A 144179-nucleotide genomic window follows, 5' to 3' on the forward strand; every position below is an offset into this window, starting at 1 on the left:
GTATGCTGATGTGGTTAAATGATTCAAGGCTTCAGCCTTGTGAGCATTAGTAAGGTTATTTTAAATAATACTTAAATGTATCTTTTAGAACTTAATTTTTATAGCTCTTCTGAGCTTAATACTCTTGTGGGCAACTATAATCTGAAGATGGTTACCTCTCCGTCATCAAAACAGAGAATGTGTATATATTTCAAACTAAACTCCAGTTTCTTTGAAATGCCATAACTAAAGATCATGTACAGAGCACAATTAAATAAAAAGATTGATAAAGTCAAGATAGATATGTTTGGGACAGAGGATCTGTTTTTCACACCAAGAGTTGACTTGAATCAGTAGCCTATAGTAAATGAAAAGTTAATCTTTCAAAGATTCATAAGACATTTCAACATAAACTTTTCAGTTTTAACTTTTTGGTATTTTGAAATTTAAAATAGTTCCCCAGTTTTCAGTTTTGTGTTTAGCATTTCTGAGTAGAATGGAATCAATAACATCTGACATTGCCCAATTAAAAAAAAAACTATTTGTAATAATTTGTAATATGTACCCCCCAAAATGAAGACAGAATATAATAATTTAAATTTTTTAACGTTTGTTGAGAGACAGAGAGGCAGAGCATGAGTATGGGAGAGATGGGGAGACACAGAATCCAAAGCAGGCTCCAGGCTCTGAGCTGTCAGCACAGAGCCTGATGTGGGGCTTGAACTCACAAACTGAGAGATCATGATCTGAGCGGAGCTGGACGCTTAACCAACTGAGCTACCCAGGTGCACCTAGAATATAATAATTTAAAGCACCTAAACATAATATAGTGCCTGGAAAAATATGAATCCAGTTTTCCTGCTCCCACTTTACCTGCATTCAAGGGCTTGTCTTCTCTCTCTCTCTCTCTCTCTCTCTCTCTCTCTCTCTCTCTCTCTCACACACACACACACACACACACACACACACACACACACACCCATCTTCTCTCTTTTGTTCTTTGTTTTGTTTTGCAAAAAAACCTTCTGGTCATATTTACTATGTAGTTAATTTATGGCATCATTTATTTTCAAACACCTTAGGTCTTAATCTTTAAAGATACCAATTTAGGACTGAACGAAAGTTAATCTTCCTGGGCAGAGGAATAAATAAATTTGTTTTGTAATCTTTCTAAACGTTTAGGAGACTCTTTTATTTATTTCCTTTAATATAAACTATTAGAAGTTCAAAATCTTATCAGAAATATTACATATGTTTGTAAAATTGGAAAGATGGAGTTAGTGTGTGCATTAGTCAACTCCTACAATTAAAAGACATAGGAGTGGTTTAATCAGGCAATCTTTATACAGTCTTGATATTCAAGTCCAGAGATATCTTGTTTTTTTTTAACCTGAATGAATCTACTAATATCCATTGTCTTGATGACTTCAGGACATCAAAGCTAGACCTGATGTTTTCTATATTCAAGTCTCTGGTTTGAATAAGCAAGAACAAAAAAGATATTCAATAATTTTGTTTGTTCTTTAAAAGAAAAAAAAACATGTCAAGAACAGGTTGTCAGATTGGAGTTGGCAAATATTTGAAACATTTGGACGTTCTAATACAAAAATAATTATTTGTTGTTTACCTGAAGTTCAAATTTGACCTTGCACCCTTTATTTTATTTCTTGAATCTGATAACCCTGGTCAAAAAGAAACTTGTGATCTTGAAATTATGAAAGAAGATTACAAAGTGAAGTAAGCATCCTTAAGAAAGTCATTCAAAATAAGGCTGGGAGGATATTGAGGAAGCAGGACCTATGCATGTCTCCTGTTCCGTTCTTGGAACACCATGGACTTTGACTTTTGTCAATTGCAACTTGTCAATTGCACCTTGGCCACATTCTGGAATACATCCTTCCACTTTGGACTGAGATAAGTTAATGTAACATGTATTAACTAAATACCCATTTGTGTATTAGTCAGTTTCACTCCCTAAGTTCCAATCATTCTTTTGAAACAAGTTACATAACCTTGTGGTTTTTGCCTTTGTAAGCCAGCAATTGCCAGTAATCACTTGCAATTCTGAGCACACTTTCAATTTTGGTCCACTCCGTGTCTCCTGGATTGCAGACTCTAAGACCCCAAATCAACACTTTGGATTGCTTTACAGCCTCTTCTTCTTGGTCAACAAAATTAATGAATGAACATCCACTTTTAATAAACTTCAGATGTTTGAAATTTAATTACATAAACCAACCATCCCATATTTTAATTATGATTATAATTTCTTAGAATTCTTTCTTCCCCCCTGCCCCACTGCTCAGTGAAAAGTTAAGAGGATTGTACTAAAGAACAGTTTTTTCTAAGAGAATTTAATAGTTGATAAAAGGCAAACATTTTGAAGCCACATGACATTTATGGCATAAAAATTAAACATCTGTTGTAGTCCAGTGAATAGCAAATCATAGAACATATCTCTAAAAACATGAAAATATTCTTTTCTCAACACTTTATTAAATATACACATTTTCAGGATCAATATCATGACATCATTATGAATTTCTGTTATTTTATAAATATCAGGTATATTTAGACTTCCTTTAAAGTGTGTCTTTTTAGGATTACCTTTTTGTCCCCCTCATGGTTCTAATAATGAAAAATTGCCCTTATTTTGATTGGCCACTCTTCCTCCCTTTAGGCTTTTAGCCTCTTCCTTCTCAAATATATTCTATCAAACACTGTAGTTAACCCTCCTTAAGACATATTTATCATTCTGCTTCTCCAGCTGATGGTTATCAGTGGTTTCCTACTTCCTTTCAGCTTCTCTTCCAAACCATATCACTTTCCAAATAAATTTGGCCTTTTTGTACTTGACCAATATTATTTCCATTGGCTCTACAACAAATATTATTCTTTCACTTCCTGCAATACTGATTTTAGCCTCAGTCTGGTTTTGGATCTAGTGTGAGCATTACAGTTCAGAGCCCCTCGCTTAAGGACGGCTTGAATCTCACAGCATCTGCTGAGCAACACTAATAACCAACATGACATATCTAGGGAGGAAGCTATGAGAACTGAATCTTTTTCTGCTGCTTTGTCTTTTTGTTCAGCATAGGTAAACTAATCTCGTCTGTCTTCATCCAGGCTTTTCTCATTGCTTCCATGACCACTCTCCTCATCTTTCTAGATGCTACTGATATTTTGTCCTAGAGCAAAGTTCAAATTTTCCTTTCCTACAACAAATTCTAACAGGGCTTGTGGTTTGTACCAGTGGACTCAACATTTAACAGTGTTAAATACTCTCTCTCTCTCTCTCTCTCTCCTCATTCCACTCCCTCTATATCTTGACAGGGTCCCTTGCCCTTAGTTCTTACTCTTACCACTTTTTTTACTATCCACCCAAACAGACCCCGCTGTTTGTTTTCACTTTGTATAGAATCACTCTACAAATCTTAAAAATACTACAGTTATATGACACTCTAAGTCCATAGAGTTGTTCTGGGTCCCCTGATGCATTGTGTTGAAGTCTGTCTGAGGTGGTAACTAGATGGTAACTGAGTAACCGAACCTCTGGTTCCAAACACTTTTATTTATTCTTTAAGAAATAATTTATCGCCTATCTAGTGTTGTCAGGCTTTTTGGATTTATCAGTGAAGACAACAGATGATGTGTGCCTGCTGGAGATTAAAGGTGGTGTGACCCTCCAGCCCCCTGTGACTCTTCCTGGAGAACTGTCACCACAATAGCAACGTTGCTTACTTGCCTAGGACATACAATTGGAGCTCTGGAGCTCTGTTGATATCAGTAGGACATGTGTGTATGTAAAGGTCATAGGAGTGGGTGATGCCAATTTCACTGGCTTGGTGCCCAATCCATTGATGCTCAATAGGTGTTTTACGATGGAGTTCAAGGTGTGCTTGGGTGGCTCAGTTGGTTAAGCATCTGACTCTTGATTTCAGTTCAGGTCGCGATCTCAGGATTCATGAGTTCAATCCCCGGATCAGAGTCTGCACTGACAGTGAGGAGCCTGCTTTGGATTCTCTCTCTCTTTCTCTCTCTGCCAACCCTCCACCCCCCCTGCTCGCACTCTCTATCTCTTTCAAAATAAATAAATAGACTTTTAAAAAAAAGACAGAGTTCAATAAGTTGTGTAGTAATAATATGATCTTTTTATCAGAGAGGAAGCTGTGTACTCAGAGAGTTTCATGAGCCCAAGTTCAGTTTGCCAATGTCATTATATTGGGCATTTACACTCAGCTCTTCTAATTCAAAAGTCCCTATCCTTTGTCTTCAACCATGTTTTGAGCTATTTTTTTTAAATTTAACTATTTAGTTTTATCTTTTTAAAATACTGTAAGCCTAGCAAGATTAGGGATTATGTCTCTTATTTCTGCATTATTCATATACACCTTCTTGAGGGAGCAGAATACAGTAGCTGCTCATGAATACATATGATTATCCTTGTGCACTTTTTTAAACAAAGAATGCTTTTAGGGCATAGGAATTATGCTTAGGTAGCAGTGAGAGCTTGCATATTGTGTAGTAAGTATCAAAGGTAAATCTTCAAGAAACAGATGTTACCATTTCTCTGTTATCTCCCTTTCCATTAACCAGCTCATTTGGATCTGCAAACAGATGTTCACTGAACAAAATAGCTGCTTACATGTACAATTGCCAATTCTGTATGCACCAATGAATACTCCAACTTCAGAAAAAGTTAGCTAAATATGTTCAATTTCACTGAACTGTATTTTCTATAAGGGACTAGAAGTCTTGATCTTGCTCTCATGCATTAAGTAGATAATTTGCTTCTAATTTGTCTTTTCCATTGGCCTGCAGCTATAACTTATCTGCTGAAATAGGACATAGGTCTTCTGAAGACTCTTGGACATATATTCACGGTCTCTCATCGTTAAAGACACCAAATTTTCTCTCCATACTAGAAATAGAGTACAGTTGCAGTCAGGAGTAGTTTTATTTGCACGTTTTACCTACTATGGTGTTTTCCTCAATGAAGAAAACAGTTTTAGGAGACCAGAGACAGAAAATAGAAAGCATCAATTCACCTATCCATTTTGAGTCTCCTAACCTATCCCAAGAGTCACTGAAGACAATCAGGCTTTGACTGTCATTTCACAGCATTGGGTAAAACCTAAATTTTAATACAAATTATAATTTTTAATTGTTCTTACAGGGTTTTTAATTTTGACAATTTAGAAGAAACCTGGTTAAAACAATGCACATTAGTGGGGCTTTCTAGGGAAAAAACAGAACCTAACATCAACAGTTTTAAAAATTGGACTCTTACTTTTAAAGATGGAAAACAAATTGAGGGTTGATGGAGGGAGGAGGGTGGGGGCTAGATAGGTGTTGGGCAATAAGGAGGGCACTTGTTATGATGAGCACTGGGTGTTATATGTAAGTGATGAATCACTGAATTCTACTCCTGAAACCAATATTGCACTGTACGTTAACTACTAGAATTTAAATAAAAATTTAGAAGAAAAAAAGTTGGACTCATGTTCATTAGTGTTAAATTAGCTTATATTTAGCCATTCTTTAAAAAATATCTTACAAAACAGTTTATTTCTTCCCAGCTCACTAACTGTATACAAGCGTACCTGCGCGCGCGCGCGCACACACACACACACACACACACACACACACAGCTTTCGAAACACCTAGACTAAATAGCCAATTAGTGTAAGCTCTCAGAAAATATTAAGCCTTGGTTATATTTTGGATTGATATAAAACAACATACATTCCAGTTGGTAATTAATAAGATCTAGAGAAAAAAATGGCGGGTGTTCTGATTAAGGGATTGGCCAATAGCTCCCACAGCTGCTTTAAATAGAATCGCTGATTGAGTAGAATGGTGGATCCCAGAGGCTGGGGTTTGGGGAGGGAATTGGGGAGATGTTGGTCAAAGAGTACACATTTCCAGTTATAAGATGAATAAGTTCTGAGGATCTAATGTATAGCGTGGCGATTGTTGTTAACAATACTGTATTACATACTTGAAAGTTGCTATGAGAGTAGATGTTAAATGTTCTCACTACAAAAAAGAAATGGTAATTATGTGAGGCATTGGGTGTGTTAGCTAATGCTATGATGGTAATCACTTCATAATATATAAGTGTGTCAAATCAACACAGTAAGTTTCAACTTACTTAAACTTAGTGAGTAAATAGATGAAACCACTGATAAAGTTATGTTTTTTTTCCTTAGAAATGATAACATTAACAAAATAAGTTCAAAATAAACTCAAACAAAATGAATATGAGGTCATTGCTATAGTTGGAAGTATGGAGTCAAAGACTGTTTTTTTCAAAATAAGCTTTATTTTAGAAAAGTTTTGCATTTACAGAATTGCAAAGATAGTACAGAGAGTTCTCATATATAGCACACCCAGCTTCTCCTATTATTAACACCTTACATGTGGTACATACTAAGTACCATAGTACGGTACATTTGTCAGAATTAATGAACCAATACTAATACATTGGTATTAATTAAAATCTATACATTATTTGCATTTCTTTAGTTTCTACCTAATGTCTTTTTATGTCTCATGATGATATCCAGGATATCACATTACATTTAGTCTTCACGTCTTCTCAGGCTCCTCTTGACCATGATGGTTTTTCACACTTTACTTATTTTTAATGACTTGGATAGCATTGAGGAGTACTGGAAAGGTATGTTGTGGAATGCCCACATTTGGAATTTATTTGCTGTTTTTCTTATGGGGAGACTGGGGTTATGTGTTTTGGGGAGGAAGATCCCAGGGGCAAAGTGCCATCCTCATTATATCATATCAAGGGTATATGCTCTCAAAATGATTTATCACTTTTGATGTTAACCATAGTCACCTGGCTGAGGTAGATTTATTGGTTTCTTCCCTTTACTTTCTATAATTTTTGGAAGGAAGTCTTTATGCACTGCCCATACTCAAAGTGTAGGGAATTACATTCCATCTGTTTGAAGGTAGAGGATATATATAAATTATTTGGATTTTTTTTCCACAGAAGACTTATCTATTCTCACTCATACATTTATTAACTTACTTAGTCATATATTTATGTCAAGTGTCAGTATGGACACATGGGTATTTATTTTATATTTTGTGTTATAATCCATTTGTCAATTCTCTAGAAAAAATACAATCTCTCTCTCTCTCTCTCTGTCTCTTTCTCAATTTACTTAAAGGAATTAGTTCACATGATTGTTTGGGGATAGGCAAATTCAAAATCCACAGGGCTGGTCATCAGGCTGGAGACCTAGGGAGCTTGATTCCAAAGACAGTCTGGAGGCAGAAGGACCTTCAGAGGACGTCAGTCTTTTTCTCTTGAGATCTTCAACTGATTGGATAATGCCCGCCTATATTATGGAGGGTAATCTGCTTTACTCAGTCTATTGATTTAAATGGTAATCTCTTGAAAATAAAAAATACCTCCACAGCATCATCTATGCCAAATATTTGACCAAATATTTGGGTACCATGGCTTAGCCAAGTTGATTCATAAAATTAACCATCACAATCAACTATTATTTTTTTTTATCAAAATGTACCAGTTTTGGTCATTAGTAGCTTTTTCAGTGGGCACCTATGTCCCTTTGACATACTCATCTTTTTCTTTCTTTTTTTTTTTTTTTTTAGTATTTGTTTTCTGCTACATATAGTGCTCCAGGTTCATATTGTATATTTCCTTCTCCAGTCTTAAAAGCAGCATCCATTTATCAAAGGAGCTCTTTTATCTTTAATTAGAAAAACAGTATTAGAAATGAATCTGAGAACTATATGTGCTTGGTTCTACTGGAGAGTCATTGCTTCTTTGCCCTCTCAGCTGACAGAGCAAGAAATATATCTGTCTATGTGTGTGTGTGTGTGTGTGTGTGTGTGTGTGTGTATAATTTTAGAGAGAGAGTGTGGAAATGAGAGAGGAAGAGGGGGGGGAGGGAGGGAGGGAGAGAGAGAGAGAGAGAGAGAGAGAGAGAACCTTGTAGGCTCATTGCTCAGCACAGAGCCTGATCTGGGGCTCAATCCCATGACCCTGGGATCATGACCTGAGCTGAAATCAAGATTTGGATGCTCAACCGACTGAGCCACCGTGCACCGTGTCTATATTTGTGTGTGTGTGTGTGTGTGTGTGTGTGTGTGTGTGTGTGTGTGCGTGTATTCCCACATGGATCATTCTGGCCATCTGTTTCCTCCTGCTTGCCTGTAAGCTTCCACAATGAGAAAGGTATTTTCCATCATTGACCATCCATTGGTTACTTGTTCAATTCCTGTTTACATGTATAGTAATTTCAGAATGTTTAACCCACGCTTAAGTTTGAAGCAACCTTATCAATTAGAGTACAGTGTTTTATGTGCTTTTTTCCCCTTTTACTCTCTCCTACTTTACTTATTTCCAAAGTTACTTAGGTTAGGTAAAAACCTTTTCCCACCCCTTTCAACAATGTTGTTTCAAGTGTTTGTAATACAATTAGAGTATTTTTTTTCACAATATATCTCCCAACCAAAGCTTTCTTGATCTTCCAAATTATTTTTTAAATTTGCATACATTAAGATTCACTTTTAAGCTGTAAAGTTGAATGGGTTTTGGTAAATATATAATGCCATATAACCACCATTAGAGTATCACAGAATAGTTTCACCACCCTAAAATATCCCCTGTGCTTCCTGTATTCAACACTACACTCAACTACTTGACGTGACGTGATTGTTTATCATATCTGTGGTTTTTATTTCTGTATAATAAATGCATATAAATGGGATCATACAATATGTAGCATTTTCAAACTGGCTATTTTCATTTGGAAATGTGAAGTGAAGCTTCTTCCATATCTTTTCATGGTTTCATAACTCATTTATTATCATGGAAATATTTTATTTTAATTTTTATTTTTTTAATGTTTATTTATTTTTGAGAGAGCGAGCGAGAGAGACAGAGCATGAGTGGGGGAGGGGCAGAGACAGAGAGGGAGCCACAGAATCCGAAGCAGGCTCCAAGCTCTGAGCTGTCAGCACAGAGCCCGTTGAGGGGCTCCAGCCCACACACTGGGAGATCATGACCTGAGCCGAAGTCGGATGCTTAACTGACTGAGCCACCCAGGCACCCCTAATTTTTAAATTTTAATGTATTTTTATCTAGTGATATATTGAAGGGTGTCTTTGGTGTTTCCAGTTTTTGTGATTATGGATAAAGCTGCTGTAAATATTCACGTGCTGGTTTTGTGTAGACATTAATTTTATTATCAGTGGATAAACATACAGGCACACAATTTCTGGGTCTTATTATAAGACTGCTTAGCATTGTAAGAAACTGCCCAACTGTTTTCCGAAGTGGTTGTGCCAGTTTACATTCCTGCCAGCAATGAATGAGAGTTTTTGTTGCTCTGCATTCCTGCTAGCAATTGGCAGTGTCAGTTTTGGGGAATTTAGCCATTAATAGAATTATTGTGTTATCTCATTGTTTTAATTAGATTCCCCTAATGACAAATGATGTGGAACATCTTTTAAATGATTATTTGCTATCTGTAGATCTTTTGGGGGGAGATGTCTGTTTATACTGTTTGCCTATTTTCTCATTGGGTTAATTTCAGATATTGGGTTTTAAATGGTCTTTTTGATTTTGGATTATCACTTTATATTTTGCAAATATTTTCTCCTGGTGCATCTGGGGTCCTTTTATTCTCCTAACAGTTATTGTTTTCACAAAGCATAAGTTTTAAATTTTAATAGATTCCAGTTTATCAATTTTTTCTTTCATGGATCATGCTTTGGGTGTTATATGTAAAAACTTATTACCCAACCTAAATTTATATAGATTTTCTCCTATATTTTCTTCTACAAGTTTTATAGTTTTATATTCGATATTTAAACCTTTAATCCATTTTGAGTTCATTTATTGTCAATAGTGTAAGGTGCGTGTCTCATATTTTTACATTTGGCTATCCATTGTTCCAGCATCATTTTTAAACAAAAGACAATCCTTTCTCCATCAAAGTGACTTTGTACCTTTGCCAAAAATCATTTGAATACATTATATTGGCCTATCTCTGCGCTCTTTATTCTTTTCCATGTATCTGTGCGTCTATTCTTTAGTCCATACCACTCTATCTTGATTAGTGAAACTTTACATAAGTCTAAAAATATGTCTTCCAAAATTGTTGTTCTTCTTTAGTATTGTTAAGGTATCCTAGAGTCTCTTACCTTTCCAGATAAATTTTAGAATAAGTTTGTTGGTATCTACAAAATAGCTTGCTAGGGTTTTGACTGAGATTGTTTTTAATCTATACATTAGGTTAGGAACAATTGACATCACCTAGGATGTCAAGGTGCCAAATCTACAGACTGAGTTCAGTTTATGGATGATTTTTCCATCTCAAAGGTATTTTGACTGTTCCACTTGTACTGTCTTCATTAGATATCACTTTAATCTCGCCATTCCCCAGTGCATTTACAACATTAATTAAGGCAAGTTATGTTGCATTAACAAGTACACCCTGAAATTACTGATTTAACACAATGAGGTCTTAAGTTTCGCTCAAGCAAAGAATTGTGGCTCAGGTAGCTCTCCTCTTTCCTGCAGCCACACTATCTGGAACATAAAATTGAACATGGGGCATCCACGTTCATCCTCAACTGCAGCCAGGATCTTTGTCTCTTCTCTTACCTCTCCATCCAGGGTTCCTCATATCCTTCCTCTTCTCCAAGCAGCCAATCACCCTTACAACCTTTTGGTTTGTTTGTTTAATTCACATCTCTGCCATACTGGCTACGCCTTGAGGTCTGCATATGAGTTTTGCTTCAAAGTGGAAGCTATCTACACTATAAAGAATATATCCCACTGATTTCAGAAGTAGATGGAGGTGCAGTCAGATAGATTGTTTTTTTCTCCTGAAAATGCACTAGAACTTCTTTATTTCACTGCTGTAGGAATATAAAAATGAAGTCAGTTATTACTTTGATAAATCAGGTTTCAACTAATTTTTTTTTCAGGGACATTATGCAATTCAAGATATGCTAAATAAGGACTCTAAAAGCAAAATATAATAATTATTGCAGTTGAGGTTACTCCTGATTTATTCAGTAGCAAAAATATTCAAATATTTTACCCACTGTAAATTTAAGACTAGTCCCCGCTTTATTAACTAAGCTAATTTTGAATGTGTTAAAGTAACTACAACTGAATGAAAGTGAAGTAATTAAAATTAAAGGAAGAAAGCAACAAAGAATTCTGAAATCTAATTATGTTATTAATGTTCATATGTTATACATTGTTATCTAAAATCTACATGTATTTTGTGCTTCCCTTTCTCTTACATCCCTACTGCTTTCTCAGAAAGAACTTAAATAGCATTTTTTTAAACAAAGACTAATTTTTAGAGAAGTTGTTGGTTCACAGCAAAATTGCAGGGCAAGGTACAAATACAGAAATTTCTTGTATACTCCCTACCCACATATATGCATAGATTTCCACATTATCAACATCCCTCACCAGACAGGGACATTTGTTACAATTGATGAACCTATACTGGCACTCTATAATCACCCAAACCAGAGTTTACATTAGGGTTCACTCTTAGTGTTGAACATTCTATTAGTTTGGACAAATATGCAATGATGTGTATTTGCCATTATATTCACTGCCCTAAAAGTCCTTTGTATTCTCTTCATCCCTGCCCTCTCCCACCCAAACCCTGGAAACCAATGTGTGTGTGTGTGTGTGTGTGTGTGTGTGTGTGTGTGTGTGTGTGTTTTACTATCTCCATAGTTTTACCTTTTGTAGAATCATACAGTTGGAATTGTACAGTATGAAACCTTTTCAGATTGGCTTCTATCACTTAGTAATTAGCATTTAAGTTTCCTTCGTGTCTTTTCATGGATTGATAGCTCATTTCTTTTTTAGTGCTGAACAATATTCCATTGTCTGGATGTACTATAGTTTGTTTATCCATTAACCTACTGTGGACATCTTGGTTGCTTCCAAGTTTTGGCAATCATGAATAAGGCGACTATAAACACCTGTGTGCTGGTTTTTATGTGGGCCTAGTTTTCAGTTCCTTTGGGTAAGTATCAAGGAGCACAATTGCTGGATCATATGTAAAAGTAGGTTTAGTGTTGTAACAACTGCCAAACTCATTTCTAAATGGATGTACCATTTTGCATTCCCATTAGGAAGATATGAGAGTTCCTGTTGTTCTACATCCTTGTCAGCATCTTATGTTGTCAGTGTTTTAGATTTTGACCATTCTAATAGGTTTGTAGTGGTAATTGCATTGTGGTTTTTTGTTTTGTTTTGTTTTCTGTTTTTGCATTTTCCTGATGATATATGATGTGGATCATCTTTTTATATCCTTACTTGCTATCTCTATATCTTCTTTGGTGAGGTGTCTGTTAAGGTCTTTGTGTCTCATTTTTAAATCAGGTTGTTTATTTCTTATTTTTGAGTTTTAAGTGTTCTTTGTATATATTGTACAATATAGTCTTTTATCAGACATAGCTTTTGCAAATACTGTCTTCTTACCTGTGGCTTATCTTCTCATTCTCTTTACATTGTCTTTCACACAGCAGAAACAAACAAAAAAAAACAAACAGAAACAAAACAAAACAAAAAGATAACAAATAATAATTAGGATGTAGAGAAATCATAACTGTTTTACGCTGTTGGGAATGTAAAATTGTGCCACCACTTAGAAAACAGTCAAGAAATTAAAAATAGAACTACAGGGGCACCTGGTGGCTCAGTCATTTGAGTGTCCAACTCCTGATTTTGGCTCAGGTCATGATCTCACAGGTTGTGAGTTCAAGCCCCATATTGGACTCTGTGCTGGCAGTGAGGAGCCTGCTTGGGATTCTCTTTGGATCCCTTTCTTTCTGCCCCTCGCCTGCTCACTCTGTCTCTCGAAAATAAATAAATAAATAAATAAATAAATAAATAAATAAATAAATAAAAACTTAAAAAAAAGTAGAACTACCATATGATCCATCAATCGCTCAAAAGAATTGAAATCAGGATTCCTAAAAAGTATCCATGCTTTCACGTTCACTGCAGCGCTATTCCCAATAGCCGAGTTATGGAAACAACCCACACATGTCCACTGACATATGAACGGATAAGGAAAAGGTGGTATGTACAAACAATGGAATATTATTCTGCCTTGAAAAAGAGGAGGGGCGTCAGGGTGGTGTCAGTTAAGTGTCTGACTCTTGATTTTGGATCAGGTTATGATCTCACGGTTTGTGAGATCGAAACCCATGTCGGGTTCTGTGCTGGATGTGGAGCCTGCTTGAGATTCTCTCTCTTCCTCCCTCTCTCCACCACCCCCCCCCCCCCCCCCCGCTTGAGCACACATGCTCGCTGTCTCTCTCTCTCTCAAAAAAAAAACAAAAACAAAAGGAAATTATGCCATTTCCAACAACATAGATGAACCTCAAGGACATTATGCTAAGTGAAATAAGCAAGTACAAATATTGCATGAGTTATCTAAAATAGTCAAAACTAAAGAAACAGAGAAGATAATAGTAGTTACCAGGGATTGGTGCGTGGAGATGAGGAGTTGTTCAATTGGTGTCAACTTTCAGTTATACAAGATGAATTCATTCTAGAGACCTGTACAGCAGAGGGCCTATAGTTAACAAACTATACCGCGCACTTAAAAATGTGTTAAGGGGGGGCGCCTGGGTGGCGCAGTCGGTTAAGCGTCCGACTTCGGCCAGGTCACGATCTCGCGGTCCGTGAGTTCGAGCCCCGCGTCGGGCTCTGGGCTGATGGCTCGGAGCCTGGAGCCTGTTTCCGATTCTGTGTCTCCCTCTCTCTCTGCCCCTCCCCCGTTCATGCTCTGTCTCTCTCTGTCCCAAAAATAAATAAAAAATGTTGGAAAAAAAAAAATTAAAAAAAAAAAAAAAATGTGTTAAGGGGCGCCTGGGTGGCTCAGTTGGTTAAACTTCCGACTTTGGCTCAGGTCCTGATCTCGCAGTCTGAGTTCAAGCCCCTCATCTGGCTTTGTGTTGACACAGCCTGCTTCAGATTCTGTGTGCAGAATCCTCCCCCGCTTGTGCTCTGTCTCTCTCTGTCTCTCAAAAATAAATAAATATTCAAAAAATTAAAAAAAAAAGAAAAACGTCTGTCCTCACAAAGGGGTGAGAGAGAGCATCCCAATCAGTCTCTGCACTGTCAGCACAGAGCCTGACTCAGGGGCTTGAACTCATGAACCAGGAGATCATGACCTGAGCTGAAATCCAGAGTCGGACACTCCATCTACTGGGCCACGGAGACGTCCCCTGTTAATTCTTTCGAAGAACCAGCTCTTAATTTTCTTGATCTGTTTTACACTCTCACCCCTCTTTCTAGTCTCCAGAGCAAAAAGTTCCCGCCCTCAGAGACACGCGATTAATCACCGCTCCTGTGTTCGCAGCTTCTGTCAGCGCCGCCGCCTTCCCCCAGTCTGTTTCTGAGCTGTCTGGCCACCAGGTGGCGCCTCTCTCCAGAGTTTTGCCTCCAGTCAGGCTGTGTTTCAAAACTCTACACTTCAGAGAACACCCCCCCCCCCCTCCCAGTTTGGACCCCCAGTGGTCTTCTGGGGGAGGGTTTCACCGCAATATGGCCAGGGCTGGCTTGTCCCAGAAAAACGGCCTAGCCACCACTCAGCAGCTCAGAGTTGGTGGTAGATCGCATCACACGGCCACACCAGGGTTTGCTGCCCTCAGCTGGCCTTTTTTTTCCTATACCGTTGAAAGTGGTGGCTTTGATGGCACCTGCTGGGTCTTTTGCCTGTGGAGAAGCGGTATCACCTCTACCAAATGTACTCCAGTCAGGGGAACCGCTTCTCCCTTTGCGAGCCAGGGGATCCTCAGACCGCACGCCTGTTCTTGGGGCTCCACCTTGTTTCCTCGCTGGAGCACCACCAGGGGCCGACCTCTGAGACTTCAGACTCTGCTCGCAGTTTATAAAAACCGTTGGTATTGAAGCCCTCTCCTTTCTCCCCCATCAGTGGTTTTGGAGAAAAGTTTTCTTGTGCAGCCGCCTGTGCGTGTGTGTTTTTTTTTTTTTTTTGTTTGTTTGTTTTATTTTTTTTTAACGCTTATTTATTTTTGAGACAGAGAGGGACAGAGCATGAACGGTGGAGGGTCAGAGAGAGGGAGACACAGAATCTGAGACAGGCTCCAGGCTCCGAGCTGTCAGCACAGAGCCCCACGTGGGGCTCGAACTCACAGACCGCGAGATCATGACCTGAGCCGAAGTCAGACGCTTAACCGACTGAGCCACCCAGGCGCCCCGCCCCCCGCCCCTGCCCCCGTGCATGTTTTCACTCTTTCTCTGCAGCTGCTTTCAGGGGGAGTGTTTCCAAACCACTGCACTGCTCTCTTCTCCCCCTCAGCCTTTGCCTCTCCACCAACACGTCTCCCTCCCCTCTGCAGCGCGGTGCCTTTCTCTCCCCCAGTTCACCCCTCTGCTCCTCTCCATACCTGCCATGTTCCTTCCTTAAAATTATGCAGATTGTTCTGTTAATCCTTAGGTCAATTTTTTTTTAGGTGTTCAAAATGGCTTGATGTTGATCTAGCTGTGTTTGAAGGAGGAGACGGCCCCTTATTACTCTGCCATCATAACTCCTCCCCAGATCCCAATCATTGTTGATCAACATTTAAATTTTAATAATTTTATATCTTGGGTTCTTTAAGCCGCATATATTTTTTGTGGTTACATGGTTTTTTATGTATTTCTATTATGGAGAGTATTTACTTAAAAAGTTTGGGGTTTGGGGGGGGTTTAGATTTAGGTGTTATCCAGCCTGTTTTCAGTTTGTTTATTTATTTTGAAACTCAAATCTAGGTAAAAAAAAATTGTTTTACAGTGAAAATTGTTAGAATGTTTCACAGTAACTAAGTGTTGAGATTTTTTTTTTCATATAGAACAAATCCAAAACAGTGATTCAGAGATCTTCGACTCTTTCATATTATCCAGATTAATGAGAGAAAAATTTCCTGAAATGCCAATAGAAAGCAGCAATACTAATGACCTTTCACAGTCCTTTCTTTTATGGAGAGACATTATCTTTCTAACACATTATTTATTTAAAAACAATAATAAATATGCCTTATTGTGTCGCTTTTAAGTTATTTATTGTAGTATTGCAAGTGTAACCTCTATTTTATCCTTATTTATTTTGATACTTAAAGCAAAAAAATTTATTTGTTTAGCGTAAGTAGGAATTTATTGATTTACAAAGCAGGATTATATGTTAATCTCTAAGACTGATTAAAAAGAAACCAACATTTTTCATCAGTGCCTATGTCTCTGTCTAGAAGGGCTTTATTTTAGTTCCATAAGAAATTCATCAAAATTTCTAAACGTTCTGTCTGGTATGAAATCAGAAAAGCTTAACACACATAGGTGGTGAGTAAATGCCCAAGTTATAACACACCTAATGTAGTGTCCTTGGCAGGACAAGAATGAGGAGACATTGCATTTACAGCTACTGTTGTTGTTCTGGACTGGAGAAAATATGTAAATGCCAAGATAAACACAGACAGAACAAAGTAGCAGAACCTCCTTGCTCATAAGCCAAGGAGAATAGATCTGGCTCAAAACATGAGAACCTATCTTTAAAATCCACACCACTGGTAGAAATGATGGAAGTGGATTAGTGGGGTTGAAGAGTGGGACAAGAGACGGCAGAGTCTGGTATCACTCCCAACACACAAATCTACGCGAATAGTGACAAATGTGTGTTGATAAAACAAATGTTTCTTGCTTCTTCATAAGCATACTTTTCATAAACTCATCTGGATTCATGCATTCAAGTATTTGATGCCTCAAGAAGGCCATAAACAGCATCTGGAAAAAATGACACCAAGAAGCGTGGCCTGCTCATTTCAGTAGCTAAAGCTGATACATCAGCGGATCGTGAATAATTATGCACCTGTGGGCCTACCATTATTGGATTGGAAGTGCAGACAGACAGGGATCAATGTTATATAAGTCTGCCTGTACTGTGCATCAATGCCAAATGAAAGGCCCCAAAGTCTTCCATAAATATACTGCCAAAAGGAGGCTGAACAATATGCAAAGCAGTGTAGAAATCATTTTCCCAAAAGAGAATGCAGCTGTAACAAAAGAAGACACATGTTCTTCCTATAGAAATAGAAAAACTCCTCTGGGAAATTGAGACTGTTTGGTTAATGATTTGCTATAAAATATTTTTATCGGGGCGCCTGGGTGGCGCAGTCGGTTAAGCGTCCGACTTCAGCCAGGTCACGATCTCGCGGTCCGTGAGTTCGAGCCCCGCGTCAGGCTCTGGGCTGATGGCTCGGAGCCTGGAGCCTGCTTCTGATTCTGTGTCTCCCTCTCTCTCTGCCCCTCCCCCGTTCATGCTCTGTCTCTCTCTGTCCCAAAAATAAAATAAAAAAAAAAATAAAAAAATAAAAAAATAAAAAAAAAATATTTTTATCAAAATGCTGTGATTAGCAACAATTCATTCTAGGAAATAAAGGGCTTAAATAGATGGAGGCTTCCAGATTACGTAATAACAACTACATTGCCTGTAAATAAAATGATAAATCAAAGATGGAGAGAGAAAGAGGGACACAGAGAGACAGAATTCAGGAAAGCTCCTGATTAAGTAATGGAGGGAATAGGACCTTCCTGTCCTGGGAATCCTGGGAAACTTAAAAGAACACATGAATCTCAGGATTCTGAAGTTTGGTCACTTAACTATTCCTGTTTTCTGTTGTTTGAGTAAATATTACCTTTATCTTCCATACTGTTTCCCAGTTAGGGTTGAGGATAAGAATGGTACAAGCATTTATATCTTTGATATTGTTAACTTATATAATGCAAATGAGAACAAAGGTGTAGACACATCAAGCCTGATGGAGTTATGCTCATTCATAAGGGAAAGTTCACATCGATAGCATCAGTAGCATGTGTCTGTACGGGGGCCCACATCACCATTTCATTTTAGGGTAGTGCACAGATATCTAGCAGGGCCAGATGTCATCGTCTAGGAAGAAACCTTGACCCTTTGAGCTCCATAGCTTTTATAAGCTCTACCTTACCAGCTCACATTCACGGTTGTTCTTAGCACCAGCTGTTCCCTTGGAGTGAGGGTAGGAAGGCTGAGGTTCAAGACTTGTAGTTGACTGAGCTCACATTCGCCTTTAACACTGATCTTCATAGAACTCTGCAGGAGGTAATTTCTCTTCTGAGAGGCCAGCATTCAGGGAATCAATCCTGATAAGTGAAATGTGCCTCTCATCTTGTAAATGTTATTTAAATTTTTATGTAAATTAGGTAACTCTCTTCATGCATTCATGACATTTTTGAGGCACATGACATAGATTTGGGATTTTATTAATATAAAAAACAACTTTTAGCAGCACTGATGCAATGGTTTCTAGATGAAACTGGCAAGACTTCCTCCTTAGGCTACCATCTTGCTTGAAGATGATTGTCCACTTGGATTTCTTTGTCTTTGGGGGCGAGGCCTCCTTATCACTAATGTTTCAACCAAACAAAGGATCAAAAATTCTATTCTCTATTTCCTTCCATTCATGACTTGAATATTGTTTATTTCTTAGTTTCTCTTGTTTTCTCTCTAATCCTTAAAAGCATATAGAGAACATACACACTTTTATGAATTTACCTATGTAAAGTTGTTTCTCTCATTGTGATTATATTCTTTCTTCTTTCTCAAGTGTTCTCTCCACTGTTTCTGGCAGACAGTCAGGGAGTAACTTCCTGCCTCCTTACAACTTGACCCCCAATGTACACCTTGACACTTCCCAGAGTGACCCAGTTCACTCGTGAGTGTGCTGGGCTGTGTCTGCGTGAAAATGTGGCAGGCGTGAGCTTTGGGACAGGGCTAGATAGAAACTTTGAATCCATTAGTTATGTGATCTTGAACAAATCCCTTCTCTGCTTCATAACATAATTTCTTTTCATTTCAAATAGTGATAATACTATGTATTTCTAGGGATTTCTGTGAGAATTATATGAAATACATAATACATGGACTTTTCCTTCCACGGTGCCTGGCTCTTCCTAGATTGAAAAAATGTGAATTCCTTCTTTATGTTCACATTATAAGTGTGCTGTAATGATCGTCTTTACATTTTCTGCAAGTACACAGCAAAGACATAGGGAATGAAAGATTAGAATGTAGGAACATGGAAAGCATCAGTGGAATTACAAAGAACAATGAGAATTTTAATCTCAGGCTTCCCAGCTAAGTCTTCATCAAGTAATAGTCCACACCAAGATGTCCATTAAGCCACAGTGCTAGAAGAGTATTTAAAAAAATGTCTGTATTATGAATTTCAAAGACCTCACAATAAAACACAAGAGGTTTTTCTGCTTTTTCCTAAAGAATAAAAAAAAAACCCATATATACATATCAAAGTTTAAACTCTTCAAGAGCAGGAACTCTGGCGTATTCTCCTTTGTTCCCCGAGTAAATATTTCTGAAAGAATATATGACTCCCTACTGATGTCTTTTATGTTCAGAAACTACTAGATATAGAAACCAAATGGCCCCTGAAACCTGAGGGGTTTTTTGTTTTAATTATTTGCTTTGTTTTAGAGAGTACATCATTGGGAGAAGTCAAGGAGATTTAAATAATTATTTCTTTATCAATTTTTTACTTTTGTATTTGAGCCATTTACATTTTATTGAGCAATAGTAGTTGCCCTTCAGAAATACTACTCTAAGTTTATTGTGATCTTTTGATCTTCTATCACACTTGCATAACTAATATGCATTGAGTCAGGAGTTAAAATTCCACGTTACCTAGTTTCTCCTACTAGACTGTAACATAGGGAAACAGAACATACTGGAGAGACACTGTATGGTTTTGTTTCTGGAATAAGGATTGTCTTAATAGTATTGTGCGAGAAATTATGGCAAAGGCTTCATTTGACAAATATTTGGGCCACTGCAACTGTGATAAAACCATCTAGGAAAATAACAGCCAACAGATGGAACTAGGGCAAGGCCAGTGAGACACTGGCCTCAGACTCAAGATTTAAGGGGTGCCCCAAAACTCAGCAATTGGGATAATATTTTAATGCATCATTTTTAAAAATAAAAACGAATGCAAAAACTAAGGTGAACGTCAGTATTTATGATTTGTTCTTTCATCTCAAGCTCTAGTTGTGGCATTTACCAATCTTGTCTTTATTTAAAATTGTTACATTTTTGTTCATCATGGAGCTTTTGTATTCATTTTTATTTTTAACAGTTGTGCATTGAAATACAATTTGTCTTGAGTGGGTTTTTTGGTGCCCCCTTAAATTTATGCCTGAGGTAAGTGTTTCACTTGCCTCGCCCTATTTCCCTGCTTCCTACAATAAGGCAGAACACTCTGAATGTGAATGCCAATAGAACAAAAATTGAGGGAAGCCCAAAAGAAACAAACTCAGAGTTGCACCCATGGCTCAGCACGAACCTAGAACAGTAGCAGGAAATTGTTAAAGGTTACATAGCTAAAAATAGAAATTAAAATAACTTAATTTGAAGTAATACATTAAATGCATAGAACAGTGCCCGGTGCATTGTAAACTGTACTTTTCACATTGTAAGCTCTTGTTAACTATTACTATTATCATCTTTATCACCATTATTAGTGGTTATATGGCTGAGTTATAAATTCTTGTGCTCTATTAATAAACCTGTACTCTTTCTGGGGCACCTGGGTGGCGCAGTCGGTTAAGCAGCCAACTCTTGATTTCAGCTCAGGTCATGATCTCATAGTTTATGAGTTTGAACTCCCCATCGGGCTCTGTGCCATCAGTGCAGAGCCTGCTTGGGATTCTCTCTTCCTCTCTCTCTCTCTCTCTCTCTCTCTCTGCCCCTACTCTGCTTGCTTTTGCTCATGCATGTTCGTGTGCTTTCTTTCTTCCTCAAAATAAATGAATAAAAACTTTTTAAAAATAATAATAAATCTGGACTCTTTCTAACATGCTCAATAATCTTTGCTGAGCCAAGTTATAAAAGTTCAGTGTTTTTAATATTTGCTTTGCAGAATTGCTTACATAATTTATGTTATTAATTACTGCATGAGTTGCTTTAGAGAGAATTGTGTCAAAATAGTTTTCTCTCCTCTTTCCATATTTAATGTTCACTTTATCCTTTGGAGAATGGCTGATATCTGCATTTCAGTAAATTCCATAAAATTTAAGAATCATCGAAACTATCAGAAATCAGGGGCGCCTGGGTGGCTCAGTTGGTTAGGCGTCCGACTTTGGCTCAGGTCATGATCTCAAGGTTCGTGGGTGTATGCCCCGTGTCAGGCTCTGTGCTGACAGCTAGGAGCCTGGAGCCTGTTTCAGATTCTGTGTCTCCTTCTCTCTCCCTGCCCCTCCCCCACTTGTGCTCTGCCTCTCTCGGTCTCTCAAAAATAAATAAATGAAAAAAAAATTTTAAAGCTATCAGAAATCATATAAAGTGGTATAGCTCTTTTTTCTTTTTCTAAATTTTTGAAATGCAAAGTAAATATTTTGGAAAAATATTGGGTTTAAACTAGATAAAGGGCTGGATTAAGTTAAATTTAAGCATGTAACACTAAAAATTATCACAATTTGTACTTAATATTTAAAAGTATGCATTTTTAACTTCCATAACTTTTTTTCTTTTGTACAGGATATTCATTCTAATACTATTACACTTTTCTGAAATTCACCTTTAAACTTATGTTACCTACAAAATTGAGATCCTGGTCCAGATAAAGATGACTGTGACAGAAAATCTATAAAAAAAAGAGTATTCATCCAACCTTGCCAGCCTTTGTGCAGGTGTTTTCTTAGATGAATAAATACCAGCCAGAAAAAGCAGAAACTCAGTTGTCTATTAATTTAAACTCAGATTATAAACCTAGAGTGGCTCAATAAACCATTTTTTTTCCTTTTCAATACTGCCCCCTTTCAAAATTATATCCTTTATGGAAGACCCAACACAATATCCAATTTCCATGAAAAAGGAAAAAAATAATATTTGTTGATACTAGACACCATGCTAGGCACATGTTTCCAGGCAAAAGGCTGAGGACTTTCAAGTCAGCACACTAAAGTGAGTGGTATATGCCCAGATATGCTTTTATCAGAACTCTGGGGATCAAAAATGCTACATGTCTTGCCCAAGTTAATAAATAATAGAGGAGGCATTCAGAACTAGTTATCTGATGCTCAGTGCTTTCTTCCATAGGGATCATGACCCAACTGAACCTAATTAATTCTAATGACTTGTTCTCAAAACACTTCTTGATTTAAATCTTCTCTGTATCAAAGCCAGTAATTAGCAAACAATAATACTTGACACAGGTTTAGTAACTGTGTAACTGTGCCCTGATAATATCTATTTCTACTACATATTTCATAGTGTCCTGTGTGTGCTAATTTCAGAATAAATACCACATTTTTTGAATCATCCTTAGGGAGAGGCTTTTATTGCATAGCTGCCTTTAGAAATCCTTTCTCTTAGTAATCCACATTTTCATGGAGAATGGATTCTCTCTTGGGTCTGGAGGCTGTCTCAGCCTCTGTGTGTTTTGGACAAGATTGCAGAAATCAACCCATGATGACTTCGTAAGGACACCAAAACCAGTAGCAGTGCCGTCTTGCCCCTTTTCACCAGCTCCTCTTACATGTAAAATACTAGTCGGTCCCTTACTTCAGTGCAAAATTACCTTCTTGAACTTTCCCTTTTTTTGAGTGCATTTCAAAAATACACACTCCTGCTATGTCATCCTCATCTTTTCCCCTCTTTTCTTCCCAAATTCCAATTCCCTTCCTTCTAATTCTCCACACATACCCAACTCATATGCTGAAAGCTATGTCCTAAACGGAAGATAAGCATCTAGTCTATTAAGTTGAAAATCTAATCCCATGTACAATCAACAAAAGCCTTCTTTGATTTTTAAATTTGCCTCATATTTTTCTAAAATTAGTATATGAAGAGATCAACTTTTGTCCCAAATATTAAGATAAATTAGTTTCAATATACAGGGGGTGACTTAGCTATTCTTTGGAGTAAATCAAACTTTTCAAGTTTATTCTTCAATGAGAATTGACCATAGGTAGTGCATATGACTCAGCCTCTATTATTATAATCTAACTATAATAATAATAATAATAGTTGGCATTGTTAATCTATTACTTATGTGAGTTACTCATTTTTCAGCTCAAAAAACTTTACAGTATAATGTATTTTACATCCTAATTAAGTATTTTATTTCAGTTCATTTTAATATTGTGGAACTTTGTTCCTTCACTCTCTTTTTAAAATGGAGAGAGTTTGAAATTAGAAAGACTAGATATTTAACCACCACTATATACTTCCAAGTAAAACGTCTCATTGCTACCAGAGGAGTTGATGAAAGTTGTTCTCCAGATCCAAAAAAGCTTTTGACAGGTTATAAAATTAATTTTAATAGTCAGATGAGGAGGCTTATATTTCTTCAATAAGAGCATAGAAATACATGAAATAAAAATAATGTTCTTGAAGTTCTTTTTTATATCAACGTATTTAGGTACTATGGTCCATTTTACCTTATAAGCCTAACAAAAGGATACCCATCTAAGTGAAAGAAAATCAATTGCATATGTCTGATTTAGAATTATGTTCATTTACTTAATAGTTTATGGTCTTGAAATCTCGTTTATAGCATTACCAAAAGAATAAATATTTTTAAATGACCGAAAATTTCCAATCACCAGAATAATAGTTTTGAGTTGCCAAAATCATTAAGAGCTTATGAGTTGAACCAGAATTTCTTACTTTTGTTCGCATTTCTACTTTGCCCACAAAAAAACTGACATTTACAAATATAGACGGAATTCAGATAGTTCTATAAAATAATTGTGATTGCTTTTAGGAACTAACAATTAAATGATATTTGGAAATTGACACTTTTATGAGTGACTATAAGCATTTTTCTTTTCTGTTTACGAAAGAAAGAAAAATGAAGAGTCTTCTAAGGTGACACTGAGAATATGTAGCAGAAAAGGGGAGGGTGTCTTTTCCTCACTCTAGATCTTTTGAATCCTTCCAGTAGGGCTACTTCTCTCTGGTGTGCTGTGTAATCTTTCAAAGAGAAAACTGCCTGCCTATTCAAAATATACAGACTTTTTTGTAGTTAGACAAACTGAATCCCAGAAAAAATAACACATAATTAAGATTTTAAAAATAAACTTTTAATTCTGAAAAAGACGGACTTTTAAACATCTTTAAAAAGTCCTTTTCTGAATGCATAAGCTTTTAAAGATATTTATCATTTTCCATATCTTGAATTTTTTTGTACTTGAGACCTGTACTTGAGATCTTACATAACCATAAGACACACTGGAATGAACACAGGGCTTTGAAAGATGAAAACAAAAGCAAGATCCTTGGACATAGGTAGATACAAATATAATGCATGATTATTTTTTAAACCTTAATTATTTCTTAGTGTGAAACAGGTAAAGGTAGTGGGTGAAAGCAAGTACTTTAATTCAGATAGACCATATTTCAAATCTCAGCTCCTCTAGTTTACCTAAACTTATAAACTTGGGAAAGTGATTTAACTTTCTATGTCTCTGTTTCTGTGCCATAAAGCATACCTAACAGTTAGTGGTAAAGATTGAAAGATTATCTATACAAATGGACAATGACCAGACCCCCTGTGATACTAGGTCTCTGACCAACAACCTCTGTAGCAACCAGCCCAGGATGATCAGGACTTGCCAGTTTTCTTATTTTTTGCCCCTGTTTCCAACTCAGGATCAACCACAGAAAGCCAAATACACTCCTTAAAACAATCACTTCCTGCTCCCCCCAGGCCAATGACCTCCAGAGCATAACAGAACCCCCCCCCCTTTTTAAAAAAATGTAAAATAGCTTTTTCATTCCTCTGCTTACCTTTGAGTTTCTGCCAAATGCAGTTTAACATGGCTTGCTAATAATAAACTCTGAATATATAGCCTCTGTTTTCATTTGTGTGGTCTTCATTTAGTTCCACAAAAGTCCCTGAAAAATGAATGTAAAGAGCCCACTTTCACATTTAGTATAGGAGTGCTCAGTAAAATGGACAGAAACACCTGTTGCATGATGGAGTCTACATCCTCCTTAATTCTGCTAAAGATGATGTTTCAAACATGTTTAACATTTTATATTGTGTTGGAACAGTTTAACTCACAAATATTCTTGCCCTCTGCCAGCATGCATTCATGCTGACTATCTGGAGTAAAACAATTTTTTCGATTTACAAAATAGATTATTTTGCAGAGGAGTAAATCCTTCTGGCCTAAGAATCAAGCACATGATGGCAAACAACGTCTTTAAGATACCGATGAATACGATGGGAAGTTGAGCTAAAAGAGGCACATCAGAATTAACTAGTAAGTATTTGAAGAATACAGGTCACTTGTCCCAATTATAATCTAATGAATCTGAATACATAGCGGGTGGGATCCAGGAATGGGACCATGAAAAATCTCTCTAGATGATCCCACTGAGAATGAACTATAAACAACATTGGCAGACACCTAAATTAGATGATTTTCCCACTTTTAAAAATTAAAACAAAAAAATCCTTGTATTACTATATTAAAAATAGAAAGTAAGACAAATTTCAACTACATCACTAAGAGAATTCTATATATTAAGATTAACATCAAAATATAGTTTCTCCTTTCCTGCATCCTCTGGACTGGAGAGGTGGTCTGGTTTCCAGCCATCAGGGAAGACAAGACTTTTTTTTGTAAGTTTATTTATTATTTATTTTGAGAGAGTGAGAGAGAGACACACACACACACACACACACAGAGAGAGAGAGAGAGAGAGAGAGAGAGAGCGCCCATGTGTGGGAGGAGCAGAGAGAGAGGGAGGCAGAAAGAATCCTAATCAGGCTCCGCACTGCAGAGCAGAGCCCAATGCAGGGCTTGAACCCATGAGCAGTGAGATCATGACTTGGGCCAAAATCAAGAGTTGGAACTTTAGCTGACTGAGCCTCCCAGGTACCCCAAGACAAGACTTTTGAGTTCAGGCTGCAACTATGTTTTCATTCACATATACAATAAAAATCATGGGAAACCTAGTAAGAGCCAGGTGCTATTCTCTTCTGTTCCTTCACACCCTAGAGTCATTGCCCTAACAATTCTGCCTCTCACTCCTAGAATCCCCTAAATTCTTCATTCCCTGGCACTATGCCTAGGGAAGAGGCAATTACTGCAAAAAAACTCTTGTGGTTGAAAAACTGTATTTCCTATGACAATAAATATATGGGCGAGGAGGACACCTACGCACTGGCAGGAGCTCTCCTCTCTGGGGACATCTTTGAGCTCCAATGTGTCCTGAGCCCTGTGGGTCACTGCATAGTAGACAAGAAATGGAGTCAGTGGGCGCTCTCAGCCCTGACTCAGTGAGGTATCTGCCTTTCTTTAATGTATCTGCAAAAATGAATTCCAGATACTGTACTGTTAAGAAAATCTGTGAAGGAAATTTGGAATCTGTGTGCCAAAGACAGAAATGCTAAATGGAGGGAAAGCATTGCCAATGGCTTGGCATAGCTTCTGAGACAGAGGAAAAAAAATGAGGATGTTGGGTAATGTAAGATAATAGATGCCCCACTGAAAATACAGTGAGTAACTTCTCATGAAACCATCTGTGCCCCAACTTGCTTAGCAGGAAACTGGCATTTATAAAAGGATTTACTCCATTTACTGAGGATTGTCCACAAGGTGCTTGCATTTATGCTGTCATATGTGTCTCTGGCTTCTGTTATTCACTCAGCTAGCATTGTCAAAATCTCTTGGTTTGAAATAGGTTGCTTCAGTAAGATCAGAGAGAGGATCTATGCTTCCCCAACTCCCTTCATTCACACAGTCAGAAGCTCTTGTTAATTGCATATAACCTCAGTTCACATGCCAGCTCCAAATGATGCAGAATGACAGCTTGCGCCACAGTGTTGAGAAAAATGGTGAGACCAGGTCTTGACTCAGCAGAAAAAAGAACTCCATGCGAGACTGATGTCTTCTGTTGGCCTGGGGTCAGCGTGATCGCATCTTAGAATCACCTGCTTGCATGTCCATCACCCCACACTATAAGCAGTAATTAGATTGTATTTCTGTTCCTTCAGAAGGTAAAGTTTATTGTGATGACTGAAATACCACTCCTAGTCACTGCCATGTTCATCTCTACCCAACATTCTGCCTCTGAATGGAAACCAAAGGCTATTCTAAACTCCTTCATCAGCTCCATATTTTTCTAAAAAGCCTGTTACAAATTTCTATCAATAATTAATATACCCATCCAGCCACAAAAAAAGAATGAAATCTTTCCATTTGGAACAATGTGTATGGGTCTAAAGAGTATAATGCTAAGCAAAATAAGTCCGCTGGAGAAAGACAAATACCATATGATTTCACTCACATATGGAATTTAAGAGACAAAACAAAGAAGCAAAGGAAAAAAAGAGACAACCAAGAAACAGACTCTTAACTATAGAGAACAAACACGGTTAACACAGGGGAGGTAGGTGGGAGAATGCGTAAAACAGGTGAAGGGGATTAAGAGCACATTTATTTTGATGAGCACGGAGTGAGATATGGAGCCTGCCGAATCACTGTGTTGCACACCTGAAGCTAATATAACTGTGTATTAGTTACACTGGAATTAAAATGTTTTAAGTACATATGCTTGAAAAAAAAAAGAATTAATATACCTATATTTCTAATCTTTTGGCTTCTCTTAGAGTAACATGTTACAGAAAATAAAATAATTCTAGTACTTGATTTTTAAAAACCTCCTTCAAACCTCAGATAAATCACATAATTTTGTAACTTAATTAGCAGCTTAAATACTATACTGTATTAATATGCAAGTAAAAACTAATCACTAAGTTCAGTAATATATGTGCATTTATTTTATGTGGGTATGTGCATACATTTATATATATGAATTAAAATGCTTTGTTAAACAGCCATTTATTTACAGTTTATTAAACAATGTTAGTAAACTTAGAATATGACTTTCCTTTATATAAACTGTTTCTTGGATTTTTCTTTTCCTCATACTTGCATACATTATGATTGTTTTTTCAGTTTGCCACTATTAAGAAAAATAAAAAATACCCAAGTCAGCCATTTTTTGCTTTTTAAGAACTCCAGGAGATGAAATTAAAATGAGTAACATAAGATGTGTGAATCTTTCTTCTTCTTCTTCTTCTTCTTCTTCTTCTTCTTCTTCTTCTTCTTCTTCTTCTTCTTCTCTTCTTTCTTTCTTCTTTCTTTCTTTCTTTCTTTCTTTCTTTCTTTCTTTCTTAACGTGTGAATCTTTCAAAGTTTGTTAAAAGTAACTCTGTTCACCATAGAAGTGAGTACTTAAGTCTTGGCATCATTTAATGTGATTGAATTGGTTAGTTAATAGCAAAGAAAGTCACTGATCCCTGGCAGACTCCAGTCACCCCCAAACTGCTTCTTCTCTACAAACATTTACTCCATTAATCATTCATTGAGTGTCTGTTTTATATCCAGAGCACTTTGGCTGATTTAAGTAATTCTATACCATGGCATTGTGAGGTTAAGAAACTTCTAATCCATTCAAGGGAAAGGGTCATGTAACAGAAAAAGGAAGATACTATGAAAAAAAAAAGTTGCCATCTAACCACTGATTTGTTTTATAAACCCTGGGATTTTCCTTTACTCTGTTGTCTCCTTTATCTGTCTTCATACCTTCACTTAATCACCAAGCCTTGTTGACTCAAACAGCTATATATTTCATAAACCCATCCACATCACCTTATGTAAGTTTCCATTGCTCTGTTCTTATGTTCTTTACACTGAACTCTTTGAGGACACTTTTGTATGTCACAGACATTGATAGTATACATAAGGCACAGTAGGTTTTTCAGCAAATTATATACAAATATATATTTGAAGATGAGGCAAGGTAGAGGAAAGGCTTGAAAATAAAGCTAAGGAGGGGCGCCTGGGTGGCTCAGTCGGTTAAGCTTCCGACTTCAGCTCAGGTCACCATCTCACGTTCAGTGAGTTCGAGCCCTGCATCGGGCTCTGGGCTGATGGCTCAGAGCCTGGAGCCTGCTTCCGGTTCTGTGTCTCCCTCTCTCTCTGCCCCTCCCCCGTTCATGCTCTGTCTCTCTCTGTCTCAAAATAAATAAACGTTAAAAAAAATTAAAAAAAAAAAAAGAAAAAAAGAAAATAAAGCTAAGGAAATGCAGGCAACATTTTTTTTGCACCTACTGGTTCCCAGGACCTGGGCGCATACTAAATAAACTTTCTCAGTATCTTTGAAGGGATAGTCAACTTTATCAACAAAGGAACTGACTTCCAATAGTCTTTAAATCACAAAATTGCAAAGTAACAAGGTAGGGATCCAAACTCGTGTCTCTACAAATTACTCTCCCATTAAGTATTGCCTAAGTTATTTTACTTTTATCCTAAAGGAAATGGGGAGCCGATAAAGATTTTTGAGTCAGGAAAAGCATGGTAATAGTGGTATGAAAATTTGATATGGCAACAATGTGCATGATTTTGAACAGAGACACTGAATTCAGGGAACTACAAGTCTAAATCAGTGATTAAGAGGATTGGAAATAGTGTCTAGGTCAGAATAGAGCCAGTGGAGATTAAAGGAAGGAATAACTTTTGCCGTAAATTATATTGCAGCTTATGATATATTTATGAGAAATTGCTGGTTCTTTTTCCACTGCATAGGAAGAAGATATTTCTTAAAGAAAAGAATCACCTTCTAGAAAACACAGGTCGAGTACAAACTTGAGGGCATTTCAGAAAATCCATGGTGTCGTTTTTCTAGTTTAGGAAACGTGCTGCAATGCCAGACCAATTTCTAATAGTGCCGTAGCTCTTCTTCTGCGTCTTGGAGCAATCCATCAAAGTACCTGTAGGCAAAGGAACTTAAAGGTTTGGTGTTTGTAATTTCATCAACCGACGACAACCCTCTCAGCAAACTAGAAGGAAATGCAAATTAGAAAAATGGAAAGATAGGCTCCTGGAGAAGATGCTCCATAGGTGTCTGGGAAGAACTACTGAGTAGGGCACAGCCAGCAGGCAGTTGTTGCAAGCCTCAAAAAACACATCTCAAATAAAAGGTTTATCAAGAGTTGTTTATAAGTCAATTCTTCATGAGTTCCAGTACCTTTTCGTAGGGAAAGTGATCATTGCTAGGCTGTAGACGGTCTCAATAAGAATGGGAGTCAAAAAGCTATGAGTTAGATGATGTAATTATAAGATAGGAGCCAAAAATCCCAGGCAGAGGAGATACAGTCTTCAATACAATCAAAGCACTTATGAAAAGAATAGAAGAAACACCTTTCGTAATGCTGCGTGGCCAGAGAAGGGTGAATGCTATACTTTACCGCTTTGGGTATCTAAGACTCATTCAAATTAAATGATGAAATTTTGTCCCCATTTTACATTACTAGAAACTCTTCTGATACAAAAGCATAACTCTGTAAATATACTAAAAACCATTGGCATGTAGATTTTAAATGCCCAAACTTTATGGGTTATAACATATTTCAATAAAGTTTTTAAAAAAGGGCAAACAACAACTCAATCAGACCAAAGATATATAAAAACACATGATAAAAAAGTCACAGAAAAACAACTGAAAGTTTGTGAGAAAACTTGGTGTTACAATAAGAGAAATTTTCATGTGAGAATTAGTTTCAGGAGAAATAAGAGGGATACATATTTATAGCCAAGAAGAGACAGATTATGTGTACTGAAAGATTCATGTCAGGATTACGCCTAATAACAGATAATTAGGAACAACCTAAATGTTCAAAACTGAAAAAGTAAGTAAGGATATTACTATACATATAACCAAATGCCTTCTCGGAGTTAGTCCCCAAGACTATCCTCGCTTCTGATACCAACTGTAAATTCAGGGTTTCCAGAACTAAGCTTGCATTTAGTAATTCACTAGACAGTCTCACAGAACTGATGGCGAAATCTGTTTTCTTGGTAGTTATCGTTTGTTATAGGGCAAGGAAATGTATCAAAATAAGCCAAAGGAAAAGATACATAGAGCAGGGTCTGTAGAGGTTACAAACACAAGCTTTTGTTGTCTTTAGAATGTGTTAACCTCCTGGCATTGATCTGTGATGATATATAAGCAATAATGCCACAGGAAGCTCATCTGAACATCAGTGTCCAGAGTTTTGGGGGGACTTATTTGGTAAGCATCATTGATCAACTGATTGCCCAAATGCTTGATCTCAGCATCCAGCTCAAATGATACTGCATGGCCCAACGCCTCCACCTTAAGTCACACAGACGGTGTTTCTTGGTCAGTACCCATTCTATGATTATGGGATGTGGCCAGCCCCACTCAAAGATCTAGTGTGAGATGCCCCCACACTAAACTAAGACATTCCTGTCATATCTGATATCAGTTACCTTCCAGAAGCTGAGGACAAAGGTCAGACTGATTTCTCTTTGCCGAAGCCAATTCTTTGCTACGTGATGATGAATTAGGAATCCAGAGTAAGATGCAACTAATATGAAATAATTACAAATAATCTGTGAAAACCATAAAAGCAACAACACAAAATGGTGGCTATGTGGATGTTGCCAATACTTTTGAGGAAAGGAAATCGTTTACTCTCCTCCATCATTACATGAAATCAAGGTCGCTAAACTTTCATCTTCAGCTCAAATAAAAGCACAAAGAGAATGACTCTTCCAGACGGTCAATTCAAAAGACTGGATTTACAGGAGCAGAAGAAAGAAGTACAAAATTGAGATTCTCCTGTAGCAAATTGACCTTGACTCTTTTGTCTGTGAAAAGTTATTATTATTAGTGGTGGGCAGGATTTGTATCTGTGAACCCCGTAGGATATTCTGCAAGTGAAAGACAATTTGGTACATCCCTTTTGGGACCTGCAATGGAAATGAAGTAGAAAAAATAAGTTTTTGCTCTCTTGCTGCCTAACTAAATGTCAAAATAAAAACCTGGGACTGTATCAATTCATTATATGCATTTTCAAGAAGTTCACAAATAGTGGGCTGAGTGATATGGATTTTTTACATTCAGTAGAATTGTGTTAAAAGAGAAATAATAGCTATTCAAATGTGAAGTGATTACATTTTCACAAAACATAATTTTCCACCAGAAAAACCAATAATCTAAATCATTTTTGCAGGGGATGAGGAAGACAGAGCAGAGTAAGTGTCAACATGAGCTTTGTTCTCCAATCACTCTCAAATTACGTTATTTAAATTTTCTAACATCATTCACAATTTTATTATCAAGGCTCTTTTTTCTTGTCCCATTCATCAAATTTAAGTTTATGTGGAAAATGTGATCTATCTCATAGTGTGATAGATCTATCTTAAGTAGAAAACGTACTCTATTTAAAAGGGAGATAATTTTGTGTGTGTCCTATTAAAACTTGTAAAATTTCACTCCAAATGCTAACACTTCAAATGTGGGGTTGTTTCTCAGCCCATATTTGATTTCACCCATCTATGTGAATCCGGCTACCATTACTGTTTTTTCTCTTCTCCTTGATCCGCTAATTTTAATTATGTAGCATCAGAGAAAAAAGGTCTGCATATGTCTCTAAGATATTTTATTTAAAAATTTAGTTTTCAAGGACTAGTATAAATGTCTGTACTTAACTTTGCCAACAGTGGATTATTTGCAGATGCATCCTTCAATAGCATCATGTAAACATAAACTTTCTTCTCATAGTCATTACAGCTAGCATTTATTGGACATTTACTATGGCAAACATTGAGCAAATATAGTACATGAAATATCTTGTTAAACTGTCACCAAAAACAAATGAGCTAGATATTGTTATTATCTTCTTTTTATGAGGAACAGAGGCACAGAGGTTTATATTTGAAACCCAAGTCATCTGAATCCAGAGTCTGTGTTCTTGACTACATTATGTCCATCCATTTAGCATAATGCTATATATAAAAAGGGCTCTTGCTAGAAGCACAGTGAAGTGAAATTGAAATTCAAGGTTAGTGAAGGACCCTTTTATTTTGGTAAGTCAGTTCTTCATAGGAAAACAAGAAAAAAAAAAAACACCTTAGTTTGTGATTTTAATCACAGACGTCAGTCATTTCTCCAAGGAAGACTAGGATTTGCCCAGATAATATTTACTGAATATCTACCGGGTAAAAATTATACAGTATTGGGGAATATTTAATTCTCATGATTACCAGAGGGAAGAGGCCCAGGAATTTCAGAACTTTCCTAAGTTTGCATGCAAAAATTTGACTTTAATATATATGTGTACTTTTCTGAATAGGATGCTAAGAGCTGTCGTCAGAGTTTCCAAGAATTAATGGCATTGCCCATAGGATTCACAACCACTGTCCTGGGGGATGTGGGCCAAAGAAGACTGGGTTTGGACCTGGCCATTCGGCTCCAGGTGAGAAGAATCTTCTTAACATATGTGTACTGAGCCAGCACATTAATATCCAGGGCCCACATGGGGTGGGGGTTTCAAACTCTGTAGTGTTTATAACATATGATTTTTGCCCAGAGTCCCTTTGGACAAATGAGGATTCCAGAGACTTGAGTCCAGCCAACTTTCTCTTTCCACTCAGAAGACTCATCTAGTAGTAAGTACAACTATAACCCCAGGAATGATTATCTGACAGGACAGCCACAGGCATCAGCACAGTTAGCACTGATGATACCATAGTTTTATTTTATATTTTTACCTATAGCAGAACCTGCTCAGTGTGTTGAAGAAAACTTAATAATAAAATCCCCTGTTAGCCTAGAAAATCCTTTCCTCAACTGTGGATGAGAAAGAAAACAATCAAATCAGACTGAGATGTACATCACAGGTAATCTGCTAATGACATTATAAAGACAGGACAATCCCATCCTTGCTATGCTACCACACAGACATGATCCATTATGCACGTGTTCTCAAAATTCATTTGTCTTCTTGGAATAAGACGTGACAGAACTTCTGGCTGCACATTCTTTCACAGTTCATCTCCAATTCACCTGGTTGATTGGGGTAGCCATCTGGGCTAGCTAACTGCTTTCAACTGAAGAGGTAATAAAATTTCTGTATCTCTTTGACAAGCAGGTGGTTACAGCTTGGAGAAGGCCTCGAGGCTAAGATTCTGTTGGCAAGAAGATAAGGGCTCCAGCTTCCCTTACGTTTACTTTTCAAAGAGAGAGAGAGACCCTAGGCCTTTAAGGAGAACTTTCCTAGAGTCTAAGACTAGTTTACTTATCCCTTAAAAATGTTTATGTACAAATCAAATGGACACAGAATTTACAAATACTAGGTTTCTCAAGGACATGTTCTAAGAAAGGGGGTGGAGAACACCTCTTTTTGACTTGTGGCATCAGGGAAAAATCTTAAAAAAAATATTTTACCTTTATAATATTAACATAATTTCTTTCCAGAATTACAGTGTAAGGAAAAGGTGGGGCATTGGCTTCACATGTGACCTTTACTTACACCCTCCCCCAGAGAGTGCTCGTGGGTGCAAAAGTGGGGGAGGGGCTAAGGGAAGGCCTGGGAGAGACTCTCAAGCATGCTCCACGCCCAGCGCAGAGATTGATCCAGTACTTGATCCCATGATCCTGAGATTGTGACCTGAGCCAAAATCAAGAGTTAGATGCTTAACCAACTGAGCCGCTCAGGCGTCCCACATGGGATCATTAAAATGAGATTTTTTTCCCCCATCCTTTGAGATAACAGTTTTAAGAGCTAATGGATTCAGTATATGTTTCTGGTTATGTTCTACAGAAAGGAGATTTGGAGATGGAAATTCATGCTCAGGGCATTTAATGGGGAATTCTTAGACTCAACACCTATGGAGAAATGATGGCAGCAAGTTCCAGCAAAGGGAGAGAGTGAGCATTAGTTAGCTCTGTGGCCTAGAAGGCCCTGCATATTTGCAGAGCATTGAGGCAAGGAGGGTGGGCTTTTCCAAGGGGACTTACATTAACTAGCTGTATGTTGACTGCCCCTGGGAAGGCAGTGTTACCCTGGCAGAGGTCGTTCTCTTCTGAAAAGGACAATTCCCAGAGGATTCAGCCACCAACCATTTGGAGAGATAAGTGTTTCTGTTCCAAAGAGAGGGGCGGGGACCTGGGTGGCACATCACATCCATTACAGTGTCTGACTTTTCTTTAAATCTAAACTCTACTCTATTTCAACACCATTCTTATAAATAGTGTGAGTCAGTGTGTGGGTGAGCAATTTTAGAGCAAAGAATTACCAGAGGATTTGTGAATAGTCTCTGTGTACTTAAGGAATAAACGCAGGAAAAAATAGGGTTAGGCTGTTTGAAAACCAGGCTACTTAGATTCAGCTGCCAAGTGTGCATCTTCCAAACTCTGCCTCCTTCCTTTCTCCCATCTCTCCTAAGGAGGCCAGGAGGCTCAGCCTGGACATTTACAAATCTCCTTTGTGGAAAATCCATTACTCTCAGTGCCCTGAGTGAACATTATCAGGATTAAATCCCTGGCTTGGCATGGTTGTGGAGGGTTTTTTAAATAATAAAGCATCACATGTGATAAATAGCAATGTATACTTTAATTATGTAGTTGCCAAGTCTAATTATATGTATTGTGCAGCAACTTAATAAATGGGTTCTCTCAAAGAAGGTTACACTATGTATATAGCATTACTTCAGTGCCCGTGAAAGAAAACTTTCCTGCCTAAGCCCTTCACTAATTTGTAGCTATGCAAATAGTAAAAATGAAAAAAAAATAGGCTATCTAAGACATTCACTACTGAAAAGCCTTCGATGGCTCTCTTTAGGCTGCAAAAAAAGTCCCAGCTCTTATGAATAGCTTATAAGGCTGCCAGTCTTAGAACCAAGCAAGGGGAACCCCTGCCCATGTCTGTGAGCTTTAGAGGATATCCTGTGACTCTCCTCTGGCTTTCCCACAGGAAGGCAGTCTTTGGGGCCAAGGACATATGCCTACTTATAGTCCTTGCTTCTGCATCCCCTGCTTTTCAGCTCTTACTTTAGAACCTCTTACCCAATGGTGACCTGTTTTCGGGGACCAGGCAAGGCCTGACCGGGGTCAGCTCTTCACGCAGGACTTACAACTTGTAAACCTTTTAATATATGATCTGTAAATCTTCATTTGTATTCTTTCCTCATGTTTCACAAATGCTGAAGTCAGGCCTGGTCCATGACCTAACCCCTAATTTTTGCTTCAGCCCCATCTTTATTCAACCCAGTCTCTTCCCTTGTAATGTGTACTTGGAACATACTGAGCATACTTAACTATTGACAGTGTCCCAAACAAATCATTCTGTCTCTTATTTCTCCGTGTTTGCATTTGCCTCTGTGAATAATTTTCTTTCCATTGACTATCCCATGCCCCCAACTCTATTCTGCCTTGTCTACCTGGCCGATTTTCACAGAAGAGGCAGTTTAAATATTGCTATTTGGTGAATCTTTCCCTTGTGTCCCTGTTCTTGGTTCTGTTGCATCCATGCGACTCCTGAAACAGAATGCTATGGGCACCAGTGACAGTTGCAACAAAGTTTATTACAATGAGAGGCAAGGCTGATCGATCGGGACCAAAACTCTTGATAAGAGTGTGGCCTCGAACAGCCGGGGTACAGAGTTTTTAGAGCTGATCGCATCGTTTTATCATTATCTGGGAACAGAACAGAGAAACAGTTCCCAGATGAGTTAGAAACAGTTGCCAGATGAGTCAGAAACAGTTATCGAATGAGGTGATTATTTTAGACTTTCTGCCGCTAAGTTGCAACCAGTGGATCTCCTTGCCGTTGTCTCTGATGCTCTTTTTTGAGGTTTTGTTTCTTTCATTGGTAAAGCCTGATTCACAAGAGTATGAAGTATGATTTACAAGAGTAAAAGCAAGGTTGTTATCTTTTGACCTTCAGTGTCAGAACAAAGTTGTTATCTTTGAAGCTAAGCGTTAGCCCTACAGTACAATTTAACCCTTACAGTTCTCCCTCACCCAGCTGCACTTACATACTCATTTCTCTCTAATCTAGATTAAAAATATTGGCATCAATGAAACTACATTCTAGTTGTTAGTTGAGGATAGGAACCATTTCTTAGACATCCTTCTAACAACAGAGTCTATCATCGTATTTCATGAAGAGTAAACACTTCAAAAACATTTGCTGAATGAGCGTATCTATAAACTATTCAGTAACATGATGTTAGCATTCTTAAAAATGAGAAAAAATAGGTCACAGAAGTATTATCATGTGAGTTTGAATGTTAAACGCACTCTCTCCCTAATTTTAATAGTTCTAGGTTGATGAGTATCTGGATTTGATGTATACAACTCACATGCATAAGTAGCTGTTGAGGCATAGATAGTTAAAGTACTAAGTCCAAAGAGATAAAACTTACAGCAATGACTCAAGGAAAGAGTTAGTGTTTATTTTACTCTATGAACAGAGACCAGTGGTGAAAGAGTTTTGTGGAGTTTTCTCTGATGAAGTAAAAATACTTGTTCTTCATTACTTTCATGAGGGTGTGAGGGATTAAGTACACGGTGAGTACAAAAGGAGGTTGGGGGATATACAGTGCGAATGGAATTGAATGATTATCTATTTAATGGCTGCCCAAGATAATGCTTAAAACCTCACACATTTAGAGAGTGTCGTCTACGTTTCTTCTACAACCTTGTATCATTTCCTTAGAGAAATTGCAAGCTTATTGCCTCAGACCTACCTATTACACAAAGCTCGATCGATACAGACAATTCACATGCTTAGATAGTTACATTCCGGGGAGAAAAAGAAGGATGCTGCTGTAAAAATGGTGTCAATGTTTCCTATAAGAGTAATAATAATAATAATAATAATAATAATACAATAGGGCAATAATGCTAAAGTTTTTACATACGTATAATTTAATCTCCTCTAAGTTACAATTTGTATGAAAGTCTTTTCAATTACGTTTAAATTTAAGAAATAGGAAACACTCAGGGGTACCTGGGTGGCTCAGTCGGTTAAGCATCCAACTTCGGCTCAGGTCATGATCTTATGGTTCATGAATTCAAGCCTCGCATTGGGCTCTGTACAGACAGCTCAGAGCCTGGAGCCTGCTTCAGATTCTGTGTCTCCCTCTCTCTGCCCCTCTCCTCCTCTCATGCTCTCTCTCTCTCTCTCCCTCTCTCTCAAAGATAAATAAACATTAAAATTTAAGAAAAATTTAAGAAAAGAAATAGGAAACACAGTAACTATCACCAATCACACACACACCTTCTCCAACTACCTATCTAGTCATCGATTGACCAATAGTATTAATATAACAATAATATCCTCTTCAATATTCCTATTTTTATTTCACAATACAAAATGTAAAATAATAAAAAATTCATTACAATCGTAAATTTAAGAATGGCTTTATTTTTTATATCTTCATTGGCACCTTTGAAAATAAACCTTTGGCAAAACTGGATACATGACAATTTTTGAAATAGGAAAGAGACTATCTTGCTGCCTTCCTTTACTTTCTATCATTTTATATTTTATAGATGAAAAAAACCTATGACTTGAAGAGATTAGTAACTTGCCCAAATTCACAGCTAGAAAGCTTTAGGTCCAGCAGAATTTAAACCTAGGAGGTGGACTCAGGATCTTGCCCTCTGAACTGCAATGATATACACACACCACAGAGTTGAAGCTTCAAGTCATTCATAAAATATAAGAAGATGCTCACTAGAAGTGTTAACAATCCAGTATTATGAAACTGAGCACATGCATTAGAGCTGCAGAGATGTTCTGATTTTAAGAAGCAAAGATCAAGGGTACTTGGGTGGCCAGGTCGGTTAAGTGTCCAACTTCAGCTCAGGTCATGGTCTCATGGTTTGTGGGTTCGAGCCCCACATCGGGCTCTGTGCTGAGAGCCTGGGCTCCGTGCTGAGAGCTCCAGCTCAGAGCCTGGAGCCTGCTTCAGATTCTGTGTCTCCCTCTCTCTCTGCCCCTCCCCCACTTGCACTCTGTCTCTGTCTCTCTCAAAAATAAATAAACATTAAATTTTTTTTTACAAAAAGAAGAAGCAAAGATTAAATAAATTTCAGGTCTCTTAAATCACTCACTATGTACATCAAAGTCTGTGGGTGAGATCAAAGTGCAGGAAGCTAATACATACAGGCCTGCTTTGCTCCTTAACTTCACCATTTATAAAACAGGGATCATAATTGCATCTACCTCAAGAGTAGTTGTATCAGATTAGTTAATTCATTTAAAGTACTTAAAACAGTGTCAGCCTCATGAATAACACTCAGTAAATGAAGCTGTTGTTATTGGCATTGTTATTACTAATAGTACGTAGTGATGCTGATTTTTAGAGGTAACACAGTTAAGTGATAAAAACAACAGATTTTGTTTCTGTGTTCTGTCCCTACTTGTGGAATTTTGAACAAGTCTTAGTTTCTTTGAGTCCTAGCTTTTTTCACTTTTCAGGTTGGCATAATGAAAGCAACCCCGACCAGTTTTCCAAATGGATTTGAAAAGCAAATAAGAATACTAAAAATTTTTTAAAGAAATAGGTGATATTAATTTTAATAATGTATTTATGAAAACAATTATATCCAAAATATAATTACAACCTGTAGAAATAGAAACTACAGAGAAAATTATTAACATGATGCTTCATATTCTTTTTTCATACCAAGTCTTGGAAATCCAATGTGTATTTTACAATTACAGCACATCTCAAGTTGGACCGGCCATATTTTCAGTGGTTGATAATCATGAGTGGGTCGTGGCTACCATCTTGGACAGTGCAGTATCGTATTCTATAATCCTCATTATGACCAATGAAATAGATATTATTTTTATTCTTATTTGCGAACGAGAATACGAAGGTTTAGAGACGTTAAGTAACTTGATTGAAATAGCATGACAAATACGTGGCATCAGCAGGATTTCAGATAGGCTTTTTTTCTGGCTCTAAGACCCATGTTCCTCTCCCTCTAAACACACTGCCTCTCCAAGCTTGCCCCTCCAGCTCAGCTTTACCTAGCTTTAGTCTCATTTTTTAAAAAAATGTTTATTTATTTTGAGAGAGAGAGAGAGAGAGAGAGAGGGAATCCTTAGCAGGCTCCACACTCAGCATGGAGGCCAACACGGGCCCTGACCCCACGACCACGCCAGGCCGAGATCATGACCTGAGCCAATATCAAAAGTTGGATGCCACCCAGGTGCTCCTAGCCTCCTCATTTTTAACTTTAGTGGGAATTCTGCTACTAAGGTGATGATGGAGATCAGAGGAAAAAAGGAGTGTATGGCCAGGCTGAAGTTTTTAGCCTCACGAAGCACATCACAAACATTAACTCAAACATATAATCTCATACCCTTCATTGAATCATAATTACAGATATTTTCGTGGAAGTCATACTACTGTCACAAGAGTAAATGGGTACTCACGGGAGACTGAGAGAAAAGCCAAATTACCTGCTGCCAATAGGGTGTAAAATTTCTTTGAAGTCTCGTTTTTTTCTCACCTTATTTTGTAGGGAGGGGAGATGATGCTAATTGTGCATATACTCCAGTGTAGCCATGCTTCTTTTAATATAGAGCTAATGTTTAAAATGACTCAACACAGAGTAAGGTGGGATTTTGAATACCCCTGTGCACTTTCATATGTCTTCGGGTATGTTCTTAACACAGTTTGAGAAGGAGTACCTTCCATATGGTCTAAATTTTATCTATAAAACATTCAGATTACCAAAAAGCTTCCAAAGCAGAATGCATTGTTTTTGATACTTCCAAAAATTACTTTAGTTGGATTGTTCATTCATACCAAATAACCATGGGAACATTATTGATATCTTTATTGTATTGCATTCCACTACAAAATGTGACACCTTCTTTTATGGAGACAAAGGGAAATTTTTCTCAGGCCTCGTTTTTAGGAAAATGTCCTAATCTCATTTAATACTGAGGTATTGATGTTAGTTTCCTCTTTGCGACATTTTTGGTCCACTTCTAGAATCTAGATAGGGCTTTGTGGGATAGGTACACTAGAAATGTTATTTTCCTTACTCTTACTTTTTCAAAAGAATTTTAAACACATTTTATTTTTTAGAGAAATTTTAAGGTCACAACAAAATTGAGTGGCAGATACAGAGATTTCCTGTGTGCTCTCCCCTCCCATATAGATACAACCTCTCCCACTATCCCTACTAGAGTGCTACATTGGTTATAATCCATGAACCTGCATCACCACATCATTATCAGCAAAAGTCCATAGTTTACATTAGGACTCATCCTTGGTGTTGTACATCCTGTTTGGACAAATGTATAATGAAATGTATCTACTAGTAAGGTGTCATATAGAGTAGAAATTATATAGAAATTATTTTGGCTGTCTTTAATATTTATAATGGTTATTCTTTGGAGTAATATTCTAATTTTCTTTGTATATTGTAAACTTTTTGGTGCCAACATCCATGCTATTTTCATTTTGGCATCCAGCTTGTACCTTTCATGAAGCCACGACACATAGTTGTTGCCTAATAGGTATTTTCAAAGTGCGTGTAATTTGCCACTAACCACAAGATACAGGAACAGTGTGATTTCCTCCTTTGTGGCCTTCACAGTGTGAAGTGTGACCTTCACATAACTCCAGAAGAGTCATTAAACTAAACCTGGAAACATATAAATGATATGTTTATTAGCTTGATTCATACCTGTATTGACAAGGATGTTAAATATATCGGTTTTTAAAGGATCTTGTGTATATTTACTGCTATCATGTCTTCCAATTCATGTCTAAATTGAATTGTAATAACTCCTGTAACTCCTAAACTACACAGAAAACAACTACAAACATACTTTGTATTAATTTTTAGAGTAAGGGGATTTTCTGATTTTATTAGAGGTTGAAAACCAAGGGGAGGCTGACAGAAATTCATCCATCTAAAAACTTCAATAGCTTACATAATCACCATTTAGCTGAAATATTGTCAAGGACTCATTACATATTTTCAAAAGATTTTAAAAGTGGAGGTGATTATAATGCACTTTGTGATTCCAAAAGAAAGCCTTTGAACATTCAAAACAGATTTTTTTTCTCTTCCCTAGAAGCAAAGGGTTATTAATTTCCCCTCTAAATTTTGCTTCCTTTTTTTTTCGTGGGTAAAGGCAAAGCATGCTAACTATAAATTATCAGCCTCCTGACACGCTCTTATCCTGTTTACAAAGTTTGAAATCTCATTAATTTAAGATCTGATAGCAAAACTGAAGCAAATTTACATAGCAAATGCCAAAATCAATATTAAATTTATGTTCTTTAAAATGCTTTCAGACTTTAACTTTTTAGAAAAGTTAAATTAATAAACTTGTTAATGGAAATATTTCTGTGGAAGATACATTGAGTAGAACCTATTTTCATTCTTCTTTAACTTGTCATTATTTTGAATAACAATGTTAAGGAGAAATTCAAGAGCAAATACATATTTACATATTTATATCCATATATTTACCGTCACTTGTAACTTAAATGTAAATAATAATAATAGCCAATCTTTTTCAGAAAAGGAAATTAGTGAATATGGTGCTGTATAATAATTACATTCATTGAGCCTTTTGAATGTCCCTTCCTAAGGGAAGCCTATACTGAATCCACGTGTAAGTTAGGTGCCCCTACTGTGTGTTTTTATAGTCACCTGTACTGCTATTTCTCAAAGCAATTATCATATCTGTAATTATGGGCTTATTTTCACAAAAACTGTTCATTAATATCTGTCATTGTCACTAGATTATAAATTCCAAGAGAGGCAAAGCTCACTTTTTTTCTCCCCTGCTGAATTCCTAGTACCTGGGAGGAGTTGTCCAGTAAATGTTTGTAAAACTAATCATTAGTAAGTAACTGATCCAAATGATGCATCTACATATAGCTGGGGAATTCAGGCATACCCACTTGGGCATTTCTTTCTCTTAACTTTTTCAGTAGAGATCTAATCAATATGTGTTTGTACAGTATCAGACATTTAAACAATTAGGACAGATTGTGGTTGAAACTTTGAAAAATCTTTCACTTTCCTCTCTCCCACTGGCAATCAATCCATAATAGATGAGCAAATTGGGAGGCAAAGGACTTATCATTTCTTTCCTGCCTTACTCAAAGTTCAAAGACCCATCAACAAATGCAGGATGATAGGTTACTTTATACCACCTGTAAACAATTTCATATTCTTGGGGCACATGGGTGGCTCAGTCAGTTAGACTTCTGACTTCAGGTCATGATCTCATGGTCTGTGAGTTAGAGCTCACGTTGGGCTCTGTGCTGGTAGCTCGTAGCCTGGAGCCTGCTTCGGATTCTGTGTCTCCACTCTCTGCCCCCGCCACACTCGTACTCTGTCTCTGTATCTCTCTCCCTCAAAAATAAATAAACATTAAAAAAATTTTAATTTCATATTCTTTGTTCATGTAATATATTTCTAAAGTATTACAATCAAGTAATATTGAAAAGGAGCTTTTCATTCATATGTATGCCACGTGAATGATAGCTTAAAGACTGACAGACGTGAAAGATGCTTTATGATAATTATCAAGTCTGAGAATCTATAGCCTTATAAATCACATTTCACCATTGGCTAATTTTATTTCCTCATTTTATCAATGAGAAAGCAATTTTGTAAAACACTGTATTTTTATTTTAAAATTAGAAGTTATTGAATCCTAATCTAATGCTTGTATTCATGATCGCCTGCTAAAACAAATCAAACACACTAAAAAGCATATATAACTAAGAATTAGTCACAAAATATATGATAAAATAACTAAATTTATTAGACAAGAAATTTCAACCTGAGTTGCCTACATGTTTCCCTATTTTACAATGAAACCAAATAAACACATACCAAAATTGCCATATTGTGGAGTTAAATTATGATCAGCTTAAATATGTCTTTAATCCAAAATATTAAGACTGGAGCAACAAGGTAATACTCTAGTATTCACCATGCATGTAGGTATATTAAATCTGCTAAAGAAAAAAAAATCTGCAAAACTTTTTGAAAAGTGTTTTCTCGGCAGTCACTAATTTTGTAAAGTCAATAAAGTAATTTCTGTGTCAATCACTAACATTACATTATTTCATGAAATATGCTTTGGGAGATACTCCTCTAAGTGCCTATTTTTATTTATTTTTTAAAAAGAATTTTTTTAACGTTTATTTATTTTTGAGATAGAGAGAGACAGAGCATGAACGGGGGAGGGGCAGAGAGAGAGGGAGACACAGAATCAGAAGCAGGCTCCAGGCTCTGAGCCATCAGCCCAGAGCCCGACGCGGGGCTCGAACTCACGGACCGTGAGATCGTGACCTGAGCTGAAGTCTGAGGCTTAACCGACTGAGCCACCCAGGCACGCCTAAGTGCCTATTTTTAATCAATCAGCTAATATGTTTATTGAGCATCAGTATGTGCAAGAATAAGAAAGTCAGGACCTCTGCCTTCTAGACTTTTCTTTTTAGGGGAGACAGAAAATAAATAACCAAGTAAAATAATTAGGATGATATAAATGCTTTGAATAAATTTAACTGGGCAATATAACAATGACGTCTAATTTCTGATGGGAAGGTTGGGGAAGGTCACTCTGAGGAGGGTATATTAAAGCTGAAATCTGAAGTAGAGAAGGGTCCACCTCGGGGAAAAGCCAAGAAAGACCAGGACAGACACAGAGAATCAAAACTATAAAGACCTTTAGATAAGAACAATATTATATTCGAAGAACTGGAAATTCTGTGTGTCTGTAGAATATATTTTAAATGCAATCAGAGTACCAGATACCATTGAAGAGATAGACAATTCATACAGAGCCCTATAGATCCATAGTGAGTGATTTGTCCTTAATTCTGTGGAAATGCACCTAAAGGTTTTAAGCTTCATGAAAATATAATCTGGTTTACATTTACGAAGAATATTCTGGCTGCTCACAGTCAGGGGAATGGAAGGGAGAAGTACAAGAATAGAAAAAGGGAGATGATTTTCAAGGTTATTGAAACTGTCAACTGAAAGACAAAAATGGTTCAAACAAGGGTGATGTCAATGGAGAGGGACAAGAGTAAACAAATCAAAATGCAGTTTGGAGATAAAGCTGACAGATTTGCTAATGGATTTCATGAGGAGACTGATGGAATAAAAACAGTTGAGTATGACTTCTTAACTTTCTGGGTTTTAGAAATTGGATGGATAGTGATGTCATTTCCTGTGTTCGTGAAAATTGGAAGAGGAATAGGTTCAGCAGCAAAAAGTCATTTTTTTTTTATGTTACATTTAAGATACCCTTTAGATATCAAGTGGAGATGTCAAGTAGGTAGCACACAAGTGAGAATATGGAAAATTTATTGACTGGAGGTACATTGGATTATGATTTATATGACATCAATCAACTATGACACATACAGTGTCAGGAAAAAGTTGTGAAAGGTTTTGAGAATGAATGGATCAAAATTACTGGGTGTAATCAGTGGAAAACTATGTCTTCTTTACAGCATACCCTTCTTGGTTATTTGATTACAGAGGAATTGTGCCTTGCATTGTTTTTGAGTTATTTTGCAACTATAGACATTGCAGGTAACTGATGAATGACAATGATTCTTGTCTGGGATATGCAAATACATTTTATCTGGTGGAGGAACAACCGAATCTTCGAATCTTGGATTCATTCCCAAAGCCAGTTTTGCATGTATTTGTAAGTTTTAGTTCACCTCCCATTACTCCCATCAAATAACCTTTTATTTTCTTCATGGATCTTATTTCCTCTTTGAAATAAACTTGCTTATTTAATGATTTAATTATGTATTCCCTACCTGGTCTAACCAGGGGGTTAGAAGTGAAGTCCAGAAGGACAGAATTGTTACCCATCTTTACTATACCACTGCATCCCAAGCAGCTACCAAATGCTTATTATTTTAAAAAAAAAGGCTAATAAGATTTTTCCATATAAGTGAATACTGGCTTTTATTTAAAATAACTTTTGGAAAACAACCTACAAAGAAATAGAAGAGGACATAGTCTAGTAGTTATGCACATGGATCCTGGCTCTGCCCCTTGTAATAGATGTGACTTTCTGCATGATATTTAATGTACTTTAGTTTTCCTGCTTGTAAAATGATAATAATAACTATGCCCACATCTTAAGACTATTATAAGAATTAAATGTTAACAACTTCTTAAATGTCTGGGAAATTACCTTGTGTTTAGTAAGCACTGCATGTGTTTGTTGGACAGTAACGGCAGAGTAGATGACTCATTATATTTTAAACCTTTCCCTTTCAGTTTCAGTTCTTCACTCAATGACAGATTGTTTCAGTGAAGGAGTATACAACTGGGTCAAATCATTTAGCCAATTCTTTTCTTTCTTTTTCTTTCTTTTTAGCCAATTTTTTTTTTTCTGTTTGTTTCTTATATGCTCACAGCTTCCACTGTCAAGGCTATTTTGAGTGTGATGTTGGCACGGGGGGGTGGAATTCACCCTTCATTTTGCAATTATTTAGGCTCTAAATTATTCATCACGTTTAATGCTCAATCAAAATTTTTAGAAGCTGGCACCTGCATTTAGTTTTTTGTGGATGGAGTGATTGATTGATTGATTAAGTGGGAGAAAGATTCTTTTTAGGATTTTTATTGTGCCTTGTCATTCTCTGAAGGGTGTTTTAAATCCTTTCTCTGCAGATGGCATTTTCCTAAAGAATTTTGTACTGGAATAATTTAGATTTTGTGGTATTGTGAACATGTTTGTTTGAATCCTTTGTAGTGACATTTCAAATCTTGGGAAGCTATGTTCAAAAACATATCCAACATTTGAGAAGATGTGGACATCTTTAAATAAATTGATGACTTCTTCCTATCTTTCCCATAGTTCTGTTTTCCAGGTTAAATTTTAAAAAAGTTAGCCTAGGACAGGCTCAGGGAAAAAATAAGATTAAGTTCAAAATCACAGCTTGCCTTTAAAAATTCTTCACCTTGGGGCGCCTGGGTGGCTCAGTCTGTTGAGCGTCCGACCTCAGCTCAGGTCATGATCTCGTGGTCTGTGAGTTCGAGCCTCACATTGGGCTCTGTGCTGACAGCTCAGAGCCTGGAGCCTGCTTCGGATTCTGTGTTTCCCTTTTTCTCTGCCCCTCCCCCGCTCATGCTCTGTCTCTCTGTCAAAAATACATAAACATTAAAAAAAATAAAAAAATAAACCTCTTCACCTTGTGTGTCTTCTTTACCTTTTATAGTCTCATCTCTGATTATATTCCCTATACACCTAGTTTTTTAGTCTCGTTGACTTACAAGCTATCTTCCACAACCCTGATTCCCTTTTCTTGCCTCTGGCTCTTTGCTCAACTGTTCCCTCTGCCTAGAATGCTCTTTGCCACCATATAAACTCAATAAAAATATTTTATGAAGCCCACTCAAGTTTCAAATGTTCCAAGATGCCTCCCCAGATATACCCAGGAGTTTTATATACCATATTTTCTCCTCCAGCAATGCCATCAGAGCATTTATTATGGTCTGCTTTGAGCCAACATTTCTACACTGTTTCTCTGTTTCTGTTTCTGTTTTTCTGTTTTTCTGTTTCTCTGTGATTATTTAATTGAAAGCTTCTGAGGCTCATTTTAATTTTTAGTTATTATGGACTACAGTGTCCTGTAGAATGTGTTACCAGGGTGAATTTCAAGTGATGTGTGTTGTTGAAAGGGATCATTCTATATTGGCCATGGGATCTATAGTTGAAGCTGAGTTCAGATCTTGTATATACTCCTACTGTGACAAACCAGCCTCTAGTGTTCATTTCCTTTATCTATAACATGGGAGTAAAACCAACTTCTTTAAAGAGCTGTTGTGGAGATCCAGTAAGATACTACTGTGAAAATAGTATGTAAACCATAAAGAACAATATAAGCACTGATTTCTGTGATCTACTGTCTTCTTTCTTTTTAGGCATTTTCGCTCTTCCTTGTGCCTTCTGGATAGCATTCCACTTACAAAACCATTTTTTTTCCCTTCCATATGCCCCATTGAGCAACTATGCCTGTGTATTTCTTAATTTGGTAATGCGTGTGTTTATTTCTAATTTACGCATCTTATTTGGCATTTGGAAATACAATGGTACTACTGCTCAAATTTGCTTATTTTAATCAATGTGTAATACCAATGTGATGATCAGGGTAGGATGATGGTTATACATGATAGTGATCAGAACCATGGAGAGCAGCAGGTGTATGCTGAAGATAATACGTATAGAAAGTTGAATTTCTCTGGTCTCGGTCATGAAGATATAGACTGTAATTTAAGAAGAGAAGACTATTAAGAAATCATATTGATTCAGTTAGAATACTTAAGTATTAATGCATTGTTCATTTTACTATTTCTAGCACTGCTCCAAAAAGAAAGAGGCAGATGCAGAAAAATAAAAGAGGCAGATGCATAAAATGGTAAAATGTTGACCGGCATATTTGGCTGTTTATTATATAATTTCGTTAAAAAAATATTTGGACAATGAGGAGCTTGGAAATAGATTGCTAAGAAGGATAATAATTTAGAGTAGATTATAGTTCACTGGATTAGGCGTGTTTCCTTTTGAGTTCTCTGAGTCTCCACTGACACCAAAAGTGTCTGGTTTGCTGAATACCACAAGTACTTGTGGCATCTCTTAGATCAAAGCCTTATATGGTTCCCACTACCCCATTTTTTAAACGGAAACTTGAAATCTCATTTTTCCTTGGTCTGAGCTATTTTCTAAGGAAGTTGTCATGATCCTCAGTTGTTGGAAATAAACTGCCAGGCTCTCATTCAATACTTCCTTCAAACCCCACTTCCTTCTTCGAGTCCTGGGGGCCAGTTCTCCTCACTCTATCTGGGGTTACTCAAAAAACATGTTACTGAACCCCTAAGTGCTATAATATTTTCATGTCCAATGTTATGTTATCCAAACCCCACCCTGTAATCATTGCCCAAATCTCAACTGTGCTTTTTGCAAATATTCAAGGAGAATATTAATGTTCATAATTCAGTAGAATCTTTGATACGGTTGGTTTTATCTTCTCTGGAAGAAGTGCGTTGGGATTTAGAATCTGCATTTTTAGCAGATTTTGCAAATTAAATAAATTCTCCTTTTTAAATTTACCCAACTATACTTCCATTGCCATATATTGGTCCTTATGTGGGTTATGAATATTCAGTATATTGTCTCAATATACAGGCTATTAGCAAAGTGAAATTAAGATTACTTTGCTGAAGCAATAAGACATAGCCATAAAGGAGCCCCAGGGGTTTACTTTAGTGCTAACAAAGTGCTGTTAAAGCAGTGGCCTCTAGCAGCACTTACATATTTTCAAAAAGTAACACTCACTGAACCATGTAAGAGCTTACTAAGTTGAAGATCTGCAGCAAATTTTGGTGCCAAACTCTTTATTTCTGAACATACATTCTCCCCACTGACCCCAAGATATCACTGACAGGAAAGAGAATATGCAGCTTTTCATTTTTTTCATTTTAGAATTGTTAATAAGTGGATCAAAAATCAGATATTGAAGCAATTACCAAGTGTTTGGTGCTCCAGGGTATATGTCCTTAGAAACTGATTGAATTCAAGAAGTAAATTGATAAAAGCAAAATCTAATTAAGTTTATGAAATCTGTGCTATTGAGCAGAGCAGAGAGAACTAAAACTATCACTTAGCATCAAGTGATAATGCTGCTTCAAAGGTCTTGCAGAGAGTAAAGAGAATGAATCAAGACATAAAAATACTTCGAGAGAAGAAATAAGTTCTACCCAAGGAAAAGAAAAAAAAAGTGCATACTGTCAGGCAATATTAAACTATCCTGGTCTATATTGGGTTTATATTGTCTGAGAGCAGATTATCTTGAATCCCTGTCTATTATTTTATTCAAGATATTGCTTCCATAATAAACAAGGCATCAGCTAAGATTACAAGAAATTTCCAAAGGGATGGATTCTTTTGCAAAACACTTGAGTACTCTAATACTGTGAAAAATCTTGGACTTTTCCCTTATAAATCTTACAGGAGATTAAGCATTTTAGAGACACTATAGAATTAATCCAGAGAAGAAGACTGCAGGGGAAGGCAGTCTTGTGCGTGCCATGTTTCCATCCCTACTCTACCACCATTTAGGAGTGGTTGCTTGACACACTTCTTCTTCTTCTTCTTCTTTTTTTTTTTTTTTTTTGAGCTAGCACACATGCGTGCATTGGGGAAAGCGGCAGAGGGGGAGAGAGAGAGAGAAAGAGAGAGAGAGAGAGACACAGAATCTTAAGCAGTCTCCATGCTCAGCATGGAGACTGATGTGGGGCTCAATTCCATGACTGTGGGATCATGACCTGAGCAGAAATCAAGAGTCAGACATTCAACTGACTGAGCCACCCAGGATCCCCACACACTCCTTTACCTAGACATAAAGAGCCCACACAGCCTATGCCAGGATTTTCATTTAGTCTTTGCTTAAAGCATGTGGGTCATATGGCACCTGACCAGCTCTACTGTGAGGAGTTGAGGTCTGCTTGGGATTCTCTCTTTCTCTCATTCTGCCCCTCCCTGACTCATGCACTCACATGCACGTGTTCTCTCTCTCTCTGTATCTCTCTCATTCTCTCAAATAAATAAACACTTAAAAAATGAAGTGGGGGAATGGAGAATGACTAGAAAGTACCTTTGGGAGGGTCCATTGTGGACTTGAAGATTTACCACCCAGATCCCCCTTTAAGAAAATACTTGTTGCCTCTTCAGCTGGCAGTGTTGTCAGTGGATAGCATTCAACTCTCAGCCTCTCCAGGGATTGCCACCTCACTCAAGCTCATGCCCTTTCATGTGTGGCCAACATCCAATGAGTGATCAAGACAGAGGTATAATAACCTAGCTATTTCTATCACTCATGAGACGACTCTGATGGGCCATTGCAGCCCTGGATTCCCGGTGGAGTCCACTGACCCAGTCAAGCCTCCATCTCAACTGCCCACTTTACCTAGTGCTGCTTCCTTTCTCTCCCTTCCATATGTATTGATTCCAAAGATATTCCCTAACAAATATACTGAATCCTAAACTCCATTTAAATTCTGCCTCCTAGAGTACTTATACTCCATAGCCTCTCGTCCAAATTTTTCATTTTATAAATGAAGTTTATCTCTATCATATATTGAGAATCGGGCTGTGATTAATTTTTGTTTCACTTTCTGCCATTCAATCTTCTCACCTCTTTGGAAGGGGTGCCAATGAGAGGCTAAAAAGTCTATGAAATAAAGGAATCAAGTAACTGATTAATTTTTAAAGTGAATAAATCCTCTCTGGAGATACAAGAACAGATTAAAATCACTTTTAATGAGTAGAGAGGCTGAATGTGATGTTCAGAAGGTCAAGGCTTGTAAAATAAAGAAAACACAATTAAAAAGAACAAAACTTGTCACCCTCAAAGTTGCTGAGATGGGATTTCAGGTATAAACAGACCACGGAGTCTTGCACAAGTACTTGGGAAGTAGATCAATAATGAAGTTATTTCTCTTAAGACCTGTTTGCACATGTATTTATACAAAGAAAAAGAGAGAGAGGAATCTTGCAGAAATTTTGCTTTTTACAACTCTCCTACCATTTACCCATGGGGTACTCCACCAGCATGTTCTCTTTTTGTCTTTATATTCTGTTTTAATAATTGATCTGTGTTTGGCTGCTTTGAGAACCAGTGCACTCAGGCAGCTCCAGATTGCCAGAGAGGATTGGATGTTGGGCAATCTTATCTATATGGATGGTTAGTTGCTGGACCTTTTTCCTGTCTAGGACAGGATCCGAAGCAAAGCTGCTTCTAACTTTTGTGTCTTTAAACCAAAGAAAACATAGATTATGGGAACAACTTTTTAAGGCACTTAAAGAGCACTATCAGGAAGTAAGAATACTTCAGTGTTTTGTTCTTAGGTTTTAGGTAATTTCATGTAGAAAAATAATTGGTTGACAAATTTTAAGCAACAGACCAGTATTTTAAGATTAGAAATATTAGCTGAGAGAGTAACAAAGCCAGCTCTTCCAGCTATATTTTCTAATTTTTAAAACACCATGCAATGATGATCTCATGTAAATAGCATTGTAGTTACTGTAGTTTTCTTGATAGCATGATTTTTTTTATAAGATCATAATTGCTGAGGAAGAAATGGCTGCAAAATAAATTTTGAGACATACTACCACATCTCTGTTAGAATTAGATAATCCAATTTTATGGCTATGATGATTATTAGATAAGTATTGATCATTTTTCAGCCATTGGGAAATTATGAAAACTTGTCATTAGTTTTAGAGTCATGAAAGAATAGCTTATATTCTTGGTTAGTGGTTAAAACTCTGCCTTATGTTTTGTTTTTTTTTAAATCAAAGACAATTACTCTGGGGAATATGAGGATATTTTCAACTTCCCTTCTGCCATCTTACTATACATGGGACGAGAAATAAATCAGAAACATGAAACATTATGTTACATATGGTCTGCACTCAAGGGCAATAGGATGTTGTTGTCGTAATTCTGTTCATTGACTTGTGTCTTCCTTGAACCTACAAAGGTAATGAGAGGCAGACATGTCCCAAATAGAAAAATAGCCAGAATCTGTCATTGCATATTTTACTTTGAAAGTTTTTTTCAGTACTATTTGTAATAATTTTAGAAATCTTAGGGTATGTGTTTTATTGGGCTCTCATTTGTTTTCATCCTCAGTTAATCAGTTTTGTTCTTACGTATTTATGATGGCAGACAACTGCCAGATTCTTTGCCCATTGTAGAATGTTTATGTGAAGACTTTAGAATGAATACTTTTCATACAGAAATGACAAACTACTTGGGAAAGTAACTTAAAAATATGCCTGAATATGAGTTTTCCACTTAGCAAGAGAGATCTAATTAGTGAATGCGTATGGGTAACCAAGTCAAATGGGAAGGATGTGGTTCTACTTACCCATTTGAGACCAACCTTTCTTTTTAATCTTATGTTCCTAAAAACCTTTGAAGGAGTTCAATGACAAATATGGGGAACAAAAGTCCTACCTTGGCAAGCTGTTATTCCCTGAGTATAACGCTGAAAATACTACATATAACCATTAAATGTAGTAAGTTAGATTATATCTGAGACATAGTCCTGGAGTTTAATGAGTTCCTAAAAGACTGTTCTCTGCAGAGCAATTTTCGTAGCTCCTTAAGTGCATTAACAGTTACTGCCTTAGAAAGAAGACCCACCCTTTATGTTGTTTACTTGTAGCCATGACTTTTATATCAGGAGTAGCCAGGCATTTAGAGGCTTGACTTCCCACGAACAAGTGAAGTTCTATTTCTTTCAGATTGTATCACTAAAAGCCCATTACGTGTTTACAATGAAAACATAGGTTTATACCTAAGTTTAAACTATTGTATTAAAAAAAATGTGCATCATTGTGGTTATAATTTAAGATACGGTGACTAGAAAGGGAAGGTCTTAAAGTCTGCATTCATTTTGGGGGGGGGGTTCAGATCTTATACAGTGAGGATTTTCCTGAGGACCCCTACCAATATACACGAGAAGGATAACAGAACAATAAAAGTAAAATTGCAGAGCCATAATATTCTAGCACACCAGCTTCTTGATTCTCTTATGTATTACTTTATTTTCCTCATTGAGTGTACTCATTTGCTCTTTAATTCTTGGGAGAAAGGAAATCCCAATTCCCATAAGATAATTACCACTCTGAAAACGGCTATTTTCAACAGCAAAGATCTCAAGCCTCTGAGAGTGTGGTAGGCCTTTGGTTAAAACATGTTTACGTTTTCATATTAGAAAATCTAAAACATTCACTCACATGTAGACAACCGTTATTTACTCTTATTACTGCTTATTTATGTGATTGTGTACATGATGTGTTCTCACAACAGTTCATATCGAAGGATAATTTTTCTGATAAATCCCTAAATGTAACTAGAATCGATGGCTTTTATACATTCCTGTTGTCTCTCTGGTCTCTTTGAACAGCAGATGGAGCAAGGTAGCTAGTTGCTGACTGCTGCACGCAATGATTTTTCCCCTAAGGAACTTCAGAGTTACTTCCTAGTAGGTTGAACTCCATCTGTAATGGTCTTTTTCTTCTCTCTTTCTCTCTCCAGGCCACAGTAGTGTTGGGCACTGGTGGGTCTCAGTACACTGATGTGGTACACAGAGGCTAGAGGTGTGCCAGTATATTGAGCTCTTTAGAGTCTTTGAAACAGGTAAATAAGGCCTGCAGCAGCTGAAGCCCTTATGGATTTGGCAGGGTGAGTTCCCCAGGAAGCAGATTCTGTAATGGAAATTGGATAGCAGGTCTTTAATAGGGAGTGCTCCTGGTGTCGATACCTAATGGATGGAATGGAAAGGAAGCAGGCCTGGGGTGACGGAGAATTCCACTAAAATCCGGAGCTGTTCCTAAAGGGAGATTTAGAGTTGGAAGTCCTTTCATATTTGTCCAAAATTGGATATAGGGGGCTGGATCTTTATACACCTCAGACACTGACTGTGTAAATGGACAATGACTAGACTATTCATAAAAATAGAACAGTGGCCCACAATCTGCAGCAGTCAGCTAAAGAAATCCACTACCTAAAGCAACCAGTCCAGGAAGTCAAATAACAACTTCTGTAGTAATGGGCCTCCCTAGCAAGTGACAGGGCGTTAATTCTTGTAAAAAAAAAAAAAAAAAAAAAAAAAGAGGAACACATTGTTAGTATTCACTGTTCAAGTTATGACATAAATTGTGCATTAGACTGAATGTAGAAAAGCTAGAAGCTAAATGAAGATGAAAGGAGCTACTCTCATGCTAAATATTTTACCTTTGATATGTTCATTAGCTTCCTTTTTCTTCTTGCTGTTTTCTAAGTAGCTTCCTCCCAACATACATGCAAGTTTAACTCTCTTCTCATTATGCGCCCGCTTTTCTCTTGGATGATTTGCATAGTAAGGTTTGGATTTGAAAACAGGCATGGTACATAAACAAGGAAAATGTTATAGAACCAGGGAAAATATATATGTGTTTTACTTCACATTTGATCTGATTTTCTAAACCAAGGTTATGTAGAATTCCTCCTTTAGGGAAATAATTTATTGGAAGAATATTGTAGTGTGTGGAGAGTGATATTAGTTCAAAGAGTTGTCAGCAGAGTGACTGTCAGGAGGAGGGAAGGTGAATCTCTTCACATGAATCTCTCTTTCCATTTTTATTGAGCCTGGAAATACGAAGCAAGAATATGGAATGCCTGAGTATAATTCTAAAAAATATGTGGCTTCTTAAGTTTTTTAAATAATTCAAAAGAAAATTGCCAGAAGTGAAGCTCTGACTTACAAAGTCTGTCACTTTAACCTATTCTTTGTGAAATAGTCCCAACTCACAAGCTATCACTTTATGTGCATATCCCTTATTAATGCAACAGAAATTATGTGAATATAACACATCCTGGGAGTATTATGCATCCTAAAAGTTTTATATCTCAGAGTATTGTCCTGATCATTAATTAGTAATTAAATATTATATTAGAGAAAAGTAATTGATAGTGTGGAGTATGGTGCAATGATTAAAATAAGAATTGGAATGCTAGACTGTTGGGTTCAAACCCTTGCCTACCAACTTTAGCTATGTGACTCTGGGCAAGTTTTCAATCAATCTGTTTCTCCAAGGATAAATATTCTGATAAATCCATTTAAAATGGATTTCACAATTCATTTTAAAATCAATTAACAGACATTTCAGAGGTTTTGAATAGTAAGTGAATTAATATGGCTCAAGCCCTTCAGAAATTTCCTGGCTTAGAGTAAGGACCAGGACCACCTCCTTACATGGCTCCAGGGGCACTATTTGCAGTGATTTCTATGTGATGGGTGCCTTCTGGAACACAACATAGTACGAGTATGGTGCCTCTTGCCTTTGTCTTTTATAGAAGTGTTGGTAAGATCAGGGAAAGTGTAACTTTTACATTATTGTAATTAATGCAGGGTGACTAGATGTTCAGTCAGGAAAACATTGGTTCCGACTGTCATTTTATGCAGGAGTGTGGGGAATATCTTCCTTGGTTTTCTTTGAACTGCCTGACCCTTGGGTTAGCTTCTGTGTTTTGGAAGATTCTAGCTATTAGTACTTGTCATATATATGTATGGATCCCCGTCTCTTTCTTCTCCCCCTGCAATTCTAATGACATGTATGGTATAGAATTTGAAATTTTGGATGTTCTGTTCTAGTTTTATTTGTATTATTTGTCTCTTTGCATTTTCATTTGAGAAATTTATATTGAACTATTTTCAAGCTCAGTGATTCTTTCCTCAGTAATATCCAGTCTGATAAGGAGCTCATCAAAGGCATTCTTAATTTCTATTAACAGTGTTTTTGATTGCTAGCTTTTACCTTTGTTTCTTTCTTGGGGTTTCCATTATCTCTGCTACGTAACTCATCTATGCTGTAATATTATCTATTTTACATCCCTTAACATATTGATTATAATTATTTTAAATTCCCTCTCTACTAATTCCAACATCTGTGTCTTATTTGATATTGGTTCTGATGCTTTCTTTGTCTCTTCAGAGTGTCTTTTTCCTTGAATTTTCATATACCTTGTAATTCCTTGTTGAAGGCCAGATAGGTTGCACTAGATTTTAGTAATTGATATATATATATATATATATATATATATATATATATATATATATATATATATAAATCTTTAGTGTGAGGATTTATGTTAATCAGGCTACAAATTGCAATATGCTTAACATTTGCCTTATCTAAGTTGCCTTAAGTCTTCAAATTCCTCTCGTGTCCTTGTGTGCTTGTTATTGGCTCGCATGTTTACTTTGGACTTCCCTAAATACTCCTCCTCAGAGACAGTTTGTGTTCTGTAGCTCTTCTAGATGTAATCCACTGCATGAGATAGGCCTATCTCTCATGCAAAAGGTTCTGGATATGGGTCATAAGTAATTGCTCTTCACCTTTCCCACCTAGTGCCATAAAAGGATCTTTTCTTGGATCTTTAAGAACTTGGTGGACTTACAGAGGGTGACGATAATAAAGTAAGGGATTCCTCCTAAAATCATGGCCCCTTGAAGTTTCTCATGATAGTCTGCGCTCAGCCTCCATCACTTAGTCAAAATTAGCTTTTAAGTTTAACCAGTTTATTGCTTCAGGATTTCTGTTACGAAAATCAGAAGTTAGCTGTGATTATATATGCTTGTGTCTCCAGATATCAGGGTGGTGGTTTGTTCTGTGACCTCAGTTTTCTGACAGATCCAAAAAAAATAACTTATTTTTAACTCGTCCAGTTTTTTTCTTGTTGTAAGCGTAGGAGTGACAATTGACAAGGTCTGTACATATAGGAACTAAAACCAGAGTGAAGGCTATTATTTTTTCACTTTCTCGAAACAAATAAACAAATTTAAAAAAACCTATTCATTAACATTCTTGACCTTTTCTCATACTTTTTGTATATGCCTATTTATTATAGTCACATAAAGACTTCTCATTCACTACAGCCTTTGAAGGTCTGGTAATTGAATCATAGACTATTTCTAGGCCTCAAAATCTGTTTGTCAGGGTGATTTTATTATTCATGTAGTTGGATATTAACTATAAAGATAAAGAATTCTTGGTGGTCAGTGTCATTATTTGAGCCAACAGTCTTTGACCTACTTTTTTCTCTTTTACGTATCCAGCTCTCTTTGTTACACAGAATAATTCTCCAGTTATTGTGTTGTGGCAAGTGTTAATATTCATAAAGAAGCCAATTAAGAAAATCATAATTGGAAATGAACTGAGAATAAACACATCAAATCCATTATCTTTCCCCAGTATCTGTAAAAGCGTTTCAAAATAGGGAGTCTTCAAGATACATTTAATAAATGTTGGCCATAGATTCTTTTATATATTGATAACAGTATTTATTAATCAGTATTTTCTTCAAAAATTAAAATTTCCATATGAAATTACAATCTAGTTAAGAGAGATCTGCAAAGTTTGGCAAGCAAGGAAATAAACTTTTTAGGGACAGAAAAAATTATTAAATACTTAAATAATTTAAGATTGCATCCATTAATGGACACGGATGAAGGAAATTGAAATATGGACCAACAAATATAAATGTAGTCATTATATGTAAGTTCCCAATGATTTTTTTAGCTTCATCAATACCCTTATATAGAAAGTATTTACTTCCTGGATGGATTTTCATTTATGGAGAATATTCACGATTTCACATAATTGATAAAAGATCTCAACCATGAAAGCTAGAGATTTTAATTAAAAGTGAGCTTGTGAAAATGAAGTTCATGTTTAGTAGGCAAGAAATTAGACATAGCATTAAAGAGATTAGGGACAACAAATTGCATTAAGTGGAAAATAAAAGTGTGTTCTTTCAAGGGGTATAGAAGGATATAAAGTCTGAACTTCTGATTTCTGAATAAGATATAGATGAAGGGGATAGAGGTCATATAAAATTGGGGTTTACATAATTTGAAGAAACTCAAAGATTTAAATTGTTCTCATGATTTAAAAAAATGGTATCAATTGTTCTTTCTGGGCTACTTTTCTAAAGATGTAAGGAAGGGCAGCAAGAAGAATAAAGTCTCACTCTATCTCGTCCAAAGAGGGGACAAGTGAGGTGACCCCACACACAGAAATAAAAGGATAAGCAATACAACATATGAAATGTGTTCAACTTTGCTGATATCCACAGGATATCAGGAATTACATATTAAAGTTGTATATTAAAACCATGGTAACGTCCCATTACACATTCAGCATATTGGCAAATGCTCCCATAGTAGCCTGCCAACAAAAAAATTATAAGGGAATGATGAAGCTAGAAGATGACCATTTGCAAGCTTCTAAGTAGTAATTAATTTAGGTAGGAGGCTTCCCTGTTTTCTAAAACTAATTTGTGAAAGTTTAATGAGGAATAGAAGATTTTAATATTCTCAAACTACCTTCTCACACATTATTATGGGAGAAAATTTATAGTGAATAAACCAGTGGAGCTCCATCTTATCTATGTGATCAAGGTGAACATTACCAAAAATGGGGGGAAAAAAGTCGATCTCAATGTCCTGTAAAAATTCCATAATTAAAGTCTAGCTTGACAAACATCAGCAAACTAAAACTGAGAAACATTATACAAAATACATGTTCAAAGTATTCCTATCATCCATTCTGAAATGAAATCTGGCTCCCAAAGTATATTGTTTGCAGGAACATCTTTCTCACTTAGCGCATTTGTAACATATCGTCAACTAATGTGCAAAATAATACTGTTCTTATGTTTTTGTGTTGTTTTGCCTTTCACTGTGGACCCAATTGATATGCTGTCCACAATAAATTCCCAAAGAGTGTAATAGTTCTTTCCTTTTCGTGCTATTGGGTGATCTAGCTTTATTTTGCTTTCACTGACATACTGATTTAAAATTTCTACCGGGCTTCTTCAAATCCTAATTGATCATATCATATATGTGTTCATTTTTACTTTTTATCTTTCAGAAGACTTAAACAACAATCTATAAATGATTTTTCTTCAATTTTCTTATAGGTTTACTTTGGAAGTAATAAGAATAATAAATTAAGCTTTAGTGGGTATTTATGACTGAAAAAAAGATCCTTATTTTGCAGAAATGTTGAAAATAGCCACAGAGTTTGTCTCATATTTACATGGTTACATTATTTCCTTGACAGTGAGTAGATATTAAATTGAAAGCTTATGTATATTTGTATATATTATGTATATATTGGAGACAATTTGAATTTCTCATAAAGCCGATTTCTTTTATTATGTGAGAATGCCTCTAATGTGCATTTTTGCTTAATATAAAAAGATTTGGTATTCTGGGCATATTGTTCTTACATAAAGATAAGACATGTTGAACTTTTAATATTAACTACATATCCTCTAGTATCTGTGAACATGAAATTTATTTAGAGTGTATAGTTCATGCTCTTTTACAATTTCACAAGAATATTTAATATTGTATAACCTTTGAGCTCACGTTTTAAATGTTAGAGGAAAAGATAATGTAGCTACTTAATTCTACTTTGGCAAACGTTGCCTTTCTTAAACAGACCGGAACAATGAAAAAATAACTTTAATAAAAGTTATTGGTTTCAAATGGTACATGTAGATACACCAAAGCGTAACTTAGTCTCCCCTTCCCCTTTCTTGTGTGGGCTAGACTTAGTGACTCACTTCCAAATAATAGAGTATGATAAAGAAAAATATTAACATTGTAGTGGATAAACCTGGCAAACACTATTTTAACCAAATGATCATGGTTGACATCATCAATAATATCGTGTAAACTCTGCTATGATGTTACAAGAAGGGCACTTAACTCCTGATGTTCTTTCCAAAAATGCAGAACCCTAGTCTAATCATGACAAAAACGTCAAACAATTTGAAGGACATTCAATAAAATCCTTAAGTAGCCTGTCTCAAAATGGTCAAAGTCATAAACAACAAGAAAAGACAAAGAAGCTATCAAATACTAGGGTACACTAAGGAGACGTAATGACTAAATGCACTGTGTTATCTTAGATTTGGTTTAGTACAGAAAAACTGGTCAAATCCAAATAAAATTTGGCATCTAGTTTATAATAATGTTCCAATGTTTCTTAGTCTCAACACATGTAATGTATACAATGTAAGATGTTAACAATAGGAGAAGAAACTATGTGAGGAATGTATGTGAACTGACTGTACTAGCTTTGCAATGTTTCTGTAAATGTATGAATATTTCCAAATTTTAATTTAAAATAAATGAAAATGAAATGGAGTAAACCTACCATTAAACTCCTTATACTTTAATTTTTTTTCCATTAATTTCAAGAATGATTTTGGATATAGGTTAGTAGTACCCTTTATTTCAAGTTAGTTCCTATTGCCTAATTATATCACATTAAATATGCACTGGTTAAGGTCCCAATGAATCTAAATTTAAACATCAAGCCTAGTTGTCAACTTAAACTGAGTCCTTAGTTATTCAGCTTATAGAGTGATTATTCTCATGAAATGTTACATTTCATGTAGAAATAAGTAAACATGAATATCCTACTTAGAATTTCATTCTCTTCTTTAAGCAGAAATGATTTTAACAATTAGTTGAGGAATGACAACATCCTCATTTTTAATCTTTACCAAAAAAAGGGGAGATCAATGACCTTCATAAATGTTTTAACTTAGAAATATCATTAATAATCATTCTATATGTTCTGACTGCAGAAAAGACTTTTGGGAGGAAATGAGTTCTGTCTTCAAAAACTGGAAAGTATGCTCAGTAGAAAAGAAATGAGACTTGTTTTGTGTGGACCTAAAAGGCAGAACTAAGACCAATTGATGGGAACTACAGGAAAATTGACTTTGTGTTGAATACAAAGAGTGGTCTAATAATGACAATGATCAAAAAAGTTAGTGTGTTACATTATATAAATGGGAACTTCATTTCTACAGGGGAGTAAGCAAATTGGACAACCATTTTGGAGAAGTTGACACAGGGGAAAGCAAACATTGAATAGATATTTGGAATAGATGACCTTTAAAGTTCCAGGCTGTTACCGTACTTCTGACCAACTGACTCTAAATCAGAGGTTTGCAGGACCCCCTCCTTGGGTACCATTAATTTGCTAGAACAGTTCAGAGAACTCAGGATGCTCATTTATTCACTGGATTATTCATTTATTATAAAGGATTTTAAAGGATAGGAATCAACAGCCAGATGAAGAGATACATAGGGCAAGGTCATGAACAAAGGAGCTCCTTTCCTTGTGGAGTTAGGAGCCCAGTTTGGTGGCATGATTCTGACTCCCCAACCTGGAAGCTCTCTGAACCCCTTCATTTGTTTTTTTTATGGAGACTTTATTACATAGGCATGATTGATTAATTCATTGGCTGTTGGTGATTGATTCAAACTGTAGTCCCTCTCCCTTGCCTGGAAATCAAAGTGTAGGACTAAATGTTCCAATCTTGTATACCTGGTTGGTTCCCTTGGCAAATAGCTCCTATTCATAGGTGCTTTCCAAAAGTCACCTCATTAACATTTGTGGTTGTGAGTCACAAGACACCCATTTTACTTTCCTGGCTCTGAAAGGATTTAAGAAACTAAGGACAAGATACCAAATATCATATCAAAAGGTGCTCCCATTGGTCTCAGCCTAAGGAAATTCCAAGGGTTTGGAAAACTGTAAGCTAGGAACTGTGGATGAAGACCAAATGTATATGAGAAATATATTTTGTCCATTTAAATTATCAAATCTATCTATCTATCTATCTATCTATCTATCTATCATATGTATATATATCATATATGTAAGAAATCACAATTTATAAATCACAATTATCGCATTCTCTCATCAAGCTAAATTCTAAGATTACTTTCTTGATTGTTTTTCCCCTTTTTCTTCTCTATACCTAAGCCATAACCAACTCCTTTAGAGTTAATCTGCAAATGTATCCTGACCCAATACATGTTTTTCTGTCTCCACTGATACAACCCTAGTCCAAGCCACCATCATCTCTTAGTTCCTTTCTGTCCCCGGTAAAACAAACTTTTAAAAAACATAAAATATGTAACACCTTTCCTCAGCTTAAGAATGTTACTTCTTAGGATAAAAATATAAATTATTAATTGAATCTATAAAGCTTTATATGTTTCTGTTTCCTGTTTACCTCTCTAAAGACTTTTTTTTTAAATTTTCATTTCATCACTTTGCTTCAGAGACAGGCATCTCTTCTGTTTCTGAAATATATCAATTTAATTACCTGACTTAGGGAATTTTGCAGGGTTGTTGAGGGTTCTTTTTCCTTATCTTCATATGCTTGGTTTCCTCTTGTTGTAATTGTCTCAGCATTTATGTCCTTGAAAGCATGTATGACCACCCAGTCTAAAATAGCTGTCAGTCACTATCATAGCACCTTAATTAATTTGCCTCCTTTGTTGAAAAGCAAGTTCTATGGGAATGGGACTACATCTACCTTGTTGCTATTGAGTCTCTAAAACTGGGAAGAATACCTGACACCTAGTAATACTCACTAATACTGAAATTTAGAGAAAAACTGACTAAAAGTAAAAGGCAAATAATGGGCTAACCATCACTGGAAGTGATGGATGTGGTTATTGTATACATGATGGAAGGTTGCATTAAATAACCATTAACATTTTATTAAGCTTGAGAGTGTATGGGTCTGTTTCTGGGCTTTAAAAGCAGACTAACTAGGGTTCTCATAGTTACTAATTATATGATCTTGAGCTATTCACTTAATTTCTCTCTTTGGATTTTGATCTGTAACAAGGGAACAATGATAATGGTGCTTATTTCTAATGGCTGTTGAGTTGATGAAATAAGACACTAAGTATAACACAGATAGCATGCCTAGCACAGTGTCTTTCAGCAAATGGATGCAGCTCTTTAATTCTTACATTCATTACTTTATATCGAACTGCATACATTTCAAGTTTGCATTGTTAAATCATTCTTAGTAACGGTCTTATGTTATCCATGATGGTTTTGTGGCCCACATAGATTTCCATGTCAACATTATCCTAGGGCTATATTTTCATGTCTGGTCTCTTCCCTCCCCTTTTTGTCACCCAGTTCTGATAAACATTCAATCTACACGGTGTTCAATATACATACATCATGTGGAATGTATCATGCAACATATCTTGGATCTCTTTCATTTTTAAGTCATCCTACAAAGACTCATTATATTTTTGTTTAGTGATGAAGCCAAGCAACCTTACTGAAATTATATTTGTGCAATATAATACAAATGGGGGAGTGGTTAAGGGACAACAGCACTGGGGCAACAAATGGCTAAGGTTTTTTTTTTTTTTTTTTCAATATTTTCCTGACTTGCAAAGACTGGCCCTAAGCATCCTTGAGTCCAGGAATTTAAGGTAGAAATAGAAACATCACCTGAATAGATGTTTTCTTTTAAGGAATACTTTCTACCTAATATCACTGCAATTTTCTAGATACACTAATTTCTTTCTATGGAGTGAATTATTTGATATCTTTGCATGATACAAATATCAGGACATATTACTAATGAGAGAAGACTTCCTCATACAGAGGAAGACTACAATGTTTATTATTTTCTCAATATGCATTAGCTCTAGATAACTTCTGTGCTTGCCCTTCCAAAACAGGTCATTTTGGAGAAAATGAAGGAACATGAATACACATATGCAGTTGAAATACCCTCTTAAATAGAGCAGTCTACCTTTATGAAAATATAGAGGCAAAGAATTTTTTAAAATAAATAAAACATACTTATGTAATTGATATTACTCAAATTTAATATTAAACATTTGAATAAAGTTGACTGGTCTGGGGGAAGATTTTCAGTCATTATTTTTGTATGATTTTATAATTAAAGTCATTTACATTTTCTATTGAATTTTAAAGATGAGCACCAGGTGTTATATGGAAGTGTTGAATTGCTATATTGTACAGCTGAAACTAATATTACACTGTATGTTAATTAACTGGAATAAAGAAAAAAAAAGACCAAAGTGTTTTCACATGGTTTACATGTTTTATTTTGCAAACTGGAAAAAAAAATAGTTTTGTTAAATGATGTTGAAACTTAGCTTATTTAGGTGATAGCAAAATGTTTGACTAATACAATTTTAAATATAAACGTAAAAGCAAAAATATATATTATACTTATTCAAATGCATTTGTTAGTTGTAATGAGGCAATTAAAATATAAACAGAAGAGGGGCGCCTGGGTGGCGCAGTCGGTTAAGCCTCCGACTTCAGCCAGGTCACGATCTCGCGGTCCGTGAGTTCGAGCCCCGCGTCGGGCTCTGGGCTGATGGCTCGGAGCCTGGAGCCTGTTTCCGATTCTGTGTGTCTCCCTCTCTCTCTGCCCCTCCCCCGTTCATGCTCTGTCTCTCTCTGTCCCAAAAAAAAAAAAAAAAAAAAAAAAAACATTGAAAAAATAAAATAAAATATAAACAGAAGACATTTTAAAATATAACATTCTATAACTATGACCTTCAAAAGTTCAAATTTCCCTAAGTGTTTTACCTTTTATTATTTCCTTTTAATTCGGGATTACATACAACTCTGAGAGTCTGTATTAATGTCAAGAAAAAAGGGATTCTTTGCAATAAGCCTTCTGAATGGTAACAAGTTATCCATACTTGAGTTAGTATTTTGGACAGAGCCGAGGGCCTTTTGTGCATAGTTTCGAGGTGCTAATGATAAAAGATCGAGGACAGGGATATACCACAATCTTTACATGAATACAGAATTCCTAAAAGCACATATATTGGTTTATTGGGAATAATGTTGTGCTAAGTGTGTGAAGGCATTGGAGGAAAGTGGTTTTAAAAATTTATTATTTTTTATTTGAGAGCGTGTGCGCGAGAGAGAAAGAGAGAGCACACAAACGTGAACAGGGGGGAGAAAGAGAAAATCAAGCAGGCTCCATGCTCAGTGCAGAGCCTGACATGGGGCTTGATGCCACAACCCTAGGATCATGACCTGAGCTGAAATCAAGAGTCGGATGCTCAACCGACTGAGCCACCCAGGTGCCCCAGAGGAACGTGGTTTTAAAGGGTTTTATTTTTCTCCAAAAGTTGGTGTCAAAGTCTCTTCCTATACATCCTCATGTAGCTATTAGACTGGAAATCTTTTATTTTAAGTGACTGTGTACTGTTCAAGCTCTACAATATTAGATTACTAAATATTTGTCAAATTATTCCAGTATATCAATAGTATAATATTTTTAAAGAGTTAAACTGATGTTGTAATCAAGCAGTTAAACCATTTTTTTCATTTTCTGAGAAATTAAAGAAGCTCCTAATAAAGGAAAGTTTTATGCAAATTACTGATTTGTTTTACAGTATAGTGATTGTCACTAAAATTGAAAATCCAGACTTAAATGAATATAATAATCCAGGATAAAATTGTTAACTTACAAACTAAAATATTTTCACTATGGTAACTTAAGTCTAAATCTCAACAAACATGATCATTTTAGAGTCCACTGGAAATTGTCTGAACTAGTTAATTAAAGAAAAGCCGAACCACATAAACACAAACAAATTAACATTATATACCTGGGCTCCTCCTGGGGACACTAAATTAATTTAAATTTGGAATACTAATTGTTGCAGTTAGAAGACTCTTAAAAATGAACTAATACTAGCTGAAAGTACAGGTGTGGCAGCAATGAGAAATAAGCAAATTAAATAGTATGAAACCATGTGGGCAAATGTCAATGCCTAATTGGTAGTGCATTATTATTTAACAATGATTAGAAGATTCATCATGTAAATGAGTCCCAATACAATAAAGCTGCATCTGTAATTGATTATTTGATCATCAGTCATTAAAAACCACTTGGTCTCATTTAAAGATGCTTCAGAGAACATGCATTTGTTGGGATTAAAAATGTAGAATGGCAAATAAAGTAGTAAAATTGCACTGCTTTAAAGAAATGAATGAAACAGATAAGGAAATTCCTCAGAACTATATTTCTTGTATCATATAAATTATTTTTAGAGTTGGAAGTGGTTTTTGAGATCGTTTATTCTCTTCTCACACAGTAAATTGCTCCTCATTGAACAATTTTGTGGCACTGATAGATGTAAATACAGATCCTACAGTCCTTTCTCATGAATTTTCCACCGACTATACTGTGTAGTCTTTGTTTCTGAAAAATTCTTAATAATTCATTGAATATAATTAAAATACTGTTCTATTTCAGTTGAATTTCATGGTGCATAATATTCATCTTCCTTCCAATCTCCTGAGTTGATTTTAATTGGAAAGAAAAGAAGTTAAAGAACTTCATTCACCTCAAATGCAATATCACAATGTCTGAGCATTCTACTCTTTTCCTGAAACCTGGAAACCTCTGACCTTCAGCAGATTAAAAGACAGAGTTAAAAAACATGATTTACTCTGTTGTTATGAATAACAAATGTGTAAACATACAATGCAAGGTGAATGTGGTCAGCTGCAAAAGGTACTGAATAGAGTGAAATGCACCTTTGCAAACTTTGATTTCTTTATATTTAGAATAAGTTGGATTAACGTTTTCTGTACCCCCATTTAGATTTCAACCAGCTCTCAATTTGTTAACAAATTAAGAGGCTAATAAGACAGGCATAAATTTAGAACTTTCCAATTATACCCGATAAATTGTCCTGACTGCATTACAATAAAACCAATGATATCTCTGATTAATATTTCAAAAGGGAATAATAGAGATAAAGTTATCATCTAGTGTTTCAAGGACACACATACTAGCATGAGCAGTAATAGCAGATGGTAAACAGGAACATTTTTCAAGGCGCTAGAGAAGAGTGTGTGACATTTACTATTGATAATGGTATCCCTGCTGTTTTGAAGATGAATAAATAAGCTTGAATGTATTACTCTTTCAATTAGAAACAACAACCCTAATAAAAACAAACTAAAATAGGAATTTCCTGTAAAGTTTTCAGTATAGGAGGTACTTCGTGGGACCCAAGACTAGAGGGTTGGAAGCAGAAACTGAAGGATTTTTTTAATTATTCCCTTCAGTTCTCTCTTGACTTTGCTTGTCTCCCTTCCTTCCGCATTGTCTATCTGGCTTCTTTCTTCTAAGAACTAGCTTTTTCTGCAAGAGCCAGAAGGTAGCTGAATTATGACTCAAAAGTTTCATCACTTTAATTTGGCTTTTTACAGAGACTCAATGACCATCTCTGGAGAGATGCTGTGTGGTTAAGTGGGTCAGTCAGCTCTCCCTCCAACCCCCATTAACTGCTATGATAAGTGGGGGTAAAAATCTGACTTGTTTGAGGCTCATCTCTGTGTGGAGTATGTAATTTCTAGAAAAGGGTTAATGGTTCTTGGATTTAATGGAAAAAATATATTATGAGCATTTCTTCCCTTCAGTTCTGAGCATGAAGCAGTACAAAGGTGATGCTAAAGAAATAATTTTGAATAGCTAACTCTTGAGAATAATAACTAATTTCTCATCTGTAATTCTTTTTTTTTAAGTTTATTATTTTGACAGAGAGAGAATGTGCCCATGAGTGATGGGGAGGAGAAGGGCAGAGAGAAAAGGAGAGAGAGAATCATGAACAGGCTCACTTTGTCAGCACAGAGCCTGAGGTGGGGCTCAACCTCATGACCTGGGAGATCAAGACATGAGCCAAAATCAAATCTGAAACTTAACCTACTGAGCCACCCAGGTGCTCTGTCATCTGTTAATTCTTTATTTGTAGAAGCATATTTTGCTAAGGACACTCATTTATGGAGGAACAATAAATAATAGTCCATTTAATGAGCTCTTACTACACGCCAAAATCTATCTTAAATACTTACATGTAATTGATAGAACCATATATAGAATTGTTTTATTGAATGTCTTATTTCTCAGGCACTATTCTAAGGACTGAAGATTCAAATGCATGAAACATTTCATTGCAGTTGAGACGAGTGTTCACAAGAGGAAGTAAAAGGTGCTATGGGAAAGTAGAGTCAGGAAATTTGTCCTACTTGATGTTCACAGTAACCCTGCTAGACAGTGCTGCGGATGACTTATCTGACGTTTAGCATTATCACCTTATTTAACAAGCGTCCCAGAAGGATGGAACAAAGCCTAAATTAGAAGCCAAGCATTTCCGATACAGAAGTCCCTGCTTTTGTTATAACGTGGAGGTATTAAAACTTAGAAGTAGCTGTGATGGAAAAAAAAATCATCAAACAAATGGTTATTCCAGGCACAGACAAAAGGCTAGAACTCAGGTATGCTGACTGGGAGACATACTCTTTCTCCTGCTGTGCATTTCCTCTACAGAAATAGACGAAAAGTGCAAAAGGAGTGGGTTCGGCTTTCTCATGAATTAAATTACCAAGAAGTGCCAAATCAATTTAGCTTTTGTTACTTAGCGGTGACATAAACCTTCATACCCACACAATATCTTAGATTTACTTTTCTGAGAGAAAATCAGGTTCTTGTAAAAGTGGTGCTGGCACAGGTGGGATATTGTGAATTTTACTGACATAGAGATGTTTAAGGGAGAAAAGTTTGATGTCTTGTGTTTAAAATAAAAATGAGATTGATGTCAGTGCCACAGCACAAATGAAGAAATGTCTTTGCTTTAAAAACCCCTGAGTTTGTATGTCTCTTGTACAATAACAGATTGTTGCACTAACTTATGTATTTTTTCATTGCTGAACATAATCTGAAAATCAAATGATTGCCTATGATTGAAGTATGAATCTTACTCTGTGAAAGAATTGAGTTGCTAATTAGATGACACATGTCTTATACAATTTTAGAATTTTATATTTTTATTTTATGTTATTTTACATATGAGCAGTTTGTATATTTTACATATAAATTTATTTTGCTATAATATTTAAGATTAAAAAGCTTATTTGCATCTTTTGAAAGGATAGGCTAAAATCTTATTAGTTATCTTAATAAATCACTTTATAGCATCTTGGTAATAGCTGCTAATGATAGCTAAAATTTTTGAGAAGTTACCACACATTCAATATGCCTCAGTTAGTAAAGCAACATCTAACAGAACATTCTGAGCCAACATTCTTTGTTTTTTTTTTTCCTGAGCCAACATTCTAACAAGATATATATCTGTTTCAAAATATGACTGAATTTTTATATTCAGAATAAGTTTACTTTTTAGTCAATGAAAAATTGTAGGAATAATTTTTCTCAGTGGTTTGTTATTTCTCAATGCATTTTACTTTCTGCCTGGCCTGATGCTTTAAGTGTAAGTGTGTAATTTATTCTGTATTCCCAAAGGTTACTATGAGGGGTTAATAAATTTTCAAAAACCTTGAAGTATAATTATGAAAAGCAATAAGCCATATTTAGAGCTCTAACAATTTCAAATTTTTTATCATAATTTCAACCTGAGTATTGAGACTATCTTAATATGTGGTCCTTTCAAGTTGGATATTTTTAATGCTGAATGAAATGTGGTAGAGTATGATCACGAAACTCATACACCTTCAGTTATTCTAACATTAAACAAATTAATGGGGATTGTCACATGTCATATCTTCCTATGGTGTTGCAGAAAGATTCATACCATATAGAGACATTAAAAAATAATCAGACATTGAAAACAAACAAAAAATATGGGCTCCTGGTTGGCTCAGTTGGTTAAGCATCTGACTTCAGCTCAGCTCATGATCTTGCAGTTCATGAGTTTGGGCCCTATGTCATGCTCTGGGCTGACAGCTCAGAGCCTGGAGCCTGCTTCAGATTCTGTATCTCCCTCTCTCCCTGCTCCTTCCCCACTCGTTCTCTCCGTCTCTCTCTCTCTCTCTCAAAAATAAATAAACATTAAAAATAATTAAAAAAAGAAAACAAGCAAAAATAATCCAAACCTTTTCTCATGCAGGTTTATTATAATCTCTGTTACTGTATTTACTATATTCTTTTTTCCAAATAGCACTTTTCTGTCTGGACTGAGTTCATAAGCAAACCAGATGGCGTGAAATAGTAGCTTTTTGAAGGTTAATAATTGAATTTCTTAATATTTTCTTAGATAGCTTTGAACCATGTGCCCTGTGAAATGTATTTGCAAAAGTCGCTAAGTCAGTTAAATGAACTCTGCTGGGAATGGATGAGAGTAATTAAAAGTGCAGCCAGAGAAACCCAGCTTCCACATTACTGGCGCTGCAAATTTGGGTGAGTTACTAACCTCTCAGCAGTTAGGTCCTTCCTCTATGAGGCTTGGGCAATAATATTACAATGTCTTCTTGGTTCTTTGATGGTTAATTTGATAGTGGAGATTCAATGTTACAATAGCCAATAATGTTCATAAATTGTGTTTATTGCCCAAGCACATATATCCCCCAGCACTCATATCTCTATACAGTTTTGTTTTCCATATTCATAGTTGCATATTTCTCACTCCTTTCAAAAGATACAAACTATGGTCCCTTATGGGAAGTCTCTAAAAACCGAAGGCAAGTTGTTGAGGTAGTAAAGGATGTGGATAAAATGTAAAGATCTCTGATTTCTGTAACTTAATCAGTTCACATGCCGTACCTTCTCTTATCTTTTTGCTACAACTTGTCACAGCTTCAGTTTTATATACTTTCAGTCAGATTTTGATCAGCCACTGTGATGAATTTGTATGACATAAATAATAGTAATAAAGTGATGATGATAAGAATTATAACAACTTTTTTATAGAGAGCCAAATTATGTTATATTACTTTATATTTGTATATCTTATTTCATGAATTGAATGAGTTATGAACTATAATAATCCTTAATTTATAGAAAACTGCACTTTGATTAGCTTTAAGTGTGACAGAAAAAGTTTTGAAATTTGAAATTATCTGCTGAGAAGCCAAATCATTTACCTTTACCTTACTGGTATAAGAATGTTTCAGAAGTTAGACTTTCATTAGTTGCCCAAATCCATTTTTATGTATTTAGATAAAAATAACAGACATCATGTTTTTTTCATCATTTTTTCTCCAAAAAGAATATTAAAATTCATATCTATTATGAAAAGAGAGAGAGAACAGCAGGGGAAACACAGAATTTTCATTCTAAAATGTGAAGTATTTAATTCCTTTTGATTTAAAACACTGTCCATTTTTACAAAATATTTGTTATTTTGTTCAATTATTTGAAAACAAAAGGGTTTTTATAAAATGACAGTCATATTAAGAAATGATGTCTGAATCATATTCTCTAGAACCCTAAATCTTAAAAACATGAAACAATTTATGACGTATAGTTCATTCTGAAAGGATTTTTGTTTCAGTTAATTTATTTGAATAGGTATCAAATATTAAAAAGCTAGAGTCTTTTTATGCCAACTTTGCATTTTGTTTTTACTTCAAATTTGTGCAGAAATCTGACATTATTTTCATACTAATTCAAAGGTGTTTTCCACATGACTATGAAGATAGATTTTTTTATATTAACTTAGAGCTCCTGAATTCTATTTAAATGGAAATGTGCTAATGTACTTTAGCTTTATAGAGATAGACTTTTAGAAATACAATTTCTGGACATTTTGATTCGTAAATGTTATGAATTGGCATTTCTCTTACAGATGCTTCAATTTGGCAGAATATGATTTGGCAATAAGAATTATATAAGTATTCTTGAATTTGTTACAGTCATCTTATATTGACAGGTACTTTATAGTGTTCCCCCTAGTTTATTTCATGCTATGTGATTTAGTTTTATGACAAAGAGAATAGAATAATTTATTAAAAATAAAAAAACTTTCATTTATAGTTCTTTCGTAAGATAGGATGGACCAAGCTAGTCATATACTGTAACTCCCACCAAGAACAGCAAAAAATGGATGAAACAGAGACATTATTTATATGAGTATAATGGTTAGATGCCGAAGAAATAGAAACTGAGGCAACTAAGTCACCATCGTGGCAAGAATCTTAAAGAGGTACACTTAATTCTGTAGCCACTTTTCCCCAGGGGGATTTGCCAATTCTGCTTACTCCAAGCAGTTGAGATTCAAATTTTGTATTTGTTTAGGAATGTTGAAAGGGCCAAAGGAAAAAAAAAAAAACAGTGCTTTTTGAAGACCTTGGCCTTGGTGCATGGTTGGGTTTATGCTCAGGACATTTGCTGAAATCTGGGCTATATTTTATGGAAACTAAGAAATTAAACATAATTCTACCAACATACCAAATAGAATTTCAGCAAAATCATGAGATACAAATTAGAGGTTGCAGCCTATTCTAAGGTGGAAACTTATAGACCGCCCCGGGCTGTCATTGCAATATTATAGATGACTCTGGACAAGTCAGTGGTAGAATGATGCTTATAGTACTGTGAACAGTCCTTGCCTCATCACATTCCTGAATTGATGGTCATAATCTTCCACCACTCTGTTAGCCTAGCAGAGAGAGTTGCAAACCCTTTATGGAAAAGTATAATATCTGTAGCCTCTGTTATTGTTTTATATACCATTTCTGGTAATCAAAAATTACTATATATTACAAAACACAGGGAACATAAATGAAAACCAAGTTTAAAAACAAACAATGAAAACAACTAAAAATGATGTAAGTTTAGGTGATGGATGGCAAGGAATTTAAAATAAATTTGGCCATAGGAATGAATAGAAATAAATACAGTAAAACCTTGGATTGCAAATGACTTGTTCTGTGAGTGTTCCACAAGACAAGCAAATATTTCTAATACATCTTAACTTGATAAATGAGCAATGTCTTGCAATACAGGTAGTACATAATGCCAAAAGTTCACATGATCACGACTGAGCCAATGCTCGCTCTCTCTCTCTCTCTCTCTCTCCCTCACTGTGGGATTGTGGGTGATCATCTCCCATGCTCAGATGCTTGGTCGCAGGATGCTGTGCTTGGCAGAAATCAGTGATTTTTCAAAACACCGGAAGGTGCCCACAACTGGCAGTAGTACATTTTTTGTCACTTCAAAGCACCTATGGACAGTCCTTTGCTTTTCATATGAGTGAGCTTAAGAATGCTTTGCTTCATTCTGGGTTAGGCTGCCTGCAGGTATAGACCCTTTCCTCTGATTCCTTATTGCCAGTTACATTAAATACATTATATGACAAAAGCTTATTAATATTGTACTGTAGTCAATATCCGTGTGAGTGTATACCATGGCTCCCATGCAGAGAAAGGTTGAAAAGAAAGGCACTAAGAAGAAAGAGATGATTAAGGTCGAAGTTAAGAAGGAAATAACTGAGAAGTACGAGTGACGTGGGCAAGTGTCTGAAATTGCAAGATTTTATAAGGAGTCTACTTCTGCATCTCATCTGCAGAGGAGGAGGAAAAGAGGTGGAGGCATCCCTCACTTCAGATAAGATTAGGGAGATGTGTAAATGGGGAAACATTTTAACAGCAGTGATACTGTTAGTGATAGTGAAAGTCGTCCGACACAATAAACCCCCATCTCTTGTCTCCTTCACACCAGTCATGAAGATTTTCAAGGGTAAATGCAGGTTAATTTGTTTATTTTTCTTTTTTTCTTTTTAAATTTTTTTTTTCAACTTTTTTTTTTTTTAATTTATTTTTGGGACAGAGAGAGACAGAGCATGAACGGGGGAGGGGCAGAGAGAGAGGGAGACACAGAATCGGAAACAGGCTCCAGGCTCCGAGCCGTCAGCCCAGAGCCTGACGCGGGGCTCGAACTCACGGACCGCGAGATCATGACCTGGCTGAAGTCGGACGCTTAACCGACTGCGCCACCCAGGCGCCCCTGTTTATTTTTCTTTATATTTTGTATTACAGTATTGTAATCATTTTTTATGAATACTTTTGTGTTGTGGAACAAATCATCTGAGTTTCCATTATTTCTTATGGGGAAATTTGCTTTGATATACAAGTGCTTTGGATTACAGGTATGTTTCCAGAACGAATTATGCTCGCAAACCAGAGTTTTACTGTACATTAAAAGATGAAGAATCAGAATCTTAAATAAGGAATAAAGCGTAAATTCTAAAATTAAAAGACACATCATATGAAATGAAGATAATTTTTTTGACAGAAGGATAAATGCAGCACAGATCAGAAAAAGTGAACAAAAAGAATTATTGATACAAAATGCCTAACTGAAGCACAGAGATAAAAAAAAATAAAGGAAAACATAAAAGTGAGTTTAAGAGATATGTGAGTAAAAGTGTAAAGATCTAACAAATGTCTAAATGGATTCCCCTCATAAGACTGGAAAAAAGCAGAGCAGAAATAATATTGAGGAGATAATGACTAAACATTTTTTCTGGAAGTTCTGTGAAGTTGAAGAGTAACAATACAAAGACTACAATACATAGGTGAAACACAGAAGATCATTGAGAAACAAAGATAAACAATTGTTAAGAGTAATCATGATGGGGGTGAGAGTGGGTTGGGGAACACATGATGTTAAAGGAAGAACAGTGAGACCTTAAGCTGACCCTCTAACAGAAATTATGGCAACAGGAAGTCATTGGAATAACATATTAAAAGTGTCAAAAGAGGGTTGCCTGGGTGGCTCACTTGGTTAAGCCTCCAACTCTTGGTTTTGTCTCAAATCATGACCTCATAGTTATGGGATTGAGCCCTGCATTGGGGTCCATGCTGAACGTGGAGCCTGCTTGTGATTCTCTCTCTCCCTCTGTCTCTTAGCCTTTCCCCTCCTCTCCAAATAAATAAATAAACATTAAAAAAATAAAAATGTCAGAAGAAAATAACTCAATGTAAATTTTGTACAAAGCAAAATGATCCTTTAAAATGAAGACAAAATAAAAGTGTCTCCAGACCTATGAAAACTGATAATTTTTGTTAGTAAACCAGGACTGAAGGAAATATTAAAGCGAGCTCTTGAGGCAGAAAGAAAATGGTCCTGGAGAAAAACACATATTGTAGAAGGGATATAGAAAAAGGATAGTGCAAATGTGTTGGCAAATGTAAATACATAGGCCAAATATTAAAACTGTTAAAAAATTAGTTTTAAATAATAGAAAATGTATAATTGATTTCTTCCCTTTCTTCCTAACACAGAGATTTTACAGCCCTTGCGATGTCCTAAGTGATAAGAGCACTAGGCGCATCGTTTTTTCTAATATTAGGTCTTTGACCTTGGTTCATGACACTGAACTAAAGCCTTTGAAATTTCCTAGATGGTAGCAGCATCTTTGGTTCTAATGACATGTGTCTTGGTGGGCTCCTGGATGGAGACTGGGTCACCAAAAGTCATGATTAGAAGCTTGGGACTTTTATCCCAACCCTAGCCCATTCTCTGGAGAAGGGCTGGAAAGAATTAATGATTGATCATGTGTCCACGATAAAGCCTCTATAAAAATTCCCAAAGTATGGAGTTTGGAGAGAATCCTGGTTGCTGAACTTGTGAAGGGTTGAGAGTGGTGCTCCTGGAAACTGCATGGAAGCTCTAAGCTTCTTCCCACATACTTGCCCCATATGTCCCTTAATCTGGATACTCATCTGTATCCTTTATCATATCCTTTTATAATAAACTGGTAAGCAATAAGACAACTGTTTTCATGAGTTCTGTGAGCCACTGTAGCCAATTAATCGAATCCAAAGAAATGGCCCTTGGCATCTGTGATTTATAAGTGGTCATAAGCACAGGTAACACCTGGCCTTAACAATTGGCATATGAAGTAGGGGGAGGCTGTCTTGTGGACCTGAGCTCTGGAGTGATGCTATGTCGAGGATGAGAGTGTCAGAATTAATTTAAATTGTAGAACACCCAGTTGGTGCCACAGAGAATTGCTTGGTGTGGGAAAAAAACCCCGTACATCTGGTTTCAGAAGTGCCAAGTATGGTTTTAGTGTAAGAATAAAAAAAAAAAAAAAACGGGAGGAAGAACTGAGTCTTATTTTTCTTCACAAATGATAATGTCTTATATATTTTTTTTAATATTTTATTTTTAAGTAATCTCTACATCCAGCGTGGGGCTCGAACACACAACCCCAAGATCAAGAGTTGCCTGCTCTTCTGACTGAGCCATCCAGGCGCCCAGTCTTGTGTGTTTTAAATGCATGTATACCTTTTATATATGTTAACAATAATAAGACATAGAAGAAGAGGTAAATAAAGTTAAAATGTTTTAATTTTTTAGCATTAGCAAAGAAAAAAGTAAAATTTTTATTGGATTTAATAAGTAAAGATTTATACTGTAATAATATTTAGAGCCACTAGTAAAAAATTGAAACAGATTTTATAGCAAAGAAATTAATAGAGGGGGAAACATTTCATTATTCAAAAGAAGGCGAAAGTAATAAAAATTAACCTAAAATAGTTTGGCCTAGTATAAAATAAGCAAAAAGTTGATAGTTATGAACTTAGCTTTATCTTTAATTATTTTACATGTAAATGGAGCAATTGAAAGTAAGTCAGTATAAAGAAGTATATGCTGCTTATGAAGCACATCTTAACTAGGAGTCGTAATATTCCACCTAGAGCATCATGTGGCTTGAGAAATGTACAATTAGATGTGAGTCTCTGTACCAGAAGTCTACAGAATAGCTAGGAAGTTTCATAAGAGATGCAAACAATCATTAGGCATGGCAGAGAATAATACAAGCTATGGGATGCTTCAGTAAAGTGCTAGAGAATTCCAAAGGAGAGGGAAATTCCCTTCTAACAGGGTGAAAAGGATTTTTTAAAAATATGTTCTATTACTTGTGTATTTTTATTAAAAAATGTCTCCAGTGCCTTGCTTGGTGCTGAGGACATAGTAGATTCTCAATTTCTGTGACATGACTAGATGATTCAGGGATATGGATATGTGCAAGAAGAGTATTCATTCAGAGAGAAAAATAGGTAAAAACAATCTCAGAAGCAAAAACATGTGAGTAAGTTATTGGTGAAAGTGTCCATCTGTTTTAAGTGGGAGAATGAAGGGTATAAAGGTATAGTAAGCATGAAGATCCAGAGAGAATAGCATTGTGCTAGAATGTTTATGGATTCTCTGTCCAGCAGAGGCAGAAAAGAAAAAATAACTCAAACTGATTTTATAACAGCTTTATTAATAATTCACAGACATATAACTCATGCTATTAAATTGTACAATAGTTTTTAGTATATTTACATAGTTGTGTAAGATCACCACAAACATTTCTACATCATTTCACCATACCAGTGTCTCAAGGTTATTATAGTTAAACAGCATGTATACAAATCACTCAGTATAGCATCTGGCTCCTATTAAACATTGCTTAGTAAATGTCAACCACATATTGATACTGAAGTAAATTTTAAGTGACAGAGGGATAGTCTATGAACTATCCTTATAGTGATCTAACCCTGTGACTGCCAGTCGTTAAATTTGGAGCAGAATTGTTGACCCATCTCAAATAATGTTCAGAAAACATCTATAAACCAGCAAGTCAAGTTTGACCAGTCGTTGATAAGTGAATCTGCAGGAGAGGGTAAGTCATCAAATTGAAGGAACTAGATAAATTGACAGCATACCCATGGAGGAAGGGGCTCACGACCAGGAATTGTTCCACCAGCAGAGGTCAAAGATGAGACAGGCTTTCAGGGCCTCCTGTGGTTTCCTAATGGTGCAAGTGCATCTTCTAACCTGTGCCTCAACACGCTAGAGATAAAAGCTTTCCCAGTGCTTTTTCTCAATGAAGCTGTATGGCCCTTGAATTTCAAATATAGGAAGAGACAAGTGCAGCTGTCCACATTCAGCATCTTATGACTTAAAACGGTTTTAAAGTCTTGGTTAGAACAGCAGCTATTGAAAAATGTCAGCGGAATGAAGAGTTACATAAATTTTAGTTCAGTTAGGACTCGTGTGTATGTGTGTGTGTGTGTGTGTGTGTGTGTGTGATTGCATGCTTACATAATGTCATTTGGGGACATTCATGTTCTTCCAATGATTGCTGAGAATTTACTGTCCCTTCCACAGGGAATACGTGCAAATATGTGATAGAGATCACCTGGTCTAGTCTTACTTTTCAGTGTGACTTTCCAAGGTGGCCCAAAGAGCTACAGAAAGAGCAAATTGTAAAAATCAGTTTAAGGAAAACTTCTGGAATTATAGTGTAAGGAGCTCCATCAACCATTTTCCCAAGGAAACTACCATAACTAGTTAAAGTTATAAAAGAACAGTATTTCATGTTCTGGAACTTGTCCTAATGACACAGTGAAGATGCATATTATTGACAGAGATCACAAATGTGGTGCCCTGAAGAGATACAGGTTTTCTTAGTGACCTGAGAAGAAGAGAAACAAATTACATTTGTCGAATACTCACTGTAGTTCTGGCAGTGTGGTAGGTGTTTTTAATATATGTTGCTTAATTGAAATCTCACAAGAGCACCAACAAGTTACTGCAGGTTAGTTGATTTCATAACTTTCAGTTGAAAGGAGAGATGTATTTATTTATTGACTAGCTATATTTATTCAACATGTTCTGTATACCAGATGCTGGGTTAGGTCTTGGGAATACACTACCCAATAAATGGATATCATTGTTATCTTCATGAATCTTCCTGTGTAGCTGGGGAGCAAATATTTAACAAACACACAACTGGTGATATATTTATAATGGGGTATATATTTTATCACAAATATAACAAAAATATCAAAAAAGCTATTGATTGCTTAATATATGCCAGGTATTAAACTACATCCTTGCCTATGTAAGAATTTCATATATCTTCTATGATACCTGACATTTATCTGACAGGTACTGTAAGTTAGGTACAGTATTAACAACCATATTTTATAGTTGCTGAAACCAAGGCCCATGGAAGTTAATGACTTACCCAAGATGTCACAGGCCAGTAAATGGAAGAATAAGGCTTTGATACTAGATATATTGTCTCTAGAAGCGTAGGTGTGTGTATATTATGCCCTAAACTTTACCCCTACCATCCTTACACAATTTATAAACAGCATGGCTGGAATTTAAACCCTTGTGTTCTGACTTCAGAACATACACTCTTGAACCTCTCTGCCATGCTGTCAATGTATGAACAAGGAACAGAACAAGTAATACTTTGTGCTGTGAGTAGTGCAAAGAGGGGATCTAATCCAGAGAAGGTGCCAGCCAAGAAGGGATACTAAGGTTGAGGCACATGAGCTGAGTTGTGGCTACTTAATAAAAGGGGAGAAGAAGGGAAACAGTGCGCCTGGACAGAGGAAAGAGGTTGCGAAAGTCTCAGAAATGGTGACAGACTTAAGGCATGAAAGGAAGGTCATTGTGGCTGGCAAATGTTAAGTGCAAGGGGAGTTGGAGACAGATGGGTCTGGCCTGTGGTCAGTTCATGTCTCAAAGATTAAAAAGATAAAAGGAAAGTTTATCATCAGTTTCAAATAGTCATATAAGGATCAGAGCTCAATTTCTAACTACTGTTGAATTTTTCCAGTAACTCTTGAGTTCAACTTCTTGTTTTTCATAATTTTTCAGGTGCTCTTTCAACTTTTAAGTGTGAGAAAAATGAAGGAACTGGAGACTTCTGTTTCTACTCAGTAGCTGTAATAAGAAACCTGCATATTGGACTTGCATCTTGAGAGGTTTCAGTGAAAAGCCTTTAACTGATGGTAATTTGTGAGTTGGAAAAAAAAAAAAACTTTGCTCATCTGACAAGAACATTTGGTGAGTAATCAGATACGTTCTACATAAAGACAGATTGCTGGACTTGAAATTAATATTTTATTGCAACTTTATGTAATGAATATATTATTTTATGACCTGTCAACTGTTTAGCCATAATTACAATTCCTACGTACAGAACATTCATTTTGTCCTTCCAAAAGAGCATCAATTATATTTCTTTTAGACAAACTTCACAAGAACTCTAATAAGTGGAACTACTTCTTGTTTGCCTTTATAATATTCCCCTAAAAGTCAGCCCTCCTGGTAGTAAAATAGTTTATAATTAGAAATTCAGATCAGCCATTATACATTATTTCCACTTTCTTTATTTTTGGAATTCATGCAACTAAGTGTGATCAGGCAAAAAACAATTAGAGATGTGCTAAAATACTTACAAAATATTTAGCTATCAGATATTTTCCCAAGCTTTTTGGTCTCATGTTTGAATAGTATTTTGAAACAGTCTGTAATGAGAAAAATTCTATATTAAAAGCGCATACATTCTGGGGCACCAGCGTGACTCAGCCAGTTAAACGTCTGGCTCTTGATTTCAGTTCAGGTCATGATCTCACAGTTTGTGAGTTCAAACCCCCCATGGGGCTCTGCGCTGACAGATTCTCTCTCCCTCTCTTTGCCCCTCCCCTGCTCACACACTCTATATCTCAAAACAAATAAGTGAACTTTAGAAAAAAAGCACACACATGTTTATAAACATACATACATGTTGTAAATAACAGTTAAATAAATAACAGATATGAACATAAAGGTGCCTTGGTGTCTGATTTGAGATGGGAAGGCTTTGACATAGAACTTAATTTTTCACTCACATACTATATCTAAAGAACACTGTGGGTGAAAAAAAGAAGAGATATTAATGTATTTACAATACAAAGCTGAATCTGTATCTCTTTTATCCGCCTCTGTTTCTGCACATTTATCTTCGGGAAGATCAAGCCAGATTTGTCCACTTCCTGCTGTTCATCTCAATGCTTTTGTGTATTCTGTTTCCTCTGCCTGTTGTGTCCTTTCCAACCTCCACGTGTCCTCACATGTGTGCCTCTTACATCGTTTTATTTTTTTTTTTAGTGTTTATTTATTTTTGAGAGCGAGTGAGCAAGCGAGCACGAGTGGGGGAGGGGCAGAGAGAGAGAGAAGAGCGAGAGAGAGGGAGACAACAGAATCTGAAGCAGGCTCCAGGCTCCGAGCTGTCAGCACAGAACCCAACTTGGGGCCCAAACTCACAAACCACAAGAACATGACCTGAGCCGAAGTCAGAGGCTTAACCGGCTGAGTCACCCAGGCGCCCCCTCTGACATCGTTTTAAATTCTAGCTCCAAAGTCCCTTCCTTTTAACTTTCCATCGTTCTTCCTCTTCTCATACATTATTTTATTGTATTTGTTAAACTGTTTCTCCAAAGTTATATTTATTTACATGCATATTTTCCCTAGTACTATCTTGGAATGTAGGAAACATGTTCTAATCATCTTTTAGCCTTCATTTCTGGTGCAATACTTAAGACCTCATGTTTACTAAATGTTTTGCAGAATGAGGTTAGGATGAGTATATATTTATAAGCAGATGAAGTAGAGCACATACAGTTCTGGCCGTAGTGATGCATTGGCAAAGGGGTGCAAGAGAGCACGTTGTGTTCTGTCAGTGGCTACTTACCCAATGTGTTAGAGAAAGTTTGGAGCAAGAATACAGAATCTGGGGTGCTAGAATATGAAGGGTCTGGTTTGCTTTGCCGAGAAGTTTGTTTGGCATCCTGTAGACAAGAACGAGACCTGGAAGGATTCGAGCCAGGAAATGAGATAATCAGATCTGTGTTTTGGCGAGAGAACCAAATGGTGGCATGGACGATGAACTTTATTACAAGACAGTGGAACTAAAAAGGCTAATCAACGTGATATGGTTGTTAAAGAAGAGCAAATTTTGAGGAAGACATTTTGAAGACGTAATTTACAATATTTGAAGAGAATATGTTGCTAAAAATTCATTGTAGTCTTGCTAATGTGGCCGGATGGCATGTTGTACTGTACCAAGTGACGTCTGCTGTGATTTTCAGTCGAAAAATGTGATGCTGCTCTTAGACAACACTGTTGCCTGGCTGGACAGCAGAATTCAAGAGGAAAACCTGTAGAAATTATCCTCCACCACCAACCACCGCTCTCCATCATCTGGATCCTATTTTTGGGGGCAAGGCAGTGAGTAAATTCAGTTGGGCATTAGAACTTTCAGGTGAATTCAGGTCTCTTTTATTATCAGTGTATGGAGTATTTAAGATGCCTTTACTGGATATAGGGCTTTGCCTTGAAATAGTTTCAACAGACTTTTTTTGTTAATGTATGTAAACTCACCAAATCATTACTCAGCAAAATAAAATAATTTATTTCTTGAAAGAATGGCCATCCCTTTATCTCTCCAGTCCTAGTAACCAACACACAGGTAAGCAGTCCCTTAATAATTGTTTGCTGAATGAGTGAAGGATTGAATGCAGAGTGAAAAGAGAAAGACATGTAACTGCTTTGTGACTTCTTTACAAACACATCTAAAGAAGCACCATTTGTTTGATTCTCATTACTTCTCCTAAATGTTGCTTGTAAAGCCTTCATGGATTTATATTATTATTTTCATATAACATTTTGCAAATTTTTTAAAAATTTTTTTAACATTTATTTATTTTTGAGACAGAGAGAGACAAAGCATGAACGGGGGAGGATCAGGGAGAGGGAGACACAGAATCTGAAACAGGCTCCAGGCTCTGAGCTGTCAGCACAGAGCCCGACGCGGGGCTCGAACTTACGGACCACAAGATCATGACCTGAGCCGAAGTTGGCCGCTTAACCGACTGAGCCACCCAGGTGCCCCAACATTTTGCAAATTTTTAAAAATTTTATTTATTTGTTTTGGGGGGGGGGGTGGGAAGGACAGAGAGAGAGAGAATCCCAAGCAGGCTCCACGCTATCAGCACAGAGCTTGATGCTGGGCTTGATCCCATGAACCGTGAGATCATGACCTGAGCTGAGATCAAGAGCTGGACGCTTGACCAACTAAGCCATGTAGGTGTCCCTTTGTCAATCTTTTTAAATGAAAGAGGCATGCTCCAAAAATATAATAACTTCCAAATTTTCATGGTTATGTTGTTCCAAGTTTAAAATAGATACTTATCACTTAAAATAATTGTTGCTTCAAAATCTAAGAATTCTTTTCCTTCTATTATTAATGTGACAAATATTTATCGAGGAACTACTGTGTCCCACATGTTGCTGTGATGATGATGCAAAATGAAAATACATGGTAACTATTTCCAGTAGTTTATGACCTTGCAAGGGGGAAAACATGCACATAAAACGTTCATTACCAGTTGGGTAGTATATTTGTTTCCTAGGGCTTCCATAACAAGATGCCATGGACTGGGTAGCATAAAGAACAGAAATGTATTTCCTCACAGTTCTGGAGTCTACAAGTCCAAGATCAAGGTATTGGCAGGTTTGATTTCTCCTGAGGCCTCTCTTCTTGGCCTACAGATGACTGTCTCCTCACTGTGTCTTCACATTGTTGTCCTTCTGCATGTGTTCATCTCATATCATTTTGTCTCTAAATTTCCTTCTTTTATAAGGACACCAGTCATATTGGACTAGAGTCCAGCCTAAATACCTCATTTTGACTTAATCATCTCTTTAAAGACCACATGTCTAAATAAAGTTACATTCTGAGGAACTGGGAGTCAGGACTTCAACATGACATTTGGGGGGACACAATTTAGACCATACTAGAGAGGAGATAGGATTTGGCACATCTAAAAGAATCCAGTGTCAGATTCAAAGCACTCAAATTAAACCCAGAATGGGCAGATATTGATTTATTTTTTAAGCAAATAATAAAGATAAATTTATGCTGCTGAAGAAACTTACATGAAAATATAATTTTTACAGCTTTCTCCCTCTCATGCTGTCTGCTATCTGCTCTAATATGAGTCATAATCATTTCTAAAGCCTCCACTGAGATGTCATGAACAAAAAAGATCAGGATTTTACAAAGGCATCAATGCCTGTAGCAGATAAGCAAAGAGTTCATAAAAAAGATATTTTTAATGCATGAGGAATGAGGACAGTGAAGGGATGGGTGGCAAGATAGTGTCTATCAAGTACATCTACAGAAAAACACTCTCCAGTAGGGCTTCTCCAGGGCACCCACCTACATCCTTCCATCAAGAGATGAGCAGGGCTTTGTTCTCAAAGGAAGAGACATTTATTGTACATATGGATTTGCTTTTCTTGCCTGCAATCCTTCTCCCAAATCCCATCTGTGATCTTAAGGAGTACCTCTTTTCATACAACATAGTTCCTGATCAAGAGATTTGTTTTATAGAACAGAAGTGCAGAGATGCTTATGAAATGTATTGTTCTCATGATCCCCCATCACTCTGAAGCAACTGTCCTGATACAATGATGCCATGGCCTTCTGAGATGCCAACTGGATGACTAAACTTTGTGGGGTTTGGGTATTGTCCTCTAGGATGTGACAAATGGTCTACAGCAGCAGCCGTCATATGCTGCTCTTTCTCTCATAATTAGTATTCACAAATCCAGAAAACAAGGAGTGAAATAGGAGTGACTTCTCACTATTACACTGAGATCCACTAACATCATTATTGTTGCCTATACTTAACACCTCTCGACTTGCTTGTCCTGATTTTCCCCAAGGGAGAAATATTTAAACCTAGGCCTACATCAATAGTTCCATTAAATCAAAATTTAACTACCACTTGGCTTCTTTGGGTTCCTCATATTAGTGAATCAATAGGCAAAGAGAGTAATGGTGTTCTGTCTGAGATGATTGATTCTGATTATCCGAGAAATTTGGCTGTAATGGGGTAAAGAGAAGTATGTCTAGAATGTAGGAGATCCTCTGGGGCCCATCTTAGTACTTCTGTACCCAGTGATTAAAGTCACTGGAAAATGAAAACAATCAAATACAAGAGGGACGCTCATGACCTCAACTAAAATCATAACTGGACAAGGTGCTTGCTGAAGCAAAAAGTGGGAAAACAATGTAATTATAAATAACAATTATGATCACATGACCAATGGCAGAAATGAGAACTATAATAGTTATGGATAGTATTTCTCATTTTGATATGCATATACTTACTTGTATATATGTTAACTTTTTAAATCTTTTCCTCTTACATTTGCCTAGCATCTAAAATAAGAAGTATTAATAGTAGTTAATATTGTATCATAGTTTGATTTATAAGATATCAAAGAGGAATGTGCCTGAGGTAGAAGAGGAATGAACATCACCTAAGGATGGATAAAGGGACTTTGTATCTCATTTTGGGGAGAGGATTGTATAAGGGACAGTTGCCTTACGTTATATGGAAGCAGAATCGTGCTGTTGTTTTACTTAGAAATTATTTTAAGTATGACTAATAAAAGTGTGTGTAAATGTCAAGTTGACAACGGTGAATTGTACTGAAATTACACTGTGTCAATTTAGCATAGCTAGAACTACATTTCTAAGAAATCCCTTCCCTTTATCATTCTGGGTTTAGTCTGAGCTAGATTTTGTTAATGAAAATTGGAAGACAGTAGTGAAATAGTAGTTGTATTCTTTTCCCACACATGAGGTTAGACTAGGTCAGTAGGCACGAGGCAGTTCACACGTGTTATCCCTTATCTGCTGTTATCACTTACCTTTTCAGATGTGGGCCAGCATTTGACCCACGGCAACTCCAGTTCCTGCTGCGTCTCCTCTTTTACCTTTGCGACTCCTGGACCAGGTGTTTGTTCTCCTCAGAGCCAAGGATGCCAGCTTCATCTGCAGGACAGCCTCATCATCATATTTAGAGGCTTAGAGGCAGTTGGAGATCCACACAAGGTCCAGTCTGTCCACGTGGATTTCGCCTATCCTCACAATTTTCTTTTAATCTCTGCTGTCCCCATTGGATGTCCTTCTTCCTTTCCTTACTGCCTCCCCAGCTGACTTTAGACTTCAGCACCAGACAGTATCAACAACCTCCCAAAGTCTATTTAACCAGCTTCCTAAATTGTGTAAGATCTAATCCTAGTAATCAGTGTGTGTATTGCAGGAGTTCTGTTTCTGTGATCGAACTCTGGGTGATAAAATTAGTTAGAAATTTTAGAACCAATAGGGCAGTACTTTCTTATTTTTAGCATATTATTCTTTTGCAATCATGGAAAACTTGAGTTAAATATCTGTACATATGTATCAATTTATTATTCTCACACACTATGCAGTTATTTTATCAGTTTCTAAGACAGCAAAATACTATGAATTTTGTCATTATTCAACAAATATAACATTTGCACAGTTGTAGGAAATACATTTTAACTAGAATTGACAGAAGCCAATGACTTAATTTCATTAAAAACTGTCTTTTCTCACCATTTTAAAAAATGCAGTGTTGTGATTTTTATAATATTCTATGAATAATCAATTCTGCTATTTTAAAACTGTTTCTAATTTTGAAACTTAGTTGAGACTTTAAGTGCTAGTTAAATTTTAGACTTCATTTTCATTCTCATTATTGGTCTTTTCATTTTGTTTTGAAAAATGAATAAGGTCTGAAGAACTCTATTCTGACTTTGGTCATTCTTACAACAAAACATTTTCAAATTTTGATTTATTTTTCCCTCTCTAAGTAGGTACCCTGGGTAAAAGTGCTATTACTGGCCAGATTAACACATAAAAGGAAAAACATGGGTTTGGCACCTGACAGTAGTTTTTTCTTCCAGCTCAGGATGGTATTCCTTTCAAGATTTGAATTATTGTAGGAACAGATGGACAGGCAGCCAGTAAATGGTCTGCCATTGCATTTATTATCTTATAAAGCACAGTGATCTCATAAATATTTTAATCTAAAATTCTAAGGCAATAGCTGAACTCTGTCTACTTGTTCATGGTGCTGTTGATATAGGAGTACTATATAATTCAGGTAAGAAAAAAAAGGGGCAGGGTAAAATACAAAGACAGTACACCTCAGAAGGTAAGTCTAATGCTGCATTTTATGAAAATAGAAAATGGAAAATAAATTGTTTAAAAACCACAATCATATATGGCATTGTCACATTGTAGAGAAACCATCTTTATAAATCAAAGAAAATTTTATATTGAGGAAATGCCTTTATATGTTTTTGAAAAAAAAATATCTTTCATCATTTGTTTTAAGCAGGCAATGATTCAAGTTGTATTTTTACTAATTAAAAATGTGGGAAATTAAAACTCAAACTTAGATCTAATGTCTCTTAGTTCATTCACTGAAAATTATCTTCTCTTTTAATTTGCAAGAATATCACAATGTGGCCAAGGAATGAGAATATAGTCATCAACTGATTCTTTATCAGAGTTCTGTAACCTGTTTAAAGATATGAAAATAATATTTTAAAAATGCCAACCATTCTGCAGTTATCTGCACTTCCAAATACATTGTATGTAGATCCATCTGCAAAGTATTAAAAGCCATATATTATGTATTTACTCAAAGGTATCACATATTGAATTACTGAATCTACTTTTCTAAAGTTGTCTTTTTAAATACATAGAGATTTAAGAATTTATAAGAATGCCTAGGATGTTTAGGAAATGAATAGCAATATAATTTGTAGTCCTTTAAAAATAAAATCCCTTTTTTTTTTGACAAAATGAGCCTTATTTCTCTGAACAATAGTATGTGTGATAATTCCATCATATTCATACCAAGAAATTTCCCATCTACACTACAATTAAAAGGGAATCAATAGTAATATCTTTACTAACTTTATATGTAGCTCTTCATGGACTATAAGAAAAAAAAGGAGATACCGAATAATTTATTACCAAGTGAGAATGTTTTAAAAATGAAAAAGAGGTTGGGGAAAAGATAAATAGATATACCAAGAGAGAGACAGAAAGGAAAATCAAAGTGGAGGCCATGCAAAAGATCAAAGAAAAATGATGCACCTAGAAATTTTCTCTCATCTTGGTTTATTGATGTTAAAGGCAGTCATGAAAGGTATACCCAGTTATAAAGTTGGAACTAAAATATTTTAATTGTAAATCATGCCTGACTTTAGAGTTAATAAATGTATTGATACATTTTCTCATTACATTTATTTTTTTAATTTTATACTTTGATTTAAATTGATAGTAAATTTAATTCTTCTAATATAGGCTTTTCAAAACATTCTTGACTATTGAATTTCTACTCATTATTTATAGATCTGATTAATAGATAAAAACTGACCCTTCTCCCAGAACAAAATCAGTTACTAATCTTACTTTACGTTCACCACATTAGAACTGTTCTATTCCCATTCCCATCATTCTATCTTACATAACAGTTAGTTATATGACTGGCCCTTGAACACACGTTTGAACTGTGCGTGTCTACCAATATGTGGATTTTTTTTGATATGGTACAATAGTATAAATGCATTTTTTCATGATTTTCTTGATAACATTTTCTTTCCTTTAGCTTTCTTTATTGTAAGAATACAGTATATAATACATATACAATATATGTATTAATCCACTGTTTACATTATTATGTTATGGTTTATGTTATTTGATTGAGTCAACAATAGACTATTAGTAGTTAAGCTTTTGAGGAGTCAGAATTTATATTCAGCTTCTTGACTGTGTAGAGGTTTGGTGCCCCTAATCCCCATGTTGTTCAAGGGTCAACGGTGTATATGGCTGTTACTTTCATTAGAAAGGATGTTTTTTCAAGGCAAGTATTCCTTTCTTCCTTCCTCTCATTATTCATGACATTATAGTGGGAGAGGGGTTCAAACAAAGAATATTCATCACTATATTTTCCACAACTATATTTTCTATCTAGCATTATTCAAGGAACCTGCTAATAGGCCTAGTAATGTATAGCTAGAACTACATGAAGCACTTACTCTCAGGTAGTACAACAAACCGTTCATGTTAATGATGTTGTGGTTCATCCAATCAGCAAATATTTATTGTGCTCTTGTGAGTAGCATGCAAGGTGTTGTGGCTGAAATGGTGAGCAGGACTGACTCATGGAACTTACAGTCAAGTTGGGAAGACAGAGAAGCACAAATAATCTTGCATATATATAAGATATATCAGTTAAGTTACATGCAATATATCAGATAAATAATGTGTTTCTCTGTTCATTTATGTATTCATTTTGAAATCTAGATATTTGTGATAATCAATCTTATTCAATAAAATTGCACATTATTCCAATTTTTAGTCTTCCTTTAAGAAATTTAATGCAATTTTATATTTTTGTTCCTAATGACTCCGCATCTTTGATGTATTATATTCTGAATGAAATATAGTTCTCCCCCACTATTATAAAGTATGTTTTTTTTCCTTAAGTCATCTGTGTCCAGGCACATTAATAATTATCACTTTTTGTTTGACAGAGTATCTTTGATTTTATAAACACAGTATCTTTATCAAAGAAGGATAATACTGTGTATCTTTTTAAATATTCAAACTGATCATTTTTTTTTTTCTTAACGCATTAACTTGATCCTCTATCAATAGTTGAGTAGTAGGGCTGATTGCAGCCATCTCTGTTTTATTCCTCATTTTCATAGAAATAAGGTTAGCATTTGCTGTTAGTTTTGGCATAAGAGTTATTTTTTATATTGGCATTTCCTTCCCATTTTCTCATTGTCCTTCCTATAAGGAGTATGCATGGCCTTCTCCATGGCCATTTGACTTCCAGTACCTCGCAGTTGAAGTTGTTTTGGTTCAAGGAGTCACTGAATGTCATGTTCAACAGAAGCTTTAAGAACCATTTCATGATTTTGCCAAGATTCATTTTCTTCTACTTCTATGAGTTAAAACTGAAATATTTCAGTTGTAAATCACACTTGATTTCAGAGTAGGTAGACTACTACATTAGCCAGGATCCAGTAATGAGGAGGATATGTGGAACAAAATTGAACAGAAACAAGCAGAGCCAAAGTTATGCCCTGAATACATGGAAATTCAATGAAGTAATTATTTCTTGCTGTGTGATAATTGCTAAATCATTTGCTTCCAAAAATTCCTATTTTATTTAAATTTTCATTAGAATCCCTGTAAGTTTTATCTAATGACCTTATGTCATCCATTTCTTTTTTTTTATTAGAGAGAGAGAGACAGAGACAGAGAGACAGAGAATGGGTGGGGGAGGGGTTGAGAGAGAGGGAGAAAGAGAGAATCCCAAGCAGGCTCCATGGCATCAGTGCAGAGCCTGATGGGGGGCTTGAATTCACTAACCATCAGATCACGACCTGAGCCTAAACCAATAGTCGGACACTTGACTGACTGAGCCACCCAGGCGCCCCTGTCATCTATTTCTAGTTATATGATTTTTCCTTTTAATGTATTGATTGAATGGATTATGTTGATATAGTTCCTGAATTATGACAACATTCCTGGACTACCTAATTGTAGTATATTAAACACTATCTATAGTACCTACGTATTAAACACTACCTATAGTATAGTATAGCATACCTATAGTATAAACACTACCTAATTATAGTATATTATTTTTGTTAAGTAATACTCAATTCTGTGTATAGCAGACCCTCTTTATCTGCACTATCCCTTTCTGTGGTTTCAGGTATCTACAGTCACTGAAAGTCTAGAAGCAGATGATAGTCCTTCTGACCTGTCATCAAGTCAGTAGCACTCTGTTGCTGCATCACAATGCCTACATTATTCACCTCACTTCATATTGTCAAATAGACATTGTATCATCTGACATCATCACAAGAAGAAGTTTGCGTATAGTCCAAAAAGATATTTTGAGACTAAGAGGCCACATTTACATAATTTATTTTACAAGACATGTCATAATTATTGTATTTTATTATTGTTGTTCATCTCTTACTGTGTCTAATTTATGAATTAAACTTTATCATAGATACATATGTATAGGAAATTAAAACACAGCATAAATAGGGTTCAGTACAATCTGCAGTTTCAGGCATCCACTGGAGGTCTTGGAACATACTCTCCATGGATAAGGGCGGATGGATATATATATATATATATATATATATATATATAGTAATAAGTTAAATTAGATTTGTGGCATAAAATTTGTTGACAATACTTTGTAGTATTGTATAACCTGAATAATTTTAATTCTACAGGTATTAGTTTTGCAAAGGTTTTTAAGAACTTTAAAATTTTCTGTACTAAATTATCATTGAAGATGGCAGGCTGAGAATAGGCTACAATCTTCTCTACACTCCAGATTCAGAAAAATTTTGAAAAAAAAGCCAAAAAACAAGCACTTAAGGTATAAAAAGGGAACATTTCACCACTTCACTTACCATAAAAGTGTTAGACATCTCTCAGAGATGGGCACTATATAGGATGATATGGGAAGTCACAAAAAATAGGACAAAGGCAAAAGGCAAAATGAAATCCATGACTGTTGTACTGTTGTATACATGGAGACAATGGATGCTAAGAGGTGGATGACGCCAGAGAGACCACAATAGTAGTAACCAAGCACGTGAACTCCTAGTGTAAGCTTTCAAACATGAGCATGAGTGAGTGATATCAGGCAAGAGAAGCAGGGAATTGTGGATGGTAAAGGATGGGAGAAATATGGAGGACCCATATGTAGAAAGCTAGCACTGAAAATACCATTAAGGTACTGGCTTCTTGCTTTTTCTGAAACTATACCAGAATTCAGGACACATTTTATTCTCCCTAAGCAGTTTGCACAAACAGAAAACATAGTCGAAATGGAAATATATTCCCAAAGATGAAGATACAGTCAAGATGTCTAACAGATAAAAAATAAATAAATAAATAAATAAATAAATAAATAAATAAATAAATAAAACAAGACATATACAAAGCTCAACATCAGAGAGAGAATTTAAACAATGTTAAGTAATAGAGGAGGCAGAATTGGAGTTTCACATAAACATGAAAACACTAATCATAAGAGCTGACATTATTTCCTAGGTGGCCAGCACCTTTTTACGTCTATGTGTTCTACCATTAAATGGATGAAAGAATGCAGGAATAGACCAAAGTCCTACAATAAGAATGATTAGCAGTAAAGGAATAAAAGTGATAAATCTCAAAAATGAAAACTGTTGTTGAAATTAAAAACAGAAGTCCAGAATGTCCTGAGAAGAAGCATGCATTACGTCTGGAAGATCTTGTTGAAGGGTTAAGCCAGAAAGCACCACAGTTGGAGAGAGATGAGGCATGTGAAAGAAAGATGGCAAGATGTGGAGGCATCTAGCTGTTTCAATATCTGACTTACTGACAGCCCAGAGGAAGTACGTGGGATATAGGTGTGTACAAGACCACAGGCGATCTGTACTCAAGAAGGAGTCTGATGAAAAGAACCCACTCTGTCCTGAAGAGGATAAGTTCAAACAAACAAACAAACAAAAACTAATAGATTTAGACAGAGTGACAAAGAATACAAATAAAATCTTAAAAGGTTCCAGGAAGATATACAGATATGCCTACTGAAATCAAGATAGCAATGGAACAACATCTGTGAGCAGGAAGACCGCAAAGGCCCACACATAAGGAGGGAGAAAATGTACAGCCTTATATTAATGTATTAATAATACAAGATTACACATCGGTGAACCATGCTTTCATATTGAGTTAGAAACAAAATAAACCCATCAAAGAATAAGAAAGGGCTAATAGAGGGAAAGTTGAAGTTGATGTAATAAACATAAGAGTTAATAAAAATAAAGATTTAAAAGATAATAAAATAACATTCAAACTTTTTGAAGTATGACAAAAAAAAGAATAAAAAGCTAGTCATTTTAGACCTAAAGTATTAAATAAATACAGATACCAAGAAGATTAAAACAATGTTAAGAAAATACTATGGACAGTTTAACCTAATTTGTTTTGGAGAATACATATAAGAAAAATGGCTCTACAAGCAGAGACGTAGAATGAAGGTGGAGTCAGATTGTGATCTCCAGAGACACTGACATAATCTGTGAAGATCCACCAGCCTGGAATGCTTTTAACTCCAGTCATTCAGATTTCAACTCAAATATCAGGTTTTTTGAGGCTTTCTGACCATCCCAATAAAATCAGTTGCCTAGTCTTATATCATTATTCCACTTATTTTTCTCTCTTATCAGCAATTGGAAATTTGTTTTGTTGCTGTGTAATGTTGGACCTGATTGTAGCTACTCAGTAAATTATCATCTGATTAATTGATGGACTGATTAATTAACCCCATTTTATTTTCTATGATTCTTTTTGTTGTTTATTTTCTTTCCAGCACTTCCTACCTTTTCTTTTTTTTCCTCCTATTGGATTGCATAATAAACTAAAACATTTTTCCACTGACAATTTTAAAGATGAATTCTAACAAACCTTCAAAAAACAAAGTTTCCATTTTATACTTGCTCTTTCAGCACCGAAAAAAGAGGAGGAGGTGATGAATCACCCTTCTCCATCTGGCATCATGTTTCCTTTATCTTGATTGAAAGGACCCCAGAATCATCCCATGATGATTAGGCCCAAAATCAATAAAATTCCAAATAGGCACCACATAAGCTATTATAAATAGATGAATGCCAATCTAAGAGACAGCATCTACATATACACAGATAGGAATAAGTTGTGAGGAATGCCAGTGTGGAATACCGTGGCAGGCCCTGTGGATTCCTGGGAAAACTGTCAAATAGTCCAAGAAAATTATTGTGAAACCAAGGTGAAGGTAGGATGCAGTCATAGAAGCAGCAGGAAGGTGAATCATCAGGGGCTTGATTATTGGGGTGTATTTGGAGTTTAGGGGTGACAGAACACCAAGATGGTGGAAGAGGACACCAGGGGAACAAACTCACCTAAACTGGAATATAGTTAAACAGCATTGGTTCCCTGGCCCGAGACTTTGACACTCAGGCTCCTTGCCCTGTGCTTGTCATATGGTTGAAGGTGTTATTTTGTTAATTTATCATTGGCTAATGAATTTGCTAACAGCACACGGCAGTGGGGTCAGAATTGAGAAAGAATTCCGTGAATCGTGTATGCTATAATCCTTCAAAACTCTCTTCTCGTTTTGTCAGGCAGTAACTATATCACATGTTTTTTTCAATATATGAAATTTATTGCCAAATTTGTTTCCATACAACACCCAGTGCTCATCCCAAAAGGTGCCCTCCTCAATACCCATCACCCACCCTCCCCTCCCTCCCACCCCCCATCAACCCTCAGTTTGTTCTCAGTTTTTAAGAGTCTCTTATGCTTTGGCTCTCTCCCACTCTAACCTCTTTTTTTTTTTTTCCTTCCCCTCCCCCATGGGTTTCTGTTAAGTTTCTCAGGATCCACATAAAAGTGAAAACATATGGTATCTGTCTTTCTCTGTATGGCTTATTTCACTTAGCATAACACTCTCCAGTTCCATCCATATATCACATTTTTTAAACTGCTATTTCTATAATCTGAGGTGTTCATACTTTTTCCCATTCATAAAGTTAGTGATCTTCATAGCCAACTTGATTCCCTGGCACATTTCAATACTTTTAACTTTGTAGACCACAGGCAGATATTCAATGTGCAGGAGAATGGAGTGGCTCTTATTCTTGCTGTAGATGTAAACATTTTCTAAGTTGGTATGTTTTGCACTTAATTCTGGATTTTTGCATAAAAGACAGATAGTATGTTGTAATCCTAGATAATGTAGCATGCTTTCTTTACACTAGATAAACGGTTGGCAGGGAAATGAGCTACCTAATTCCTGGGAGACTGACTGATTTAGGACTCCAGTGCTGTGCTCTGAATCCACCAGCACCCAGTTCATGTGCATATTTCCAAAGGCTGCTTGCTCCCAGGTGAGGAGTTGCAAAATTCATGGCCCCAAAATATGTCCCCTTGGCATGTAGATTATTTTGAATTGAAAGCAATCAAGACCCAGTAGACTCAAGAAAAACTTATACCTTTCCCTTTAACTAACCAAAAGAATTTAGACTCAGGGCCTGATTCAGAAAAAGAGTTATTGCCAGAGATAAATTTTCATCTGAAAGATCCATCTGTGTGACAGGGCAAACATCTAATTACCAAACATCTGCGCTTCTTATTGTCCTATAAATTATCTTCCTCCCCTTGGAAGCCCCAGGCCCCAATCCTCTCCCTTAGCTCACAGTGACATATAAGCCTCAACTGACTGACTTGTCTCATATTCTTTATGGGGCTTCCATATGCGTGTAATTAATTTTTTTCTCCTGTTAATCTGTCTTATGTCAATTTAATTAATAGACCAGCCAAACAAACAAACAAACCTAAAGACTAGAGGGGTAAAACATGTCCTCTCCTACACAGGAAATGACTGAGCACAGCAGAAGACTATGACAGACCTGTTCCTGAAGGGTGACTTTGGCTGAAGGACTCCGTGATGACCTTGATGAAGTGTCTTAGAACTGTCCTGGAAAAGGAGGTACTTCTGCCCAAGCGTCCTTTTTTCCTTCTGTCTTCCACATGCATCAAACATGCATTGATCACTTGCCTTGACTCTGTCCCCATTTATCCTCACAAGCAGTTTGCCTAATAAATCTCTTGCACATTTAATTACATGTTGATGTCAGCTTCCCAGAGGACCCAGACTAAAACAGGTACTAAATTGTTCTAAAAATACAGGCTTCCAACTTGTTTTGGGTAATTTCTGTAAAAATTCCCTCCCTCTTTTCTTAATAAATTGTCAGATGAAACCACTTTAGCTTTTGAGACTAAAGAAATGAATAACACCAAAAAAAATAAAACTCGGTAGTATAATTGATTTAATGGGCTGCATGTTAATAGATCAGCTATGATGTTTCACTTTTCTGAGCTGTTGCTGGACCATCACTAATGAAGAGGAACAGAATTTGCCACCTCAAAATATACCTCTTTGGCATAAGAATTATTGTAGGCTGCTTTTTAAAAAATCAAAAACACTGAAAACTGACTAGAAGTTACCCTCTGTAAAAAACACTTATATTTATAAGAGAAACCTTCATTTGTAAGGGTGTCTCCTTACAGAGAAAGATGACCAGGTCTCCAGAAATTCTTATCAGTGGGGAAGGCAATGATTTACATCTGCATAACAACTTTACCTTTGTTTATTGTACTCTTCCTGGTAACCTCCCCAAATTGGCCTTCCCCACCCACTCCAAAATCTTTCTTTTATCTTTAGCTAGAAATGGTATTTTAGGTGGTGACTTAGACCATTTAGGGTAGTTATTCACTTTTTCTGGGTCTCTCCTATATATACAGGAGGTATACATACTATTAAGCTTCTGTTTTTCTCTTGTTACCCTGTCTTTTGTTACAGGGGGTATCTCAGCCAATAACCTAGGAGAGAGGGAAGATTATTTTTCCTACCTTATTCTAATTTTTAATTATTTAGGGAATCCACCTCAGAAACAAACACCTTAAAGAGTATATGCAAGGACTAGAATTCTTTTTTAATTGTGATAAAATCATTTCAACATCAAATGGGTTCCCATATTCCCTTAGTATGTACATTTTCTTTTAAAACATAAGAACATTTTCTGAGAATTGTGTGAGTTCATTTAGATTATTGAATTAAGGGGCCAAGTGTAAAACCTTGTTCCAGATGGTAGAAATACTTGTCACTCCCTAAGACTACTTCAATGCTTAACATTTCTCTCCCCACGTTGAAGACACTTAGCATGGTTAACAGAGTTGAGGGCACTTGCTTTAGGTGGTCGCTTTGTAGGAAATATCTAAAATAAAACCAGGGTGTTTTCCACTTCCTACCTTGACTCTGCCTCAGGCAGCATATATGACTTCACCCTGGTTGTTGATATGCAAGGCCTCCTGCAGTTGGCTTCTCCATTTTCCAACATAGTTTACATGGAAGGGATAGGAGAGACATAGCTCTAATGGCAAAGCCTTGAAAATCCTTGGGAGTTCCCTGTTCCTATAGGAGCATGGTTACAGCTCTGACTCCAATCCCATCATGTTTTCTCTTTAAAATGCTACTAAAACAAAAAATCCTTTAAGAAATCCTACTGAGTACCACTCCTGTTGCAGGATTCTTTTTTTTTAATTAATTAAGTAATTATTTTAATTTTATTTTTTATTTTTTAAAATTTACATCCAAATTAGTTAGCATGTAGTGCAACAATGATTCCGGGAGTAGATTCCTTAGTGCCCCTTACCCATTTAGCCCATCCCCCCCCCCCACAAAGCCTCCAGTAACCCTCAGTGTGTTCTCCATATTTATGAGTCTCGTCTGTTTTGTCCCCCTCCCTGTTTTTACATTATTTTTGCTTCCCTTCCCTTATGTTCATCTGTTTTGTCTCTTAAAGTCCTCATGAGTGAAGTCATATGATTTTTGTCTTTCTCTGACTAATTTCACTTAGCATAATACCCTCCAGTTCCATCCACATACTTGCAAATGGCAAGATTTCATTCTTTTTGATTGCCGAGTAACACTCCATTGTATACATATATACCACTTCTTCTTTATCCATTCATCCATTGATGGACATTTGGGCTCTTTCCTTACTCTGGCTATTATTGTTAGTGCTGCTATAAACATGGGGGTGCATGTATCCCTTCGAAACAGTACACCTGTATCCCGTGGAGAAATGCCTAGTAGTGCAATTGCTGGGTCATAGGGTAGTTCTACTTTTAATTTTTTGAGGAGCCTCCATACTGTTTTCCAGAGTGGCTGCACCAGCTTGCATTCCCACCAACAATGTAAAAGAGATCCTCTTTCTCTGCATCCTCGCCAACATCTGTTGTTGTTCATGTTAGCCATTCGGACAGGTGTCAGGTGGTATCTCATTGTGGTTTTGATTTGTATTTCCCTGATGATGAGTGATGTTGAGCATTTTTTTCATGTGTCGGTTGGCATTCTGGATGTCTTCTTTGGAGAAATGTGTATTCATGTCTTTTGCCCATTTGTTCACTGGGTTATTTGTTTTTTGGGCGTTGAGTTTGATAAGTTCTTTATAGATTTTGGATACTAACCCTTTATCTGATATGTCCCTTGCAAATATCTTCTCCCATTCTGTCAGTTGCCTTTTAATTTTGCTGATTGTTTCCTTCGCTGTGCAAAAGCTTTTTATTTTGATGAGGTCCAGTAGTTCATTTTTGCTTTTGTTTCCCTTGCCTCTGGAGATGTGTTGAGTAAGAAGTTGCTGCGGCCAAGATCAAAGAGGTTTTTGCTTGCTTTCTTCTCGAGGATTTTGATGGCTTCCTGTCTTACATTGAGGTCTTTCATCCACTTTGAGTTTATTTTTGTGTATGGTGTAAGAAAGTGGTCCACGTTCATTCTTCTGCATGTCACTCTCCAGTTTTCCCAGCACCACTTGCTGAAGAGACTGTTTTTATTCCAGTGGATATTCTTTCCTGCTTTGTCAAAGATTAGTTGGCCATATATTTGAGGGTCCATTTCTGGGTTCTCTATTCTGCTCCATTGATCTGAGTGTCTGTTCTTGTGCCAGTACCATACTGTCTTGATGATTACAGCTTTGTAGTATAGCTTGGAGTCTGGGATTGTGATGCCTCCTGCTTTGGTTTTGTTTTTCAAGATTGCTTTGGCTATTTGGGGTCTTTTCTGGTTCCATACAAATTTTATGATTATTTCTTCTAGCTCTGTGAAGATTGCTGGTGTTACACTGATAGGGATCGTATTGAATATGTAGATTGCTTTGGGTAGTATCGACATTTTAACAATATTTGTTCTTCCTATCCAGGAGCATGGAATCTTTTTCCATTTCTTTGTGTCTTCCTCAATTTCTTTTATAAGCTTTCTATAGTTTTCAGTGTATAGATTTTTCACCTCTTTGGTTAGATTTATTCCTAGGTATTTTATGGGTTTTGGTGCAAGTGTAAATGGCATCGATTCCTTGATTTCTCTTTCTATCACTTCATTGTTGGTGTATAGGAATGCAACCGATTTCTATGCGTTGATTTTATATCCTGCAACTTTGCTGATTCATGAATCACTTCTAGCAGTTTTTTGGTGGAATCTTTTGGGTTTTCCATATAGAGTAATCTGCGAAGAGTGAAAGTTTGTCTGTCATCTGCGAAGAGTGAAAGTTTGACCTCCTCCTGGCCAACTTGGATGCCTTTTATTTCTTTGTGTTGTCTGATTTCAGAGGCTAAGACTTCCAATGGTATGTTGAATAACAGTGGCAAGAGTGGACATCCCTGTCTTGTTCCTGACCTTAGGGGAAAGCTCTCAGTTTTTCCCCATTGAGGATTATATTAGCGTTGGGTCGCTCGTATATGGCTTTTATCATCTCGAGGTATGATCCTTGTATCCCTACTTTGTTGAGGGTTTTTATCAAGAAAGGATGCTGTGTTTTGTCAAATGCTTTCTCTGCATCTATTGAGAGGATCATATGGTTCTTGTCCTTTCTTTTATTGATGTGATGAATCACGTTAATTGTTGTGTGGATATTGAACCAGCCCTGCATCCCAGGTATAAATCCGACTTGGTCGTGGTCAATAAATTTTTTAATGTATTGTTGGATCCGGTTGGCTAATATCTTGTTGAGGATTTTTGCATCCATGTTCATCAGGGAAATTGGTCTCTAGTTCTCCTTTTTAGTGGGGTCTCTGTCTGGTTTTGGAAGCAGGGTAATGCTGGCTTCATAGAAAGGGTTTGGAAGTTTCCCTTCCATTTGTATTTTTTTGGAGCACCTTCAAGAGAATAGGTATTAACTCTTCCTTAAATGTTTGGTAGAATTCCCCTGGAAAGCCATCTGGCCCTGGACTCTAGTATTTTGGCAGATTTTTGGTTACGAATTCGATTTCCTTACTGGTTATGGGTCTGTTCAAATTTTCTATTTCTTCCTATTTCAGTTTTGGTAGTGTATGTTTCTAGGAATTTGTCCATTTCTTCAAGATTACCCACTTTATTGGCATATAATTGCTCATAATATTCTCTTATTATTGTTTGTATTTCTGTTGTGTTGGTTGTGATCTCTCCTCTTTCATTCTTGATTTTATTTATTTGTGTCCTTTCCTTTTTCTTTTTGGTACAACTGGCTAGTGGTTTATCAATTTTGTTAATTCTTTCAAAGAACCAGCTTCTGGTTTCATTGAGCGGTTCTACTGTTTTTTGTTTTTGGGTTTTTTTTGTTTTGTTTTGTTTTCATAGCATTAATTTCTGCTCCAATCTTTTATTATTTCCAGTCTTCTGCTGGTTTTGGGTTTTATTTGCTGTTCTTTTTCCAGCTCCTTAAGGCACAAAGTTAGGTTGTGTATCTGAGATCTTTCTTCCTTCTTTAAGAAGGCCTGGATTGCTATCTACTTTCCTCTTATGACCGCCTTTGCTGCGTCCCAGAGGTTTTGGGTTGTGGTGTTATCATTTTCATTGACTTCCATATATTTTTAAATTTCTTCTTTAACTGCTTGGTTAGCCCATTCATTCTTTAGTAGGATGATCTTCAGTCTCCAAGTTATTTGTTACCTTTTCAAATTTTTTCTTGTGGTTCATTTCGAGTTTCATAACGTTGTGGTCTGAAAATATGCAGGGTATGATCTTGATCTTTTTGTACCTGTTGAGGACTGATTTGTGTCCCAGTATATGGTCTATTCTGGAGAAAGTTCCATGTGCACTGGAGAAGAATGTATATTCAATGCTTTAGGATAAAATGTTCTGAATATATCTGTTAAGTCCATCTGGTTCAGTGTGTCATTCAAAGCCATTGTTTCCTTGTTGATTTTTTGATTAGATGATCTGTCCATTGCTGTGAGTGTGGTGTTGTAGTCTCCTACTATTATGATATTACTATCGATGAGTTTCTTTATGTTTGTGATTAATTGATTTATTTTTTGGGTCGTCCACATTTGGCACATAAATGTTTATGATTGTTAGGTCTTCTTGGTCTATACACCCCTTGATTATGATATAATGTCCTTTTGCATCTCTTGATACAGTCCTTGTTTTAAAGTCTAGATTGTCTGATATAAGTATGGCTACTCCGGGTTTCTTTTATTGACCATTAGCATGATAAATGGTTCTCCATCCCCTTAATTTCAACCTGAAGGTGTCTTTAGGTCTAACGTGGGTCTCATGTAAACAGCATATAGATGGATCTTGTTTTCTTATCCATTCTGTTATCCTATGTATTTTGATTGGTGCATTGAATCCATTGATGTTTAGAGTGAGTACTGAAAGAATATGAATTTATTGCCATTATGATGCTTGTAGAGTTGGAGTTTCTGGTGGTGTTCTCTGATCCTTTCTAATATTTGTTGCTTTTGGTATTTATTTATTTATTTATTTGTATATATATAAATATATATATGAATATCTATATATATTTTTATGATATATATGATATATCCCATATATGATGATTATATAATCATGTATATTTATGATTATATATATATATATATATATATATATATATATATATATATGTATTCATCTTTTCTCCCCTCAGAGAGTCCCCCTTAAAATTTCTTGCAGGGCTGGTTTAGTGGTCACAAACTCCTTTAATTTTTGTTTGTCTGGGAAACTTTTTCTCTCTCCTATTTTGAATGGCAGCTTTGCTGGATAAAGAATTCTTGGCTGCATATTTTTCTGATTCACTACACTGAATATATCCCTCCACTCCTTTCTGGCCTGCCAAGTTTCTGTGGATAGGTCTGCTGCAAACCTGATCTGTCTTCCCTTGTAGGTTAGGAACTTTTTTTCCCTTGCTGCTTCTCTCCTTGCCTGAGTATTTTGTGAATTTGACTATGATTTGCATTGTTGATGGTCGGTTTTTGTTGAATCTAATGATAGTCCTCTGTGCTTCCTGGATTTTGATGTCTGTGTCTTTCCCCAGGTTAGGAAAGTTTTCTGCTGTGATTTGCTCACATAACCCTTCGACCCCTATTTCTCTCTCTTCTTCTTCTGGGACCCCTATGATTCTGATGTTGTTCCTTTTTAATGAGTCACTGATTTCTCTAATTCTTAAATCGTGCTCTTTTGCCTTAATCTCCCTCTTTTTTTCTGCTTCATTATTCTAAGTTTGTCCTCTATATCGCTGATTCTCTGTTCTGCCTCATTCATCCTTGCTGCTGCTGCAGCCATCCATGATTGCAGCTCAGTTATAGCATTTTTAATTTCATTATGACTATTTTTTACTTGTTTTATCTCTGCAGAAAGGGATTCTAATCTGTTTTCGACTCCAGCTAGTATTCTTATTATCATGATTCTAAATTCTTGTTCAGACATCTTGCTTATATCTGGTTGGTTATATCCCTGGCTGTCGTTTCTTTGTGCTCTTTGTTTTGGGGTGAATTCTTTCGTTTTGTCATTTTGAAGGGAGAAAAAGAATTAATGAGGTAGAAAAATTAAAATTAAAAGATTAAGTTTAAAAAAATATATTAAAATTTAAAAATTAAAAATACACACACACACACACACACAAATCGAATAAATGATGCTAGGTCCTAGGTATGTTTTGGCCTGGGTGTTGAAAGTGGTTTCACAGATTAGAGGGAAAAAAAGGGCCGTGGGAGTAAAGGGAAAAAAAAGGAAATTCTTTGAGAGTTTGAAAAAATGAATACACTGAAGTAGACTAAAATGAGATGATGGGAGTAAAATAGAATTTGAAAAACTATATACAAAAGTAAAGAAGATAGTAGAAAAAATTAAAGAAAAATATTTTTAATAGAAAGTGAAAGTAAAAATGAAGTTTTTCTCTTTCTGCATTAAAGAAAAAGAAAAGAAACGAAAAAGAGAGAAAAAGACAAAGACAAAAAAGGAAATTGTTTGAAAATTTGAAAAGGTGAATACACTGAAGTAGACTAAGATAAAATGATGGAAGTAAAATAGAATTTGAAAAAACTTACATCAAAGTAAAAAATATAGTAATAAAAATTAAAGAAAGATATTTTTAATAAAAATTGAAAATAAAAATGAATGTTTTCTCTTTGTGTATTCAAGAAAAATAAAAAAAAGTGTAAAAGAGAAAAAAAAGAAAGAAAAAAAAGGAAAGAAAGAAAGAAAGAAAATTGAATAGATGAACCTGCTAACAGATTGAAGTAGGACTGAAATTACTTCATTTTCCCCTAGAGGTCAGACTATGTAGTGCTTTATAGTCCATAAACTAATCAGGCAGTGAGACTTGTGTTCCTAACGAACAAAGTTGTCCCAGTTGGGCGGGGCTCAGTGTAACAGTTCCCGCTCTCCACTAGATGGCGCTGCTAGCCTACTGTTGTGGAGTGTTGCAGTGCTCGTAGGTGTGTATGTGCATGTGTGGGAGTGGTGAAAATGGCACTACCCAGCTACCCAGTCTGTTCTCCCAGATCAGCACTCATCCTCTGTCTTCAGCTTTTGTCCACTCCCCACTTTTTCACTCTCCGTGACCAGGCCCAGGCAGTATCTCTCTTCCAACTTTTGTCTCAGATGCGACTGTTTTCCCCACCCCTTACTTTCAAAGGACTGCAGCTTTGACCCGTTCCGCCCCTCTGTGGGAGGGTCTCACCGAGCAATTGCCAAATGAGCAATGGCCGAATATTGGTTGCACCCAGGAACTTCCACTGGACCCTGCTGCTGCCGGTGCCCCGAAACTGCAGCCAGGTGCCAGCCCGCCCCAGAAAAAGTTTGCAAGATGGTGTAGCAGCAGTGTTTCAGGGATTATGGAAAAGCACAACACACATCTGGCACCAGGCTTCACCCTTAAGGACCTTGCCCCAGCACCAGCAAAGTGGCCGCCTTCCGGGGTCTGCTGGGACCAGGTGGCTTCGATAATCTCTACCAAATGTCCTTCCAGCAGTGGAACCACTTTTCCTTGTGTGGCCCGAGAACCTTCTGGACCCCACTGTGTTCCTAGGGATTCGCCCTTCCCACCAGAGCACCACCAGGTATTGACCTGCGGAGTTGCAGCCTTTGTGCTCCCCTTGTTCACAGTCTTAATGGAATTTAAACCCTCAGTTTTCTCCTTTCTCCCTTTTTAGTTTAGTCCCTGCAGCTGTTTTCCAATTTTCTACTTTCTCTCCAGCTGCTTTTGGGGAGGGCTGCTTTTCCTGTATTCTAAACCCCCCCCACCAGTCTCCGTCCTCTTTCCACTCACAAAAGCACCTCTCTTCCTGCTCCTTCTCGCTCCCCAAGTTCACCTCTCTGCGCTGCGTACCTGCTGAATTCTGTGGTTCAGGTTGTGCAGATTGTTGTGTTAATCCTCTGATCAGTTTTCTATGTGTAGAGGATGGTTTAGTGTTGGTCTGGCTGTATCTCATGGACGCGAAAAAAACTTCCATGCTGTTTCGCCATCTTGGCTCCTCCCCTCCTGTTGCAAGATTCTTTACCTCAATTCCCTGAGTTCCTTGTCTCTCCTCTTTGAAGAATGAAGAGGTGGACACAAAATAAAATGAGCATCAGGCAAACGTTTATTGGAGTATAAGATCAGAAAGGAAGAATAGTATGAAGGTCCCTTCACAGAGAGGGGGCATAGGGACTATAGGCAAAGGTTTTTTTTAATAAGGTTATGGTCACCCGCCCACACTTTCCCTTCCCCCTTATTCCTTCTCAGGTTTTGCCCTTATTGGCTGGATAACTTTAAGTAGTGGGCTGTCCATTCCTGATTGGCTCCACTCCATTTTGTGAGGAGTCAGACTATGGTCATACTGTGCCTCATATAACATAAGTTTTATGGTTTACTTATTTTAGTTAAGTATTTTGATGGTCAAATTCTGGAGGGGAACCTGAGGGGAATTAGTTGGTGTCTGTTAGAGAGTTTGCAGATGGTCAGACACTCCCAAAGTATGTTTTTTTTCCCAGCCAGAGACCTCAGGTCCTAACCTTTCTTTCTCTGCCTATATTATCATATCTTTCCCTATCATACTCTTACTAACAAACCAATCAGTATCTTCAAGTGAAGAAAACCTACAATTTCATTCTCTACCCCGACCCCCATAAAAAAGTGTGTATGCAGGTGTTGCAGGATTTTTTACCTCAATATCTGGGATTTGTTGTCTTGCCTCTTTGAGGAATGAAGAGATGAACATGGAATGAGCAGCAGGCAAAAGTGTGTTAGAGTATAAGATTAGAAAGTAAGAAAGCTCTCTTTACAAAGAGGGGGCATTTGAAGTTGAATACCCATGACAGTAGTCAAGGGTCCTTGATTTATAAGGTTCTGGTCCCCCCACACCACCCTCCACTTCCCTTCCTTCTTGTTGCTTCTCAGGTCCTACCCTTATTGGCTTGATAATATAGTTGCTGGGTTGTCCTTTCCTGATTGCCTCATTTCCATTGTATGAGGAGTGATCTATGGACATACTGTTCCTTGTGGGTCATAGGTTTTATGGTGTACTTATTTTTAGTCAGGTCTTTTGTCAATTTCCTGAAGGAAACCTGAGGGGGAGTGGTGGTATCTGTTAACTTCTTATGAAGAACCTTGTGCCCAAGGGGGTTTCTGTGTCAGATACTCCCAGCATTGTTCCAAAATATGTGTATTTCCCCATCCAGGGACCTTAGGTCCAAACCTTTCCCTTTCTGCCTACTGAATCCTCTTTTGCTGTCATATAGGGAGACAGGGATGTACTTGAAGCAGCAGACTTAGACTGGAAGTTAACAATTGTGAGGCAGGACCAGGGGGCATCAGAATGGCTGCTGTGGTAAGTGGTAGAAACACAGCAGTAGCATGAGCAGTGGCAGAGCCTGGAAAACCCAGTAAATATAATGTCACTCAGAGAGGAGAGCACATCCTTAGTATAACCACTGGGAGGAAAGCTGAGAATAAAAATGAGCAGGACAGAAAAACTGGGGAAGAAGAAGAAGAAGAAGAAGAAGAAGAAGAAGAAGAAGAAGAAGAAGAAGAAGAAGAAGAAGAAAAGATTTGGAAATTTGAAGAACAAAGCACATTTATTAAGTAAACTTCCTGATGCTTTACAGAAGAGGGAGCCCTTGAGCTGAGAAACCTGGACAGCTACTCTAAAACCTTCCTGTCACCTACTCCTAGCACTCATTTCTCACTTCTCACCTGCTGATAGCTGATATGTAGGGAAATTTACTAATAAAGGAGGGAAGTAAAGAATAGAGTGATTAGGGCAGGGATATAAACAAGAGAAAAGAATCTCTCTATATAACAATCTCTATAGTTTAGACTCTTGGATCATACAAATGTGTTACTACTCAAGAAAAAAAAAACAACGAAATAATTTCTTGAGATTAAGAATAAATGGAAACAAGTTAACCCAGTTGCTTATCAGTTTTAAGGGTAACCACACAAAGAATGGGAATTCACAGCATATAATTTTGACTGTGTATCCTTAGTGAAATGTACTGTAAGCACAGATAAAAAGGTTGATTTCATCTTAGTCAGTGATTTAATTAATAGTAGTCTTATTAGTGATTGTATCTTGAACCTGTTTACTTTATATAATGAGATAAAGCAATTAAGTATATTAATTATTTTGAGTCCCGATTTTCAGTGCTAGAGAAGGTAGATATAATTCAAAAACAGAAAACTCAAATAATTTAAGTGAACCCCCTGTTATACTAAAATTGAATTGTATTTATCAGTGTGAATTCATTATTTTAAAACACATCTTCTAAGTGTCTTCTAACTATGCACCCAGGTCTGAAAGCAATGTCATTCAAACAGTGAGCTTATCTAAGCCTAGCGTTTGATTCCTTCGTGCCATTCTAAAAGGCACTAAAAGGAACTAGAGTTCCATAGAAAAATAACTGATTCCCAATCTGGGGAAAGGAGAGTACAAAGGTGCCTAGGATATTTTTTGTGAATGGAAAGTTCCAAAAAATCTGTAGAGTTGTGTCAAAAATGACACCAGATCCTGCTTGAAGCCATGTACATTGACCAACATTGTAGATGATTTGAGCATCCAAAAAATGATTGCAGTTAATAAAAATATATTATATCTCTATACAAATCCAATTATTGACAGGATTTGAGGAGAAAGAATGAGAGAGTAAGAGAGGAGAGAGACAATAAGCCAGAAATAAAATTTGTCAGTTGGAGGTGGGTTTTTGTGTCAGTCCCCTGTTCTGTGCCAACTCTGTCTGGTCTTCTCAGTTGTCTCAATATCTGAAGCCCCCTTGTCCACTTCTTTTGTCTCAGCCACGTTGGTGACCAACTCCATGAGCACACAAGCCCACAGCAGCTCACAATTTTTTTGTGTTCTATGCCTCTTGCCTCCTGCCCTGGAGCTTTTCTACTGGCACAGAATCATTAGACATTGTAAGACTTGCTTGGTCTTATGTCAACAGTAAGTCTTAAATGATGAGAGATGGAAGCTGGTGGGTAAATTATCTCCTTTACCTGTTGGATAGATGGTCTGAGACAAAGTAGTTTACTTGGCGTCTCAAAAACCAAACAAACTAGCAGTCAGCTTGCTCATGCCAAACAGTAGCCAGTTTGATAATTCACATACTATGCTCTCCCGCTTTCCCTACCTAAGTCCCCTTTTCCAACACCCTTGCTTCCCTTAGATGGCACATCATAGTAAACTAGCAACCTATTAACTGTGTGTAAAACTTTTTTTTTCTAGAATCTAGATCAAGACACATTTAAACAAACTCCTGTTCTTGTAATTTGGTTTCAAAGAGAAATGACTTAGAATTTTTACTGCTTTTTGTAATAGGGACTGTATTTCTGATAAGTAAATAGCCCGATAAATGAGAAAAAAAAGCTCTATATGATAAAACATAATAATAAATGTAAATAAACTATAAACATTAGAAAATTATCATGCTGCAACGTAGGTGAAAACTACAATCAATGTTAAAATGATTTACTATCTTATTGATGGGGAATTAGAAATTTACAAAGTAACACCATGGGGATTTTTTTCAGAAAGGGAAATATAACTGTATATAACTAAGAAATTATTCAGTTACCACTTTTTTTAAAAAAATTTAATGTGTATATATTTTTGAGAGAGACACAGATTGCAAGCGGGGCAGGGTGGGGGGGGGGCACAGAAAGGGAAGGAGACAGAATCTGAAGCAGGCTTTAGGCTCTGAGCTATCAGCACAGAACCCAATGTGGGGCTCTAACTCACGAACTGTGAGATCATGACCTGAGCCGAAGTCGGACGCTTCACCGACTGAGCCACCCAGGCACCCGTCATTCAGTTACCACTTCAACCCAGCAATCAACTTTAGCAATGCAAGGATTTTACCCAAGCCAGGTACAAAATATATTTTTGAGCTAAGTGCTGAGTTTTTTATATCAACAGGCTATTAGATAATATTAGGGAATTAGTATCTTTAATACATTTCACCCAAAATAACACATTTGGGCCCTTTCACAGGATCTGGTCATATGGACCTATTCTGCGTTTCTAGGAAGAAGAAAAGAATACTGATGATCACTAGTAATGTCTTCCACTATGATATCAAGTTTCCCTATCAATAAATATGGATATAAGCATTTAATTTTGGTCCTCTTTAATGTAATTTGGTAAATTGCATGAGGATGTCTGGAGCTGTGGGCAGGCATAGACCAGGTGGTTGTAATGTATAGCTATGAACCACTTATTTAAGAACCACAAACAGTGAAGCATGCCTAGTTTTCTAAGGAAGATATTCAGTGTTATACCAACTTTGCCAAAATGTAATCTGGGCATACTCTTACTCAAAGTGAAGGATGAGGATCACTTGGGTAGCTCAGTCAGTTAAACATCTGACTTTGGCTCAGGTCATGATCTCATAGTTCGTGAGTTTGAGTCCCGCATAGGGCACTGTGCTGGCAGTGCAGAGCCTACTTGGGATTCTCTCTCTCCCCCTCTTTCTGCTTGTATTCTTCTCACATTCTTTCTCTTTCTCAAAAGAAATACATAAACTTAAAAAAAAAGTGAGGTATGAATGTATAGTCCAATCCTACTTAATGGCAACATGGCTCATAATCTTTATCCCTTCTTTTTTTCTTTTTTTAAATGTTTATTTATTTTGAGAGAGAGAGAGAAAGCAGGGGAGAGGCAAAGAAAGAGAGGGAGGAAGAGAATCCCAAATAGGCTCCATGCTGTCAGCACAGAGCCTGACTTGGGGCTCAAACCCATGAGCCATGAGATCATGACCTGAACCAAAATCAAGAGCTGGTTGCTTAACCAACTGAACCACCCAGGCATCCCAATACTTATCCCTTCAAAAAGCAATAAACAAGCATTATGAGCCTGGTGCATGACATCCTAGATTCAAGGCTGAGGTGACCAAAAGTGAGAGCAGAACTGGCAGTGAGATCCTTGTAGGTAGGGCCAAGATAGCTGAGATACAAGTCCACAAAATGGGCAGCCTACATAGTAGCTGGAAATCCAGAGCCAGATGCCCATGGACAGATAAATAAATAGATTAGTACAGCTGTGTAGTGGACTGTCATAAATCAGAGGCATATGTGAAATACTATGGATGAATCTCAGTAACATGATGGTGAGGGAAGAAAACAAATTCCCCAATACTGCATGCCGCATGACACTCTATGATCAAGTACAAAGTCAAGAGAACCTAAGAAAAATATTGTTTCCATTTCCTTATTATGTCAGAGACCTATAAAACAACAACAACAACAATAGGCATGTGACAAATACACATAGTTACTTGTGGGGGCTGCAGTAAGATGGGACAAGGAGGAATACTGGATACATTTAGGTAATCAGTAATGATTATCTGAAGCTGTGTTCATGTATTAAACAAAATAAGACAATGTCATGCAAGAACTGAAGAACTAAGAATAAAACTTAATCCAACTCTATGTACCTAGGCTCTAAAAGATTAACTTACCTCTCACATTTGAAAGTCTTATTAAATGAATAATTTGTTTCCAAATTAAAAAAAAAGTATTAGTGATCTCAGTGTTAATTCCTGTGATATTCTTGCAGCACAGTAAAATGTTAACATGTGAAACAATTCTTAACCTGAACGATATGATTAAGGAAACTTTCACAACCCTACATCTCTATGGAAACAATTAAAGCAGGGAAAAGAAATATATGTGCCTGCCTTTTATTTTCTCCTTTGTTGAGAAAAGGCTTCAATGAAATAAATATTAAAACTATTAAAAATAGAGTAATATGTGTTTGAACAAAAATGTTTGAATTAAGTTAATATTATTACCTCTCTAAAGAGTAGCTATGCATTAGTTATGTTGCTATTTTCCTCTTTTTTCCATGTTGGCTAAATGAGCAGACCTTAAAGTGAAGATATATATACCCAGTAGACATGGTTTACATTTTACTATGGACTGATCTGGGTCTCCTCAAAATTCTTATCTGAAGCTCTAACCCCCAGTTAGAATGCATTTGGGAATTGGACCTTGAGGGGGTAATTAAAGTTAAATGAGGGTATAACAGTGAGGCCCTAATCCAACAGGGATGGTTCCCTTATAAGAAGAGGATGAGACAACAGAGCTCTCTCTCTCTGCGATGTGAGGGCACAGTGAGCAGGCAGCCATCTGCGAGCCAGAGAGATTTCCACAGGACCTGACCATGTGGGCACTCTAATCTCAGACTCTCATTCTTGTGAACTGGAAGAAAATAAATTTTCTGTGATGGCAGTGTAGCTGACTAATACACATATTTATAATAATCAAAACATTGTGTATTTTGCTATAATTATGCTATAATTCTTAGAAATATGGGAGTGTTTTTTTGTAGCAATAGAAGGAGGTGAAAAAGGTATATAATCATAATAATGATAAATCCAAAGCCATTGCTTTTTGGTGTAAAATCAAGAAGTAACAATATACCCTAATTATTTAGAACCATGAAGTAAATTCCAAATGAACTTGAAGAGAAGGAAATTCCAAACTTCTCAGAAGAGAAGTGAAAATGTTGCATCTGGGGAGATGGAAATGAGTGGGGAGGCAGAAAAAGATGTAGGACTGTGTTGGGGAAGGAGAATTTCCTCTGCCTTTCAAGATCCTTCTGGCTGGACTTAGAATCAAATTGACATGAGACAGATTAACAGGAGAAAATCAAATTTAATACTGTTCCTATAGGAACACAAACATGGAAATTCTAAAGACAGGCAATAAGGAGAAGTGTAGGATCTGAGGAATACAAAGAAGAGAAAGACCATTAGCATGAACTTGAAAGATGTTTAGAAAACAAAAGTGTCCTATTATGCAGATAGGTTTCTTATACAAAGAGGTATCTCTGTTAATAGCTCTCTTGCTGGTAAAGCAGGCAGTTATGGGTAAAAAGATTTTTCTGAATCTGTTGGGTTTGGATTGTTTTTAACTCAAAGTGTTCATACCAAAGTTGGCCATCTTGGGGTGGCCTGGCCCTGGCCCTCAAAATGCAAGTTTTCAAATAGAACATAAAACTACTTTAATCTCCAAGTTATGTATATGTGAAATTTTAATAAATAATACAAATGAAGTGTGTGTGTGTGTGTGTGTGTGTGTGTGTGTGTGTGGAGTCTGAATTGAAGTGGCTTATTTTGTAGGTGTGTCTAATCTGGATCTTAAGAAGTAAGCAAAGCCAAAATGCCACAAAAACTGTAGTTTCTTTTTCCCAAAACTTAATTTATGAAAATCTGAAGACTGGATTCAGATGCTCTGTCACCTGCTTTCCCAAAGTATAAGATCTAATAGGGAAAAGTGAATATGCTTCCCATTTGACTTCAGTTGTCCTCCCACACTGTAGCAAGAGGATATAAAGTCCTAATTACCCCAGGCCTCAGTCACGTACTTTGTTTTGGAGCTGTGTATGGTGGCATCCTCACCAGATATTAAGGACCAAGAGTGAGTAGGGAAGTATCTATGAAAGAAAACAGGGATGAATGGATATGGGTGGCCAAACTAAAAAAAAATAAGATATAACCAAATGTCAATTATAAAATCAAAATTTGGTACGTTCACAATGAAATGTCAGCTGACCCTTGTTCCCATGTAATAATGGTGTTATCAATATGGGCATGCAGATTTAGCATTTTAAAACTCTTTTCTGTTTTTTATTTTATATATATTAACATTTGCTAAATTCAATCACAACTACTACATTAGTGACTCTGAATCATTTCAGCATGACTATAGTTTGGTATATCACTGCTGTTTGCTTAAAATATCAAAGTATCCCATTATTGGTATAACTCAAGGTTTTTGTGTCTTTTTAACCTTACTCAAGTCCCATCCTCATGTATTTCTAATATTTTACTGCTTTCTTAACTAATTCAAATATTTTTCCAGCACTTTAATAGCTTAAAGTAGAAACAAATTAAATGTTTAGATTTAATAGCTTTGGTATTTTAACTGACTGGAATATTATACAACTCTTAAAATTATAATTCTGAATATTTTGGGAGATATATATACATATTATGTTATAACATTAAAGAAATAAAGAAGTATGCAACATAGCTATTATATAAGGTACGCTATGTACACCTCGATGAAGGAAGAAATTAATTCACAAAACAGACAAAATGTCTTGATGGATGCTAGATTTAAAAGAATTGTTTCTCTATGGTTTTCTTCAAAATTGGTGATAACACACCTATGCTAGAAATTTTTAATGCTCACACATATTGATTATCTGTTCCTACGGGACAGTTGAGAGGCATGTATCTCTCAGTCTTTTTGTAGCTAGGTGAGATCATATGATTGGTTTTGGCCAATGGCTTGTGATAGCAATAACATGTGACATTTCCATGCTGAAACACTTATTTACAGAGGTGAGCCCTTGCGGCCATCTTTTGTCCCTTATCAAACAGATCAGAGAGGAATTTTCATGCTAAGATAGAGCCAGGGGACCTAAGCAGCCTGGGTCACACAGTTACTTTATGGATGACAGGACAGTTGCCCTGCTGAGTCCTGCAGAACCACTGTGCACTTTGTACGCATGATAAATAAATCCTTGTTGGGTTGTGTTTATTTGTTTAAGCAATATAAGCTAGCCTACCTGAATTCACACAGTTTTAAAACAGAAAAGTTACAATGATGAAAATATTTGATAACCAAATGATAAAAAAAACTTTTACATGCTTAACTCAAGTGAATAGAAATCACAATTAAAATTGTCCTGAGGTTTAATACACATTTAGAAGTGAAACAGATTAATTTTCTACTGAATAATATTAATTTGATTTTATTTTATAATTTCTTGAAGGTTGGCTTGATTGCTTCCTGGTACATTCTTTGTGTTTACCAGCTCTTCTGTGACTCATATGATTATTCATAAAAAGTAACCATAATTTTATTTGATTCTGACTGAAATTCAGTTCTTGATGTACGCGTTCATTCATCTATTCTTTTGTAAGTGTATCAACATAGTTTAATTGAAAACTTTCCATATATCAGATACTATTGTAAGTACTAAGAATATAAATGGTAACAATAACCATAGGTACATTTAATAACTACATTTTTAATTTTAGACATTATTTTTGGCCTTTTATCTGATTTAATCCTCACATATTATGATAAGCCTAAGTACTATTCTAATTTTAGATAAGAACCTGAGGTCCAAGAATTCAAATAACTTGCATGAGGTCATGCAGACAGTAGGAGGCAGAACTAGGATTCAAATCAATGTCTGAACCCAACATCTGGACTCTTTCCCTCAATCTACGAGACCATACACCCCAGTTGGCTGTGTACATTTATTGCTCTACTGTAATTTCAAATAGAATGCTCTGTCCTCTTCTAAAGTGTCCTGGTTTAGAGGATAAAATATATGGTCACCCTACTTATGGCCTACGGCATCACAGGGCCCCTACTCACAGGGTAGACAGAGTTTAAGTATGTCCAGAGATGTTTTAAAGAGTGATCATATATGAAAGTGAAATTCCAAGTCCAGTAAACCTTCCTAGCTCATTATTGTCCTATGGAGCAGTTAAAATCTAAACAGAAAAGGGCATTTTAGGAAAAGCAAAAAACAGGGCAGTGGGGGAGCTACACATATAGAAATTCAGCATCAATCAGGTGATGCCAACAAGGAGCAAAACTGGACTATTTTGCTGTTAAGAAGGCAAACAACTGTATCCATAATATTCAATTATTTATGACTTTTCCCAGCGTGCTTATTCACTAGATTATGCAAGAGTACTCAGATGATCAGCCAGGGTAAGACAGATAAGTAGAAAAGTACAAGATATTGCTTGAGAAGAATAATATCACTGCTAAATAAGGATAATGAGTCCTTGAACATCACACTCAGTGCATTTGTGAACCAACATGTAGATCATGAAATGCAGTGCAGGTTTATTTTGTAGCTCTGGGCATCCGTCATGGTGGGCTTCTTTGTCAGATTATAAATCAATTCCATAGCACTAGTTTGAGATTAATGAGTGTCTCATAGAAAACGACTCAGATTTACATGGATTTATGAAACAGAATCTACCTTATTTTCAAGTAATTGACATGACTATTCCTATCTCTTTGGATATCCGGTGGAACATCAGGAGAGGAAGCATACTAACCAGAAACAGTCCATGAAAAAAAAAAAATTGTTTTGATGCTAACAGTTACCCAGTGCCTTTCAAATGCAGTTTGTTCCTTGATGGTATTATTCAGAAAAATATATCTCAATCTGTCTGATCACTTTATATCAATTTTGAAGTGCAAGAACACTTTGCATCATTGAAATGAAAGACTTTGAATCCCTTTCCTTCTGAGATTTGAGAAGGATGCAAAGCATTAGCCTACGTAATGAGAACAAATTATGTTATTATCAGGCAATATTTGAAAATGTGAAGTAGCTCATGCTTAAAATTGGTGAATTAAACATAAGTAGTATTTTCTACACAGTTTGTAATTAAACTATTTATCCAATAAAAGCACCATAATTAAAGACAAGAAAGACATATCTTAAGGTCATATCGTTTATCAATCTATCTGAACTACTGAGATGAATTCTTGTATCTCTAGAGATATGTACAGAAGAAAACCACCTAATTTTCATTTTAGAAACATGGAAAGATACTTTATATTTTACTTGACTGAACTCTAGTTATGATCTAATTTATGCTCACAATTTTGCTGAATAAATGAAAGAATAAAGGAAAGGAATGAGGAAGGGAGGGAGGAAAGAACTGTAAGAAATAGTTTGTAGTGCAAAGATGCAAACAAATCTGGTTTCATATCGGATTTTCTTAGAAGTTATGGAACATGGAGAAAAAATGTTTAGCATCATTAATAGTGATCTCATCTATGAAATAAGAGACATACCATTTGGAGCTGTTGGGATGACAGGAGGAACATCTATGAAAACATAAACTAATATTCAAAATGCATCAACAATATAATGAGCTAATATAAAATTGTAATATTATTTGGATTGAGTTCTTTCAAATATGATGTCTAAGGCAAAGAAGGAAATAATCCTAAATAAGTCACAGAGATGAAAAGTACAGCATAAAGAGTATAGTTAATAATATTGTAATAATGTTACAATAATAACATGGTAATATTAATTATAATTGATACTAATTGTGAGTATTATGTATACTAATTATCTGTATGGTGACAGATGATTACTACACTTACCTTGGTGAGTATTGAGTAATGTATAAAATTGTCCAATCAATATGTCGTGCACCTAAAACCAACATTACATTGTATATTAATTATACTTCATCTTTTTTTTTAAAAAAGAAAGAAATAGTCTTATGCTTCTACACCAAGGTCAGCCCACATCTGGAGGATTGACACTTATATTTGCCATCAAACATTAAGTGGAATGTTGTTAGTCAGGAGTTGTTGAGGGGATAGTGAGGGCCCTTGCACCCATGACATTTGAAAATGGTCAAAATAAATATAGATATTTAGATTTTATCTGGCATAACTTAGAGGGAACACATTTGTCTTTAAATAGGTAAAAGGCTGAGGTGCCTGAGTGTCTCAGTTAAGCATCTGACTCGGTTTCAGCTCAGGTCATGATCTTATGCTTCCTGGGTTTGAGCCCCACATCTGGCTCTGCACTGACAGAATGGACCTGCTTGGGATTCTCTCTCTCCCTCTCTCCCTCTCTCTCTCTCTCTCTCTCTGCCCCTCTCCCACTCATTCTGTCTCTCTCTCTGTCTCTTTCTCTCAGAATAAGTAAATAAACTTTAAAAATAAATAAATACGTATTTAAAAGGATTTCACAATCAGTACAAGTGAAGATTTGGGCAATGTTCTAGGAGTAAGATTTAGATTCATCATTGTAACATTATTATTATTCTTTGACCCATTAGAATTTCTCTACATTAATCCAGACAAATACTTTCAGTTTTTGAATGTCTTTCAAAGATATTAGAAAGAAGGCTTTCTAAGAGCCTAGGTAGAGGTGTGTCCAAACGTTTGCAGATGGGAAAATGATATTTTGAACCACATAGTAAGTTTAACCCTTCTTTTTAGAAGTTACAGGAAAAACAGTTGTCAAAATATCATATAGGTTAAAACAAACCAAAGCAATAAAATCCAGTCACTCAGTACTCAAATTCCCCTCTGTTCCTGTATCCTTTGGCCTGTCATGGAGATCTAATTCCATTGTTTTCCATTTCCACTTGAAATTTAGAATCTAAAATAAAGCCAGATCGGTTGTACTTGTGTTGAAAAGGGGCTTGAAGTTAGCTTCCCAAGAGCAATGACAATGTGGCTACTTAAGTAAAATATCTAGTTATTTGATGCTGGTTGTATGACAGTCACCAAATGATATTGGTTCAGTGACAAGAGGGAGAACACAACTGGCATTTGGCCAATCATATTCTACACTGATGTCAACAGAGAACAAGATTGTCACAAAGCACTATCAGCTCATTTGGTTCATCGTACACAGCACAGATGTCCTCCCTGACTTTTCTCCTGTTATTCCCTTTTAAAAAACTAACTCTTAAAGCTCCACTTTGCTTATCTGGCTACATACATGTACTTTATTATTATAAATTCATTCTCCCTTGCGCTTGAGTGCACAGCTAGAGTGCACTCTCTCTTTTAACTAGGGGTGATGGCCTATGCCTCATTCTGACTGACGGAATGGAGTGGGAGTGGCAAAGCTCTGCGTTTTGGGGGAGTAATGCACCGCCAAATAACCACATAAAGGACGACCTTGCTCATCTGAATCACACTTGGGCAAACTGTATGTGAGCAACAGATTTCTGTTGCATTGAAATCTTGAATAAATGGCCCGATTTTTTAGCAGCTGATGTATAACAAGTCCACATGGCATTCAAGACCACTTCCAGTGTATCGGCCTTTTATCCTCTTGCACAACATTTTGTTTGGCAGCGTGTTTTCTAGCTATAATAGTCTGCTCTTTATTTCTCATTCTCTGAAGTGATTTAATCCTCCCTGTCCTTATGTTGCCTTTTGTCAAGGATACATACCTTTTCTTGGACTCTGCTTAAGTGCTTGGAAAACTCCTACTCGGTCTTCTTTAGAAACTTTCCAGAGTTAGTAGTGAAGACCATTATTTCCTACAAATACTTGCACAGCACCTTTTGCACACCTATTATGGATCTTATATCTAGCTCACCAATAGTTCTTGGATGAAGACCCAGCAGTGAGTATGTGTCAATTAAAATGTGAGAAACGCAATCAAGAACATACAGGGAGCTCTTATATTTATTATTATTGTTGTTTAAGTGTTTACTTATTTATTTTGAGAGAGACCGAGAGAGAGAGACTGTGCATGAGTGGAAGAGGGACAGAGAGAGGGGGAGAGAATCTCAAGCAGGCTCCTTGCTGTCAGTGCAGAGCCCAACGTGGGGCTCGATCTCACAAACCATGAGATCATGATCTGCGCTTAAATCAAGAGGCAGACGCTTAATTGACTGAGCCACCCAGGCTCCCCTATTCTGATATATTTTAATAATAAACTTACCTATTGGTTTTCTGTTTTCCCAAATTTCATCCATTGAGATTCTGATACTGTACTTCCTTATGTCTAGATAATCCAGGGCAATAGAAAGTACATTACTGCCTAGGCCCAGAGAAAGAGAAAGTAAATATTAAACAAAATCAGGATCTCAAAGAGATATTTGTTCACCCATATTCACTGCAGCATTATTCACAATAACCAAAAGGTTATTTTGGTTATAGTGAATACTATGTTATACTATTTGGTTATTGTGAATACTATCTAAGTACCCATCGATGGGTTGATGGATGGGAAAAAAATGTGATACATACATATGATTGAATATTATTTAATCTTAAGAAGGAAAATCTGACACATCTTACAACATGGATGAACCTTGAGGACATTATGCAAAGTGAAATAAGCCAATCACAAAAGGAAAAATACTGTATGATTTCTACTTATACAAAGTACCCAGAGTAGTCAAGGTTATAGAGACAGAAAGTACAATAGTGATTATCAGGGGCAGGGGTAGGGGAGAATAAGGAGTTATTGTTTAATGGGTGTAGAGTTTTAGCTTTACAAGATGAAAAGAGTTGTGGGGATGGATGGTGATGATGGTTGTACAACAATGTGAATTTACTTAATACCACTGAACTATATACACTTGCAAATGAATAAGATGGTAAATTCTATGTTATGTAATATTTTATTTTTATTGTCTTTAATTTTAATTCCACTATAGTTAACATACAGTGTTAAATTACTTTCAGATATATAATATAGTGATTCAACAATTCCATACTTCACCCAGTGCTCATCACAGCAAGTGCCCTCCTTAATCCCTACCACCTGTTTCACCCATCGCCCAACCACCTCCCCTCTGGTAACCATCAGTTTATTCTCTACAGTTAAGAGTCTGTTTCTAGGTTTCTCTCTCTCCTTCTATTTCTTTTTTCCTTTGTTCACTTGTTTTGTTTCTTAAATTCCATATATATGGTATTGTTTGTCTTTCTCTAACTCGCTTATTTCACATAGCATTATACTCTAGCTCCATCCATGTTGTTGCAAATGGCAAGATTTTATTTCTTTTTATGGCTAAATAATATTCCATTGCATATATATATATATATATGTATATATATATATGTATACATATGTATATACATATATACATATGACATCTTTTCTTTTTTTAAATTTTTTTAAATGTTTTATTTATTTTTGAGACAGAGAGAGACAGAGTGTGAGCAGGGGAAGGGCAGAGAGAGAGGGAGGCACAGAATCTGAAGGAGGCTCCAGGTTCTGAGCTGTCAGCACAGAGCCCGATGCGACTCAAACTCAAAAGCCACAAGATCATGACCTGAGCCGAAGTCGGATGCTTAACTGACCCAGCCACCCAGGTGCCCCTACACCATCTTTTCTTTAGCTATTCATCTATCAATGGACACATGGTCTGCTCCATAGTTTGACTATTGTAAATAATTCTGCTATAAGCAAAGGGGTGCATGTATCCCTTCATATTAGTGTTTTTGGATTTTGGGGGCAAATACCCAGTAGTGCAATTCCTGGATCTAGGATAGTTTTATTTTTAATTTTTTGAAGAACCTCTTCTATACGATTTTCCACAGTGGCTACACCAGTTTGCATTCCCACCCAGAGGGCACTAGGGTTCTTTTTTTCTACACATCCTTGCCAACACTTTTTTCTTGTGTTTTTGATTTAAGCCATTCTGACAAGTGTAAGGTGATATCTCATTGTGGTTTTTATTTGCATTTCCCTGATGATGAATGATGTTGAACATCTTATAATGTGTTCACTGGCCATCTGGATGTCTTCTTTGGAAAAAATATCTGTTTATGTCTTCTGCTCATTTTTAAATTGGATTGTTTTTTGATGTTGTATTGTATCGGGTCTTTATTTTAGATACTGTTTATCAGATATGTCATTTGCAAATATCTTCTCCCATTCAGCAGGCTGCCTTTTAGATTTTTGATTGTTTCCTTCAGTTTGCAGAAGCTTTTTATTTTGATGAAGTCCCAATAGTTTATTTTTACTTTTGTTTCCCTTGCCTCAGGAGACATATCTAGGAAAATGTTGCTACAGCCAGTTTCAGAGAAATTATGACCTGTGCTCTCTTCAAGGATTTTTATTGTTTTGGGTCTCACGTTTAGGTCTTTAATCCATTCTGAGTTTATTTTGTGTAGGGTGAAAGGAAGTGGTTCAGTTTCATTCTTTTGCAAGTTGCTGGACAGTTTTCCCAACACCATTTGTTGAAGAGACTTTTTCCCATTGTATATTCTTGCCTCCTTTGTCAAAGATTAATTCACCATATAATTGTGGAGTTATTTCTGGACTTTCTATTCTTTTCTACTGATCTATGTGTTTACTTTTATGCCGGTCCCATACTGTTTTGATCACTATAGATTTGTAGCGTATCTTGAAATCTGGGATTGTGATACCTCCAGTTTTGTTTTTCTTTTTCAAAATTGCTTTACTAAATTCATTTCTCAGTTCTAGTAGTTTTTTTGGTAGAGTCTTTAGGGTTTTCTCTTTATAGTATTATGTCATCTGCAAATAGTGAGAGTTTTACTTCTCAGCTTTACTTCAATTTGGATGCCTTTTATTTCATTATGTTGTTTAATTGCTGTGGCTAGGACTCCCAATACTATGTTGAAGCAAAATTGTCAAAATGGACATCCTTGTCCTTTTCCTGACCTTAGGGGAAAAGCTCTCAGTTCTTCATCTTTGAGTATGATGTTGGCTGTGGGATTTTCATATATGGCCTTTGTTATGTTGAGCTATGTTTCCTCTAAGCCTCCTTTGTTGAGGGTTTTTATCATGAGTGGGTGTTGTACTTTGTGAAATGCTTTTTCTGCATCTATTGAAATGATCATATGGTTTTTATCCTTCCTCTTATTGATGTGACATGTTACACTGATTGTTTGGTGAATATTAAGCCAGTCTTGTATCCCAGGAATAAATCCCTTTTGATCATGGTGTATGATTTTTTTAATGTGTTGTTGGGTTTGGTTTGTTAATATTTGTTGCGGATTTTGGCATCTATATTTATGAGAGATATTGCCCTCATTCTGTTTCTTTTTAAACATGCGTCCTTATCATTTGGCATTTTCTATATTCCTTACTTTCTCTATATTCTCCCATCCAACGTATTTTCATCCTTTTTCTAATTTTCAATTGCATATAAATTACTGCATGAAAAGAGGAGAAATAATTCATGTTTTTAGAACCTTTTATATCCCTAAGCAGTACACTTTTCCTTACAGTAGATAGTATGATTTGTGTTTTTCAAATTTTTATTTTTTTAATGTTAATTTATTTTTGAGAGAGAGAGACAGGAGACAGAGACAGAACGGGGCAGGGGCAGAGAGAGGGAGACACAGAATCTGAAGCAGGCTCTAGGCTCTGAGCTGTCAGCACGGAGCTCAACGCTGGGCTTGAACTCATGAACCATGGGATCGTGACCTGAGCGAAAGTCAGATACCTCACCAACTGAGCCACCCAGGCGTGCCTCAGATTTTCATTTTTTTAAGTGATGTTACTCAGAGCATGTTCTGCAGCTGGATAACGGTGTCGGCGTTTCACCTGGCTAAACGGGGTGTTCAGAACTAATGAGTGATAGCAATAGTAGAACATTCTCCTCCTGAGATATTGTTCCTTTCTCTCAAGCATCATGAGTTTCATATGCAATGATCAAACATACTGCAACAGCTAGAAGAGATGACATTAAGGACTATGTCACAGTCCCCATGAACTTATGAGTCCATGGAAGAATCTTTGAGTTCTGTAGTGATTGTAAGTGACCATCTGCCTTGCCCCTGAAGACTCACTCACACCACAACAATACATATATATGTCCTACAACTTCAGGCCATATTCTAGTTTCTGTTCCACTCTGATCAGCTTCTTAGCTTGTGACCCTCTTGGCTTTCCTACCATTTAAACTGACTGATTTCTTCTCCAGGTTTTAGATTCAGCCCTCTTTCTCTAATTTAGACTTTCACTTCCTACCTCTACCAAAATCAAATTCTCCTTGAGCCTATAGTGGTTTAACTGCCGGTGGTAACTACTTCATTTATTCTAGACTAGGCTCATCAACTTTTCATTTCAGTTCAAGTCTTTCTGAACAGTTCCCCTAAATATCTTGGCTGTGCGTTCATGAGCATTTCTCAGACTCAGGGAAGAAATCTGATTGCTATGGAACTTTTTCAGTCATGAGAAGCAAGCAGCAGAACTAATAGTTGTTGCTGCTCTTGCCTGTTAATTAAACTAGTTTCTAAAACACTGCATTAATAGTTCATGAAAACAGAGAGTGCTGAAAAATTCAAGGAGCATTTCTCTCACTCTCATTGGATGAGGGCCCTAAAAATAAGCTAAACTCATATATGTGTGTGTCCCAGGAGCGCCATCTACTCAAGGATTACATAGCATTTAAAGGATGGTGAGAAATGTAATTTAAGCCCTTTACAGCATGGTTACGTTGGAAAACACTTTGTTAAAGGGCCAGACTTCCAAATGATCCAATATATAATGTTCTGTGCCTTTGGGATCGTAAACTGTAATCTTGACATGTTACTCTACCCAGAGGGAGTTGAGTGCAAAGGCAGGAGGTAACAGCATCGTTCTACCAGATTTCCAAGCAAGCCTGCCAGTGGTTGTTGGAGCGAGTGTGTGTACATATCTTTTAGCTGAAAGATGCTTATAAGACACATTTTAGTGCATTTGAGAAAACTGGCATCTATAATTTATCAAAGCAGCCATTTGAAAAATGAATAAAACAGTCACACCACTTTTGAATCACAAGTCTCAGATTTGCTTGCTAAAATACAAGTTATTTATTTTGAAAAGATGTGAGTGGCAGTTCTTGTATGTAGTTGTATAGCTTTAAAAAATGTTTCAATGTTTCTGCTTTAAACTTTTAACTAATTTTTAGTGAGACAGGTAAAGATAAATATGTTAGGTGGAAACACTTTTGGGGAAGTGCCCCTCCCCCTGCCAAAAAACCGCCAAAACATCAAAGTTTAATATATTATCTGCACTAGAGATTATCTCTAGTGGAGAAACGGAAGTAGATACTGTGAATTAATACAGGATATATTTTGTATTGTATTCACTAAAGAAAACTCTTTGAAAGGCAGCTGGTTGGCTCCGTCAACTGGTTAAGAGTTTGGCTCTTGATTTCTGCTCAGGTCACGATCTCATGGTTCATGGAATTGAGCCCTACATCAGGCTCTGCACTGACAGTACAGAGCCTGCTTGGGATCCTCTCTCTCCCCCTCTCTCTGCCCCTACCCTGCTCTCTCACTCTGTCTTTCTCTCAAAATAAATGAATAAACTTCAAAAGAAGGAAACTCTTTGAAAACAAGAAATATAAAACTAATTATAGCAGAGAAAAAGAGATTAGGGAGAGGTAAAAGAAAGGACAATAAAAACAAAATAAGAAAACAGCAGAGATGTTTCAGTAAGATTCAGTGGAAATTTAGGTTAAAGAGTGATAATAGGCCAATGGAAGAATTCCCCGGGTAACAACAACAACAACATTTAATTTTTCTAATAGAATTACATTTAATTAGAAGCTGCTTGATCAAAATGCTTAAAGCCGGGTATAGCGTAGTTAAAAGAATACCCGGGAGTAGATGTTGGGAAGCATATCCCTAAATAGCCAGTGACTGAGTACAACTAAGCTTAGGTTTTGGGTTGTTTGTTTTTGTTTCTGTTTCTGTTTTTTATTTCCATGATGAGAGAGCTGGTTCCTTCCAGATCAATGGCTCCATGATACTCCCATTACTTACATACATACGGAGCCTGATGCCTGTGAACTCCACTCGGTAATGGAAGTAGCCACTGGAGAAAGACAAAGACGCATGGAGGCAGAGCTATGTTAGACCCTGAAGCTAGCTTTCTTCTTGCACAGGAAAAAAAAATCCCACTGGGTAGCTCAAAAGACAGAGCAGTTCTATACAGTGTGTCCTAGCGGATTTTTTTTTGGAAAGAAGAGATTTTAACTAAGAGTCCAATTCTGTCAAATTTCACTAAAATCTTTACCGATTATTCACTAGATCTTAGCCAAAAGGCCGAGAATCGATTTTACTGATTATTCCGAGAGACCCTTAGAATTTCTGTGGGTTTAGCAGGTTATTGAAGCTTGGTAGTAATCCAGTGTCTTCTACATAAACCTTGGTTTCCAGGTCCTTTGATTTCTTCGAAAAAGATCTCTTATCAGAATGCTGAGCAAATAATCTTTCCTAAAAACCCCTTAACAAAAATTTAATTTCAGACAATTAATATAACTCCTCCCCCAAATATCCTCGTAGAAGATAATTGCAACTTTGAGTTGGGAACAGAGACAAGCAGAACATAAAACTTGAAAAAGTCAGTTGAGAAAGCACAACACTTTGTAACTTCCGAGACTGACAGTATAGGCTTGGCTGTAAAACAAACAAGTAAAATCATGGGGTTTCCCTTTGTTGTTTAAGCAAGTTGCCTCCTTAGTTTATAGAATGCTCTCCATCTTGTGTAGCTAAACCTTATTTCAGTTACAAGGTTTGTGTTTATAAGGATATAAAATAACAGCCTGGGATGGTGCTATTAATTGGTTATTTTATGAAAGAAATTGTTCATATTATTATTAGGGAAACTCAGAGTTAGGGAAAGGCTCCAAATTTGGTCTAGCCCCCTTCTCCCAACCATCCGAACCATTGCCACAGGGCACGGTAGGTGTAATTTTCAATATGGAGTCAGACAGTTCAAATTCCAGCTGTGACACTTGCTAGCTGGTGACTTGAGCATATCACTTAGTTCTTCAGGTCATATTTCATTCATCTGAAAGATGTTAAAATAATACACAGATCAAAATGGGTGAAAGTTTTTTAAAAGGTATCCATCTAAGTGATGCCAGGGTTCAGCAAAATTGGATCCCACTCGCCTCAACAGTTCAAGAAAAGCTGTATTGGTCATTTGCTGGTGTATTCTCAGTTTGGTCATCACCTATGCTCTGCTTGGGTAACTTGTACCAGTACTAAATGATCTCTGTATGAATGAGAGTTTGTTTTTCTGGGTGGACTCTGATTCAATTGTTTAATCTCCTTTTGAAGGATTATTAGCACAAACTTTTATTTTTATTTGGCTTTACCTTCTGAATTATTCATGGTATATCACATTCCCCTGGTTAGCATAGGTTTATAAAAATTGTAATGAACGAAGTGGTTAGACACTTTTATTTTTTTGTTTGCACATTAGGAAAGGCTCCATAAATCTAATTTTACTGTACTTTGTGCCACATCTCCCTCTAATTTGTATTTACAAGTAATTGCACATGGTGAATAAGTACTTGTACTATTTCAAATTATGCCTGTGAAATCACATTCTCATTCCAGTCTCATTTTTTAAAAAATTATATTTTAATAGCTCCACTGCCCTGAAAAGCCATAACAATTTAATTATTTTGAATATATTGTGCTTTGTGCCTATTTTCTATTCATAATCCATCTGTGTTATTGAAAACCTTGCAATTAATACTTAGAAGTTAATGAATTACTAAATGGAAAAGTCCTCTGATGTTCGCCATTGAAGGACTGAATTATTTTCCACCAGTGAAAAGGTAGAATGCAGGTATTTATAAAGGTGCCCATTTAGTCCCATCTTAGCCTGTGGTTTACTGTATTGTAATCGCTCTTAATTTGGAAACAATTTTGTTCAACTCTCTGCAGCTGTTGAGTGGGAAGATTACATGTTCAGCATTAAGGGTAAAGATGAGGGGTTATAGAGGGGCTATTTTCATTAGTCAGGATAAGTAACGCTAGCTGTTGCAATACACTGAGATCTCTGGATCAAGTACACTGGAATTTGAACTGTCTGACTCCATATTGAAAATTACATCTACCATGCCCTGTGGCTTAGCCCTCACACAAAAAATATTTTAACTGTTCATGCAGGGCCGAATGTATGCCAGTGAAGGGTTGCCTTCATTCTGAGACACAGGGATGTAGGCTCCATCAAACCTGTGATTCAATCATCTCAGCATATAGACTCTTAGATCAACTTGGCAAGGGAAAAAGGAGCTGAAGTTTCACCCAGGGTGTTTTCAAGGGGCAGAACAGAACTGGGAGAAGCTTGTATCACCCCCGCCTGATTCATTGATCAGCACCAGTTTCGTTTACTCAATCTAATTACAAGGTGAGGTGGGGCAGCCCATGGAATATTAGGTAGATGCTTACTATGTCTGTTATGTCCACTAAACAGGTGGGGATGATGAACACCAGGAGATAGAACCGTGTCCATATCTTTGCCCATCAAGTTTATTTTTCTAAATATTCCCATGTAGCCCTTTTACTAAGATTTGGAATGTACTTTCTCCTTGAGGCCTATCTGGATACCTTTAGGCAGATGTAATTGCTCCTTCCCCTACATTTTTCTATTTGATTTTACATTATAACTATTCATAAGAAGAGCTCCTGTTTATTGAGTATTTACTCTATGGCCGTTTGTGGTATAGGGAGAGATCTGTTTACCCAAAGAAAGCATTTTCTCCATTCACCTTCTGGCTCTGTGGTCCCTGCATGATAATTCCTGGAACTACAAAATGAAGAGTGTACTCATTCCATCACTCCTGCCTTGTGGAGACCCAGTAGATTTATATCATATTCTTTTTTTGGAGTATATTTAAAGAGGAAACTAAGATCTTACTATTTGATATGCTAAATGAAGTAATTCCTTCTCTCATGCATTTACTCTTGTATTCATTAAGCAACTGTTAGACACCTATGGTATGGCAAACACTGTGTTAGAAATGGAAGATCAAAAAATGTTTTTCAGAGATTTCATTCTCATAGTGGATCCTGGCATGACACACAATTTCAATACAATAAGAGAAAGGAGTTGTAGAGAAGAGATGGTCAAAGTGCCCAAAAAGTTCATTGGCTTTACAACTCTAAAAGAAAACATACTCGAGTGCCTGGGTGGCTCAGTCGGTTAAGCAGCCGACTTTTGACTTCAGCTCAGGTCATGATCTCAAGATTCATGGGTTTGAGACCCGCGTTGGCCTCTGCACTGACAGCGCAGAGCCTTCTTTGGATTTTCTCTTTCTTCCTCTTTCTCTGCCCCTCCCCCATCTCTCTCGCTCTTGCTCTCTCTCTCTCTCTCTCTGTCTCTTTCTCTCTCAAATTAAATAAATAAACTGAAAAAAAAAGAAAAAAGAAAACAAAACATACTCATGGAAACCCTTTTATGGGTGGACCCATTTTAGAATGTTATTATTACTTTTTTTAGTTGTTTTGAATATAGCCAATATAGGGGCCTACTTTGTAACAGTTCCTTCACAGAGAACCATGTGAAGGTAGGAATTCCAGCTGTGATTTACCTACATATGGGTGAGGCTGCTCTAGATTCAGCTGGGCCCTGGAAAGGAGCCAGAGGGTTACACATTATAGTCTCCAAAACACTTAAGGTTATAAATCCTGAACTCATAGATCTTGAACTCCTGGAGGATAAGAGTTATCCTCTACCTATTTTCTTTCTTTTATAAAGCTTTTTTTTCTTTCTTTAAATTTTTTTTAAAATTTATGTTTATTTATTTTTGAGAGTGATAGAGACAGAGTTCCAAGGAGCAGGGGAATAGAGAGAAAGGGAGACACAGAATCTGAAGCAGGCTTCAGGCTCTGAGCTGTCAGCACAGAGCCTGATGCGGGGCGGGGCTCAAACTCAAGGACGGGGAGATCATGACCTGAGTGACTGAGCCACCCAGACACCCCTCTTTCTTTTTTTAAAATTCATAATTAATAGTGCCCAGCACCGTGTCTGCCTCAAAACACTCAGCTACTCAACAGTTTTTTGAATAATCCCATGTATGTTAGTAAATATGGATGCAATAGGAAAAAAACTATATCCCTTATAGCTCTGACCAAAAACTCTTTCATAGCTTCAAGTCAGTGCTCGGTATGGGTTCTAGAATACAGTAAGGTTGACTTTAGTTTGATTAGCAAGTTACTTACATTTACTTTATCAACATTGCCGAATTGTAAAATGTGCTGCAATCTGTTCTTATCAAGTATCCAAATTTGCTGCATTTGGTTAAGAACTTACATAAAGAAAAAATACTCAAACCTCTTTCACTGAGTTGCTTTTTATTTTTGGGAGAAGCCAGTTGGTTAATTCTCTACTCTAGTGATTTATTTTTGGTACATTTGCTCATTACATTTAGTGCAATATAATTACAAACTAGGGATGGCAGCATGTGAGCTCAATGTAAAGTGCGATTATTTTCCTCATTAATTATATTCAAAGCTCACTATCTCCTTTACACAGGTTTCTTGAAGTTTGATAATTTTTCAAAATAATTCAGAAGCATCAGTGAAGAGAATGTACTTGTTTTTCGTTTTGTTTTGTTTTGTTTTGTTTTTTACAAAAGGCATAATTTGGTTTAATTCACTGTGATTGGTTCCTAAGTGGGTTTTTAAAAAAATTATCTGTGTAGATTTCTATTTTGTCTTGCTTTATGAGAAATATTGATTAGCAGTTTGCGTCTGCAAATTGGGTACATAACCCAATTCTTTTTGAGAAAGAAATGGAAAGTATTTAATCATTGTGTTTGCTTCTTTTATTCATAGTCAATACTGTGATTTCTTTATTCATTAATATTAATATTTTTATTCATAAATGTTCATAAAAAAGTGAAGCCAACATTGAATACTTTCAATACATTTATTTAAGTTGAAGTATTATTAACATACAGTGTTAACATTAGTTTTATGTATACAATATAATGGCTCAACAATTCTATACAATAGCCACAGCTTGCCATGATAAGTGTATTCTTTTTTTTTTTTAAGGTTTATTTATTTATTTTGAGAGAGAGAAAAACCAAGAGGGGGGGAGGGCCAGAAAGACAGAGAGAGAGAGAATCCCAAGGAGGCTTCTCACTGTCAGGGCAGAGGCTGATGTGAGGCGTGAACCCACGAACCTTGAGATCATGACTTAAACCGAAGTCAGACACTTAACTGACTGAGCCACTCGGGCACCCTGATAAGTATACTCTTAATTCCCTTTATCTATTTCATGTGTCCCTCCACCCAGTTAGTTTTCTGTATTTAAGAGTCTAATTTTTTGTCTCTTTTTTGCTTGTTCATTTGTTTTGTTTTTTAAAATCCTATGAATGAATGACATCATATAGTATTTGTCATTTTCTGTCTGATTTTTTTTTAATTTTTTTTAACGTTTATTTATTTTTGAGACAGAGAGAGACAGAGCGTGAACGGGGGAGGATCAGAGAGAGAGGGAGACACAGAATCTGAAACAGGCTCCAGGCTCTGAGCTGTCAGCACAGAGCCCGACGTGGGGCTCGAACTCACGGACCATGAGATCGTGACCTGAGCCGAAGTCGGACGCTTAACCAACTGAGCCACCCAGGCGCCCCCTGTCTGATTTATTTAGTGAATACATACTATTTTTTAAAAAGCATTATTGGATTAATTTAGAAGCTTTTTATAGACTTTATGGTTGAGGATTCTTTTTTTTAAGTTCTTGTATGATAAAGAACTTTATCATGTGGCATGATAAAATGTGTGTGTGCACAGTATTTTAAGAGTAGAATTTCTTTAGATAATGAGAATAACTCTAAGATTTTCAATTTAAACATGGCTTGATACAAATGATATTAATTGACAATAAAACAAAGTGCTGATAAAATTTACCAATTTTTTGCACAGAAAATAGATTTTGGAGAATAGACGTTAATGCTTGATACTATCAAAAATCTGTGAATAGAAATATTTCAAAATAGCATTGATTATAAGTAAAAGCATTAAACATTCAATTCCAGCAACTTGATTTACTTAATGTTCCTCATCCAGTTTGGGTTTGCTTGTCCATGTACCTTAATTCAATTCAATTTTTTTTTTATTGACTTGGAATATTCTGCTCTCTTATCTCCTCAAATCTATCAAAGACTGAACAAGGCTTAGCTCAAATATCTCCTCCTTAATGAAGGTTGCATAGTACTTCCCAACCTTTTCCTTGAGTGGTCTGCCTTATACAATTTTTTTTTCCCTTGTATAGTTTCTTTTTATTTATATTTGTGTAACTACTTGTATTCCTTTGTTTGGGCAACCATGAGCTCCTTGAGGATAAACCAGGGTGTCGATATATTTTTATCTCCTAAGCAACTGGTTCTGGCAGAATGGAAAACAAGTCTCTACACGTTCATCCGGAAATGAGAACACACAATCCAGCCAAAGTAAGCTCAAAAAACACAGCACATTAAACATCTACCCTTCTGCCACCCCAAGCTTCCACACTATATTTTAATATAGTATGTGAACGAGTTGTCTCCTTAAGTGATAAACACACCTAGTGATAAAATCATTAAACTGTGCCACCATATTCTGTCATACACAGCGTCTTATGGCTACTACTCTGTGCACACTGGGTATTTCCAGAGACCCGTAAGGCAAACATAGTTTCCATGAGAAATAAAACATCCAGCTCTTGGTGTTTCAAGGCGATAGGAATAGAATGTGTGATCTGAGCAAATGAGATTCTACTTAGCTCCTGCTGCTCCTTTTCTTATTTGGTGATGTTTTTATATATTTTAGTTTTTCTATTTATCTTTATTATTGATATTCTTTTTTTATGCCTGAAGTATTTTTCACCTTATCACCATTCTTCTAAATCTCTTTAAAAGTTTTTCTATAGCAAATCTGTATAGTGTAAAGATATCTGCATCTTTCTGATACAATCCACATGGGAATATATTCTTCAATACAGAAATGTTAGCAATTATTCTAATCTGTCATCTGTCCTGTCTGCAACTCATTATTTTAAGGCACTGTTGATTTAAGTATTTCCTAAAAGTCTTCAGTAAGTACTCTTTACAACCTTCTCTCAGTTGTTATTATTTAGATGATGAAACTGGACTCTTCTTATTCAGTGAAGACACCCTAAAACCATGAAGACAGTGTATTTAGATTTTATTCTAATCTCGTATTATTTCTGTGGTAGGTTCCCCTCCCTAAGGAAAGAAAACAAACAAACAAACCTCAAGGCAACCTGGCTATGTGACAACATCCCTCAACCTTGTAACATGAGACCACTTAATCTGACTGCATGTTTGTGTGTTACCATATATGGGAGACAAAGAAGTAGAAAATGTATAAAAAAACTAGACCATGTGGCTTTCGGGGCTCAGTTCTTCGGGTAGGAACCCAACCGAGCAGTGCTGGCACCAATAAAGTTGTTTCCTGGAAAGAAAAGCCTTGGTGCGGACTCTGTGCAAGACTTCTGCTACATTTCCTTTTTCAACTTGCTTATTAATTATCCTCAGTTAATACTTTGTGTCTTATTTCATGTTACAGAATTTCATACATTCAAGGTTGGACAACTGTTAACCCAGCACTTGAATTCCCATTGTAATACTCAATGTTCTGAACCTGTATTATATACTTCCAGAAAATACTGGCCAAGAAGTATCTTTATTTTGTATTAAAATAGACTATGTTCTTCAAAAGTTTTCCCACTAACCCTCTAACCGCTAACTCTCTAATCCAAGTCCATATTGAATGGATTTATGCCATCTTCACAAATACACAGTTTATCCTTTCATATCACTAAAGTTTGCCTTCTCTAAGGCAATTCCAATTACTGTCACTTCAACCATGTGGTACCTAATTTCTGCCATTATCTTTTCATTTGGGTATCAAGACTATATCCCAAGGGTGATATGAATAATACTGGATAAAGATACATTTTTATTCAGTGAATCTCAAGTGGAGGAGCATGATTTCATTCCCCACTTCCAGAATAGCAGAGCCTCTATTACTGACCTTCTAAATTATACAGCCACCACCCTGACCCCTCCAGCGTTGAAAATCACTGTGTGTAACGAGAGTCAATACTGACAGAATTGTGTTGCCTGTCGACAAAAGTTAAGTACCACTGTTTTACACAAAATACTTCTGCTATTGCTCTTCAAAATCACAAACTCAATTCAGATTATAATTTACTTAAAATGAATAGGCTCTTCAAATTTACTGCATTTAAATCATGATTATTACCACTTCGCCTGATGGAGTTGATTTGATGGTAAAGATGAGGAATCTCAAATGTATTACCTAGAAAAATCAAGTAGAATTCTCTGGGGGAAAAAGAGAGTATAAAAACAAGCTCACTAGTTCTTTTCCCGAAAACTGTCAGAAATGACTAAAGAACAGTAAAGAAAAAAATAGGACATGATGCCAACCACATTCCATATGTTTCAGAGAAGGACTACCAGTAAAGTTGAGATTCAACTGAAGGAAGACATCAGAAAGTGAGTGAGAATAGTGAGAAGTGAGAGGGGCGATTCTGAAAAACTCCAATGTTTATACTTCCGGTTTGGGGCAAAGGTTAGAGTCACAGGTAGCTTTTGTGTGAGATGTGAGCCACCATGATTGAAGCCCTTTTCCCTGCCTCAAACCCAACGCACTTAAAACTTGAACTGACTTTATAGGAAAGTCAAATGGCCTCTTATCACTATTCTTCTTTGGCTCCCTCTCGTAGTAGCAGACTCAGTTCCCTCTGGATTTAGAGGAGCATGGTTTTACATTGGAAGTCTGGAAAAGTGATGGTTTATTTTACTCCTCCAATTCAATAGATGTAGGCCCTAGTCCGTTGTTGTAAACTCGCCAAACAAAATAAAGCAAGATATAAATCAAGTGCTTGGAAGATCAAAATTCTCTGATTGTAAATGTCTGGAGACAGTTTTATTCACTTTTTTTCAGGCTGCTGAAGTACAGAATTTATAAAAGCACATATATCAGCCATTATACGAGTTTAAACTCTGATGGGAAAATTGCCCATATGGACAGAAATGGAGAAGGAAGAGCCCATGTTTCTTCTGTAAATAGAAGTATTGGATTATTTGGTGACCAACTCAGAATGTGAAAACAGAAGAAAAAAATAAAAAACTTTCAAAAAATCTGAAGTAAAATATAAGACATAAAGAGTATCAAAAAATCAAGTGGAAATTCACATTAGAAGATTTTCCCAAGAAAAAGAAAATGGTCTAAAAATTATATTCCCAAGGATTATTTTAAATCACGTCTTTATGTCTTTATAAAAAACAAGAGACGACTACCTATAATTAACAGATTATAAGCCAAGAATAAGGCAAACTAGAAGACAGAAATTCAAAACATTTAATATCATAATTTATATCATTGGAAAATTTAAAATGGTATCAGAAGCAAATAGGATCAGACTCAAACTGGAGAAAAGAAAATCAGTGGTGTGAAGAAGAGATTTGAGAAAATTATCTAGAAAGCAAAAGAGGGAGCAAAAAAAAAAGTGATCTAAGAGAAGAAGGAAGACATGAAATATAATTAACAGAAATTCAGAATATAGTTGCAAAGGAGCACAAATGATACTGGTTCCTGTATATATATCCTAGAATATATATTGACTTGAATTAATGCTGGATTCTGCACATTCAAAGCACTCATCACCTACTAGGTGAAATGCTAATATAAACAAATACATTGTGAGTTTCAAAGTTACAGAAATGTCCTAATAAGCAACAAGGTAACGTAAACATTCATAAGAAGGAAGGAGCAATTTCCTATATGAGCCTCTACATCTCCTTGTGTTCTTTTTTCTCCGGTCTCCAGGTGTGTCAGTATTCAGTTGAATACTCAAGAGATGCCCCTGAGTAAACCCTGGAAAAGCTCTTCCTCTGTGCAGCTTTCTCCTTTCCAGTCCTCTGCTCTGTGAATTCTGGTCCTTTGGCTTCTCAGAACCACATGCTCTTTAGTTCTCTCAGTAATCTGCCTGGGTTCCCTCGCTGTATTGCTGCCTGGAGATTTTTACAAACAGTAGGTTGGGGCAATCCTGAAGCTTGCTGCATTTAGCTTCCACTTGTCAGGGATCCTTTCTTTCTTTCCTGGCATCCAATGTCTAGAAAGTCTTCCTCAAGGCGCTTTTCCCAGTGTTTGGCTGTTTCAGGGCGGGAGGGTCTGTTCACTCCCTGTTATTGCATCTTGTGTGATGTGAGGGTCCACACTGCATTTTGTTAGCTTTCTTAGTTTGTTCCTCCCTTCGCTCAGCTTTTTTTTAAAAAAATGGGTGTTGGAAGGGGCACCTGGGTGTCTCAGTTGGTTGAGTGTCCTACTTTGGCTCAGGTCATGTTCTCACAGTTTGTGAGTTCGAGCCCCACGTCGGACTCTGTGCTGACAGCTCAGAGCCTGGAGCCTGCTTCAGATTCTGTGTTTCCCTCTCTCTCTGCCCCTTCCCCACTCACGCTCTGTATCTGTCTCTCAAAAATAAACATTAAAAAAACCATTTTTTAAAAAGTGGGTGCTGAAATCTGTTTATCATATTTTAATTGTTCGTGATTTTTCTTTCCTTCTTTTTATTTTAACTCATTGAACTAAGTCTAGTAGTTTAGCCAAGAGAAAACTGCCAATGTCTTAGAAACTATTGTTTCCCTCTGCCATTGAAGAAACGTTGGAAGCTTTAGTCCCAGGGTATTTAAGATACACACCCCAGCAACATACCACATATTTTTATTTCATTAGGCTAAGGCATTGGGCTTCGTTTACTCTAATCCTGGAACCCAGAGCAAATGTATTTTCCAGTTCTGGGCTTCCAAGGTGTTTAATTTGTATGTGTCATTGTTTTAAAATTGTATCTATTTGAATATTCGAGCTAAAGTTAGAGTTGAAAGTGTGGCCAAACAATAACAACAAAAACACTTATTCAAAAGTCTCCAGGTTTTCATGGTTTTCTTTAATATGCCTGTAATACATTACTCATCATTTTACTTTCTCTCATTAATAGTGAACGAATCCTTCCTAACAATGTGGGTTATTTGAAGGTAAGAACCCTACCTTATTCAGCTCTGTATTATTTTCACTCTACATGTAGACCATTAAGATACTTCGAATCTCTCACTCACCTAATGAACCATAAGTGTGAACATAAATAGTTATTACTCAAGGAAAATATCCATTTGCTAGAAAGACAACATAGTTATTTTTGGACTTTACCACAGAAAATGTCTTAGGAAGAGAAACTTATCATTTTAATGGATATATTGGTTAGGACAGTCTGGGTGGCATGGGATGAGGCAGAATTACAGTTTACTTATAAACTGCAAAAAAAAAAAAAAGTGGGTAGAGATCTGTGATAGAGAAAGGAGGAGCAGAAGTCAAACAGGTAAAAGTGATTCAAATTAAAATGGCCGTAGGCCAAGTTTCTACAGGGGAGAAAGGCTGAGAGATATTTAAAAACGGGTTTAGCTAATAACTCAGTTTTAAGCTGACTGTGATTCATGACAATGTAGTTCCTCTTCTGCTCACCGTGACTGATAAAATCTTACTAACACATGACTTTATGACAACGTGTTTGTTTAGTTTTCTTTTTTGATGTGGGAGTGATAGTATTTACTTGAAAAGGAAAACAAAAATGAGAATTGCAGAATAGGCAAAGGAGTGAGCAAGGATCAAGAACTCCTCAGAAGCAGGACACTGGAGTGACAGATATCTACAAGATCTCCAGAGAGATCAGTTCCTCAAAAAGTTAAACATGGGGTTATATGATTTACCAATTCTAGTCTTACATAAATTTGTACACAAATGTTCACAGCAGAGTTATTCATTATAGCCAAAAAGTGGAAAAAGTCCAAATGTCCATCAACTAATTAATGAATAATCAGACTGTGGTATATCCATAGAGCGGAATATTATTCAGCAGTAAAGTACACACTATGTGACACATGCTACAACATAAAGAAATTTTGAGAACATTGAGAGCTGAAAGGAGCTAATTAATATATATATATATATATATATATATATATATATATATATATATAATCCATTTATATGATATATCCAGTATAGGCAAATCTCTATGTGGAATGTAGATCATGTAGATTAGTGGTTGTCTGGGGCCAGGGGATGGCATAGGGATGGGTAGAACTGGGCAGTGACTACCAATGGATACAGAGTTTTGTTTGGGGATGATGAAAATATTCTAAAATTGATTGTGATAATGATTTTAAAACACTGTAACTGAAAACTCATCAAATTGTACCCTGAAAAAGGTAAAGTGTATATGAATTATATCTCAGTAAAACTTAAAAAACATGATTGGCAGATAAAATATAGTATGCCCGATTAAATTTGAATTTGAAATACACAAAGTTTTTAGAGTAAATATATCCCAAATATTGCATATTATAAAGTTATTTTGAGGGCACCTGAGTGGCTCAGTCTGCTGAGCACCTGGCTTCGACTCAGGTCATGATCTCACAGTTTGTGAGTTCGAGCCCTGCGTTGGGCTCTGTGCTGACAGCTCAGAGCCTGGAGCCTGCTTCAGATTCTGTGTCTCCCTCTCTCTCTGCCCCTCCCCAACTTGTGCTCAGCCTCTCTCATTCTCTCTCTCTCTCTCTCTCAAAAATAAATAAACATTAAAAAAAGAATTATAAAGTTATTTTTATTTTTATTTCATACACAGAAATTCTTGTTATAAATTATTCATTGTTTATCTCAAATTCAAGTTTAACGGGGTGTGATATATTTTTATTTGATAAATCTGATAGCCCTACATTACGACAAAGTAGCCTGGGCCTAAAAAGCACTTCTTCTGTCTTTCCTTTCAGTAAGCACCTAAAGAACTCTAAGGGAGTTTCACATGAAGATACTAATACAGTGTTTACAGAGCATAATAAATATTACAACTTGTATAGCTTAGTACATGTTAGGCATTATCTTGCTGCTATCGTATTGGTAATATCTGTTCAATATGTATAAGTAAGTTAGCCCTTACCAAAGTATATCATTTTAATAAAAAGACAAGAAATTTTCATATCTTTCCTGATTATATGTTGGGTAGTCTGCTCACGGAGATATTTTCTGTATTTGGAATGAAGGGAATCTAAAATATTTTACTGTGGCAACTTATGACTTAAATCTTCAGAGATCAAACAATTCCAGAGTGAAGCTGGAAATTTACATAGTAGTAAGATTCTTGAAAAACAAATTCAATCACTTTAACATCCAAGTTGATTTTGAATATATCCAAGTAATCCTCAGTTAAAAGTCAAACACTGGGGTTCCTGGGTGGCTCAGTTGGTCAAGCGTTGGACTTTCAAACTTTGGCTGAGGTGTTGATCTCATGGTTCTTGAGTTCCTGCTCCAAGTGGGGCTGGCTCTGTGCTGACAGCTCAGAGCTTGGAGCCTGCTTTGGATTCTGTGTCTCCCTCTCTCTCTCTCTGTCCCTCCCTCAAAAATAAACATTAAACTTTTTTTTAATTAAAAAAAAAGTCAAACACGATTTTTTGTTTAAGATTATATGGGTTAAGTTCAAGTCAAAAGCTATAGAAACCTAAAGAAGTCAATAGCTTTGTTACCGTACCTCAAAATTCATTTTAATGATTTATCCAATTCAATCACTAGCTATAGTCTGTAGTGTTAACTAGAGAGTGTTTGCCTATTCTTCATATCAAATCCACACTCATATGATAAATATTTGCCACAAGTGAGGAATGACTTCACAAATATTACATGCAATAGATACATCATGGACAGTTTATATGGATATATGTCTTAATATTTTTAAATTCACAGAAATGGATAAACAGCCCTTACTGAGTTTGTCAATCTCAACCCTATAAAACTAGTCTGACAAAAATATTTAGTTTTTTATTTGTCAAGCACAGCATGTGCAATTAAACAAACAAACAAACAAACAAACATAACATGACATACAGAGAATAGTATCTGCCTTCACTAAGCTTAATATTTAGCAGGAGAAACAATGTATGGACATAATTACAAACACCTAATTTATCACCATTATAATCATTGTCATTATATGTGAGTGTCCATCTGAATATTTTAGAAAGCTTCTAATCTTTGGTTTGTTTTCATTAGAAGCTTGCTCAGGTATTTGAATTTTAATCAGCAGGTACATGTATGTGGTTTTCTGTCTCTTAGCATTTCACAATTCGCAAGCACAAAAGCAGTGTAGAAGGGGAAGCGGATAGAGACACACATCTAAAAATAGAAGTGATAACAGACAACTGAGCTCAAGGAAGAAAACAAGATTAAAAGGTATACAGACATATCAATGTGGCTTAGCTCCATATTCTGTGTTCTTCAAACTTTTACCTTTAGACATAAAATTCATTCTTCAAAGAAATCCTATTTGGAAGTTAAAAAAAGAAACCTATAAATTTATGGCTATAAAAAAGAAAACTATAAATTTACAAACCTATACTTTTATGAGGATAGAAGATGAACTGGGAGCATGGTTTTCTTTATAAGATCTTGAATTTTTTTAATATTCAGTGTCCCCTCATTAACTGAAAGTAACTAGATTTTACTAAAATTTTGGAACCGTATGCCAAGCCTCAAAAAAACAATGTCACTACTGTAAGCTTAGTGGAGAAGTATAATTTCATTGTCTATGTCATATGTAGCATTATTTATATAAAGCATTTGTTTTTTTATAGAAATATTCTAATTCAAGTCCCATGAAAAGAAGATTAAAGTGGTATACAAGTATTTGATAATTCAAAGCTGTCTTGCCTTAAGAAATCACCAAACACTGAATGAGGAAAAGGTAGCAGCCTTGGAATTTTGTGAGTTCATAGTCAAATATTAAACCTTTGTTGCAATTACTAATATTACGATGCCAATAATATTTAGGGAAGGAAGACTAAATAAAGGAAGAGGGCATTCTTTTGGTATTTACTGGTTATTCACCTGTCATTTAACTCAAAAGCTCCAATACAAATGAGAAAACTGAAACTCAGATTGTATGACACTCCTAGTCTCATATCTCATACATCTAGTACATTTTGGACTAAGAATTCAAATCCTAGATATTCTAACATCAAGTGGGGTGCTCATCATAGGATAATGCTGGTCTTACAGAGGAGACAAAATACATGAGCCACATGTTACTGGAATATCTCATTTATTCCAGGATATATGTAAAGGAGAAAAGAGAGCAGATGATTACTTTTAAAATGTATTGAGAGCTTAACTTGTTTAGACAATATAGTAAATATTTTACTTGCATTAATTCAATTTATTTTCACAACCAGTTTGTAATGTTGTTGCTATTTCTCTGAGTATTACATACCGGAAAGTGAAGGTAAGGGGCTGAAGTTACTTCACTAAGGTCACAGAGCAGACAAGCTGTGGAACCAGAAGTCAAGGCCTGGTAGACTCAAGTCAAGTGCTAAGCATAGGTCTTACTACTAGGCTATACTGTACCCCCGGTCTTAAAGAAAAAAGAGACTGAATTTTCAGATTTGTTGATAATTGCAGGAAATTATTTCAATGGATCCAGGCATTATTGAACACCAGACTCTTCAATGAGACCTATTCCAAGCATGCATTACATGGCTGCTTTCTTTTTTGTTCAATTGACTTTATTCATATAATCAAAGATTATTCATCATGCTAAGTGCAAGCAGCATGGGGCACTAGTTTAGGATAAGAGGATTCTAAAGGCTCATGCCTTTCTTTTCTCTCTATCTCTTCTCTTACAGAAAAATAATAATTTATCACAAGGATTCTGCTGAGCAATTTATAACTTTGCCTGCTCTGAGCAGGAAAATATACTCAATGGTAACTTTTAATCAAATGATTTATTTATGTAGTCAGTCAATTAGCTAAGCACATAGTTCCTCTAAAGCAGTGTTTCTCAGGCTTTATTTGAATTATATATCATTGGTCAAGATTTCTCTGCGCTCTACATTCCCATAGTTTACATAATGAGAATAACCATAATTTTCCCAGCTATAAAATGATATTCAAATATTGCATATGGTATTTAAAATTTATATATGTAATTCTACCCTGCTCCACTTCAGAATTTCCACTGTCTTATTTTATTCTTTCCCTATGTCTTTGAGAATTCTTGTTGGAACACTAGAACATTCCTTTTAAGTGACATTGTTACTGTAGCTCTTTCCCCACCTCTCAGGACCAGATTCTCTGTCCTCCCTTAACTCTGCCCTCTATACCTACTCTTGAGGTGATGAATCTTTTTAAAGTCCTCCAGCATTTAAACATTTTGCTCACAGAGAGCTTGTATTTCTATAATTTTATTCTGTCCTCTGATGGATAGCATTGAAAAAAGTTGTCTAGTTCATTAGGGTATGGGATGTGGGTGAGACAGGCAATGAAAACAGAGCTCAAGTAGTTGGACCCCATCCACTTTGCTAGTCTTTCTCCAATAAAATTATCAGTTAGGCTTATTGATTCTAAACATGTATTTTCACATATATTTTCAAGAGACAGCACCCCCCCCCCGCCAAAAAAAAGCAAACAAATAAAACTAATTTCCTCTGTCTGCCTTGTGAAAAAAAGAAACTTTTCTAAACTTCAGTTTTGCAAGTAGTATTCTGTACAAATAAACATTCATGACTGTGGTTTTGTGCTTAAGAGGTTCTGTCAGTATTCAGGGAATGTTCATGGATGCTAGGATGACCATCTATAAAGCAAAGTAGGGGTCCTGAATACCATTTCCATGGCCAAGATGCATGAAAAAGGCCCAAAATGGGGTGAAATGGCACATTCCTGTCAGGGGGGAAGGAAAGGGTGACAAGGACGTCAACTTATGGGATGGATATCAGAGGCATTGTGGGACTTTCTGCCATAGGGAAAAGGATGGGTAAGGTGGCTGAGAGAAAAGACCAGCAGAGGTGTGGACAGGTCAGAGATGCATGGGGCAACATCTCATGAAGGGGAATGTGGTCATTCTGATGGATAGAGCAAAGAAACATATGGCTGTCCATTGCTGTGTGAGATACAAGATTTGAAAATTAACTAGAAGTGGCCACAGGAGGTGATCAAAACACACTTCTTCATTCATCATTGTTTTTCTTTCCTCCAAGTTTTATTTAAATTCCAGTTAGTTAATATGAACTGTAATATTATTTCAGGTGTATGATATAGTGATTCATCACTTACATACATCACCCAGTGCTCATCACAAGTGCCCTCCTTAATACCCATTACCTATTCAATGCATCTGCCCATCGGTCTCCCCTCCAACAACCTTCAGTTTGTTCTCTCTAGTTACGAGTCTGTTTCTTGGTTTACCTCTCTCTTTTCTTCCCTCTGTGTTCATTTGTTTTGTTTTCTTAAAGTCCACACGTACTCATATAGTTCTGAGGCTGGTCCAAGTTCTAGTTACTTACTGCTTGAAACAATTTTTTTGTCCTCTCTAAACTTCAAGTTTCTTTTTTAAATTTGTGAAATGAGGATTATAAAACCTATTTCAGGGTTGCCTGAGTGACTCAGTCGGTTGAACGTCTGATGCTTGATTTTAGCTCAGGTCATGATCTCACAGTTTGTGGGACCAATCCCTGCATCAGGCTCTGTACTGACAGCGTGGAGCCTGCTTGGGATTCTCTCTCTTTCCCTCTCTCTCTCTACCCCTCCCTTGCTCATGCTCTTTCCCTTTCAAAATAAATAAATAAACATTTTAAAAAGCCTATTTGTAGGATTAATTAGATAAATTAATTTAAATGGTACATAAACATTCCTTACTAGTCCAAGGGAATTAACAATTCAGTGCTAGCTATTTTTATAATTAAATGAAGATGTTACCTAGAGAACGTGGCCACAGGAAAGGTGTCAGAGGATGAGAAGGGAGGGAAGCCCTTAGGTATCACACCCTGAGCAAACAGAGAATTAACCTAAAGAAAGAACATTATCTTAATATATGCTAGTGGATGCTCATATGGTAAGAAATGTACTGTTAAACATAATCATATTTTTCAGCACATCCTTTATGTAAAGCACTGCCCTGAAGTTTCAGCCATTAACATGTTTAATCTTAACCAACGAGATGTATTCTATTAACATTCTTATTTCATAGGAGAAGAAACTAATGAAGGAAGAGATTAAGAAGTAGCCCCCAAGGTCACTGAGGTAAGCAGAGGAAAATTTGGAGGGAAGGAAGCCTCATGAGAGAGTCTACATCTTAATCAGCTTGAAATCCTGCCTCTCAGGATAAGCTATGGGGATAAATGTATCAGAGTTATACACGAAAACCATTGAATTAAGGTTGTTTTATATTAGTTAAATGTATGAATTCCTGATGTCAACAACATATCTATATTTCAGTTATCCTACAAAATGCTGGGAGGTGGCAGGGGGAATACAGCCAAATGTAATATTCTACTTCTCATTCAACATTAATATCTCTATAAATCGCATCACTGCCCCTGTAGTTGTGAAGTCTCAAATCTAGAAGCCATCTTTAATTCCTCACTTTGTCTCACCCTCTCCATTCAATAATCCTAATGATTCTTCCCAGCACTACATCCCAAGTCAATATATATTTTTGATCCAATATGCCCACCTTAGGCCAAGCCACCATCATTTTTCATGCTCACAAATGTAACTCTTCTCAGCTAGTTTCCCTGCCACAATTCATTCTCCTCACAGCAGCCACGATGATCTCTACCCACCCCAGTACCATCTCCTACCACTCTTCCCCTTCCCCTACCCCTCTATATTTTACCACACTGGCTCTTTTATGGTCCTTAAAACATAGCTCATTTCCACTTTTGTGCTTGAACTTTACATCACTAGTGTCTTTCTTGTCATTAAGTTTTCAGGTTAAATGTCACCATCTCTAAAAAGAACTCTCATGACCACTCAATCTGAAGTAGTGTTATAAATGAAAATTTCATTTAAAAATTACCCAGAGAGTTGTAAGAATATACCAATGAAAATGTTTCCATACTAAGGGGTTGTTAATTTTTTTAGATGGGCTACAAGTATTAAAACAGGAAAGGATTTAACTGTAAATCAAGTGGCTGTTGGGTTAGTTGAGAAAAATTTTGCCAACACTCTGCTATGTTTGAGGTTTACTGTACTTCTTGAACTTTAAATCTGTTTAGAAGTCAGAAAATTATTCAGGATCAGTCCTGAGCATGGACACATTGCTTGATTTGGTTTCTGCAGTGAGAGGTACTCATCTTAAGCCTTGAATTTAGAGAGGTGCTTTAGTGCTTTGAAAAGGATAACAAAAATTGCTTTACCTCAAAAATAAATGCTTCTCTTTGCTTAGCTGTCTCCAGAGCCCTCTACAGGAGTTAATTAGACTAAAGAGATAATTAGGGTTTAGGAAGGGAAAATAGAAATTAAATGACTGGCAGATAAGGAGTTTTGTGGAGGTTTTCTCTCTCTCTCTCTCTTTCTTTTTTTCTCCCTCCCTCCCTTTATGCCTCCCTTCCTCCCTGCCTGCTTTTCTCTCTTTTCTTTCTTTCTGTCTTTTCTTCCTTCCTTCCTTCCTTCCTTCCTTCCTTCTTTCCTTCCTTCCTCCCTCTCTTTCTTTCTTTCTTTCTTTCTTTCTTTCTTTCTTTCTTTCTTTTTCTGTCTTTCTTTCTCTCTTTCTTTCCCTCTTTCTTCTTTCTTCCTCCCTCCCTGCCCCCCCAACTCTCTCTCTCTCTCTCTCTTGGTAGCCTCCGGAGATAGAAAGCACAAGAGGGTCTTGGGACTCTGTTCATATGTTTGTTATTAAAGAGTTGAAATTTGCTGAAGAAGGTTATTTAGCAGCTCAGATAGTCTTTTTGCCTTCTAATTTCTTTTGGTTTGGAAGTAATAGGGACAGACATAAGACTGGATTATCCTGTTTTGGGGGAAGGATATAGAAGCATTTCATCCTCTCAGGGAAACATCTCTTCTCATTCACAGCAGTAACAATCTCTCCAATTTACTGAATACTCTCTCTACATCAGAACTGCGCCAAGCTCTTTGCAAAGCCTGTTAGATATATTGGCTTTAATTCAATGCTCACAATTATATAGAGTTGATATTATCATCTGCATTTTATAAGCCCCCAAACCAAGACTTAAATATCTTTTATAACTTGCCCCAAAGCACTCAGCTAATACAAGGATGTTGCAGACTGAATCCATTTTATCTGTACTTGAGGCACTTGGTGTAACCATTTCACTACATTGCTTCATGTCTATGTCAATCCAGTGTATTAATTAAAGTTCCCACAGTTTATTTTTCTAGATCACAAGCATGTTTGTATGAGAGGCAGGGGAGAACAAAGATCATGCTCCAAAACACTGAATAGCCTTGAGAACATGAGGGGGTATTTGTGGTCATGGCATGGGATAACTCCTATTCTTGTGCACATCCTTGCATGTAACATCATAACAACTAACTACAACAGACTGGACAGAGCCATTTCCCATAAATCAGCTGACTTCTCTATTCTTTCCTGTGTGTGTGTGTGTGTGTGTGTGTACATGTACCTGGGTGTATAAATTTAATTACACTAGTTGCCATTTAAATCCGAGTGGAAAATAGCAGGCATTATGACACAACAAAAAAAGATGATTTTGGAGCCACACAAGGTTGGGACTCTACTCCATGACCTTAAAATGTGACCTTGCATAAATCACTTCCCCTCCTAGAAGCACATCTCCTGAGGAGCACAATAGGAGGCTGG

General features: G+C 36.4%; 1 long non-coding RNA gene across 1 annotated transcript; it reads left to right on the plus strand.

Annotated features, from left to right (window-relative positions):
* Nucleotides 1-33264: 33264 nt before the first annotated feature.
* LOC122200028 lies at nt 33265-82375 on the plus strand. Its single transcript, XR_006193700.1, has 4 exons — nt 33265-33378; nt 33493-33571; nt 79820-80008; nt 82075-82375. It is a non-coding gene; the product is annotated as an uncharacterized LOC122200028 (long non-coding RNA).
* Nucleotides 82376-144179: the final 61804 nt, after the last annotated feature.

Source organism: Panthera leo, chromosome D1 (assembly GCF_018350215.1).
Source record: "Panthera leo isolate Ple1 chromosome D1, P.leo_Ple1_pat1.1, whole genome shotgun sequence".
Lineage (NCBI taxonomy): Eukaryota > Metazoa > Chordata > Mammalia > Carnivora > Felidae > Panthera > Panthera leo.